The sequence below is a fragment of the Argentina silus genome (assembly GCF_951799395.1).
Source record: "Argentina silus genome assembly, chromosome: 9".
Taxonomy (NCBI): Eukaryota; Metazoa; Chordata; class Actinopteri; order Argentiniformes; family Argentinidae; genus Argentina; species Argentina silus.
Genome location: NC_139663.1, coordinates 7561829 through 7706007, shown reverse-complemented (window position 1 = coordinate 7706007; position 144179 = coordinate 7561829). Strand labels below are relative to the sequence as shown.

Genomic DNA, 144179 nt, shown 5'->3' with positions numbered 1-144179 from the left:
CCATTGAGCTAGTGGACAGCTTCACAGCCATACAGTAGGCCTACTACTATCCTGTATAAACTTAGCTTGTCTAGTCTTGAATGGTTGGTTTGATTGCTAATACAACACAGTGTTTATACAAAATATTAAAGTATATTTATTGTCTCAAAACTTAAAGGTGAAACATGTAGTTTTGTGCATTGCTGCCCTCTCTGGTCACAATGAAATTTTGAAAACATACATAATGCTTAGTTTTCTAAACGCGTTGTATGTTGTGCATATCATTGTTAACAAACAACATGTGAAATAGGTATGTAAAGGCCAGTACTCACTGAACATTATGTATCATGTGATCTCATTCCTTCCTCTAATATATCATGGCCATTTAGCACTATTTTCTGAGAATGTTTGGCTGTGAGGTACTGAAGGGTTGTATGAATGAGCTGTGACGTGAATCTGAACAGTATATCCTACTACATTGATTATAGAGGTTCTCCAGTCACACTCTGTTCAATTGATTAGAAGTGAACAGATTCAATTTAAACAATTTACAGCTATGTATAACATTATCCCCTACAAGATTTGATTTCCAAGGATGAAATCATCTTGTAATTTTTGCTGATGCATGTGCTTAAAAGATCATAGATTTTCCATAAATGGGTGTCACTTCGCTAAAAGATGCTATAAATATGTCAAAATTGTTCAAATCTTAAGCAGTAAAGAAAGAGACCGTGCATCATCTCTTCAACTTTCAGAGTGACAAATGTTCATTCTAATAGGTACTCAATTGTGGATTGGTGAATTTGCCCTTGCAAAGAGTATGCTCTATGGGAACTCCTTATGATAATAATAATTTTCATTTTATTTTCCTGCATGAAATGTAATTCAATTCATACCATGAATTGATACCATGGCATGGTCCATGGACAATATTATCCTATGATATTGTATTGGACTATATTCCCTCTTTACAGTACAGGAGTATACCCAAGGGGATAAACTCTCCCCAAGGCAGCTGCTTCCTCAAGGTGGGACACAAAATCATGCATGCAATCTGATAAAGTTACAATCCCTGATTTGCCTAAACCTATAGCATTGGTGGGCTCTCGGCAAAATACCTTGTAACTGAGATTGTCTTGCATTGGATTAGACAGCAATCATTTGACATGTCACAGACTGTCAACCAAAACTCAGAGCTGAAAAAAGAGTGATGCAAATAAAGCATCATTACCATGTGCCATGTGTATAAAAGGAACTGTGTCAGTGAGAAACACAATGTTGGAGCTTTGTTTCATTTCAAGTCACCAGTAAGGACTGCTGACGGTTCTTGACAGGATTATTACAACAATGCCATGCATTGGTTCTCAGAAAAGAATACAGCAAATTTATTCAAATTGCACTTATTACAAGACGTTTCTGAATCATGCTCCTTTCGTGTTTCATAGAACTGTCATTCTCCAAAAATAGGATGTCAATGTGTCAAATAGAGCCTCAGTATCTATTATATAATGCTCTAAGCAAGAGAGTAGAACCTTTTTCAGACCGCACCTTTGTGGTAATTTACGCGGTTTTAGGCTAAAAAATAACCGGGCTGCCCGTAAACAGCGATTAGGCTACTTTAGAATTTTATTTTATTTTCTGGTTTTGGTGATTTTCGGTGGTCGGTATGATGCATCATATTTTGCTGATATCACTGTAGGCCGTTTTAAAACTGTGAAAGTACTACATTACCCACATATATCTGTATAAAACATGAGGTTGTGTCATAATGAAACAAAGTTGTATGCAACATTGCATGGTGTCTCCAATCTCCATACAATGCGTGTCGAGTCCATGGCATAGGCGAACTGCGCATCCACAATGTCCTGCTCACCTGAACTCCTAAACTGAAACTCAAATGCTTAGGCTCAATGGGATTCCTGTCAATAGCCCTAGTGTTAACATAAAGCAAGGTTGATATACTGAATTAAACAGGCTATGCGCTTTTATAACTTGGGTTTACGGATAGCCTATAAGCTAGTAGGCTAGCTCAGCTGCCTCGCACAAACTGCGCTCTCATCATGACTCCCATTTGACCTTTTGAATGAATCAAATAAACACTACAACATGGCCACCAAGAGGCGCAGACTAAGATAGCGAGAGACTGGACGGGACATGGCGGGACAGGAGGGAAAATGGCTGATAGGGCTTATTTTGGAAAGAAACCTTTTCTGTATGCACCTTTTCTTGAGCTTGCTACATGAGCTTATACCGGCAACTTTCGATTTGATCCACCGAGCCGTAATTGACTTTCGATGTGGGACAGAGGGGGATAGACACCTGTTATTTCTGCAGCATTATATTTTTAATGCTCCTAATTTCGGAGCCCATTTTACGCTCGGTTTACAAAAGTAGACATTGATTGCTTTCAAATAATAATGTCCTTGGGCTGCTTTCAAATTATAGGCTATGTACCGTAAAAGACGTACTAGGCCTATGAGTGCTACAAACTCTCCAATAATATATTTTTTAAGACCATAAGCAAGAGCCTATTGCCTATTGGACGGGATGGACAGGACGGGGAAAAATTTAGGCTATTAAAATGACATGACATCTTTAAAGGGTTGTTCATTACCACTGCCACTGTCTGCTTTCTGACTTTGTGACAATATTAGGATGATTATGAAATATGTGAAGTTGTGATTGGAAATACTAAACAACTGCAGTATAGCAACACATTGTATAAAACATGTAGTTAAAGGTACAGGTAAAGGTAATAGGTCGTTTTTTTCCATGATAAAATTGACCAACTATGTACAATATGTATGCAGTTTCTGGGGATTGAGATATCATGAAGTACTACTACATTTGAAATACTGCTATAATCCCCTTCCTATCACTTGGTTTCCTTCTAATTCTGCATGTGTTTTTCCCTGAAGACTTTTGTCGTTCTGGAGAGGAAGTTGTGTACCAAGTGCACGCGAGGGATATATGATTTCTATCTTTGACTTGGAATGCCATCTAGGTAGCGATCCGCAGAAACATCTGTAAAGTTGTCAAAAATAGTATGTGTCTGAAGTTCTGCATGTTGCCTCCCTGTCATGAATACAGATACTTTTCTATTCAATATAACAAATATCTATGTAATTGTGTGGAAAAAGTCAAGGATAAGACAGCTGTGCCATTGTCTACCCTTTGGTCACATGACTAGGAAGAAAATGCATAACAACTCAAGAATACAGTGTTCGTGAACAAGATTCTCTTGTCAGTATCTGAATTAGTAAAAAAACCCAGCTTGAAGCTTGTACCACCACTAGTATTACCTCTCAACATTGGAGATACCAAGGCTCGTAGGAATTCCAAGATCTACCCTGGATCATGACCCTGAATCTGAGAGGCCTTTGACAGTGCAAAAGGCAGGTCCTATCAAGACTATGATGCTCACATATGGTTTCATTTTTCCCTCCCTTCAAATCCCCTACGCCTCTACCAGGGAATCTGCTGCCCTAAGGCAATTAGAGTAACTGTCAAAGCAACAAACGGAAAGGCTGATGCCATTCATTGGGAATGGGGTAGTGGGAGAAGGTAGGAGCTTGTATTAGGGAGAAATACATGGGGAGGTTATACAGAACCCCCTCAACACCAGTACAGTACTGTAGTTTGACAGAAGCAGCAAAATTTAATATTCAAAAATTCCTATGGTAGGTCCACAAGAGAAGCAAATTGAAAGATAACATTCTCTCGAAACAACATTTCTGTGTCAGTATGCATGTGACTTCTACCTTGAACCTTCACAAGCATTTACAGTAGTAGGTTGTTTCATTATGAGGTTCATATGATGTTATAGCATAGATAACAATGTAGCTTCAGATATATACTGTCTTGTACTATAAAATAAACATTGTCTCTCCATCCTTTCATTTGCCTTCAGTATTTTTTGTGTCAACACAATAATTTGCAGATGGCATACACACTCTGGAGGTGGTCAGAGGTCTGGGAGGTTATGAATAGTCTTGCTTTGATTGTCCTGTAATACATACACAGTCCTACTTCTTCAGTCTTTGGTTTAAAAGTCCAGTAATCACATTCTTGAAGTTCACCGCGTTCTGGCCTTATCCTTAAATCAATCACATGCTTCCTCTATTGAAGATGTGATTTTAAAAAGTCAGTTGACATCAGTATATCAGACAAAAACTATATTTTAACCACAAATGGTACTCTTTTATATATTGCAACTCAATGTTTATTCAAACAGTAGATTGCAATTATAATTTCCATAATTAACAAGATGCATACCACACCCTACTAGAAAAAATATTATATTCTGATATTACAGAAGTTTCTAGTTTTACTTAATTTCACTCCTGGTAGATGTAAAATCCAAAACCAATTATTGCACATGCACATGTACAAACAGTGAAGCAGGAATAAAGAACAGACAATCCATAAACATCAAAGGTTACCTGGTGAGTGTTTATTCTACAAGGCTAATTATCCTCTTCTTGAGTGTTAATCAACAAACATGTCATTTCACGTTGTTAGAGTTGCACACAAGTGACTTAGGGAGGGCATATTTGTCTGACTTCTACTCAGGCATAGCCTTTATGAGCCATTCTCCTTGTCAGCTGCAATTATGCAGTTGTGGATGAACATGAAATACTGAGATTATCCAAAATGAAGCTGCATTCCCGAGTGTGAGGAGAAACTAGATGCACCTCAGCATAGCTACCTACATAGCAATATGCTGTAACACTTTAGTTGAAGTGTTGCTCATGACACATCCATGACACTGTCATTAGCGCACACAATGTGTCACAACACTAGAAAACATGATAAAGATCTTTGTTACAAACTTAAAAAATAATAATGTCAACTGGAATGACAGAGTTATGACTTATATATTTGCCTGTATTGCCTGTATTTGCATTATGACCTAGTGTCATAAGTTATTGACATTTGTAATAAGAGTGCCCCATAACGGATATCGCATCGTATTATAATACTTTAGTGCATCTTGTTATGTCTTACTTCTGAAAGTCTTATAAGAAAACTATTGATTGCTCCTGGAAATTAGGCTATCCTGGAATAACTTCACAATTGTAGGCTATTGAAAACAGTGAGTAGCCAAGTTAGTTAGCTTAGTTGTAGGGTTGGTATAGCTGTTTTGCTAATTACTGTAGATCAGAAGAATAATGTATTTGCAATGGCGAACATGGATGAAGAGGCCAAATGAAGTGGAGGATGGATGGTGAGACTCCACAAGGCCAAATCATCCAATCATACTGTAAATGTATTTTGCAGATAAACAACCCATTGTTGTTCCATCAATACGTACCTACGTATACTTTTTAAACGTGTGCTACCATGTGTTTTGGTTGTCATCTTGTGGATCCTGTCATTGCTGGGTGCAAATCAATCTAGTAGCCTCATTGTCACAGCATGTCACAGCAAACACACATATACAGGAAGGGGAGTATATTGTAACAGTTGTGAGTTTGTAACTGAGTTCTCGCCTATAAGCTTTAGTGGCGCAATAAGTAACATTGTTGTGTGCCATATTTGGTTGTGCAGAGGGTGCCTAGTTTGGGACAGGAGCTACTATATTTGTTTATACAATGGAAGAGCAATGGGTTATTTATCTGCAAAATACTTGCATTTACTGTATGATCGGATGAGGTGGCCCTATGGAGTCTCTCCATCCATGTCCTCCACTTAATTTGGTCTCTTCATCCATGTTCAAATACATTGTACTACAGTAATTAGCAAGATAGCAAAAACAATTCTTCATCTAAGCTAACCCACTAGGCTACTTACTGTTTTAAATAGCCTACATTGTTAAGTTATTACAGGATAGCCTAATTTCCAGTGGCAATCAGGTGTCTTTCATAAGTAACACACAACAAGATGCAATAAGGCATTATAGTACTATACAATTTTCTTTATGGGGCACTGTTACGACATAGGTCAATATCTTATGACACTATGCCATAATGCAAATTAATATATACTGAGCTTGTACGGTATAAAAAAATTTCACCCTTTGACACTTTATGATGCGCTTGTCAAACTGGATGTAACATGAGAAACACTTCAAGAAAAGTGTTACCTAATATGCTTTTCTAGGTATTAACATAGATGTTGGAATGTTTTGATATGGTTACCTGTTCAAGATGGGGCACTAACTTGGTCAATTCATTTCTGCTTAGTTATTTCAGAGATAAGCTTTCGTAAACAATGGTGTACTGATATTAATCAACAATTCACATCTTGACAGGGACCTCGATCCATTGGGTTAGACTTTTTTTTTTTTCTCTGTGCTCAGCTTCTAACTTAATTTGATCAAAATACTTTATTTACTTTTAAAAGAGTAATCACTATATTCCAGCTGGCTGTCCCTAAGTAGAAAGTTCATAATTCATACATTTTTCAAGCTCAATAATTGCTTCCAGACAGATAGACTGCATGATCTGGTTTAGAATACAGCTACAGTATAAAGTAACACAGAACCATCTCGCAACAACCTTCACTACAATATTATACACTGATCTTTTATTTATTGTTGAACTTTTCCCCTTGGAATAAGAAAAGTAAAAATGACAGTAGATACTTCTTTTCAACAACAAGGGGGTTTAAACAAAGAAAAGAAGGTAAACAAAGTTTTTCTCGGCTGAGCAGTTTCAGTAGTACCTTCTCTTCTCCTCACATGTGGAGTGTCACATTGAGGATGAGGCACATCTGGTACCATATGACCACATACATAATTAGGCCAATTCAACTGTATTTATTGAGTGAAAAGAGAAGGAGATTCACCCCATGCACGAAAAACCTTTGGTAGTGGGGGCATACCTACATTTCAAAAAGAGATTAAATCTGGGTATCAACTCAAACAAGCCCTCTTGCAGCAAGGGAAGAATGTTATTTTGAAATCCAGATACAGTACAACTGATTGTAATCACTGATGATACATCTTGTTATACATCTAGATGATATAACGTTTTATAAAACTTTACACCTGATATGTCTAAGAGATTGCAAGTTGTATATTTACAGAGAGTCAAATGATTATAAAGGTTTCCATATCTTGTGGTGAAGTCTGGATTATGCTGTGTCAGCATGTCCTTGTCTGCAGCAGGCACCATGCTTATGTCATTGCTGGTGATCTTTGACTTGTCATTTTATGATCATGAAGTTATTCATACTTCAAAGATACACAAACTACACACACACACACACACACACACACACACACACACACAGACACACACACACACACACACAGCCTGTGTCCCATGCTTCACTGTACCAAAGTACAAGGTGCCAGGACCTCAACTCAAGCTACAGTGAGAGTGAATGAGTCCATCCTTTTCCAAGAGGTCAATATCAAGAGAATTTAACCAATGATGTATTCTCCCTCATCCACCCGCGCATTTCCCAACTGTCATTACCATCTAGACTCAATAACGTTGAGGGATTGTCCTAGGCAAGGTCAGTCATCTCAGTCACTGTCCCAGTCTCTTCCAGTTTATCTTACTGCTATCACTGGAAGCCCAAAGGAGCTAATGAGCCTGAAATGATCCAACACCTGCTCTTCCTATTTTCATACCAACCAAATATTATTTTAACAACAAAGCAGTTCTCTATGTGGAGCTTGTAAATAATCCTTTATACCTGTGAACAAGGTAAACATAGGGCCAATAGCCACATCACCTCAGCATTTGCCCTAGACTCAAGGCAGTCTTAATGTTTTAATTAACTCAAAATTGTGTAACATCGAATCAGTAATAGGCTGTGGGGAAGGTGAAGTCACATTTAATAGGCTACATCATCATAAGTTATTATGCCTGGCTCCATTATAATGTCTTATGATGATAGTGCCCATCACTTTATATCCCTTTAATAACACAGCACAAATTGCTATGGTGTGTTATGCTTTGTTTATAATGACCTCTCTATGACAGGTCTTCATTTCCACAGGAAAAGCATAGATGACCTTTGTAAGCTTTAAGATGGTAAATGTCATTATCAAGGATTTACTGCATGTAATGTTCCCACAGGATGAGCTTTGTGCAAAACCAAGCTAACCAAGGACATGCCAGCTTGGATCTCTCCTTATAAAGGATAGCATTGCAATTTTTTTTATATTATTAGTTTCACTGAAGTGTTGTATGAAAAGTTACCTCTCTTACCAAATGCTGGCTTGCTGCCAAGGGCTGAGTGCACTTCACCAATCAGACTCTGTTGGGGAAATGTTTGAATTGCAAAATATGGGAGAAAGAGAGGGGTTAAGAGGTCATCAAAGGAAAGGATTTAATTTTCCTCACAATTCATAATTCCTATGCTTTTCTCGTAAAAATCTTGCAACCTACATTTTACATTTATTTTTTTTACATTTAAATTTTCTGACCTACAGACGCAAACCTATAGTAGAAACTGTGCCCCAGATATTGATTAGATTCTATAATACTTGAGACTGAATTAAAAGAATCAAATTGCCATCCTTAGCACAGTTGTTAAAACCCCAAGATGATCGACTGGTCATCAGACTCGGATTGTCTCTGGTTGCATGCATATGATTCCATGCTATTTTGAGGACTATACGCTTGGTAGAGAGGGACAAAAAAGAGCATGTACAGTACAAGTTAGAGATTCATGTTAACAATAAGGCCTACTGTAGTGTTCTGCTTTCCACATTGTGTTTCTCTTTGCCACAAGCCTCTCATGCCTTGAAAGCCTTTACTTTGGATGTTGATATCCATGGTGCTGAATGCACAATTTTGAGTGGCTGGATTGGCCCATAGTATAATAGATACCTATGTTGTCTTACAATATTGTTCATATTTTTTATTGTATGCGTATGATTTACCTATTGTGTTACAGACATGCAAAACCCACTATCATATGTCATTTAAGTGTGCAGTGTCCACAATGCTAAATGTGATGTTTGTTTGTTCTTCTTTTTTTACATATTGACTCAGTGACAAGAACCATGCATTTGTCTGTTACTTAAAACAAGGTTATTGTCTCACCTGTAGAAATGTGTGACTCCGTTTAAATTGATGGTGATGATCCTAGTTGATGGTAATATTAATTCTCCATGTGTGTCATTTCTCCTTATCTTAATTTCTCACTGTCACATTAATGGTTCTTGTGCTTTTAAACCCATTAACACCAAGGCCAGAAAAACTTTTATAGTCAAAATCATATCTTTTATAAGTCAGACCCAAGCTGTGCCAAAAGTATAGGGCAAATTTGTAGATCACCTTGCACAATGGCTTGAACTTGGATTCAAGATTCAAGATTCAAGATTCTTTATTTGTCACGTGCATACAAGTATACAGTGAAATGCAAAAGTGACAGTACCACAGAGTAGTGCAACAATAAGTTTAACAATAAAATAAAAATAATACTAAATAAAAATAAATAGAATATAAGCAGCAGTATAAACAGCAGTGAAGCAATGTACACAATGGAATTGCTATATACAATGGCAATGACAGGTTGACAGTACAGTTAATTACAGTGAAAGATGAGTCTGCAATGGGTAATTATGTGTGTGCGTATGTGTTATGATGTCAGTGAGTGTGTGAGTGTCTTGAGGGGGGCACTGGTGGGGTCGTCGTTGATGATCCTGATGGCATGGGGGAAGAAACCCATATACTAGTCTTACTAGTTTCAGAATCATTTAAATTATTATTTGACACATATTTACAAACAAACATTACATTTTGAAGATACAACCTTCACATTATGAATCTGAAGTATTTTGTGGTTTCCTCACATCTCTCACAAAATGTGAAACCGTAGTTCAATATTTACACCAGTATGATTTACTGTACATGTCACCATCTAAAAATGCTTTTTAGAATTCATATCAAAATCAGAAAGTGCTCATTAGGAGAAAGACAATATTCCATAGTGTTACAATAGCACAGTAATACACGGAAGTGGTTTGTTTTGTCCAGCAGTCCAGTAGAATCTATAGGGACACTAACTGCGTGGCGTTTTACATTTCTGCTCCATACTGTACCCGCTTCTGCCTATGTTGTTTTACCAGGGAGTGAGTGAGTGCACTCTTGGGATGAGCAGCAGTGATTTTCAACATACTGCCAGGGTTTTTTTTGCTGACATTGTGAGCAAAACACAGGTGCATTCATTATCCTGTAATTACCCTGCTGTTAGTCCTCTGGTATATTATTCATTACATGCCTTCTCCACACAGTGCTGTGACAGGGAGGGGAAATGGATGAGCACCTCAGATTGGACTAACTATATCAGCCTGTGCGGCCGTCATTAATACTGCACTAAAGGTGAGAACTACGTCAACACAGTTCAAGGCCACCCCCAAATGACCCTTGCATACTATAATTTCCAAATGAGAGACCACATGTGCTCTCCTTATTGTAGTTTGCATAAAATAGGGTGTAGCAAAGTTCAAAGAGCAAGGCAGACATGCAGTATTGATTCTGTGATGCAATTCTTTAGCAAAACCTTGACTCGTACCACATGAACAAAAATGAAACAGGATTCATAAATAAGAAGAAAAAAAAAATCCATTATTTATGGACACAAGTAATATTTGAGTCTTGGATTTTTTTCATTATCATGTAGGAAATTGCAAGTTGCTGGAAAATGTAATGTGTCACCATAAATGATGCTTTAATAAACCCTTTACAGTGAACATAGCGCTCACAGACCGATGATGTTTCAGGGGTTGAAAGCAGGCCAACTCGGCGGGCCTGGGAGGATGTAAGAAAGAGTGCACTGAATCACTCCAAGGGGATCATGGCACAAGAGGAGCGGTTACTCTCATAGCAGCAAGGAAAACAAGGGAAGCTAGATCTGTGCGACTAAAGGAAGAGAAATTGAGGCTCTATCGATCCTCTTGCAAGCCCAGCAGGGAACAGACTAGCACAACACTGGGAAGGGCCCATCAGCCCCGGAGATGCGACACACTATGTGTAAGAAAATGGGGTTGCTTGAAGGTAGAGGTAAAGATCAAATGCTGTCCGAAACAGAGCAGGAGGCAAGCAGTTTGATAGCGAATCGACCTTTATAACATTAAAGTTAGCAAGTTATCAAGGTGCTCTATGAAAAATGTTCTGTATTTGACCTTTGGTGTCAGAAATACTTAAAAGTAGTCTTAGCTTCTCTGTTAAAGGATAATAAGTATTTTTATGATGGATTGAAGAGTATCTGTTCACTTCAGGTATAGAGTGCCAAAGCCAACATACATCCTATAGTTTTCGATGATTGTTTGATGTTTCAGACTGATGTCATTAAAAGAAAGCTGGCATTCCCCATCGAGACCTGCAGACAATTTGTGAAGAACTACTCCGAAACACACTGATGTGCCATCCATCCAGGCATGGTGCTGAAGCTTTGTCTCATAGATTAGTCACAGAACCATTTTTGCATGATGCAGTCAGTGTTCCACTGTATTCACATAGTAGTCTTCAGAGGAAATGACAACCAGCCATTCTGGATCTGGATTCCAGGCTTCACAAAAGAGATTTATTTGATGGCCCCAGAGCAGCCACAATAAGACTTATTGTGAATTTAAAATCTTAGTTGTCATGTGCATCAGTTGAGTAAAATGCATTTACCGGTATTGTAATTACAGTGGTGCACTGATGACTGGATGAATATGATGGAAGATTCTGTCATTTCCTTTTTTTTTTTCTGAGAATGAAAGTGCCCAAAGCCACCGGAATGATTTTCTTCTTTATCGATGGAATGATGTGGGGTAATTGAAATAAATGAACAATTGTAGCAACAGCCCTTGGGAAGCTGATCTACAGAACCTGTATGAGAACAGCCCCCTCCACTATATCCACAGCCACATTAAAGCCCTCAAAGTCAAATCTTCTGGCTGAATATCTAGCTTTAGGTCAGTGCGGTCACCTGGGTTACTGTACAGTATGTGATCAAATACACACAGTTTTGACCTAATCACTCTGTGGACATTGTCATAAATGTTGTATTTACTGATTCAATTCGCCAAGCAGCACAGGTCAAGCCTGCAGCAATTAAATGTTCTGAATAGCAAGGAAATGAACATTTCAGTGTGCAGGGGCCAAATCACATGTAATCTGAGTAACAGTGCTGACTGGCTGGTCCAGACACACCCTCATTACAGTATATATTATTTGTATTATTATTATTATTATTATTATTATTATTATTATTATTATTGTTATTATTATTATTATCCTGAAAAGACTGTTTGAAAATACAAGCATTGCATGAGAGTTGGGACAAATACCTTTTAAATTCCATTAATTACAGAAGTGAATTTAATTGCAATTAGGTACTTAAAATAAAAAAGGGAATTAATTTTCAATGTTTTTTCAATAAATTGAAAAAATCTGAAGATTTAGGTATACAGTACTGTATGTTCAAAAAGTCACCATGTGTGTTCTTTTCATTCTACTGTAAATTGAAAATAAAAAGCTTTGGTATTTGGAATTGAATTGCAGTTTCAAAACACTTCCTGAATTGAGAAATTCGCCCCAACCCTACACTGCACTGATGCAATCTCCCTTTTTGGTGATTTGCATGTTTTGCGCTCAGCAATTAGAAGAGGAAAATGCCATCCATAATGAGCAATTACAATGCATCGATCTATTCAGAGGTTCAGTTTGTGTCTCAGGGTAACATTCAAAATTGATTCACCTGCAGGCAGTCCAGAACTGTCCAAAGGGCTCTTCACTCTTGCCTTTTTCCTTGAACCTGAACTCCCACTTGGGGTTCAGTTCTGCCCCTCATCTTGTGCCTTGGTCTATCAGAGTTTTTGCAACACAGCAACATTTATATTTCAACGGATGGATATGAATTATGCACAATAACCAGTGAGAAGGAATTTAATGATGCCTCCTTGGTACAGTCTGCCTCGCAGAAGGAAGAGCGATTCCCCCTATCTTAGCCTGGGGGAGGGAGATGCTGATTTGAACAAATCTTGACCTCATCCCTCTTCTTGCTTGGCCTGTGCAGTTGATGCACAGGTTTGGAGTGGGAGATAGCAGTGGAGGTACCTTACCCTGTCAGCATATTGATTTGCTCTGACACCTAATGACATGATTCTTATTCAGTAATGAAATGGCTGGAGAGGCTGAATCTGGTGTGCATTAAGTCTGACTTTTAATTCAGACCCAAAAAAGATCATCTCCCTTTGACAACTACAGTAGTTGATTATTTACCATCCATAGGCATTCTATACACACTATTTGGACTGGAGGAGGTTCTCTCTGCATAGACCATCTTATAGGTATTCTCCCTCGTTAGTAAACCTAGAAACACCTTACCAGTGGTACACGCAGGCTTTAACGGTAGGGTGACTGTAGACAGGAAGGGTCTACAGCACGTTCACATACACATCCGACCCTCGTAAACATTCCAATTGGAAAACATTCTAACAGACACAATCTAGCTATATTGCTAGTTAGCTCAATTGATTGGTTGGCTACATCACTGATCATCAAAAAAGTTTGAACATACAGGGTGGAATCCTAACTCGAGATCCTCATGTGTACAGTCAAATCATTGCAAATTTCGTATTGACATCAATGCATGATTTACGCAAATGTCAGAGTTTTGTGTGCCTATCTTGAGTTAGGATTTCACCCACATTGATTAATACAACACACAACTAGCAGTTAGCTACAGTTACTGCAGTTGCATTAAGGTTTCTAGCCTTATTGATTCGCCTGATCATTTAATTACATCTTGACATCCATTTCTTTGTGAATTGGACTTTGGAGTTCCTTTTCAAGATGGCTAAGAACCCCTCACATTGCCCTTTTCAAATTCCTTCTAACTGGATTTGCTAGTTTCTCTCAGTGCATTGCACACATTCAACTTCTATAAAAAAAAACAACAACTAATGTGGTCTGGCTCATATTTTCATTAGTTTTTGAAGCTCAGCAAATTCTCTGTTGTATGTGGTGTTTGCATATCATTGAAACATCAAAGAGTGTTTGTGCTCAAAACAGGCTTATTTTCTCCGCTACCCTCTGCATAGTGGTTTTCCTCATCCTGAATCTGATCAATGACTTCATCACTGGAAGCTATGCATCTAAATTATAATTGGGAGTAGCACAAAGTGTCTTCCTGAAAACAATCTGCCCATCGTCGACTCAGCCTTGTGATTAATGAAGCTGCAGTAGGAGAGAGTGGAAGCTCCATACTTCCCTTCACATGCTTCCTGTGCATCACAAAACTTTCCGTCATCCCCCATGAGGTATCCCCGATTGCACTGTCTTCCAATCATAATTTTGCTGTTTTTTGAATGCAGTTTTTGAATGGTTTATTTCGGGGGTTTTGGCTCAACATGCCTGGCCCACTATCTCTGGTGATTTCATGTGCTGTCTGTTTTCTACGCAATTAAATGATAAGCATTTTTCCCCACCATTCAAACGATTGTATGAATCAATCGAAATTCATGAACAGAACATGGTTGTCTCTCACTGGCCTTGCTGCCATAATTGCCTGGGACTCGCTTGACTCATATTCTCTGATCTCTCTGCCGAAAAGACAGTCTGTCACACTTCACATACAGTATACAGTAATATACATACAATATGATAATGCATATGATTCATAAACTCTTCAGATGACAATCTTTTTGACATCCATGGCTTTTGTCAGTCACTCCGGTTACAATTAAAGTAATTAGCTACTCCTCTTATGATTGTGTTTTTATGATCTTTTGTTTGAAATTATGGTCTTAGCACTGAATGTTTAATAATGTTTAATTTAATATTGAATTAATAATAGATAGGTATCCCATTTAACTTTTCAAAGCCACCCAAATGGAACTCACTAAATACATCAGAGATTACCAACATATTTAGAAGAAAAAATATTACATTCCTAAACATACAGTAATTACTCCATTATGATAGAAATTACAGTATTGTATAGTTGCATAGAATTGTTCAAGGACATCCTTTCATTCTAGAGGAAATGTGAAATTTTATTGAGAAGCAGTCAAATACTTAAGGTCATTATGAAACAATGGAGTTATTATAAATTAATGTAAGGTCATCCTGATGCCCTAAACTTGTTTTGGTTGAGCGTAGAAATACTCGCTTGCATGGATTTACTTTACTGATGGTCTTAAAACCACAGGGAAAATACAGGTATGATAAAAACGATTATATATCAGTTGTTTTGATTTATTGGCTGTAAGAGTGTACGATTGATTGAATGACATGCCCTGTCATTTGAGGTGTTATATAACTAAATGTACAGTACACATCTGTTACTTCAATCAGACTATTCCTATCATATTATGTAACCGTTGTTAAGTTAATAAACCATTGAGAGCATTGTCTTAAAATATGAATAAAATGTTCTCTGTTCTGACCTTTGGTTGATGAGAAAGTCAATCTTTGTCTATAGGCCCTCTTGTATAATGCACAAATTGGGCTTTGGTAGACTTCAGTAAGTCTTGTTTGTTGAATGCATTAACATATGGAGTCTGTTTGACAGCCTGGACAACGAGCTGGGAATACCTGCAAACAACAGCATAATCCCAAGAAGGTTCATTACACTAAATCCACACAAGCCTTATTCCCTGGAGAACCAGTCTGAGTTACAAAAACGCTGGAAATCTCAGCTCTCTTGTGCTACAAGGTTCTCACACAGGGCCATTCATACACATTTGACAACTTACAAGCAATCTTCTGTTATGCTAAAAAGGAAGAAGGTAAGTACTGGGAAAGTATAAAACTAGAAACATACCTAGATGTGGTAAGACGAAATATGTCATCACAGATTCTGTTGTTATGTACTGTCAACACTTCTCACCTTCTTGTTGTTTGTGCCATGTGGGTTTTACTAAGTTAGATTGCTTGAGGCACACTTCCCTGACAGGCCTGACATGACTTTACGTTTGCATCATTTATGTAGTGTCAAGGTTAGAGCAGCACAATATAATGTCCAAACATTAGCAAACGTGGTAAAATGTACCATGTATGTATCAGGCAATAGCAACCGGCAGAGGGCTAGAAAAGGAAGATTGGTAAGTTGAGGTTGGTGAACAGGCATAACCAATACTTTAAATCTGAACCTCAAGAGTTCAAGTTGGCTTTGAGGCCAAATGTGCTGTTTTTGTTTGCTTATTATGTTGCTGAAGCAAATATTTGCGAATACCTTTCCCTGACAACTTCCCCTTACCCTAACCACTCAAAGTTAATGTCTAACCTTAACCCTAATCACTTAAAGTTAATGCCTAATACTGCCTAACCACCCACAAGTCACATTCATAGCTTTTCATATGAACCGGGTTGTAAGATTCATTATCAATTTGGTGTTCTGCTTTTTGTATGAATTCATACGAATTAAGAGCGAGTCAAGCAACATCCATGCTGACACTCACAGAAGATTCAACATCATGCATGCATGTCCTGAAGACTTTCTAAAGTTTTAGAGCATGTACCCTGTGCTTCCTCAGTAGGCTACTTTGTCAAGGGAGAATACATTTGCATGGTAAACTTCCAGAGTGACATGTTTTTTCAACAAAGGTATTGAAATGCTAACTAGAGATTTCCAACCTTAAAACCATGTTTTTGTGTATTTTTTGTCTTACAATGCCAGGTGTACTTTCTTATTCATAGACTTAAAAACAACAGCTTGTCATTTGCATATTCCCCCCCCCCCTCCATTATTGTTTGACACACTCACTTCCACCAGTACAGTATGTCCACAATTTACAATACTGACCTGTGTAGATAGATACTGAAGCTGCTTGAACAAATGTAATATTATTTACGTATACTAATAGATTTCAATATAAAAACCTGTTATTTGTGAATTTAAGATGGGAATGAGGAATGACGTTTAGGTGATTATACCAATTTATAATACACTGTATGTCCTGGAGCTGGGTTATGATATCAGCATGCAATATCAACATATCTCATGATGTGGTCTATTTGCTCAATTTCGCCACCAAAATGGTACACAGTTTCACATGCATGTGGACAATTATCACAATTGAATTGATCTTAACTAATTGAGTTTCATGTATCTTACAGCATTTTGCATGTTACTTCCCTCTTTGGCCACACTGACATTTTTAAAACATACATACAGTATGCTACATTTTATTTTATGGTATTTGTGTACATTTTGGTTTCACCATTCAGAAATTACAACACTTCTTAGACATAGTCTCTTTATTTTAGTTTACCAAAAGTGAGGGGACAGATAAATGAAACATTCATGTTTAGTATTTGGTCGACAATCCTTTGCATGCAATAACTGCCTGAAGTCTGCAACCCATTGACCTCATCAGACACTGGGTATCTTCTCTGGTGATGCTCTGCCAGGCCTGTACCACAGCCATCTTCAGTTGTTGTTTGTTTTGAGTATGTTTTGCCTTAAGTCTCCTCTTCAGCAAATGAAATGCATGTTCTGGAGATGGACTTGGCCAGTTAACAACTTTCCACTTTTTGGCACAGAAAAATTCCCTAATTGCAATGGCAGTATGGTTTGGGTCATTGTCATACTGTATGATGAAGTGCCATCCTATGAATTTGGCGGCATTTGCTTGTACGTAAGATATTTCACTACGTACACTTCGGAATTCATCCTGCTGCTGCTGTCTGCTGGTACATAATCAATGATGACAAGTGAGCCAGTTCCAGTGGAAGCCATAGATGCCCATGCCATAAACCCTTCCACCATATTTCACAGATGAGGTGGTATGCTGTGGATATTGGGCAGTTCCTTTTTTTCTCCACACGTTACTCTTGCCATCACTCTGGTACATGTTAATCTTTGTCTTATCTGTCCACAATACCTTTTTTTCCAATACCTTTTAGGTACTTTTTAGCAAACCGTAACATGACCATCCTGTTTTTGTGACTAACTAGTTTGCACCTTCCAGTGTAGCCTCTGTAGTTTTGCTGTAGTCTTCTGCGGATGGTGGTCTCACACAATCACACCTACTTCCAGGAGAGTGTTCGTGATCTGTGAGACAGTTGTGTTGGGGGGTTTCTTAATCATGGTAAGCATTCTTTGGTCATCCACTGTAGAAGTATTTCTTGACCTACCAGGCCGTTTGTGATTTCTGAGCTCACCAGTGCTTTCTTTCCAGACACCAAAGGCAAAAGCAAAGGCTAGAATCAATACTAGACATTGAGAACTGACTTATGACTGCACAAATGATGTGACGGAACACACCTAACTAACCAGAAACACCTGTCAAGCCAATTGTCCCATCACTTTTGGGTACCTGAAAATAGGGGGACTATGCATAGAAAGTGTGTATTTTTTGAATGATAAAACCAATATGTCCACAAATACCATCAAATAAAAGCTGAGAATCTCTATTTTAACCTCAAAGTAATTGTTTTACACAGGGAACCATATTTACTGTATGTGTTATGAATGTGTTATGCACGTGTTATAAACATTCTGTGAATTATTAAAACAACCTTGTTTGCTTTTGTCAGCTTTTCTATTATCAGCTTTCAAGTAACACTTGAGAAGAAAAATAGCACAGGAGGATAATTAATAATGGAAGCTTACAAAATAATTGAAAATGCATTATCTACACTAAGTGGGGAAAGCTTGTAAGTGTCTTTATAAAGCAGATCATACTGTAGTTGCATTCCGACATGATGCCTCCAATGCAAGATGTTTGAGTGTATATTTAACGTCACATACCACCACTTGTCAGCAACAGGGAGCCCAATAAGCGCTGAAATTAAAAGTCAATACAAATCAACATGCATCCCCAATGAATGGAAATTATTTGTCAAGCTATATTTCATCAGACATTTTTCTCTCTGGAATGCTAATATGCATATTACAGCAACATCTAACTATTGGAAGAACAGTTAGGCAAGAGAATCAAATGAAAGATGATCTCTTTCCTAGAGTTGTTTTGTAAAGGCAAAATTATCTTAATTCACAGAATAGGAAGAGAATATGTGGATTAGAATAGAATAGGAAGAGAATATGTGTAACATTATCCTGGGATTTATATTGTTCACATGATTCAAGATTGAGAACATTACAAGGCAAGCTTCTAAGAGTCATCACTATGCAAAAGTATGCTGTAAAATGATTTAAAAAATTAGGCATAAGGCCATGCTATCAGTATCACTGAGATTACAGTTGTTATTTACAATGTATTTTACAGACCAGGTTTATCTATTATTGGGTGCGTTCAGCACATTATGCTCAGAGGGAAGCAGTTACCAGGTGCACCGAGCCAAGCATTCTGATTACCTGGCATTAAGTTATGTTTTTTCAGAGCATGATAATTGTTCCAAAAGACATGCATGACTAAACAACACAACACAAGTGACCACTTTTGCCACATTCAGGGCAAACAATAAACTTATAAAATCTAACTCTTAAAACAGTTTATCAACAGGGAGATAGTGAAGAATAATGTTGACTATATCAGTGTATAATGGATAATAGACAGACATCTTACTGACTGCAAGAGAGTCTTTCAGTAAAATGTCTAATTCTCATCATGGAGAATCCCTGATGCAAGAATGGGTTTGTTTATGTGGCTCTGAGACTCCAATTCACAACACAACCCGACCACGCCTCTCACACACTCATAATGAATGTTTGCTGGCAAAAGGTTAATATCCACTCAGCAGAAAATAAATCAACAGTGTAATAATGAGACCATTACCTGCAATGATTGATAAAGAAATTAGTCTCCTTTAGAGGGAGGAGCATCTCGGATGTGGAGCTATTGATTGGCAAAATAATGCATCTTTTAGACGACACTTGGTCCTGAAGGCGTTAGAAGGGTAATTCTAGACAATGCAGGCATCCATGCACTGTAAATAGGTCTGTAATTGATACTCAAAGTGGGAATGAAAAAGAAGTCTGCTCCTTACCCACCCCTACAATAACAGTTTAATTAAATTATCTCCATGCAGTGTTTGGTAGGTTACACATGTTGGAGGTACAGTAATGTGTATGCTGATTCTTGCTCAAATGCATTCTAAAGCATCTCATCAGGATTGTATGTTCCCAATTGAGACTATGTTTGAGACAATGTTTTGCTCAAAACCAGTCATGTGAATTAGGTTAGGCTTTGTGACACAGGCATCGACTTCTAGTAATACTTTACTTAACACCATTCTTATTCCTACTGCTTCCAATAGCATTGCTAAAAATGCTAACTGGGAAATGTTTCAATAAGGCAACATTGTCAGGCCACCCTTAATCAGTTCGGTTGACGTCCCCTGGTTTATAGCTAATGTACATCATCTGGCTGTTGGCAACGGAGACACAACAGAGCCTGCTCGTATGAGATAGGTTTACAAGAAAATGTTGTATTTCATGCCTGAATGATGTTTTTCTCCATCCGTAGCTACTTTTTTTATTAAACAATAATTTATTTGCACAAAAAAATGATGTCAAACAATAGTGCTTGTGATGAGTGGTGAGGCTCCTCCTGGCGTCTATGAGCGCTCCTTTCTGTCTGCTGATACCACCATTGAACCACACGACCCCCATAGGGAGAAACACATAGAGGACAGCTTTGCATCTCTTTCATGCAGTGGAAATCTCACAGGATGTATCAAAGTACTCCTCCATCGACACCAGACAGTGTGAACCTAAAACAAGGCAGAAGTACAAACAAAAAGGTGCATACTGTTAATGAAAGGTTGGAAGGAGAGGTTTGACTTTGGCAGGGGATTCCCATATGCATGTGTTTGTGGATGTGGAAATGACTTTGGAGCACAAAGAGAAGATACTTACACATTTTGTACATTGAACAAAGTCTTAGGCTGGTTTCTAGAAACGTTACTGTACAGTAGGTCTCTACATTCATCTCCACACCTGAACAATGTGTCTTCAAAGGTGGTTTGTACCTCTGCATGTAGCAATGTTGCGACTTTGTACAATTCAGTTGTAGAAGATATGTGAAATGTATTCATCACCAGAGAAAACAACAGAGGTATTTCTTGAAAGTATATTATGTGTTTACAACTATTCTTCTGTTGTTTTTTTTCATAGCTCTAGCTTCTCAACCTCAGAGTCAGCAAAAATGTGTCTCTTTAAATAGCATGAACCATAATTAAGGCAGAAAAAAGTATACTTATCAGATATCAAGTTGCCAGAAAACACAGTAGTTCCTAGACTATTTGTTTATTTTTAAGATTGAATGCAAAGATTATTTACATGTCTCTGCCTTCCTGTGTATTACAGTCTTACTACCCAGTTAAAATATGTGTTAATAAACATGAAGCAGAATAGAAACCCTAACAAATCTCATCATTTGACACAACCCCCTATTTCGAACCTACATAGTAAAACTGTAACCATGTTATTTTATGATCCCTCCTCCCCCTTCTACAGTGAGAATGCTGTACAGACAAAATCCTGTGAGAAATGTGAGTGCACTCCAGGGAATGAGAGGGAGAAGGACGGCTTCCGAGGAAGACACCAGGGGATGGTTACGCAGACCAGCCTCAAAGTGGAAGGTGTAACTGTCAGCCTCTGAGGAAAGTGTTCAGCAAAGGGCAGTATAGTGCTTACCTTGATTGAATCAATTGCTCTGTATAACTAGCTCCCAGACCTGGCCTCCCCAGGGTGACAGGAAGGCCAGGCAGTGAGTGAACCAATCCAGCCTTGCATGGCCAGAAAACAGGGAACATTAAAACTGTAATGCATCATAGCTCTGCCAACCATTGATGTGTAGAAGACTGTATTTATTGACTCATTGACTGTATTGATTGTCTCAATTGATGAAAAGTCCAGGGACAGCAGACAGAAGCACAGCAAAGCTATGCAAAAGGATGATGGCTCAGGTCACTCCTGTTATCTCATGGGGTGAAGCATAAGTAAAGTAACATTTAGAAAAAGCAGAGAAAATGACTGCAAAACCCTGTTACTGTCTTCTGTACCATGTATACAAACCAGGGGGGGAGGATGATCACAAGCGGGTTGTGATATACATCACGTTTCCTTAACACACAGAATCATTCCAGATAGATACATGCAGTCTAAATGGTTGTGCAATTTACTCGGGTAAACCTGTGCAGATAGCATTTGTCTACAGCAAAATTCTTACTTTGACATTGACAACAATGTTCCAGAGACAGGTTTACTTAACAACCCATTAATCTCTAATGACAGAAGACTGTACTGCAGCAGATGTTTGTTAACACCCTTCTGTTTTGTCCTCCTCTGTTGTTCTTCACCCCATCGACTTGTTTTACTAAGACTAAAGGAGGACCTTGTATTACCATGACAATGACCCGCAGGTCTCAAGCCATGAAACAAAATAACCCCCAATGCAAATCTAGTGTTATCATAGTTGTCAAATTAACCCCATTTATGATCATATCTTGACTGTAAGAGATGCTCCCCATTTATAATAGAATTGCGCACATCTTTCAATGCACAGTAATCACTTGAAATCTGTGGGAAATCCATCATTTTTGATACATGCCAATTCCATAGGTACTGTATAGTTGACCACATTTTATGTGTTCATCAGCATGCAGTCAATGTCCAGCCTTTATAACAAATTATGAAACACAAAAAAACTACTGAATGATATGCACTGTACATCTGTATTAAACATTTATCTATGAGTGCAGAGCAACATAAATATATAAATATATATATATTTATATATATATTCTGTGGAAACTAAAGGTATGCTTTGGTTAACTTGGATTGACAAAAAGGGATTGTCTCACTTACTGTAGGACAGGTACACTGACAACTTCAAATACAACATGATTGCATGTCAAGGGATTATTGTACTGTAAGACTGTAATTTCTGTTCTTTCATCTCTCCAGCAGGATGGGATAGTGTTAAAGAAATCATACATAGTACTTCATGGCCTCAGTCACCTCAGAGGAGGATGACTGGTCTGTAGTGTATGCTGGTGAGTGGGTGCGAGGGCAACAAACGTCATGAAAAGTAAAGGGAGAAGAAACAGGCAGAGTTTACCCTTAGGGCTCAGGAGGTAAGGACACTTAACTCATCGCATGCATCGTCATAGTCGACATGATTTATATATCAGCTCTATGTTTTAAAAACAAAAGGAATAAAATCATCTCCTTTTCACAAATATAAATATATTTTATGTATAATATATACAATAATGTTTGCCACCATCAACAATATTAATATTGAAGGAGAGAAGCATGTCAGAAAACTCTTGCTATGGATACAGACACTTTGCAAAGACAGCCATGATTGATTGACAAGCTCAAGCACTCTCTCAGAGAATGAAGCGGGACAGTCGTTCTTTTATTGAGAAGGCTGGTGGTGTGGCTTTGCAGTGCCTTGTGGCGGTCTGCTATTCCCGTGAGCTACGAGAGTCACTACCTTCTTCCAGCTCCCATTCAAAGTTCTGGCCAGTCATTTGGTAGAACATCATGTTAAAGGGTTTGTAGAACTTGTGCAGTCGGCGGATAACGTCAGGGTCAATTTTGGGGTGAGTTCTCCCCTTAGACTTGCCAAGACATCTCGGGGTGCTGCTGTCCTCTGGTTTTTTCAGACAGGGAAATCCCTTCGTTTTGTTGAAGTAAAAGTGTTTATCCGTGACGATCCGCTTTAGTCCCAGAAAGTCCTGCACCTTGGCCATCTCGCCCGCAGGATCAACAATAAGCCGCTCTCCACTGACAAAGTGCATCTGGGAGAGAGGAAAGTACTGCATCCAGCTCTCCAAGTGGAGCGCGTAGATCCCTATACGCAGCGCACTCCATGACGCATCTATTAGGCCCAGTGTCCGGTTCTTGAAGGCTAATACCTCAAAGGTTGAGATCTCAGGTTTTTTGGACAGAGTCTGTGTATAATCTGAAATGGCTCTAGTGACTGGATTGCGGACCACTATGATGAGCTTGATGTCTCTGGCCATCGTGTGAATGCGTTTGGGGGCATGGTTGGTCACAAAGTAGCTGGGTGTCTTCTCCATAGTGATCTGCCCCTCCAGCGTTGAAGGCATCAGGTCCCTGCAAAGACAAGCAGCAGAACCAGCAGTTAGCTCAGCACTGTTAATAATCAACACCTTCTGTATTGTAACACAAAATAGATACCCAAGGACAGGGTACAAGCAAAATTGGTACATTTATTAAGCAGTAAATTATTTGAAATTACAAGTGAAAATAACTGTTATTATCACTGGACATTATGTTGTGAGGAGAAACATACAGCTAATTACATCCGTGGAGTAATATGCAGGAGATAAAAGAAAGAAGATGAAACGGCAAGCTCACAAGTATGCTCATTGCTTAATTGACTCCATCTGTGTTACTCCAGGAGCTGTTTTGGAACTTTAATAATGAGTTCACTGCATATCATTAATACTGCGGCGCCTGGGGTATTGTTTTGTCATACATTTATTCTGTGTGCTCCACACTGTGTGCCTGAGTTTTATTCCTCTGCATTCACATCCAGTTCCTCTGCATTGTATGCAGGCACTTGTCCCTTTCTTTTCCGCTATCCCATGTTTAAGGTTAGAGGCTGTTCATTGAAGGGAACAGTGATTAATTATGAGCTTCTTTGCGATCATTTGTAGTAGAACAGAAATGCCCCTGCCTTGAAAGATTTATCTCAGGGATAACGGGAAAGCATTTGCCAGTACTGCAAATATTATGTTCAACTTTGTCTCTGGGACAGAGTTGGGGGATAAATCAATGCAGAGGAAAATATAATTCATACATACAAAAGAGAAATTTGTTCCTACAGTATATGTTATTTTTTTCTATGGATAATAAAGCATTGTGTTTGCCTCAAGCAAATCAATATTAAATGCTTATATTGTTTTTCATTGCAATCCTTGTTTTATTTCTTTAGAAGTAATGTTGTACTAAATTGGTCACATTAAAACCTATGAATGATACAGTACAGCTTTTATTTACTTAGAACAAATAGCTCAGTATTTATAGCAGAATCTAATACAAACTAATTTGCATTGAGATGTGTGTAATATTATTTAATCAGGTTTAGGAATATCATAAAATGATGTTGTTTTTTTGTGTATATTATTTTGCTTTTATGGAATAAAGCATATACTTGTTTAAGGCTCTCCAAGATACAGTGTGTACAGTGTTCTCAATACATCTGTGATAAAAAGCAATTTCCTTAATTTTTTCTCCATCTAGCTGGCCAGCAGCACAAACCTTCAATGGCAACGATATAACCACATCAATCATTTGCATCTTGGACACATTCTAAATAAACTGCTCTCTCGCAGAATGCAATTTACTGTGTGAAACACATCAACTGTTATGTACATATCGACCTCTCTCACACACATGCACACATAGACACTGGCCCTCCAGCCTCACAAGTGGCTTGGTAATTTCATTTCTGTAACAGTATTGCACTCCTGATGGGTAATTTCCCCCTGGATTATGTTTGGCCCAAGACACTATAGAGCTGTGGCTACTTCTGAGTCTGTAATGGGATATAAACCATATCTACAGATACCATAGTGACTGGAAGGAGTATTCATTTTCATTATATTCCATCAATGTTGCACACTTCCTCAGTGTGGTAATGAATGGCTAAAGATTTTTTTTCTCCTTTCAAGGTCTTCAGCAGTTGGCCCTTTAAAGTCAACTATAAAGCATGTTAGACTTTATATATACTATAGGGTGTGCCGTCACTGTGTATGAGAATGAAAGCACAGAGAGAGGAAACTCAATAAAACAGACCACAGTGAATCACCTTGAAACAACCTATGTAATGAACATCCAATGTAAAACTAGCATGAGCTATGTCTCGGTGGTAATGTGTCATGCCTCTTTGGAACAAATATCTCATTGACAGAACAGATAAATGGTGTTCAAGGTAACCTTTTTATATAAGGCAGGCACATAACAAGCTATTGTCCTCATCAGGCTTAAATGCGACTCATTATATGTTTAATTACAAAAACATGGAGATTGCACAAGCCCGATACCTTCATCTCTGATTGAGGTCGAACTCATTTTGATTGGGAATGAATCAGTCATGGATCGTGTACATCTCAAATGTCAGAGGGACGGGGAGGCGGAACAAAAATCACAATGCTGATAAACAAGCTAATTTTCCTGTGCAAGGCAAAGATGACTCCTCTGGCCTTGCACTCTAGTGGAACCGAAGTAAACAAGAGCAAGCGGTTAACTCTCGTTCCTCTCTGCATCAGCTGCTAAGCTCAACATGGGTCATTCAGGTGGGTAGGTAAATAAAATGCATAGTGCTAAAGAGGCCCTGCTCACCATCTGCTGTTTACCGACTCAGACCACAGAACAGATCTCAGAACATTTACCTCCTGTACTTTAGCATAACTAAAGCCCTTTATTTAATTGACCTCCTGTACTTTAGCATAACTAAAGCCCTTTATTTATACACACTTTCACAAGTGTGAAGACAGAAAGTTACCTGAAACATAATGAATCACTCAGTTGCTTTTGCGATGCATTGTAAAATTATGATTAAATTAACTTTAACAAGAAGGAAAACAACACAACTATACTGTATTGGAGAAAGTTAGTTCTCAGACAATATACAGTGTATGAAAAGGAAGAGATGGTCGTATTTATACCATACACAAATGTTGTGCTGAAGTCCATTGAAAAAAAATAGTTATAATGAACAGCACTTGGGAACTAACTGGCTCTCAGTCCTTTGAGTCTCCATGCTCCAATACTTTTCTTTGAGTGCTTTGAAGTTAAAAGCAATCTAATTGCTTCTCTCTATGATTTCCGATATAGGGAGAAAAAAAGAGTAAGATGACAGAACTGATCATTTCAACCAGGTGTTTCAGACTGAAATGAAATGTCCTTTGAATTCTCTGACCAAACAGATGATAGCTACTGCAGAAAAGGGCTGTGGACAGCTGACATGCCCCTTGCCCTTGGTTGGGCTACACTGCCAGCTCTATTAGAGCAGAGCTGGGCATGTTCACTCTACCAACCATAGCAGCTGCAAGTCATTAGATATGAAGACAAATTGAACGCAGAATTCTGGAGTTGCTTAACAACAGATTATGGGAATGCATCTATGCTTGTGTAGACTGCCAACAGTGCCATTTGATATGACATCTCTTAAATGCCCACTGGAAACAAATGATACTAGCAGCGTGCTCTGAAACATGTCCAGGCATTTTCCTCAATGAATATGTTTCATTATGTCCTGTCAAACCAGTTAAAGGGGAATATTTTGAGGCATGACGAGTTGCAGGATCATGGTTATTTGCATCCCAGATACTAATAGGGCCAAGCTGTTTCTTGGAGCATAGAGAGCATCGCTGTCGAGAAGCTTGGTCGTTTCTAATAAACTCTGGCAGAGTAATAAAGGCTCCCCCAAATCTATCGCTTGGCTTGAACATGGCACTGTAGCAGAAATGCACTCAATAGCTCTGCCGCCATGTCATGTCAAAGCCATTGGGGTGTTCCTGAGCAGTCCACATACAATAGGCACTATCCAGGGAGAAAACAGATTTTTTTTGCCATGCTTAAGGTAACAGGAGGTCTTTTTATGTTTAAGTGGGTGAAGACATATCTGAGAGAGGAGTGGGGGCATGGAGCAAACGACCTATAGCAGTCATTTTCTGGCACATTTCCATCGCAGAGCTCTGGAATTCAAGCACAACGTTGTCGTTAAATGGCTGGTGGAAAACAGAGAGTGAGTTTAATTAAAACATTACACAGCCTCCCTGTTGTAAATAAGCCCATTATACTCCTGCAGAACTGTGTGCTTCAATAGAACAGTTAAGGAAAGAACTGACAGCTGGTCCTGATCAAAACCATTTTCCCTGCTCTCTTCCTGAGATCCCCTGAAGACCATTCTACTTCCAACAGTGCGGGAGCAAGGCTCCTCTCTACCCACAACACCAGACTGCAGCACAGAGATCTGAAGCAATGTTCACATGCCCTTTGGACATAGAACATCATGGAATAAAACAAAGGCAAGAAAAAAATCCTTTATGGATCCTTTGAATATCATATTAAACTGGATGATTAGGCCATTATATTGTACACTGACTGGTAAATTAGCTTATTTTTCAAGAGATTAAAGGCATGGGAGGAAATAGGATCAATCTCATCTCATCTCAATGATTCAAAAGATGCTATCTGCAACTTCCAAGTTCAATTTCTATGTCAGTGTTTTCAAATCTGTGACAATATTGGCTTAGATAAAAAATTCAAGCTGTCCTTTGCAATGAAGTACTGTGCATACCCATCCCCAAGCAAACATTTTCAAACATGACTGTTCATCAGCACTGGAATACACAGGACAACAATAGAAACCTGCCACTCATTTGAATATTTATGTTGTTACTTCCAAACGTTCCTCGCTTCTGTTTGTTTTTGTGCCTTTGGATGAGCTGATGAGAGCGCTTCAGGCTACACACATACAATTTGCTCACAATAGCCCTCAATATTCTATGATTGGTGTTGCAATTACAACAACAAGCAGACGTGATGTGCTGTATTCTGCTCCAGAGCACCAGTGAATAGACAAGTAAAAACGATCACTCAACCTCGTTATCTTTCAATGTAATTTATTTACCTTACCGACACTGCAGTGAAATTATTGGCAAAAAATAAATTCAGTATAGTAATTGGTAGTCACACCTGAGTACGTCAGATGGCAAGGGCTAAAATTTACATCCAGGAAATTTTGCAGATCTGGTTCAGTTAAGCAGAACTGATTAATATGACAGATTGAACTTGATAGATTTCCTAGCCTGGGAAAAACAGCTATGAGCACTCATCCGGCCACTTAGGAGATTTCGCTGCAGTTGACCATGGATGACACTCCTCTGTGCTCAGACTAAGGCCTCTGCATGAGTGACAAGAGTGAAGGACGTCCATTAGTGCATGGATAAACATGTGGGCATAAAAGTCATAAAACCACTTCACTTTGGAAAGAGCCCATATGGCTCATGCCACCCCCGGAAACAAGTGACATAAAACCAGCCATGGAAGACACGAATGTAGGTTATCCATGTTACAAGCCATTGTCCTAAATAGGCTGGATTAGAAACAGAAAGTACTTTTAGATATAGTACTTTATCTATGCAGGTTATGATGCAGGATGAATTCAAATAGCTTAAATTAACTGAACCACCAGGTTGAAGGTTTTTTTTTTTTTTTCCATTCTCTCAGCCATGCTCTATAGTGCTCTATGGGCACAATTAGACCACAGCAAGAATGCAGCATCTTGGTATTTGCTTGAGTCAGCTGAATAGGAGCCTTTCTGTCCATGGCACTTGCAAAAACTTTGTGCAAACTATAAGTTGGAGCTGGCCAAGACTCCACTAACTCTCTGACTGTCAGCATGTTGGTCTAATATTATAGATCTCCTCTCACTCACATATTCTCAGCTTCAATATCAAACACTTTTGACAATCTTTAGTGTCTATTCATTATTTACAGATAACATTAGCAGTCCAGAGAGTATCTCCCCTAGGTTTCAGGTAATTACTGTATGTTTGTAGGATGATAAGCTTTGTTATCATCATCACCACTACAGTCCCTCTAAATCCACTATTGTCAAAGTGGGGTACGATCGATCTAGTATAGATACCTTGCTAAAAATCCATCAATACAAATGCTACTAAATGAATAAAAGTCTAAAAGTATCTGGTTTTATTATATATATATATAGCTTTATTTTATTTTTTTAGTTTATTGAAAGGTTACATGATTGAAGTCAAATAGCTCAAATTAAATTAGGGATGGGCAATATCGCCTAAATATCATATTATTCATATCATAGTATCATTTTTTATAGTATTTTGTTTCTTATTGATACAAGTTGTGAATATATTTTATGAGCATACAGTGCATTCAGAAAGTATTCAGACCCCTTCACTTTTTCCACATTTTGTTATGTTACAGACTCAATTTAAAATGGATTAAATAAAAAAAAAATGCCATCAATCCACACACAATACCCCAGAATGACAAAGCGAAAACACATTTTTAGAAATTTCAGTACATTTATTAAAATTGAAATAAAGAAATACCTCATGTACATAAGTAATCACACCCTTTGCTATGACACCTGATCCACACAGTGTGTAATTGATTCCTATGCAAATCAGAGACCCTATAAAAACAAAGATATTAATTCCAAAATTACATGAACTATTATCCTTGCATTAAGGATATTAATTCATCTTATTGAGTGATCTGTTGATGACATTTTTGCATTTTAACTAATTTTAAGTGTCATAGCAAAGGGTCTGAATACTTATGTACATGAGGTATTTCTGTATTTTAATTTGAATAAATTTACTGACATTTCTAAAAACCTGTTTTTGCTTTGTCATTTTGGGGTATTGTGTGTGGATTAATGGAAAATTATTTTTATTTAATCCATTTTAAATTGAGTCTATAACACAACAAAATGTGGAAAAAGTGAAGGTTTCTGAATACTTTCCGAAGGCACTGTATGAACATTTTATGAGCTCACCTTAAAACATTACCTCCACAAATACAGGGGAAACCCCTAAAACTATATAAAATAACTTCTAAGATATCTAAGATAGTCATACATTTTATAGGCCTATGCACGTCTACCAGTCCGACGCTTTTATCCAAACCGACTTACATTGCAGTGAGTGCATACATTTCAGTATATATGGTCCCAGCGGGAAACAAACCCACAACTAATGCTCTACCAACTGAGCCACAGAGGACCACATGTCTCTGTCACACCATAGCAATGAAGTCTATTCATAGTAGAGGATGGCATGGGAAGAAAAAATACCTTCTCCTGTCCTGGATAGTAGCCTATTTTCCTATCCTGTGTCAATGCCGCTACAACTTTATTCTGTCGGGGAGTTGTTAAAACACTCAGCTATTTCGTCTTGCGCCTATTCTCGGCTATTTTGTGCGGGTATTATCAGTTGTATGAAAAGCTGCTCATTTTACAGATGAGAGCAAAAATTTTAATCATCATAGTGCGTCTTTTATTCATGTTAAACTTATGAATTAAACTACTGACCGCACACAATATGCATGTGTTATGATAAGAACAGCAAAACCGGTGTTGAAGGTATAGTCAAAAGAAATAACCTAAAATAACCTAAAGAACCATGCAGTCACAAGACAATATAAATGTTTCTCTTTGTCATTATTGGACAGGTTTCATACAGATGTAAGGAGTAACAAGGGTGTCAGTGAAAAATGTATCAGAGTAAAAGTACACATTTTCTTTTGAAAGTGTAATGGAGTAAAAGTAAAAGTCACCAGATTTATAAATACAAAGTAAAGTACAATGTAAAGTACAGATACCCCCCAAAACTACTTAAAGTAAGAAAGTACTTATACTTGTTAATGTACACCACTCATTGTTGATGAGTGCTTACAGTATTTTATAGAGATAAAGAGTTGGAGTATTGCTTTGAGTGTAAACTCACCGCTGAACCTCAATTAAATTTCTCTTTGACTTGCCAGTTTTCAAATGAGTTTAAGATTCAATTTATTTCTCCATCTGTAAGAAAATAACCGGCCAGCAGGAACCTTCAGAATTGTATATTTTGTTGTGATTTTTGGTCCTCTCTTAGATATCAAACCAGGCAATGTTGAGTCAAAGTAGTTAGTCAATTAATTAGAAGATCAAATGCAATTTCTTTTTTTCAAGTTTACCCTGATTTTCCACTAATCTCACTCACATTTTTCAATAACACTGTGATCATGAAGCATAACCTCCTGTTGGCCTTTGGCCTCTTCCTGTTATTGATGATCTCAGCTCATGAAATCACTGTGCATAGGATTACTCACACTGCACGTCAGCTTTTTGAAAGAACAGAGCGAGATTACACAGAGGTTTGCAATCATACTATGAGGTAGAGTACAGTACATGACTGTGCAGAAAACATGTGAAAAGGAGATAATTCACTCAGCGATAAATCCTCTTCATTCAACAGTTCCATAGAGAGTTTTGAATGACAAAGCCACATACTATATATCAAAACAACAGAACATTATCAATAGGCTGGAGAGGCATAGATGTTGTAACGTACAATGGTATATCCTTTATCAAAAGGGATTCATATCTGAGATGTCTGGTACAGTAGTCTACTACATGATGTAATACGGGCATTGACATATTGTCTTAGTATTCATTGCCTCTGTGTAAAGGGTACATTGCCTCTGTGTAAAGGGTACATTGCCTCTGTGTAAAGGGTACAGTGCCTCTGTGTAAAGGGTACATTGCCTCTGTGTAAAGGGTACAGTGCCTCTGTGTAAAGGGTACAGTGTTAGATGCTGAAATGTAGTCAATAAAGTCCACTCCTTTATTATACTTAGTAACATGTGTACAGTGTTTATGTGATAGTTTAATTGAGACTCGACAAACTGTGCCTTAATTTACATACAGACAATGTCTAAATCATTGTGGTCCTAACCTAGTAGGTACCCTGTAAATCATCCAAATTGTTTCAACTTGAAAAAAAAAGTTACTTGGCTGCCTTATATTTTAGATTTAAGTCCACTTATGATAGTAAGTTGGGTTAACTTCATCTAAATTCTATTCAACTTCATTGAGTAAGTTTTGTGACTTTGAATCAGACAATGCATTGAATCAACTGCTCAGTAAGTGGTTCTACCAAGAACCCTCTGCTACTTCCACATGTATTTCATGTTAACTTGTCTTCTTTGCTTTCCTATTATTAATTAATAATATACTGTATATGTTAAACCCTTTTAGGTTCCCAAAAGGGTTCTTTTATCTTCAAAATAAATAATAAAAAAAAAAATTCTAAGAGTGTACCACAAAATTCCTCAAAGGTGAAGAACCTTGATTGGCAGTTCCACGGTGAAGGGTCGGACCTATAGACTTGCATACACTTCACACCAATGGGTGCTGGTCCAACCACCCTGACAAAACACTTGCATGAACATAAGCACAGATGTAATACAGTTAGAATCAAACAAGAACCAACATCACAGGTATATTAGTTGCAACAGAAAGAACAGAAATGTACAATTACCCACAATGCCCTTGCAACAGAAGGGAGCATATTTGCTTGGGAATTCTGGGCAATTGTGAATTTCTGTTCTTTGTGGTGCATAATCTCACTTACCGATGTACTTGTGATGTTGGTTCTTATTTGATTCTTATTTGATGATGGACATGTGTCAAAGGTATATGGGTACTTTGGGGGAGTAACTAGACATGATTCCCATTCTTGTTGAGTCAATATAAATTGTTAAATTAATTGTGCAAAATTAGTCATTCAGTCCACTTCTCAACATTTACTGAGTAGTTGATTCCACGAAAACTCCATAAAGCATGTTATCTCAGCAATGTCATTGTTAACTTGCTGAGTTGACATTGGAACATGATTTGACATAACTGAAAGGCAAAATTAGTTTTTACATGTATGCATTTACCAATGGTTATTCCATTGTAAGTTTCTAGAACAAGCACTGTTCCTATATCAAAGCAACACTTGACCACATTGACACAGGGACAGGGAACAGAACATGCATTGGATATGAGAATCTAACCAAAGTGAATCTAATGTGAATCGAATTGTGTCATGTTGGCCATTCAAGCGAGAGAGATCACAGAGTATAGAAAGAGATGGAGCTTATCAGGAACTGAAATCCAACGTTGGTGCACAATACTTCAAAAACGGTATTGACCTTGGTGTGTTTTTAAAGCATACAAAGGAAAGATATCTGAAAATAAGTGGTGTGGAAAAAAGGAGTATGGATCATTCAAATACAAACAAGTCACATTCCTATTAAAATCTGAAGTAAGTTTTACAAAGGAAGCCACGACGGAAACATATTATGTTGTTGTTAATGAAAATACTGTATATGACAATAACCAAGAATGGGTTCTCTTCAAAAGCTCCTGTTGTAAATGTGTAAACCTTATTTTCAAATGTGGTTAGTTGAGCTTAGTTGTGCTTGAATGCTCATCAGTGACCATTTATAAAGTTACTCAGTAAATGGCTGTCAGCAAGTCTGTATATGGAAGTGGTCCCTTCCCTACAATGATACTGTAGCTATTTGCTGAAAACTAAGGATATGAGTATCTGTCTACATTCATTACTAAAACAAATATGCAAAATCCTCTGCACAATGCACTAACCAATGAATATAACCTCTCAAAATACACATACAAAAATATACATATATGACTGTTTGTTCAGCAGTTCCGAGAAGAAGACACAGTAACCTTGGTCAGCAGATAATGAGTTTTTATACTGCATCTCTAATGCAGTAGGAAGACCATACCTGTCAAAACATGTCAGCACTGGCAGGTAATTCGCTATCAGTGCTCCTTATCAGCCCACTTATTCTGTGTTGTTTTTTGTTGATCATTTGGAAAGTTACTTAACAATCTGAAAGCACCACTCTATTTCTCTGTCACAAAAAACACCAGGGTTGGGTTTAAGGGAAAGGCAACATGATTACACTGATGTTTATTCTGGAACATCTGGCCACAAGGAAATAGGCTGCTAAGAATGTTATGATCATGTACAGAAGGCCTAAGCTGCTCCATTAAGGACTAAGCTGACCTATCAGTGGAACCTTTGCTAATCCAAATTGTGCTTTAGCTGCCACAGACTGCTCAATTCAACCAGTGAGCTGAAAATACCCTAAAATGATGCACCTGGCTTGTGAACAGCTATACCCATTCATACAAACAGTTGTCTATTCAATTCTGTCTACACAAAAGACTGGTCTGTGTTTTCTATGACAACATGAAAAAAAACAATTTCATGGCATACATTTCATGGATTTAGAATACAAAATCTCGGTTCGACCACTGTGAAATGCCTTTAGCATGCTTTCATTTTGACACAAGCTTTCATACTTCACTGTAGCTCTTTCAGAACTGCAGTAGTTACATCATGCTGGGAAGTACTCAGAGTGACAGACCTTTAATATGAATTGTAGAGTTGGGGGAAGCACAGAAAAAGCACTCTAATGTTAGAGTTACAGAGTTACAGATATGTTTACTTACAGTACATCTGGTTAGTGCATAAATGTTATTTTTGTACCAATGTCTAACAAAACAGTTTTAAAGGGTTTTGAAATCATTCACGACATGGGCAGATGTGTTGTTATACTGTTTCAGAATTCATGCTTGTCTTCAGGGAATGGTCTAGTCACCATAGCTCTATGAAGACTGGTGTAGGGAAGATGAGCTCCAAGCTGGGCTTTTTATATATTGTTTGATAAATACACAGGAAAGAGTTGCATGGAGTGGACATGAATGGAATACATGAATTTGCTGTTGATATTATTGTAGTTAATCAGAGTCAGGTCTTACAAAAATACAACATACTACATACTACAATACTGTGGGATGCTTATCCAATAATCCTTTGCAAAGATTCCATACCTGCAAAAGACCGGAGACCCGTATCAGAGATAGGCTGAACTAAGGGAAGGACCCTTGTTTTACAATATGAGGCAAGAGGATTAACAGCACTGTCAAAATAGAAAACTCGCTAGAAGAAAAATAGAAAAATGGCTACTGCCAGACCACTTCATTTAATGTCTCTCTCTATGCTGGACAGGGTTCACGTAACACCAACAGTGCTCTTTTAAGTCTAGTTTCTATTTTCATGTATATTTTATGATTCTTAGGATCAAAGCAAACTGTAGCATGTGAATCCAATATCACTGCACTGCAAGTATGCCACTTGCAACCATGTTAAGAGGAAAATCTTAGACAATACGCTACATTCATACACGATAAAGTTTTTCTTTATCTTTGGAAAAAGAGGACAGAGAACATGGCTGTCAAGTGTGAAATGGCTGTCCCAAGCCATTGAACAGCTCACTGGCTTGAAATGTTGAAGATGGGTTGAGATATGTGTGTAATCCTGGAATGGATCTCAATGCAGTCCTCAGAGGCCTTTGTACCAATGAGCAGCTTGTTTAAGCACTTCCAATAAACCACTGTACACATCCTTAATCTCCCAAGCAGAGGTAGTCTGACACTGTGAGTGAATCTGCCATAAACACACATCGCAAATGACAGGATAATGTTTTACAGATATACAGATTAACTTGTGTAATCCCTGCTGCCAAAGGGAGAGCTTAAAAAGGAACGTGTCAAGCGTTTATGGACGAAATAAAACCCAAATATTAAACCCTCATCTCTGAGGGCTTTTTTCTCTTGTGCTGTAATCTCAAATATTGCTCTCTTCCAGGACTATCTGCAAGATCAGGGACAAATATTCTCCTCTCAGCACAACTCCATATCTCCTTTCTGAACAAGAGGAGAAAAAAAAACTGTTGAGGAACTTTACTGACTCATAAAACACTGTCTAGTGTGACAAATTGATGTGAACCCAGGGTTAAGACAGTGCTAAGTATAAACTGTGTCTCTCTGACCACAGCTGAAATAACCTATTTAACAGCACATTTCACCAAGGTTATGAGGAAAAATGAGCCACTGAGGTAATTCTCTCTTCGCGAGGCTCACACTTCCAAGGGCTAACCAACTTATTAGCATCAGCTACTGTGCATTCAACATCATCAGCGTTCCAACAGAATACTATCTTAAAGGACATTTGATGGATTTAAGTTTGAATCAGCACAAATGGATAGACTCAAACATGTCTTTTATATCAAATGTTGGCATTAAAGGGATGTGAAGTGAGTAAAGCTATGTCAGCCAAGGGAAGGCTCCAAGCCAGGATTGTGTGGGATGAAAGAGTGCTCCAGTATCACAGAGCATTTCCTAACTGGAAATAAGATACATCTCCAGACAGTGATGGAAGATCCTGTCCTTCGATCCCCAGCTGCACACCCAACCTTGAAAACCTTAATTTAGCAGGCAGGAGGGATGAAAAATTTGACTGCTAAGCAACACTGCCGACATCACCTCAAAAATGTAAACAGAAGACATTTCACTGGGTGGAGCACTGCAGGGAAAAAGCAACTTCAGGTTGCTTATAATTTACTATACAGTACATGCATACTACTACCATCGTCATGTAATTGCAAAATACATATAATACTGAACGTATATGGGAGGGGAGGGGATACATGGGAGGGGATGCAGTACAGTCCTCCTGCTGAGGCAGCTCAGGCCTGCCACAAAGAGGCACTGCTCTACTTCAAAAAGGACAAGAATGTATCTTAAAAGGTGGCCATTGGCCAATGTAGCACCCCTGGGATAAAGCTGACAGCCAACACTTCTTCCCTCATACCACTTTGAGTACTCTACTCTAACCAGTTAGATTTTTGATTTTCAACAGTAACTCAGAAGAAGGAGGAAAATAAATCTTGAAGTGAAGTTGAATGGCAAATCTACCATTTTCCGTGACAGTTCGTCATAAAAGACTGAATTCATCCATGAATAATAATGTAGGGTACCTCTTTTTTCTGTTAACAAACATCAATTTCAAATGGTTTTGTTTCTCCTCCTCAGTGATATGGCATATACTATTCCTCTTTCCTGGCCTACATTCCTCTCTCTACTGTATCCCACACCTCATCCAATTACAGATGCATATTGTATACTATTATTGTTTATTGCAGATGTTATATTGGTTTTTAGTTTAGATTCAGGTCTAGGGAGGCCATACAGTAATTGTGCTAGGGTCAAAACTGAATTTCAGTTATTACCATTTGCAGTATTATACAGCATGTGATCCAGAGATATTTTTGCTTTCCTACATTATGATTCCAATCCTATACAATCTGCCGTAGGGTACCAAACTAGGTACCAATCACAATTCAAACAAGTCACAAGTTATCCTGCAAATATCCTGCAAATATTGAAGAAAATGGCAGTATTTCAATAAATGAGTAGAAAAATTAGGAGGGGAAAGTAATCTTACTTGTGTGGTAATGCAATTATGGCCTTTGGCATAATTTTCACTGAGGCGGATTCCCTCTGCCGTATTACATGCATATATATTCTTATGCTCGGAGGATGTAGTTCTAACGGCCTCCTTTTAACACTCAAAGCTCACACAACTTCCTTGCGACCCACTTTAGATTTCCTTAACTGCAGTCAGTGTCCTTTGTTTAAGTATGATCCAATGCCTTGCAATTAAAATGAATGTCCGAAACAGCTAATAGAATACTGGATCTAAAAATGGACTTGTTACAAGATTGTTAGGTTTAACTCCATGGCGATCAAACAATACAGGAAATTCCATGATTTACAGAAACATTTTTAAAGAAAAAGCCTGGAGAACCTATGGAAGCTTTGCATACTTTTTTCAACCTAATTTCCTGCTTGTGGTATTGTACTTATATAGTAACCATATAGCATCTAGACGGGAACCTTTCCATAAAAGCTAATCTACCATTTTCAAGCTCTTTGAAATCTTGAGAGTATGGGGGGCTAGGTAGCAGTTCCCACACTCACTACCTGAGAACTCCCTATAACCTCTGTCATCCGCCTGCAGGAGACAGTCACTGCAGCCAGAGGTTTAATCACTGCCATTAAGTTGAGTGGGACAGGGTACAAAGGGATAAAACATCCCAGTACAGCCTCAGAGAGCACACAGGGACTGCTACCCATGCTTGAGCTTGGTTACTTGAGGGTACTTAAGTGGAGAGTACTTCACTCATCACTCATCAGGGATCATGTTTTCGATCTAGTCTATTGTAATAAGCCTGTTTCTAGGCCTAGCACATTACAAACCATGTCATGCCACAGAATACTAGGTTATACAAATAGATTTGTATTCCAAGGAAGTTCAATGATAGTTCACCACAATGTACCTCTGACTGTGGGGGTGCTTTATCCATCCCTAATGATCATAGCAGGCTTCCTAAGATTCCAAAGGACAGAGGAGTAAAAGGTTAAAAATTAACCAAATAATTTGATATGAAGTGAGTGGGTATATTTTAATTACTTGCGATAAAGTACATTTTCTCGGCTGACTATCTCTTGCTGTCTGGTTTTTCATCAACATTCAATTAAGCCCTATAATCAGATGATTTGACACAGCAAACTGCATTGCGGCTTTCTGGTGTCTCCCCTACTGCGAGGAATCCTAAACAGATGTTATTTCAAAGAGAAGACTCTTAATAATGAGGGAGGAGGGAGGAAGTGGATTTACCCTAGATTAAGGACACATTTCTAGTTCTCCCTATCTAAGAAGCAAGACTTCACGTTTAGACATGTAATAGTCAGTTCTTCCTTGAGGTAATGAAGAAAATTCAACATGACAAAGAGGATTGCTAGCGAGAAGGCTGGTATGAGGCTGGTATGACTTGGATCAGTTTCTTTGATATTTGACCTCTAACTAACAAAAACAAATCTTTACCCCAAAACTGCCAATTAAAATACATTTATCAACACTTGAACCTTCACTTCCTCAATGCCTGTATCTTCATTAGTATATCTTACTGTATACGGGGAGTTGACAAAAAATCATGTCCCAAAAAAAGAAAAAAGATGAAAACATAGATGCATTACATTGAGTCTTAAATTCTCAACCAATATGTTGTAATCTTGGATTTTAGATTTCAGTCCAATTTTATGAACCTTGTTCATCAGTGCCTTGAATTTGTCCTGTGGTGTGACACCAATTTCAAATTATCACATTTTGACAACTCCTGTTTCTACATCATTGACTATCTTTTGATTACCAAGTGAAATAAGACAGAATTTGGTGTTATAATGGCGAGACCCGGGTGGCTCCCCATTACATTTTGCGTTAGATTTGCTGTGTTTTTTTCCTTCAGCACATTGTTAAAAATTCATGAATTGCACATACTCTTTTTCTACTCTATTTTCTTATTTTTCTTTGCATTAAACCTTTTTTCCCCCTAATTTTATAAGCGTCATTTCAAAGGACACCATGTCACACCAAAGGAAAAAAACAAAAGATTTTTCCATGAAAGAAATATATTTAATGAAAATAATATGTGAACACATATTAATGCTTTTAAATGCAACAATTCAATAAAACAACTTGAAATGTCTCAGAACACCTCTATAAAGCCTGAGAAATGTGCCTTAAAGGAATAATCCACTCCATGTGGTTTCCCTGGTTGTCTATGTTCAATAAGTGAGAAAAATACATTTTTAAACGGTAATCTAACTCCCAAATAGTCTGTCAGTGAATTGAGCAAAACGTGACACAATATGTCATTGTGCCCCATTGCTGCTCCCCAAGGACAGTAAATAACAAGAATACACTTTTTCAAACACTTCAGAAAGAATACTTAGACACACGACCGCAATATGAAACTAATTTCATGTGGGCATACCTGTCCAGGACAAAGTAAGACAATTATATATTTCACTGACATGTGCACAAAGTGTACAGTGAAATTTTGGATCAAGTTCAGTGTCTCCTTCACCTCCCATCACGCATTGCATTCCTCATAGTAATAACAGGCTAAAGGAGGCTAAACAATATTGCACTGCTATCATGGCAATAGCCTAAAGGTTAGTGGACCTTGACATAGAGCTCCGGTCAATTTTGGAGGAAGAGGACATTAAGCTGAATCAATATGAACTAGTGTTTGTACCCGAGCAGTTCCTACAGACAGAGAGCTTAAACCTAACCCAATGATTATCAATTGGTGCAAATAATTCTGTAAAACACCATTTATACTGCTTTATTATAATAACATGTCCACTGGTGTGACAGCTGTGTCCTCTGGAGTGACATGAAAATGGTGTCACACCAGCGGACATACTGTATGTTTGCACCAATGGACTTTACACCTTTGGCCATTTTGGAGCCTTGTGGTGATTCTCAAGCTTTCCATTTGAACTCACTGAACTATTCTTTCATTGGTGTTCACAGTGTGAAGGGAGAGACAACAATTCTGCCCCCCTTCCTTGGGATCCCTTCCCCCGATGGGCCAAATGATTATAATCTCTCTGTGATGTTTTACAAGCCTTAGCCCTCAGGAACATTGTGGTGTCATCTGAATATCATTGTTAGGATGAGGTCTCATTGGTTCTCCTTGCAAACAGCTCTTAATTGAAATACTATGGTTGGAAGCAGGGTATAAAGACAGAAGGCAGAGAATAGGTTCTTTCTCTTTTGTGTCCTGGTCAGAGGTTCCAGGTGTTGTTGTGTGAGTACAGTAACAGATAATGTGGTCTGTCTTTGTTTCTCTCTCTCTCTCTCCCTCTTTACCTCTATCTCTTTCTATCTTGTACCATGAGATTAGAATGTAACATTTTTGCCTTGTAATAATGGTATAAGTTTACAGTATTATTAAAGCCTCATTTGATTCATTCTAACGTGACCATTCTTGCACTCATCAACACAAACTCAACAATTCTTAGCACATAGTGTAAATTAAATTACTTGGAGTCAGATTATTAATATGAATATATGCTTTGCTATTTACAGTACATAGGCAAATTATTTTGCATTCTCTTTTAAAAGGTGCCACACCAAAGAATGTAACAGATTTGATAACAAATCATTTTCTGCCCACACCATCCAGCGATGCTGTCTATACTTCCTGATTGAGAATGGACCCTCTTCTAAGCAATGGTGTCAAAGTAAATTGATGTTTTAAAATCACATAATGGTGTCACGCCATGGGACATCCTCTTCGTGGACAAAACATAATCTATCATAACTATTTAAACATGTTATGAATAGACTTGAAGGATATAATTCTCATAAATACACTTCTGTGTTGACATGCCAACAATTTAAGAGTAGAGTTTTACTGATCTGAGTCTTTAAATTATCAATGTTTTCAATTTTGCGGCCCTTTGTAAACAGTCACGCCAGTGGACATTCATCATGTTTAATTCAAAATTCCCCAAAGCGTTGTTCTGCATTTTGCAACTTTACATATTTTAACCCTAACACCAACCCAAACCCTAACCCTAAATACAAAGCATTTACTTATATGAAGCCGTCTTTTAATCAAACTGAAATGAAGTTATGATTGTTTTTTGCTCCATGGAAAGCAAAAACAACACGGCTCATCATCTACCCATACATCATTAAGTACAGTACTACGCTTTAACTGATCTTTCATCCAGGAGACACTTATCAAGAGTAGCTGCCTTTACTCTGTACTGTACATACAGTAAGAGGTAAGTTGACCAGTCCTTGAACTTGAGCTAAATGCTACATCCGACTAGGTTTGGTGCATTCAATCCTCATAGGAACGGCATTGCTGGTTTGAAGAGGCTACAGTATATAGTTGGAGCTTATACAGTATCAATACAGCCTTAAAAAGAAGAAGAAAATGTGGTTAAAGGACATTTCAACAATAAACTGATTGACTACTGGCTCTAGCAGCTCAACACAAGTATATCATATTCTATGACCACTAAGTCAGGTCTTTTTTATTTGTGGATATCTGTTGTTTATACCTCATCATCGGTATGCACACTAGCTCTGTTCATAAACAAAGTTCAGTCAAGAACACTCACATCTTAGTTTAACCATTTATTGAATATAAAATGATTATACAATTAGGCTTGGCGTATTTGGATGGCTCTGCTCTTTTGAGAGCTCCCTGCCTGGGACTTAGAAACGACTACAACACAGACATGTACACTCACTGAACACTTTATTAGGAACACCTGGACACTTTCTCATGGTGAAGGTGGTGTAATGGTGTGGGGAATGTTTTCTTGGCACACTTTGGGGCCGTTAATACCAATCAATAATCGCTTGAATGCCACAGCCTATTTGAGTATTGTTGCTGACCATGTACATCCTTTCATGGCCACAATTTATCCATCTTCTAATGGCTACTTCCAACATGATAATGCACTGTCACAAAGCAAAAGTCGTCTCATGAAACTGGTTTCATGAACATGACAATGAGTTCAGTGTTCTTCAGTGGCCTTCCCAGTCACCGGATCTGAATCCAATAGAACACCTTTGGGATGTGGTAGAATGGGAGATTCACAGCTTGAAAGTGCACCTGAAAAATCTGCAGGAATTGCGTGATGTAATCATGTCAGAATCTCAAAGGAATGTTTCCAACATCTTGTGGAATCAATGCCATGAAGAATTGAGGCTGTTTTGAGAGCAAAGGGAGGCCCTACCCAGTATTAGTAGTGTTCCTTGGTGAGTGTATATTACATGGCAGGGAGCCCATACATCAGACAGAGCAGAACCAAAGCAGGTGGAGGTCGGGGGTGGTGGTGGGAACAAAAACTATAGCAACACTCCCATAGCACAGTAATGACCAACAGTACCAGCAACAATACTGTAGGCTGCAGAGAGGTGTGTAGACCGTAGGCCGCCATATCGAAGTGAAAAGAGGTGTAAAGAGGTGATCTGCCACCTGACAGACAGCTAGCACTGAATTGAGAGTGTCCTGCCTGAATAAAGCTCACTCCATCGAGGATTGACTCAGTATATAGTTTTGTGTTCATGTTTCTTCTTTGCTTGGCTGTGACTCACTGTACTAAATTATGGAACAATTCTGCCACATGAGACTAGGCTATTGTATAATGAAAAACAGGTCTCAAAAAAGATAGTCACATTTGCTGATGAATTACATTGGTTGGGGTCATTAATGTTTTTAATGGACACTTTTTATATCTGAGCACAGCAGTTAAAAGCCTGTAGGAAGGAATTTTCCAGTCAATTAATCCCCTGCTTGCTTATTTCACATGATAACATTTCAAATGAGCATATTCAAATTTACAGGCACAACTGTAATCTATACAAGCTGCAGATGTTATATTCAAATCTGAGAATTTGCGTGGTTTATGTAAATATCAACAAACTGGATAAAGATAAACTGTGTATTGATTTTCCAAGAAATGACATGGCAAAATTCAGTTATAAACGGTTTGGGTGCATGTCTCTGCAAGGTTTGTGAGAAATAGCTTTGCAGGCCACAAAATGAGTGCAAGACTATTATCATGGGGTCCAGCTCATGGGTCCAACTCATGATTTGCCTCACACAGGCAGTGAGCTATTAGAAGATGCTTATTTTCTCTCTTTAATGGATTAATTATTCTCTGAGGAAATGATGCTGCCATTTCATACAATACCCCCAAGTGAACTGCATCTCAACTGTTCACAACCTAACAGTCAGGGTTGAGATTAGCTTCATGCAGATTGGAATTATTTCACAACATGTGTGCAATTCTTCCAAACGACCATATGGTGATAAATTACTCTCCATGGAAATATTTATTCTCAAAACAACAGTGCCATGCTACAATCTAAGCCATCTTTCAAATACTAATATACACATGTAAATCAGTGGCTGTAACTCTATTTCCTCTCACTGATCTGATAATTTTAGACAACTTCAAACCCACCTGTTTAGGTTGGCTTCTAATGTGTGACTTTGTATATAGCCCCAGTTTTGTGCTGTATAGAGTTTCATGTTTTTAAACAAATAAAATGCATTATTGTTATTATTATTATTATTAATAATGATAATAATAATTACTTCTGAATGAGGACTCTCTGTGCTGTTCTTAAAGACATTAGTAAGATAACAATGGGACGTTGAATCTGACTTCCATTATTGATAAAGATATGCATATACATGCATAAAGTGCAACTTGTGACAAGCATACACAACTAGCACCCACACAGTCGAGTGATGCTGTTGTCACACCCTCCCACTGCAACCTGTAATTATTCATGCTGCTTAAGTGCTCCAAACTAGACATTAGAATAATATGTTAGATACTTGCTTCAGTGAGAAAGTCAGTGACTTCTGTGACACATTTTTGGTATATTGTTTCTCCAAAGTGAATGCTGATGGACATGAAATTGCTACTTGAGGCGAGATCCAAAGAGAGGGACTGATTGAAACAACAATTTGGGACACCCTCTCTTTTAAACAAGCAGTTTGATACTCTCATTTCTCATAAACATGCCCTTTACCAGTCAGTTGAGAGCTATGCTGAGTAAAAACATCCTCTTCACAGAACTGATTTTGTACTTGTTCCAATTCTCTAACACATCATTTTCTGATGGAGGGAAAATTGTTCAAAGAAAACAGACATACAACCACCCCCACGCAATTTGCACAAGCTTTCAATTATCCCCAATTTCATTTACTTGAATATCATTGTCATTCAACAGCCTCACTCACAGTGAAGTTTTGATCTGACAGCTTGCCTTTCTTACATGCACATTGCGAGAACCAGCTATGGGCAGTTGGCTCATCATTGACCTGAGCCCCCCCCCCCCTCGCCTCCTATATGAGATAATACACCACAGGACCCCTTTGGTTTCCTGACACTGCAAGCTGAGCCACAGAAAGCCCCAGCTCCTGTCTGCCTGTCACTAGGCCTGACGATGACAGAGGGGCACATGGCTGCAGGCCGCTCACACATTCCCTGTGCACTGAGTCTGCCTCAAACACTGACACTCTCCATCTCGTGTGGGATGAGCTATGTTTTGAAGGCCCTGGGAGCGACTCATGGCTGTCTAAAATAGAGGCACGGGAGGTTCTGAATACCTGTCAAACCATGTCAATGTGGTTCAGTCTAGAAATTCTAAGCAACTGTTGACTTAACTAGCTGGAGGAAAAAAAACACACAAAACATCCAAAGGAGATGCACAGGCACATTGTTTGGTTGGACCGGTCTTTATCACACAACACCAACACTGCCAGCCAAGGCCATACAATACCAGTGGACCTCCCCTTTTATGGAAGGGTTCATCGGTTCCTGAGAGCAAAAACAGAATTTGACAAACATAAACTGACATAACATTCACCTTGCTTCTCATCGATATCTACTTAATGTAGTCCTATGCCCACATGCTTGTGCACGTCTGGGCTATTCATATTTACCTAGAGAATGTTTGCACATCTGAAGGACTCTCTAGGAAGTCCAAGCCAACTTCATCCTTCACACTATGAACAAGGGGGAATGGTTGGACTTAACTAGTTAAATAAACCAACAAAATTCACAAATGAGCTTGAGAAGCCTTTTGAAACGAGACACCGTGTTTCACCCCCAGAGAGAAACAGGATAATTAAGAGCCTTGCTGACACCAGCTCTGATACCTTTTTTTGTGGCTTTTACTGTTTTCATGATCAAAGTAATAATGTTTAGCCGTTGTCTTTATTCAACAACCTGTACAAACAGTACAAACGTCAAACTATTTCCAAACATTATTATGATAAAAACAGGACTACAATTCATATAAGCATATAATACAATTTGTCTCAGTAATTATTATATTAATCTTTAATGGGCTAGTTTCCGCTCTAGTTACATCATGAGGGTGAAAATCACTTGAATACCATTTGTATGTGTCAAAGATCTATGAGAAAACACAGTACCTAAGTAACATTGTTTGTATCTATAGAACTGACATCTCTGCATACAGATGACCTCTTGGTATTGAGAGAAACTCATTGGTTTTCTTTCATCATTTTACGCTCAATACTATGTTATCTTTGCCTAATGTCTGTCGCAAATGACTCTCATTCCCTCACATCACAGCTATTTCTAAAGGTTGCACAAAGAAGTGGGTTGGAAAAAAAAAGCTATTACCCACATACGCAGAAGTGTTTTGATGGGTGTCTTGATAGGGTGGACTTGTGAAATCTTGTGAACAAAAATGTGAATAAAATGTCAGTCAATGCAGTTAAATGTCATCTAAAAAACGGCACAGATCAGAGCCAAAAATTTGCTTGTGCCCAATTAAAGATAAATATGCCAGGGATTGATATGAACATCAGGTTATCAGGCCAATTCCATTTTATAGCAATTAGTTTGCGACGAACTGGAAGCCTCTCTGACTGCTGAGCAGTTCAGCCCAGTGTGAAGAGTTCCAGACCTGTAACGTGACATCAGTTAGTTGGAATCAATGTCTATGACCTTTGCTGCCTCAAAGATTGCTGGGGTTTTCTGCAGAGTCCTTTATAGAACAGTTGTGAGAACATGTCATGACTACAGGGTGAACCAGTGACCTCCAGGCCAATGTGCCAGTCACCACCCCCCCTTACTCACAGCTGCCCTTCATGCCCTACAACACATGCCCTTTATAAACTGGAAAAATAAAGAAATGCCATAGATGACCTTTTGGAGGCCTTGCCATCTCCATCTAAATTGACCTGCAGACACTGTTATTCCTCTGCTTTTCTCTCTAGCACACAAAATAATTCATTTCTGATGGTCTTGTAAGAGACCCCGTTTATTGGTGGGGGTTGGGGCTAGAACTTGCTCACATGAAAAGAATCACAGATTGTCCCATGAAAAATGTACTCGGTGTTGGATGAACTGATGCCAAAGCTACCATGGCTCAGCGAGGAGGCACTCAGGAGAAAACAGAGAGATAGAAACAAACAATATCATCAAATATGGATGATTGTCTTTTCTTCTAAAACAGTGTATTTGACCAAGTAAATGGTTCTTTTACATAGTAATCCAGAGAGACACTGAGGCAGGGCTATTAAAACACACCAATGCACAGAGGAGACATACAGAGGCCCTGGGAGTCAACTGCAGGAGAACTACAAGTGTGTTTCAGGCTTTTACCACAACACAGCAGTGACTACATTACTGTAGCTATCAAAAGTGCTGGATCGCTGAGGTTTGCACCCTGTGATGAAAAAAGTTTACTGAATGTATATTTCTGAGAATTAATCAGATATTCTTTGCACAAACCACAGGCACACACCTGGGCCTTTACAACGCAAGCGCACCACTGAACACAGCATTCAAAGTCACTTACATAAGCCCTATCATTTGAAATGCTACATCATTGAGGTCAGAATTCAATTTTCCCGCTTTGAACGAGTCAACGCTTGAATGGTTAATCAATTACAGTTGCTTTGCAATTTAATCCTCTCTACATAATGCTCTGACTGTCATGGTGCTCCTCCTCTCATGGACAAGTGAGGTGCAGTGTGCACATCCCTCAATGTCAGTGGGCAGCAGAAACTTCTGTTTGAAGAGGCTAGTTATTCATTGCCACTTCAGCAACAATAACTCCTAACTATTAATGCAAGATTTGTCAGCCATTACACACTATAATTGTCATCATCGCCATCTTCATCAACATCATTAATGATAGTGTTGAAATAAGCCCCACTACCATCCACACTTCTCTTGCTTGGGAAGACTATATGGTCAGGTTCTGTGTTGTCCAATTTGATGTAAAATTAGGCTCTAATTGTATTTTCCCATCAAAGGCAGCTATAAATATTCTTCCTCTCATTTCATCTTCAACATCAAGATAGACAGACAGAAAAGAACTGTGCTACTTTTTTTTATTTCCTAATTTCCTGATCATCAACAACTAACAGTTTCATGCAACATCACTTTTATATAACATGTTTCCCAGACAAAACCAAGATTTGTACCTTTCATCTCCGGGGGAGACATAACCCCTCTGCAATCCTGCTTTCAGACGCTGTCTGAAGTGTACAGAGCTGTGGGGCTTATTTACTCTTCTCCTCCATCATCTACATGTCAAAACCACTTTTACACTCTTATCACTTAATCTGGGGGAAAAGAAATGAAATAGCGGTGTAAAATGAAAAATGTGCTTGATAATGACAGCAGCGGCAACCATAATAAAAGGCGGAGGAGCACATTGACACTTCTCTTGACAAGTGTGGCCTTGGAGTCAGCTAATGTCTAAAAAAGAACAATATATGTATTTATTTATTTTTTTACCGTATTTCTAGACTCACATCTACTGGGATAGATAGAGAGATGTGCGGAGGACATGTTTGCATCAAACTTTCATCTAATACTGGTGGTTACCACGGTAACAATAAGGAAGGCTCACATCAGAGAATGTATTTGGAGGAATATTGGAGTAACTTATTAATAAAATGGAATCAGAAGTTATCATAATACCATGGGAGAAGACTTTTTTTCTTCATCAACATTGCAAGTCAATGATTACCAAAGAGCGGCATTGTAATTTGTTCCTCAGAATGAAAGATGTTGCTTGTATTCTGTAATTGGCTTTCATTCGAAAATATGGATAGCTGATATTCAACCAGTCAAACAACCAACTATTGTGTATATTCAAACCAATACACTGTTGAATCTTAATGGTTGAATATCATTTTGAGTAGAGGATCAATATCTGGATTCATAAGTCCAGCAATACCTAAACAACACACATTGCCTATATGTATGCATGAACATTAGTATACCCTGTACAGCATCTGTTTGGATTTCTAAGGTTGGTCAAATGAAAATCTGATGTTATGGAAAAGGGTTGGTCTACAATGTTAGATTTTTTAGTTTGAAAAAACATGACTTAAAGATAACAGGTGCATTCCATCACTCAAACATACAATTCTCATAAGGCCCCTTCAATCACTGTTAATAAACGAACACTAGTGCTTACTGAATATAAATAAACAGGTAATTCCTGGAATGTAAAATAGAATTGGGGTAATAATCTAACCAACAACAAGGCTTGAAAAAGCACCATATCGGGTAACTACTACGAGCCTCTTACCTTGCTTTATATTCAACCTTCTTTTTCCTGGCATGAATTTTAATCAGGTTTTATGTGTGAACATTATTTACTAATTGTGACAGTCATAAATATAGCATCTGGCTGTTTATGCTTAAAGCAGAACAACACATGTAAATTAGATTACTTATCTCTTATGCCTGGTTTGGATGATAGCGTGCTGACTTAATCTGGACCCTACAAACCAAATGACTAATGTGTCAAAAGGCAAACTGCTTACAGGAATGGAAAAGCTCTTTTTTGATGCAAAGTTCTGCTGTTTTCACACATGGCTTATGCAAGGATGAGAATGCCGACCCACAACTCCCCAGCCCCCGAGACCCCCAGCAGTAGAATACACTGAAAATATCTGTTGGTCACAAAGAGTCGTCGGCAGGGAAGTGAAGTGTCTATGTGAGCTTTGTAAATTAATAAAAAACAAGCCAGGGTCTAATTAAGTTCGGTATGTAACAGGGGCTTGTTCAGCTCATTTTGTTGAGCTGATGCTAATTACAAGTTACAGCAGCACACATTGGATCCATTTTAATGCATGCACTTGAGTTCTTTAAAAAATACAGCAGACATGTCCACTGTTTTCAGATACTGAGGATCACCAATCTGTGAATTTGAATATGAATATGCATATGAATATGAATATGAATATGAATACACTCTTACTCTATACAGAAGATTAATGGTTGTCCACAAGTGATTAATATTTCATGGAATAGTTTTATCCTATCTTCGATACAAAAAGAACTCCTCCAGCCATTATGAATGACTGTTGAAATGTATTTCAGAGATTTGATGGATTTGATGGTTTTGATTTTCATAATCTTTATCATGCCAGATAAACTCTGGCATATGACGTCATAGCAAAAATTAGACTTTCAAAAACATGATGCAACAGACTAGAGAATAGAGTGTGTTGCAACAGAAGAAGAAAAAAGAAGAAACTGAGGCACATGGAAACAAAGTGAAAGTGAAGGGCAGTGGAATGATTAGACGCTCTTGTTCACTACAGTATTTTTGTTTTCACAGCCGTGACGCCATATCCCAGAGTCTAACGTACCTTTAAGTTATTCATTGAATTAGGTGTACAGCAAGACTTGCCATTGATCCAATGTTTTACCAAAGTGCAACTGAAATGTCAATTATTCCGTTTCAACTGGCAACTTTTTTGACTGGCCCCATTCATGAAAGGATGGGCTGACATTGCATATTGTATCGGGATAATGCCGTCTTTACCAATTGTTTTGCTTCATAAGGTTGGGTGTAGAAATAAGAGCACTAACTATTACATTTCTCACCAATGACAAGAGTATCTGCTTGCAAAAGTGCTTCATCTCAAGATATGCCTTCAAAAAGTACCTCATAAAACACACTCCTGATTCAATTGCATTACAGTACCAAAGGGGTTTTGTGGTGACATAGTTATGGACATTGAAGAGCTTTCTTTTCTACTCCCCAGGACAGATCATTTCCATGGATAAACTAAAACAAATAATTAGAAAAAACACCCACTGACAAAGAGGCAGCAAACATCAATCATTACAACTGCAACATCTGGAAATGGCAGAGCACAACTGAGCTCTACGGGTCCCATTAATCTTGTCAAATCCACCAAATTCAGGGAATTTGGGACAATAATCGCAACACATGACAACTTTGGCATTTGTCTGTAGTTGTACTGCTTGTATAGAGCATTATGACCAACTGTGCTCTTACCATCTAAACCCCAGTTGTTCAGATCAATGCAGACCAGCAGGTGATGTGTGGGCAAATATGCACCCTGTGACATTGTGCAACTACAACCACCAATGCTCTGGAAACCTCTCTACAGGCCCAATGTTTGGTCCAAAGCAAGTCAGCGCTCTACCACAAGCAGTAATTATTTCATTTGAGCATAAAACAGACAATAATTATTATTAAAAGGAATGACTGCAAAAACATAGACTAACTAATTGAGCGTGATGAGTATCCTCAAACCAAATGAGGTATGACTAAACGTCTCCTTGGAAATATAAAGCTGCATTTACTATGGCACGGGGAGAGAAAGGCATGACATTCTGCACCATATTCTGGGAAAACACTGTTTCGTGCCAGTTACATAAACACAGCAATAGTACAAAACTGGGTGCCAGGGAAAAATCTATGATGCTTAAACATGCCGTGACTAAAATGGGACTCCTAAATGAGGTGTGTGGTGGTTATGCCCATCCTCTTCATCACACTGAATTGTGCCTGGTGTTCGACTTCAAACAACTATTGCCACTCTACACACAATCAATCATACATAACTTGGGAGTAATGAAAATAAATTTGTCACTAATTTACAGCCTGCTGCCAAACATCTGAGAAGTGTCTGAGGTAAGAACGACTGCAGGACTGATATTTTCCACATATTTCCATGCTGCATAATACTAGTCTCTGTATTTGTTCTATCAATTTCACTTCTTGGCGACAATGAAAAGCAGTAAAAATAGACACAGCGATCAAAGGCACATCTGGGACTGGCGAGGAGAAAAATAATTCATCACTAGTCTCAGGGAAAGCAAGGCTGCTCACTTCTTGCTAAAAGCATGCAGTAGCATAAACGGAGCTGTTTCTCACACACTCTCCTCAGAGAGGCAGGTGCTCAACATCACCTGAGGTCACCAACACTCTCCCCACATGGGCCTCCGTGTTCTCTGCAGGTATTATCAATGTTTAAAAGCTGTACAAGAGGCAATGAGAGAGGGAATGATGGGAAGAGCAAGAAGTATTCATATAAACTTGAAAAAGAAAAAAATGAATGCAAGATGGAGAAAAGGAGTCAGAGAGAGAAAGAGAGAGAGAAAAAGAGAGAGAGAGAGAGAGAGAGAGAGAGAGAGAGAGAGAGAGAGAGAGAGAGAGAGAGAGAGGTGGCTGAATTTTGTCCATTTTTCCACCCATGTTATTCCTGAAACACAAACTAGGTCATTCATTTTCTACATTTTGCGTTGGGCAAATCTAACAAATCAGCATGCAACTTCCTCTCTCCAGTTAAAAGCAGAATATGACGTTGGTATGAAACATTTATGGCTAACAGAACCCAGCATTCCATGAATGCCAATTAAACCTCAGGAGGCTTGTCCTTAGAGCCCTTACATAAAAGCAATACAAAGTGTCCCTTCAAAAGCTGGACATTTGGGGCAAAACTGAGAGTCTAATTTGATTCAAACATCAATTTAGCTGACAAGGTACCAGAGTAATGCCTTGCAGTGTACAACTGTTATAATTAAATACTCAAGTCACTAAATATGCTAAGACTTTAATTGCTCCCCAAAGCTGTGGATGAAGAATGCATTGCCGGTGTTTTTAGTGATTTAGCAATGAGTGAATTTTGGGGTACTGTGCTTTCCTTTGATGTGCAGTCTCTGGTCTGTGTATGAGAGGGGAGTCTATCGATGTGTGTGTCACACACAGGGACTGGGTTTGTGCTGTAATTGAGATCCAGAGCCCTGTGTCCATCATGCCAATCACCGCCATCAGTTGAGAGCTGTCTGGCTAGGAGGGACAGCCATTACTGTAGACACTTGTAGCCATCACAAAGTGCTCTGCATTCCTGTCAGCAAGCAGCGAACATGTGAACCTAACTGTGTCTCTGACTCGGATAGCCAATACAAATAGGGGACACTTGAAAAGAAGGTAGACGTTTTCAAGAGGGAAGCAAGCACTCATAATGTCAAAGTTGAAGTACATTATTTATAGACAATGCACAGGATTCTACTACCCTCTTTTTCAAAGTCCATTATGAATTATCCACATGCTCATAGCCCTTATGTATATGATACAGTACACAGTCTAAACTCATAGCATATCCCTTTTTTGATGCAACGTTCATACCCCTAAAAGTAGGCCAAGTTGTGTTTAACATTCATTAACTTATTCAAGGTAGATGTAACCTCATGTTCACATCTTCCGGACATTAACATTGGAGCAATAGTGTCTCATCAAAACCGGCCTCATTACCAGTAGCATCATTAAACTGAATGCTCAGACAGCAGCAGTCAGCCTTATGACAACGCTGCCAGGGATGCAAGGTGACAGTCTCTGCTTAATGACAAATTTGCATCTCAAAACAGATATTTTATATATCCAGGCAGGCCACCAGCTCTGGAGGTGTTTTATTTATGTATTTCTAGTTGTCACTATTAGCCACGTCACATTCCTGAGTGTAGCACCCTGTGAGAGAGCCCACTGTGCTGTAAGCGAGATGAAATGAGCCCTGTTGAGAGGTGGCTGTGCAAGCTGTCCTCTTTTGTGTACTGCTGACCTTCTAATGATCCAGTCACCGACACAGGACAGCACCCCCTCATCTGAAAATGCAACTCAGTCAGGACAACGCCTGAAGAGGGAGATACCGACAGCTTAAAGCCTAATTCCATTTACCGCTTTGCAAAGCTGATAATGAAATCCCTTAGACATGTACGATTTAGACCATTGGGAAACAGGCTAATCAGGCCAACCATTTGGAACTGGTTTTCACCACACCCACTGAAGGTGGGTGATCAAATTAACTGTGACAAGAACTATCAAACCAATTTACATACAGGTTGGTATGACATGGAGATGTAGTGCTTTGTATATTGCTTCGGACTGGGTGATAGACCAAAGGGGTAAAACACTAGAAGAGCTGATGGAAAACTCAGTTCTTGGGTCAGACCACACAGAAGTCACTGTTCTTTATTTTCGTATAAATGGCGAGCCACCCAGTGAGAGAATTTCCAGAAGATGATTGGGGAATAAGAGAAAATGTAATTCCGAAGCACTGGAATTGATGAAGAAGAGTAACTGGATTCTGGACATCCTTATCGAACATGAATCATATGGATTTTCCCCTCAGAAAAACAACCTAGGAATTAAAAGACACTTTTGGATGAGTTATGTGAATTAGTTTCCAATCCTACAGTAAATGGATGTTTAAAATGTTTACCCTAAATTAACTGGGATAGGAGAAACAGTTAAATTAGTAAATTGTCAGTGTAAATTATAAAATTATTGTTTGCTTGAAGAAAGTTTTTTCAGTTTTTCTCATTAGATTTGAGTGTGTGTTTCATAGTGTTATTGGGGCAGTATGTTGAAAAGCATGGGCTACCTGATATACTAGAGGGGTTAGAGAGACAAGATGAGCCCTATGAGTGGGCTATGTCTGAGCTCTACAGTAACCCAAAGATGCTAAAAAATTATATTAAAAAGGTGGCTACAGCATTACAAGCACTTTCACACAAAAAGTTCAAGGCAAGAATATCTAAACTAGAGAAGGAAAATTGTGTACTTCAGGACCAGCTTATGAAAAAAGATTCATTTTTCTGGACTTGTCAAACACAGGCTAACATTTCTACAAACTTATTTAGACTATAGGAGGAAGATGGTTGAGTTAGATGAACATGCACATTTATTGGCTTAACTGGAAGACACACAGACAGAGCTAAATGGAGTGAAACTTGTATACCACCTGTTAGAATATAACATTAATGGTAAACACATTGAGAAGAGTCTACAGAGCATGGTGTTCACACACCATTTGGTAGTGATGTGGATACAGTCATGTTCCTTGTGGCTCCTATTCATCAGAAAACAATGTTTATTCCAGGCAATGAGGAGGGAGAAGATTGGTGAGGTCAGAATGGAAACAGATGAGCACCCAGAAGCTTATGCATCCAGATTAATGGAGGCTTTCAGCTTTTACAGTTACCAAATTTGACTCAGCAGGACCACCTTTTCAAGTCAGCACTGTTGCCATAGAGCGATGCCAACCCAAGGCACAATGACATTGTGACAGACGTGAAAGTCTACAACACAACTGTCAGAAACTTCACAGCAACTAAAAGCTACTCTGTAGCTGTTTTTCTTCTACCCACCTAGGTAGGAGAGCATCAAGACAAAAAGGTTACATTACACCAACTGAAACAAAGTGGTCCAGGAGGGAGAGATCCTGAATATATGACTCAGATGGAGTTACTGTTTGTTTAAATGTGGGGAGAGTGGACACAGACATTGTAAAAACTTTCACAAGGAGAGGCCGAATGGAATGGTTGTCTGTTATGCATGTGGTAAGACAGGGCATATCGCTAGACAGTGTAAAAGTGTTGTCTGTTTTGCATGTGGCAAAATTTAGCATATCGCTAGCAAAGTCGCAAGCTGACATAGCAAAAATCTCTGCAGGAACAGATCATGCCCATATACGTTATGAATAGAGTGTAACCTGAAAGACAGTGTCATAGTAGGATATTTGGTTTAGTAAGAATTTAAAGATTGATAATTATGATTGTGACCAGATAGTCAATCTTGTTCACAGCCAAGGGTCTGGAGGTCTTAAGTGGGTTATGCAAAATGTAGCTCTTCATACAAAACAGAGACTAAGGACAACAATAAGAAGGGTTGATAGCAACACCTTGAGGGTAGTAGACTGGGAAGTAGAAGTGCAGTTCTCCATCAAGTAGCCCACTCCTGCAGCCAGTAGTCATTACATGGGAGTAATCAAGGAAAAATGTAAAGAAAGAGCAGAATCAGATGGACTGATGGAATCACTCCAAAGACCAGATAACTGAGGAACATCCAGCCTCATCAGAAACAATGAAGATTGTTAATAAAAACATTAGACAGTGTGTAGAGACATCAGATTGAATCTTCTCTCAGATAGTGCTCTGAAATCAGACTTAACACTGAGAGTTATCGCATGAACACTACTGTTGCAAAACATCCAGCCTAGAAGCAGTGGAGATTGTTCATAAAGATATTGGACAGTTGGTTGAGACATCAGATATATTATAATATTTTCTTAGATTGCATTCTGAAACTGGAGATTGAAGACTACTATCTGGAGACTATGAACACTGTTCTGTTGCACAGTATGGAGCTCAGGAAGTTGGAGCCTTAAACCTGAAGGAACAGACACGGATTACTAGCAAAAACAGACAATAAAGGATTTGGACAGTACTAGAAAGGAAACCTTTTCTGTCAAGTTCAAATAATTTCAGATAGCTTGTATCAAATTTGTATCCATGATCCCTGTCTTTGTTAATAATTTATAAATGTTTTGTTTTTGTCTTTTGCCCAATTTTGTGTTTGATATTACCTGTCAAAACGATATATGTTTGAAATGTTCAGGCTCTTGGAGCAACAGGAAGTGACTCCAGGGTAAAGAAAGAATACTAATTTAGAGACAGGTAACATTTCCCTAGCAAGAGAGAGACAACCTCAAGCAGAATAGTATATTCACAAAAACGTAACTTTCAATTGTTGTGATGCTATTTCAATTAAGTGAAAAAGCATAAAAGAGTGCAATGTAAGGTTTAGACTGTTGGGAAACAGGCTAATCAGGCCAACCATTTGGAACTGGTTTTCACTACACCCAGTGATGGTGAGTGATCAAACCAATTAACATACAGGTTGGTATGACATGAGATGTAAATGCTTTGTATACGGCTTCAGACTAGTGATAGATCAGCTAAAATACTAGAAGAGCTGGGTAAAACGTGAGAAGAGCTGATGGAAAACTGGGTCAGACCACATGGCTAGGCCCAGAGCATGGACTTGCTCTGCTGTCTGATACATAGAAGTAAAGGATTCCTTAAACCCATACATTGTTACTGGCTTCCCTTCTTAATTACCTGAGAAAACAGGTAAAACAATATGCTATACCTTATGGCAATTGCCGTTTTGGAGATATAGAGGAAACTGTCAAGCAGGCTAACCCTTCTCTAAACTGGCGCATGTATTTCTTACTAATCAGAGTGGGAGAGGGAAGACTGCTGGATAAACAGTGGATGGAACTGAGCAAACCATTTCAGCAGGAGGCTTAAAGTATGTCCTAAAGCAAACATCCTCCATCCAGGCAAAGGATATGTTCATACACTGTCTTTACCTTAGGACAGGGGGAACAACCAGGCATATGGTTTTACTTATTCATTGTGCTGTTTTAGTTGTAAAAGGACAGGGAAAATCGTTACAGAGGGCACTCCTCATAATAGCTAAAACACTCCCATGAATAAGCTTGGGTATTTCTTTATGGAAATACTGTGTTCCGCCTTGTAAGCAACATGCCCCGGGTGAAAAGGCGCTAAAAGCTAAGTTCTGCTCAAAGCTAATGTCTGCTCCAGAATATACCAAATGGCATGGAAACATGTGAGGGGTATTTCTTTAGGGTGTTTGTGTTGGTAATGATGGAGGGTCTCCAGTGCTATGGGCTAGAATGATTAAGGAGGTCATTGGCTCTCTATGCCTTTTAAGACGTTCACTATCCCATTCATCCAGACTTGATCGATATAGCTTTAAAGTCCACAGTTTCCTCAATAGTTCAGTTGATTCTGGTTTGTTTAATCATTCTAGTCTCATCGTGATAAGAGGGTTACTAACACCAGAACGATGAGCTGTAATCAGTATCATGCAGCACTTCTTACTGTAGCGCATGAGTTTTACGTCTACTGCATCCGACTAGCATGTTTCTGGAACATTCTGGGGTTTTAGTGTCACAGGAAGGTGGTGATGAATGGGTCTGTAACGGGATCCTATTTGTCTCCTTGATCAATGTTATCTTTAGCTTTTCTGAGATGTTCTCTGCACTCCAGTCTTGTCCACTCGCAGTGCGTCTCACTTGAGATAATGTCACTGGAAGGGCATGGGGAGCACTTTCACCTCCCCTCTGTTCTTGAGACGCTCTTCGCTTTTCATCAAGCACCCAACCAGACATGGACAAGCATGTTAAAAGGTTATCAGTGGCCTTCACAGATCTCTATCAAAGATAACACCTCCAGCACACTTTCAACACAAAGAAATACAGCCGGGTGACAAGGCAGTAAATTGACAAAAGACAAGGCAACTAAATAAACCTTTTCTTTTCAAACAAGCATGTGCCATTGTTTCATAAGATGTCAGAATTCTTTCCAAGTAGTGTTGCTAACGCAGTAAACAATGCCCTCAAACCCTGACTAAACTGTATGATTTTCTGAACCCTGAAACAAAATGTCTCTCAGGAGATGAGGAGAAGAAAGAGGATTGTGCTCATTTGATTTACTGCACAGACTGCAGAGGAGAAACTTGAAAGACATACATTTACAAGAGTGAAGCAAGGTTTCCTCCAGCTCACAGTAAATAATGGTCCTCAGTCTGAAAAAGATACGTAGAAAGAACCAGAACTAGCAAACCTTCCTTTGGGGGCAAGATGGACATCTGTGACACACAATTAAAAGAAACTTGTGGTGAGAGAGGCTGAGAGCGGGGTGAAAAATCTAATTTGCGGAACAGGAACAGTCATAGCACAGTATTCAAACATTCACACACTGTCTACAAAAATAAATGCTATATACCTATGTAATACAAATCTGTAAAGTTGTGTTTCTATGTTTTTAAAAGCTTTTTTTAAAGCTTTTAAAAACATAGAAACATTTAAAAAATTGAGGATATTGGTTATAAATTTGGTGACATAAAAAGAGACATACAGCTTTTGACACCACACATCTATGATGACTGCAGAAATCAATACACACAATGTTTTTGAAGACAGTATAAAGAGGTGAAGAGGCCTTTCTTGTGATAAATTAAGTCTGCCCTCTCTGCTCCTGACATGTAGTGACATGGTCCACGCTCCTTGCATTTACCAGTTTATACGGCATGTGGTTTCCAATATGTTCACCAAAGTAAAAGGGAGAAAGAGAAAACCAGCCAAGCATTTTATAGGCAGAGCAAATGGCTTGGCCACATCAAGAATGCTCCCTTACTGGGTTAGTGAGTACGTGTATGTGGAAAGTAGCAGTTCTTAAGTACACCAGTGTCTCTGTTTTTGTTTCAGCTGAGTCAGAGGCTGAATCGATGCCGTTTGACAGGTGATGCACTCATACTAACCTGCTAAGAATGGCCCCTGGACACCTCTTGAATATTTTAGGTGGAACCTAGGGTAGAGCATACCAATACTCATGATGCTCTTTCCCACCTTGGAAAGGTGGACACAGTACAATGGGCCTTGATTAAATTGAAGTACAGATGAGTGACCTTTGCAAACAAGAAGCCATTGTACACTACATATGAAATAAATGCACATATTACTATATACAGTACCCGGCGTATGTAATGGGACAGTGAAGCTTCTTCTTTTGGCTCAACATTCCAAAAGTTTGGATTTTAAATCAAACAAGTACTAGGAAGTTAAAGTAGAGATTATCAGCGTTTATTTGGTAGTATTTGTGTACATATTGGTTTCACCATTCAGAAATTACAACACATTTTTTTGCATAGTCCCCCTATTTCAGGGTACAAAAGTAATGGGACAGATTCACCAAATGTCCAAATTAAGCTCTCATGTTTAGTATTTGGTCGACAATCCTTTGTATGCGATAACTGCCTGAAGTCTGTGACCCATTGACCCCACCAGACGCTGGGTATCTTCTCTGGTGATGCTCTGCCAGGCCTGTACTGAAGCCATCTTCAGTTGTTGTTTGTTTTGATGTCTTTTTGTCTAAAATCTTATCATTAGAAAATGAAATGCATCTTTCAATTGGATTTAATTCTGAAGATTGACATGGCTAGTTAACACCTTTCCACTGTTTGGCCCTGATCTAGTTGCAGTGTACGAAAATAAAAGGACAGTGACAATTTCTGTGTTGAAGGAATCTTTTACTTGGTGTAATCAGGCAGCAGAGCAAGTCCATACTCAGGGTCCAGCTGTGTGGTCTGAACCAAGAAGAGTTTTTCCTGTAACGTTTCTTGTAACGTTTTACCCCTTTGACCTTTAACCCAGTCTGAAGCAGAATACAAAACATTACCCTCTGTATGTTAATTGGTTTGATAGTTCTTGTCACAACTAACTTGATCACTCACCATCACTGAGTGTGATGAAAACCAATTCCAAATGGTTGGCTTGATTAGCATACTGTTATACACCTGTGAACTCTGAGGGACAGAGATGGTTTTGGGTCATTGTCTTACTGTATGATGATGCGCTATCCAATGAATTTGGAGGCATTTACTTGCACTCGACCAGACAAGATGTTTCTGTACACTTCAGAATACATTCTGCTACTGCCATCAGCAGTTATAATCATCAATGAAGACAAGTTAGCAAGTTCTAGTGGCAGATATACACTCACTGGCCACTTTATTAGGTACACCTTGCTAGTACCGGGTTGGACCCCCTTTTGCCTTCAGAACTGCCTTCATTCTTTGTGGCATAGATTCAACAAGGTACTGGAAACTTTCCTCAGAGATTTTGGTCCATATTGACATGATAGCATCATGCAGTTGCTGCAGATTTGTCAGCTGCACATCCATGATGCAAATCTCCTGTTCCACCACATCCCAAAGGTGCTCTATTGGATGGAGATCTGGTGACTATGGAGGCCATTGGAGTACAGTGAACTCATTGTCATGTTCAAGAAACCAGTTTGAGATGATGTGAGCTTTGTGACATGGCGCGTTATCCTGCTGGAAGTAGCCATCAGAAGATGGGTACACTGTGGTCATAAAACTGTAACCTGTCCATCCTTTTTGAGGATAACTAGTGGTTTGCACCTTGCAGTGAAGCGTCTGTAGTTTGGCTGGTGACGTAGTCTGCAGATGGTGTTCTCTGACACATTCACATCTACATCCTGGAGAATATTCCTGTGGGACAATTATTTTGTGTTTTTTCTTAATGATGGTGATCATTCTTCGTTCATCCACTGTGGAAGTTTCCTTGACCTACCAGCCCGTTTGTGATTGTTGAGCTCAGTGCTTTTTTCTTTTTAACGATGTTCCAAACTGTTGATTTTGGCAAGCCTAAGGTTTTGGCTATGTTTCTGATCTTATATTTCCACATTTTCAGCCTAATAATGGCTTCCTTGACTTTCATTGACACCTCTTTGGTCCTTATGCTGACAGACACCAATAGCAAACTCCAAAGGTTAATGCAAAGCCTAGAATCAATACTAGACATTGACAGCTTTCTTACGCCTGCACAAATGATATGTGACGGAACACACCTGACTCACCAAAAACACCTGTCAAGCCAATTGTCCCATTACTTTTGGGTACCCTAAAATAGGGGGACTATGCATAATAAGTGTTGTGATTTCTGAATGGTGAAACCAATATGTAGACGAATACCATCACATAAAAGCTGATAATATCTACTTCAACCCCATAGTAATTGTTTTCAAATCTTACTTTTGGTATGTAGAGCCAAAAGAAGAAAAAATGTGTCACTGTCCCATTACTCACGCAGGGCACTGTTTATATTGTAACATAGTTTTTTCTTGTTTCATTCATGTTGAATACTCATGCCAGGTCCTCATTGTCCTCAAGGTGTTCTTACAGCAATTGTCTTAGCACGTTAGATAAAGGTTTAGAAATAGTACAGTACAACATTGGTTGGAAAGTCAGAGGTGAGAGGTCACTTAGTCCAATTCAACTCACTTTATCTGAGAACCCTGGGGAATAATGAATACCTGAGCATTTGCGGATTACATTAATCTGTCTTGTAGGGGCATACTCACTGTATCTGAAATGACTACAGACATGAAATAGAGGCAGAAATAGGTACTGTATAATTCACTCATAGCATATCTTCATAACTCAATGTGTTGTAGTATAATTGAGAATATGTCTGTGCTCTGTAGTAAAGTGCAGTCAAAGGCCTCCTATTTCAAACAAAAATACACTGAATCCAAAGGTACATAGACTGTCTCTAATTTGTGTTTCAGTCATGCCTTACAGTTGACATGATTTAATGAGTAGCATGTGCATATAATTACTCTAATTGGTAACATCTTTTGACGGGATTTTAATACATTACCATTCATTATGCATATTCAGTATATGCCTACCATAGCTAATATAAGGTAATTCCTTGGTTATGCAGGGGAAGTATTATATCTGGTTCAGTGGGCTGAGTATAAAAACCAGAGAACTATCAACACACATGAGTTAGATCATAAAAGTGCAACAAACTGCACAATCCCTGCTATGGTAAAAACTCAAGATTGACTGGATGATAGCCCCTAGCTCTGCTTAAGTCTGCTTGTGACCTCTCTCAGTGCAGGTTGCCAAAGTAATTTTAGAGGAAAACAAGTCTTCACAGAGCATATGTTGTCGCTCCTACCCAGACATTTAAAACACTGGCTCAAACATCCTATTCCTACACTTTTCCACTTTCCAGATGCTATCAGAGAGGCCATCCTGTACCAGGGCTTAATTAAAGATATAAGTCTGACCTTTTGTGCGGATTGTATCTTTTATAATCCCAAAACTACACTACTGTGTTTTACTGAGAGTAAACCAAAAGTATATTGATTAACTGGCAATGTCCTTTTTTCTGTAAACAGTGTCCAAAAAATAGAATGAACCTTACACTACCCCACAATCAGATAACGCAGCACACAGAAAACACCTCAAACTTGCTGGAAAAACCATCAGGGAGCCTCATTATGTAACAGAATCTATACTGTCTCTGTCAGAAACATTTACATAGGTATTACTTGTGCCATGGTGGGAGAGGGGATTTAAGACCTAATCTTGGCAATAGTGGAAGCTATGTTTGTTCTAGATCAGCCCATGAAGACACTGAGCATAAGCAGCGATGGCAGCATCAGAGCTCTCAAGCCAGATGACAACCAGTTGAGATGGCGTGTGTAAATAACCAAACAGAAGCATAAACCTAGTGAATCAAATGCAGCTAATCTTCCTGAGATGCTGTGAGGCAATATATATGAGATTGCCTATCGTCTGAGACTTTAATTAATTGTCTTGGAACTCTGACTTGTATGCCTTCTACACAGGATGAGAACAAAAGACAAAGGGATAAGAGGGTTGGTTGTCTCCAATATTGAATATTACAGACTATGCCTCAGGAATCTCTAATGAACTTCATCCAATTTCATTCTAATGGTTATCAGGGCGATTTGATTCGTCTGGCCTTTGTGTGTAATTATTGATTGTCCCAAGAAAGGTGGGGTGCACAAAGCTCAGTAAACAGCAGGTAATTAGTATTTCTGGACCTTTGGCAGGATTATACTCAGTGCTGAGTTTATTAGTTTGCATGAATGGAGGGAGGTTGGGCGGTGGGCGTAGTTCCTCGAACAGACATAACTTTAGGATAGAACTATGGGAAAGACTGCTCTAGCTTTCTCAATAAGCCTTATTTTTGTTTACAAGACTTGTCTGAGCATGTGCATGTGAGTCGAAACAAACATGTATTTAACAATGGGAGAACCATAGCGATACCCAAAGGCATTGTATACTGTAAACAAAGAACAAAAACAGAAGTGGCAGGCAGCTGATAAGAATAACAAAAGTATTCTCCGTGAAAGAGGATTACAAATGACTCTAGGTATGACTCAGAAAGTCATATATCGCACACCATGTCACAGTCCCATGCTTGCTTTAAATCACACTGTGTGCGTGTGTGTGCGTGTGTGTGCGTGTGTGTGCATGTGTGTGTGTGTGGATGTGTGTGTGTCTGTGTCTGTGTGTGGGAGGGGGGTTATAGAGGGAATGTGAGAATTGTTTTTTTTCAAGTTGCTTTTAAAATGAAAAAAAAGAGACACATACCTACATCATCCAATCGTATACAGTAGATATTCTGATGATTAGGTATCCCCTTGGGTTTAATATCACTGCAAAGTCATGTCCTAATCAGCTCTCTCTGTCTTCGGGGCAGAGGGATGAGCACAGTTGGTGTCGGGGTACGTTCAATCTCTGTTTAAGCGCCACACAATAATGTCTTCTTAATATTCACAAACACTGATTACTGAACTCACAGGGGGTGGGTTGCACAATGTACACATTGCGCAACCAGAGCATTAATACACCATTATGGCACTTACACAGTATGAGAACATTAGTCACAGGGTTAGCGTGTCACTGGGAACCTCATCTTCAATGAGTGTGTACGATGGGGTAGATAATGGCTATTTTGTGAGGTCTGTTGTTTAATGTTCATGGTGGTAGAATTGTTTCTTCAATTTCCATCATGAAGATTAGCCTTTTAATGATACAAATTGATAGCAATTTTCCCCATGACAACTTCAACACAGTTCAAAGCAGTGCTTTGATCTGTGCACCCTAGAGCGGGGTCATCTCCTCTGGTTCCTGATGTCAGTGTGTTTATATCACATCCATGACAGGGGGCAGGATGCAAGGGTACATGACTCATATGAAAGCCAATACGCTGTTAATGGGCCTTTGCTGCGGTGCCGGATCACTTACTACAAATGTCACCTCGGTAAGCAGCCTGGCACTCTGCCCCCTCCAGCCCTGTTACAGAGTTAGACCATGCAGAGGAACACTCCGTGGGCCGTCAGACACCGACACTATACTCTGGACCCAACGGCTCGACATGAGGATCATGACTCATATGGCACTGAGGCGGACAAACAAAACACCCACTGCAGGCATGTATTCAACAAACAAGAAAATCTCAAATATAGGAATATATTATCATTAAATATTAAAATGAAAAAAAAAAAACATGCCTGAACAGGTGCCTTAAGAATAACTTACAAAGAATAAGTAAGACAGAGACAATACAATACTTCCAACTCAACAGTACAGAATATCTTCCGCTTTACAGTACAGTAACTCAGTTTGTCCCTGACCTTCAATGCTACACATTTCTTGAATTCTTCAACCCCTGCAGCTAGGAGAACTGCTGTACCTGTCCTCGGAGCAAGAACTCCCACACACACAACTCAAGTCTCTAGTGGAGGCGGCTAAAAGAGGCCAAATCACTCCCTTAATGTTTCAGAGATAGTAACAATGTTTGCAAATCCTTGGAGTGAAAGGAGAGAAATCTACCTTTCACCACGCACCTGATGCATTATTTAACCACCTCTTAATGGCACTTAGGAGGCAGAGGATTGAATAAACTTCAAGAGAGCACCACCTAATTAAAACAACCTTTTTATTTATGCACACGGCTGTTACACTTTTACAAGCCTGGTGGTGATCCAGGTAGTGCTGGGGCCTGGTCTGCCTGCTCTCCCTGATGGATAGCCAGCCTCTGGGCTCCGCTGTCTCCCCCTGACACAGGATGGCCGGATTGATTACGCCTGCTGCCAGTCTTCCTGAGAACTGCCAATACCCCCCATCAACAGTCTGACGTGGAAGGCCTTGCCAAAATAAAGGCATCAAGTGTGTATCTAGAATTACCAAGCTGAGACTCTCTGCGAGGGGTCAGCAGATGGATCCAGCGCTGACTGACAGAGGATAAGCCTCGGATGCTTGAAATTTCATATGCTCTTGGCTCCACAGTTCTGTTAAATACGGGCCTCGTTTCAGGAGATTAAAGTCATCAGCAGCTCGATGGCACTTTCAGTGAAGTTAAAAGGGAGTGGGAGATAAGCTGGTAAAGTGACCAGCTGATAAGGAGCTATCCATGGAATACAAGGAGAGGAACTCCTTTCAGGCCTGAGAATGTATGAGATAATTACTCTTCCCTTTTTGTCCATTGCTATGTTAGATGTTGACTCTACACAATGTAGAGTCTGATACCGACGCACGTCAAGAAATGAAAAATAGAGGTCATACGCCTGTGTCTCTCCCACACAAAGGAACCTTCGGCGGAGTAGATGAAAGCGATTGTTATTTAAAACACACTTCATTCTGAAGCTGAAAATGAGGGACAATGGAAAGTGAACAAAATGGAGAGCATATACTGTATCGAGGCAACATGCACCCATTTCTGTAATTAATTCTGCCACACAGTGCTTACCATAGCATCTAAGATTAAAGCGAGCAAATTGCTGTATAATTACATGCTAAAAGTTAGACAATTATAGCCATCCTCTCTTCTTCCATCGAAACAGCTGCATAATCACATGTAAATTAGCTGAGGCTGTAATCGCTTACCTATTTGAATGGCATTCTGAAATCACTGAGGAGCAATTTCCCCCTCACATCACTTATTCCACCATTAGGAATAACAAAAGATCAGGTACAAATGATAAAGTGTTAAGTCATTGAAGCACTGTGCACCTTGTAAGACAGAGTTCTGCTCATGAGAGGCTCAGAGGGGAAGATCTGTCATGGGTTGAAATGTTAAAGGGTCTTAGCCTGATGTTAGGAGCTTTCAACGTGTTCGTCCTTGTGTATCAACATTGTGCTCTTAGTAACACAGTTGGATTTTGACAATTTGTCCAGGTCTCCCTGAAACTTTCACAGTAGGTCACGGCAGTATTGCGAGGGGTGGGTGGATGATCAGTGTGGGCACATTCACTGCTACACAGGTAATGGGAAGCTGCACTAGCCATTATAACTGAAAAACCCAGCCAAGACAATGCAGAGAAGTGTTCTTTTCTGTTTCCATGCTGCTGTGGCTCTTGGTGATCACTTATCAGTAGGCAAATCAGCCTAGTCATTGACCTTGTGCCCTCTGGCGCTCATTAGAGCTGACTGTGACAGTGATGGAGGGGTGGGCTTGTCCTGGAGTCTGCTGCTGACACCGGAAACACATGGGTCAGAGCTGGTGGGTGGCCAGATTAGCGTGCGCCAGTGAGCTCTCTCGTGTATCATTCCCCAGGCAAGCGTTTGCCTTCTGCATAAGGGCCTGCTCTGGAACTCAGAGTGGGGAAACCAACCCCCTCCACACACACACACACACACACCCACACCCACACACACACACACACACACACACACACACACACACACACCCACCCACACACACACACACACACACACACACACACACACACACACACACACACACACACACACACACACACACACACACACACACACACACACACACACACACACCTCCCCCTAACTTCCCCCCTAGACCACACTATCTCCAGTCTAGTTACCATGGATAACGGAGGAACTAGAATGGTGAGTGGCTGCAATGACTGATGTCATGTGGCTCAGGCAAGCGCTCAAGGCATTATGGGCCCAACGTGCTGAGTGCACTGAAACGAGAGAGGATCAACTGGAGCTTTCTGGCAGTTTCCACAGCATGGGCCATGCGGAATGCTACAGCAGGATCAGGCCACTGGGATAAACATCAAAGAGTGATCTCTGTAACACATGTAGATTTACTGACATGTTGTACTGTATACATATGACACAAGATTCAATCTGATTGCATTACATGAAATTAAGATTAAGTTGCTGTATGTAGTTTCATGTCAAAGTGAGGGGAAGTTTGACATGGAACTTTCACCTCTCAGTTAGAGAGTGCCATTTTATTCTAAGCAGCACTGCTGTACTATAGTACATAATATGGTCTATTTTGATCTCATCATCCTGATGTTATCCTGGAGCAGCATCTTCTACACTGCGCTCCAACTTGTGCCAAATCACAGAAACAACACTTATAAAACACTTATATACAACACTCATAAAAATGTTTAGAGTGATGTACACTTATAGCCACTGAACATTTTCCCACCTCAGAACACAAGATCCTCTGATATGTATCTCTTGAACTAGCATCTTTACGATGTAGGTTAAATTTTGCACTGGTATAATCAATCAATCAATCAATCAATCAATCATGTTAACCTTGCCTTGGAGATCACTTAATTGGACCATTTAAAGTTCCGAATGGTACAATTGATAGATACTTCTTCATCGGAACTGACATGACTGAGGGTGGCACAGTTCACTATCCTCAGAATTCCTGAAACATGAGTGAGACCTCAAGATTCGTGGGCGTTGAAAATCTGTTTAGTTTCCCAGCAAGCAAATTATTTTCAGATCTGCATATTTGCCTGTCTTCCATGGATCCACAAGGGGACTGGATTCACAGAGTTGATACTAGGTGCAGAAACTGACGCATCTGGAGAAATGTTTCCCCCCCATCATCTGTTAACTGCACTTCTATAAATAATCCAATGTGCAATGTTAACACAAAAGGCTGCTGCAATAGGTTTGATTACCGCTTGCGATAAAAAGAAACAAATAATGAAAAAGCAAACAGGGAACAAGAAGAAAGAAAAGAGACTTCAGGATCTGAAAGTAGCATGAGCCTTTCCTGGAATATGTGGGATGTGTGGCTAATTTCATTCTGTTCTAGGGGCGGGTGTGAACGCAAAGTAATGGTGTGTTTCACCCACATACTGTAGGGGACAGAATGAGCTGGTTGGACAGCGGCTCCTGTGGTATTTAATCAGCCTCCCCAGGCCATTACCTCAGCAGGGGGGAGTGCAAACACGTATTGTCTTCTCTCTAATTCCATCTTTTAATAAACCAGCAAGATAGAACAGGAAGAAAAATCTTTATTTTTTGTGACATAGAGAGGAATGGCAAGAGAATGGAAAGCCACATTCAGGGCAGGTGAATAAAGGAAGGCTAATTTCCCTTATCTCAACCTCTAACAGGGATTTTAATTGGCCATTCAACTATTCAATTACAGAGGATTTGAATAGCACTTATTTCTAATATTTGACCTTCCATTTTAATGACAGGTGTGAAACCCATTAACAGAAACCAATCTCGTGATGGCGAACTATAGAGTCACGACGTCTGCAACTAGAGATCAACAATGAGAAATTACTGTAAGAGGCTTTGAATTCATAAAAGTTCAGTTTGTGCCGGCCATAATCGGGTCAGGTTTTCAAGCCTTTGAAATGAGCATGGTCTTACATTTTCCAGTGCTAAAATCTTACTCTCGGCATGGCATCTTAGGTTGAATGAAATAGACTTTCAGTACTTGACAGTGTTCTTGTATCAGTGTTTTTTTGCAATGCTGTTTTTACCTTTTCTAAAGCATACAATCAGAGCATTGTCAAACATAGTAATGTGTGTGTGCTTGCAAGTAAGGGACTGAGGATTTGCCTCTTTTATGTTTTATCATATGGGCAGGTTTAAATCAAGACAGCATTATTTGAGGTTCATTTCTCTCTTAATTGATTTTAAATGGATTCCCGAAAGACAGAGCTTTTGGCCAGAATCAAGTCTGGTCTGCCAATAAAACTGCCAAATTTTAAATGATTTATAGTAGCAATAAATATCAAAATATGGGCTAGCATCCAATCCAACCACTAAACATTTGTCTTTAACCTTGACTAATGAATCTGAGGAACAATTTGGTTTTGATCCAGACATTAATGAATCAAACAAGACCATTCAGGAGGGAAAAATGCATGACTCACAATGGACAAATGTAGCTACTGTGAAACATTCTACAGTGGTTTGGATCTTTGCAGAACAAGTCAGCATTCTGACTACAGTGTGAAAATAAAACAATTTCATTGTCACGCATATGAAGTAATGCCTTATGACGGAGCTCACTTTCAAAGATCAATGTGTGGCGTTTCGGCAGGTGTGAGCTCAACTTGCGAAAATGGTGCTGGGGTGAGATCAGGAGGGACTGGGCTAGAGAAAAGCAGTTCTTTCCCTCGGTTTTGGGTTAATGCAGCTGTGCCACTAAAGCTGTCAGGACTTGTAATAGCGCTGCAGATGTACAGCTGCCTGCACTAAAAGGCTATTACTGGTGCTCCTGTGAAACTCAAATATGTATAGCAACAAATATGATGGAGTGAGAGGCAGGAATACACCAGGAGTGACAGCGAGGGAAAAAGGAGCCTGCAGGAATGCCGTGGGATGGGAAAATATACAGCAGAGGTGCATACAATCTATGTAGAATAAAACCCAAATGGGATTCAATCAACATGTACAGTAGCTTGTTACCGAAGGATGTGGTAGCACTATATGAATCAAATCACTGTCTCACTAAATGAGCAAAACAAGTCTAGTATATCGTATGTAGGTATAGTGTCTTTGCCGTCTAAACCAGAGGCGTACTGTAAGCCACCAATATACCAAGACTGATTGGCTGTCAAGCATTGATTGTCAAACGGCAAACTACTATCACATAATTTGGTAACACTTTTTCTTTAAGCAACCTCTTATCAAAGCCTTATATAGTCTCATACGGTAGGTCCTTATAAACATTCGTAAAGCTGTATACTGTAAATCTGTAACACAGTTAGATGTAAGTTGATATATAAGCATTATTTAACTTTGCAAGTCATTAGGCAGGAGAGGCTGGGGTGTGTTTTGAGTGAATCACGAAAGGGATTTTTTTTTTATTCCTTTCTTACAGCTTCATAATGCTCTGTGTCTGCATCCATAAGGTTTCATGAATATGTTTATAAGGCTTTATAGGTGGGTACTTCAAGTAAAATGTCACTCGTAATTTCAATCAATAAGTTATAACTGTTTATCATCATTTGTAATCAATCTAAAAACAAACCATTTCCTGTCAATAAACCCTTATAAAGGCAACTTTCAGGTAAAGTATTAGCTACTGTTGCTTGTTACCTGATATTAGCATTGAGCTCTCCTCTTAAGCACAACGTGGTGGAATATTAATTCAGAGCCTTAGCATTCTGAACCAGCACACCACGGTCCATGACATCCAATTAGTCAAAGTCATTGTGCAGGTTAGTTAGGTCACAGAAGTTTTCCACAGGCTTTTATCATTGTTGTGATCTACTCTCCAGTCTGGACCTTTACAGAGGACACTCTTAAAGCATGTTATGACTTAGGTTGTCATCTGAAGGGTGAATTGACATTTGAAAGCAAAACCATGCACGCTCAGAATATATTCAATATCTTTGCTGATGGGAGAGCATAATACTGTTTTTAAGATATAGGTACAACCAAATATTAATAAAATAAAGTCTTACAGTAAGCTGTGTAACCATTTCTGTATCCACATCATAATATCATGATGACATGTAATCACAATAGACAAACAAAACCAGTAGAGGAATGATAACATACCCTAGAGTGTATTTTTCTCTAAACCATGTGTTTCTTTATATCCTTTATGTTCTTGAATCAGAGGGCCTCAGAGGAGAAGACAAATAGGATCTGCTATATTCAGTACAATGTAGGTCATCAGCCTTCAAGCAAGGGTCAGGCCCCAAAGTGTATTCTCTGACCAACTCTGGAAGAGAATCAGAGCTTACCACCAAAACCCAGAGGACTAGCATGGCCTTTTTGTGCACTATTAAGACACATACTAATAAAACAAACAAAACCATGTAAAACCTCACATAATTATATTATGCCATGCTATAGCAAATGCATTTTCTAGTAATTCTTTAGTATTTTTTTAATTACACTATTCTGCACAGATCGAAAATGCTTCATTTACAATACATTTGTACGGAATATATAAAAGTGTATTTAACAATTACAGGGTGTGAAAATGTCTTGCCAAATGTCATTATAATAATTATTTCTTGTTTTGGAGTCTTTCAAAACCACCATTGACCATTATGTCAGCAAAATCAGAAAATCATAACAGCTTGATTTATCAAAATTGTCTGTAAAAATAAAACATTGCCCTGTAAAGTGCACAGGGATAAATAAGGCTAGGAATAAGAACCCATTAGTAGAGCAATTTAACTGTCTCATGGAGCACACCAGACTGACAGGTATCAACACATACAGTACCAAGTCTGAACGAGGACCTCAGGGAGGAAATAACCCATTCTCTCATTACCATATGGAGAGTGACCTGGGGTAAACAAGGCGAACTTCCAAGGTCAAAGTTCCACGTCCAATCTTTCACACTGGATCAAAATAAAACTAATATTATGAGAAAACAATGATATTCTCAAATGAGCATGGTCGTGATCACCAGCAGAAGGATGGCATGCTACTATTCGTCCTCTCCAGTCCTATAACAAGAGCCGTTTATAGTACGTTTTACAACTGTGACTGATACATTAATAAGCCACACACTTACATTTTAATAGACATGGCTATGCTCTGTTTTCCACAGGCAGTCTGAGATCATAGTTCTGGTGCAGTAGAGTAGAGTGAGACACCACCATTGATTTTCCTTGCACAGTGATAGTTAACACTCAGGACTGTAGGCATCATGAACCATGATGATAGCAAGTGCAAATGTACAAAGCTCTGACCGAAAGGCAGTGTTAAAGATACAGTGAGCAATACTGTCTGATACAGTGACACCGGTATTAAGAGAGCTTGTGCAGTTGTGTGTAAAAAAAAAAAAAATATTTGCAAGTGTGTCCAAGACTTTCAGTGTGATTCTCCTTTAGTTGACATGTTGTCATGACAGGCTGTCAGTTTGAAGAATGGCCCGTCATTGTCATGCCGATGGGCAGTGCGAATTGAGTTGCGCAGCTGGAGTTATGTTAAGCATAAAGTGAAGTGACAGAAATGCTAATCAAGTATCAAAACTGACACTGCGTTCCCGTCGATGCACATCAGACCTTCAATGATTTATTAGTCAAAGTGAAAGCATGTGTCAGTGTTGTGAGTGTCTCGGGGGTAAACACGGGCCTCGCCAAGGTGCACCACTTAGCAGCTCCCTCCATTTCCCCTCGGGCGCGGACAGCACTTTCCACAGGGGCTGCTGACAGCACAGTTGAGGAGTAACTCTCAATATAGGTAAGCCACACGCAATATATCTAACCAGACTCACTCAGAGTGTACTAAAGGGCCATTATGAGAGTAGAAGGTAGCAGGGGGTATGCGTGCCCACCTCAAATGGGTTCCTCTGCTGAGTAAGCCTTTACCCCCTCTTCCCTTCGATTCCTGTCCCCAGATCTGAGAGGGGAAAGGGAGCTGCAGCAGACCCCAATTATCTCACCGTCATTCACGATCCCTCATTCACCTCCCCAATCGCCGCCCACCACTGCATTAATTTTAGTCAGGATATTCCTGCCAAAGCCTTGGGGATCCGGGGGTGGAGAGGTTAAACACTGCACAGCTCAACTGAATTTGGCATTAGAACCGAGGGGATGAAACTTAAAAGACAGCTGGCTTTCCTTTTCTCATACTGAATATTATTTGCATGGTGGACTGAGTGAGAAAGGTGTCTGTTTGCTGTGTCTCCACTTTGGTGTTGCCAATTAATGCTGAGCTTCTTTGTGAGCAGGAATCTGGAACGAGGCCTGGTTTGACGCATAAACAATGCTCCAGTGTATAATTTTGTCTGGGTATAAAAACAGAGGAAACATGGGATACATTCACTCTCCCGGTTGTCTTAGAATTAATTTCAGTTATCAATTTTACTACAGAGTGAAATTTGTAATAACGAGATTGCTTACTATTGAACAGCTGAGAACATTTTATTGGGATAGTGTTACAGCACAATCGCAAACACTGCTAAGAATTGCATGGAATGTAATTCTAATATGCCCATATTTCATATATTAGCATCCATCAATCACATTTAAGCCTAAATATGTAACAGATATAATGACTATGGCTTCCCTGTATGCATTAAAGAATATTCACTCATAGTGATAAATATTGGAACAGCTGGTTTCTGCATAATTCATATGTCTTAACATCTGAGAGAATGCCCGCCCCCGCCAAGCCGTTTCATTGGTTCCCCCGCAAATCAAGACCAAGTCCCTGCTGCCAAGTTTTGCAGCCATAGCGGGCCTGTTCATTTTTAATAGCAAGGGGAGAGAAATAGAATTCCTAATGATGTTGATTATTCAGTGGGGCAGACCAACATGTTGCTTTTTTCCTTGAGCAAAGTGTGAATCATCCGAGAATCACAGACTTTCCACATTGAAAATATTACCCTCATTCAGCACAAACAAAAACACACACACACACGCATGCATGCACGCACACACACAAACATGCATGCATACACACACGCACACAAACGCACACACACACACAATTTATATTCTCTAAGGATCCCATTTGAGTCGAGTCCTCCACTAACTTTGATGTTGATCACCATTAAAAACACTACTTTGTTCATGAGTGTAATTAGTGCTTAGTCTTTGATTACTTCAGTTTCAGTTTTTTTTGTGGGGGGTGAAATAAATATTCCACTTTTGGCAAAGTTAATTTCACAACATAATAAGTGATCGCTAGTGGCAAAAGCTATACTTCTTAATCGTAAACAATCCTGTCATCGCTACTGTTCCTCTGTGACAGACGTTGCCAATACCGCTGAAATAGTTTTGGTCTCCTGTGAGTTAGGTGAATGCTTTTCTGTGTTATGGACAGTGTGAGCCATTGTTGCATGAGAGTAGCCTGGGGCAGTTTATGCTTTCATAAGAAAAGTGAAGGGGAGGATGCAGAAGGAGATTAATGGTGTATAAACAAGATGGAGAAGAGTGTAAGCAGAGAACTGGAATGAGTCCTGTGCATTTCCAGGGCAATTTTTGTCATTGGCAATGTTGTAAATCACAAGCCCTAACAGAAAGCATGCTGAAAGGTTTCAGTCCCCAGAGTATCTGTTACTCAAATATGCTACCTGCCTTGTCTATATAAAGACATCTGCTTCAGTGATTCAGCATTACTGTAGCTTTTCCTGCCTACAAATCTCTACTGGAGCAATATACAGTCCAGCATGATTCATTTATGATCACAGCCACAGTTGGTACTTATAAATCATTTTTCAAAGTACTGTATGCAGCTCTAACCCAAATGGGAGGCCTTAAGAGAAGGTTACAGAAGGGTGAACAGCCATGTGTCTAGAGTTTTGACGTGTCTTCTTCAGCCATGTCTGTGGACACCTGTGGTGAGTCAGGTGGAGTGGGAAGGGGATTTATTGGTAATAACTTGAAGGCAACTGTGAACAAATTAACTCTACAGGCAAAGTTGGACACACATGTTTGAAAACCACCTCAAATAGCAGATATGCCTTGCACATATATAATTGATCATTCTCAAGAATGTCAAGGTCCAAATACTGAAATGATATATGGAGGCTTTGCTATACAACCTTTGGCTATACTTAACTTAGAAAATGTATATTTCCCAAGTTGCATGGATAATATAAAATATTGTCTACTGTGTTTAGAAACAGAATATGAGTTTTAATATTTAAAATGATTACAAAATAATTAATTTAGTCTTTTTTCTAGTCTACTGTAGAAAATGGTGTGCTTCCTAGAAATGCAAGGGCTCTGACTGCAATGGCACTTGAATCAAATGAAATGTGCTTGCTGGATAAACTTGATTATTGGAGGCTACATCAAGATAAACACATGCTGACAACAATAATAATTCTCCTGTCCAACCACATCCGCATCATTGATGAAAGGATATCTGATATGTTTGTGCTGAAATTGTACTGCTACAAAGCCATGATATCCCAGGGAGGACAGGCCTGTCTGAGAAGAATGTAGATACAAGATGTACCCTTGTTTCCATTTAACAAGGTTTGTTTTCCTTTATAATTTGGGTTGCATTGAATTGGGTAAATATATTCTAGTGATAGTCTCTTAATACAACACAAGCGTTGCTAAGGCCGGGACTTAGCCGTAGATGCACTAAAAAACACATTCTGGACTGATGCTGATATGCCTCTGACTATACACGTCTTGTCTTTACAAGGCATTGTCATTGGATTTTACTGATGAAACCACTGAGATTGAGAATCTTGTTTTGAGCAAGTCGGAAATAACAGGTTTGCTTGAAGAAAGGAGATTGCATCATGGTCAAATCTGGTGAGTGATTCTACATGGCTAATGCATCCTGAACAGAAACATCATGATCCTCAAAGGATTTGTAACGGAACGCAGCTATCCTGCTGGGAATAGTATGTTTAATTACTGTGGACATGGACCACATGTTTTGGACATGATGGAATAGAACAAACCGAGTGTTTGCTTTGGAGATATACTTCCTCCCCATAATAAAGATGTCCACATGGCACATCCAAACAGCTCTAATATGCCAGGGAGGAAATTTACAGTGTGTCCCAGATTTGTTTGCTGTTATTAATGGGGCAGTGAAGAGGGAAGTGGTCTGTGGCTGCCAGCGCAATATCTGACCTCTGAGAGTGCATTAAATCAAAGCATTAGGGGCTGCAGTAATAAAGAGGACAGCAGAGGCAGAGGGCTCTCTCCAAAACAAACATGGCCCAGACGCAACATAGGGACAGAGGAGGCTGGGATCACACCCAGACGCTGCCCTGATATGGTTTTGGTGACAGTCAATCAAACCAGTGGGTCATTACGCCTCAACAGGGTCCAGGCAGGCTTGAAGATACACAGCACAGGGACCTGCATAGTCGAATCTGAACCAGTGCATGGTTGATGCCATCTTGTACATCCACACATATAAGCTACTCATTATTAGTGCCTAGCAATGGAGCTGTAAACATTATCCTTGATTGCAATGGGCTACTACTCTTACCATGCTACTGGTTAATGACTACTGTTGTTTGAATAGCAGAATTCATTACAGGATGTCATGAGATTCAGATCAAGCATCTACTGCTCCAACATTTAGTTTGTGTGTTTGACTGTAAATTAAAGGTGCAATATGTAGCTATTTCCCCTTGAAAATGTAATAAAATAACCATGCTGAATCATTACTTATGATGCATTGGCAGTCTCTGACAGTGTGTGTACCTGCCAAGACCTTACCCTTCTGCCTGAATTTGCTTTTCCAAAATGTTCAGGACATTTCTGGGTGTCTACCACTTGCTTTGGGCGTATAACCTGTGACTTGCGTGTGTGGGTCATTGGCTACCTACTGTACTGCCAGGGAGCCTCAAGCATTTCTCAGTAGCTGTAAGTTTGTAAAATGTATTCAGATATTTTTTCCTAGTAAATGTCCTGTTTGACATTACAGCCTTGTCTGAGTTTTGTTTGGGGAATAAGGGGATTTGTTTGAAACTTCAGGTTTAGCGAGTGTCTCCACTGACTGGCTCATTTCTGTGTTCATGTTTGCGCAAATATTTCCCAACTAAATAACGACTGCATTTCAATCACACAGGTCCTTTGCTAGTTTCAAGGTCATGTAAAAATGATTGACAGATTAATTGTTTCAGTTAGAAGTAGTTTGCATCGAGCAAGGGGAGGGAGAGAGGAGGAGACATATGGTGCCTTTAAGCTATACTTTTTAATTTTTTAAAACATGGACTTCCTCTATAACAAATACATATTCATGATTGACAGACATTTTAATGTAGAGTAGGTGGACATGGCTTTTTAGTGTATCTTCCCCTTCATCGCATGCATGGGTACCCCAGCCTGACTGCATTTGCCATAATTGTGTCTGTGCCATAGGAGGCCTGATGATTATATCCATTATCACAATAGGATTGTTCTGGTGAGTTTCACAAATTGACAGAACATGTGGTGGACTTTACTGTGTCTTTGACATTCAGATAATGCAAAAGCCAGATGAAAAAAGGCCCTTGACTAAGGAAACAAAAGGAATAAAAATCTGCAAGCACAAAGACCATGCCTATCTCTGTGGCACCATTTATATGAGGTGGGGGGCATGCCCTTTGTGCTGTCAAAGCTTCTCTGTGCAATACAGTGTTTAACAAAGACATTCATTGTCATATTACTATAATTACTAAGGACATTCTTTGGAATGTACTGAAGCCTTTCTGACAGTCATAACATGACATATGGTGGTTGGGGGGCAGAACACTTTCTACCTAGAAATGTCCGTACCCTGTTTCTTTGACTGAGCGCTGAAACAGACGTCACACTACAGAGTGCTTCCATTTTGCATCAACAATACTGTGGGCTACACCACACTCTCTTCTCAAAGCTATCACATAGGGTAGACATCCGAGTGTGAGGGACATAAGAGTCGTAATAATACTGTGTATCTACAGCATAGCAATTGAGCAGATGCCGTGTTACCAAAATTATAATTCTCGAACACTGGCTAGACAACGTCCATTGTCAGCCAATGGCAACTAAAAGCTTCTCTGTTTTCATCTGATTCAGCTGTACAGCAGGCAGCCATTAGCTGTATGTGTGTAGTTCTCAATGTTTTACACTGTCTGGCCACCACAAACCCAAGATGTATTGGAAGAAGAATGATTCAGGGTGTTTGTAAAGATCCATCTTGTGTAACAGAACAGAAGGAGCCAGCTAAATGAGACTGGAACCATAAAATAGCTTGAAGAAACATATGCCCATTATAAGCAAGGCAAATTAAACTATCTGTTATTAAACACAAGGTGTAAAATTCCTTCCTCTCGCATCGCTCTGTTGGTTAACTAATTATCATGCCACATTAATTTTCTAAACCCTGAAGCATTTGTTGAGTTTACCCAAGGTACAGTGAGTACGTGTTTAGTCCTGTAAAAAGTGGGTTTATTACAAAACAGATCTAAGAGAGAGCAATTCAGCATGAGCCGAGACGATGCAGAGCCAGGGGCTGCTGGGATTGCTTCATTTATATTCCACAGATTGCATCAGAAATTCAGAGACTGTTAATTGGAGACAATGTGGATAGAAACAGATACGTGTGACATGTGACCACAACAATGGCATCCAAGATAAATTCCTTATTAGCACATGTTAATAATGACCGTAACAGGATACCATGCTGTTCCACAGAATTCCCTACCTTTAATCATAATGTTAAGAATAGCCCTTGTGAGTCCCCAAAATAGGCTTAACTTGAGTTGGGTTAGATATGACTGAATGGTCCTTGGATGGCATGTTTGAATCAAGATGCATTGTTGTTGCAAATGCTCTCTTGCATCCATCTGAGGACATGTTTACAAAGCTTTCATTTATGAGCGATTCCCAGCCCAGCAAGCACGACCCAAGTGTGACGTTGATGAGGGACCTTGTAAGAAACAAGCTGGAGAGCCCCATTTCACTACAAACCTGTATTCATTTAGTTCTGCAGATTTATACAGCCTGCTATCTCGCCAAGAAAATCCAGCATGACATGAGAGTTAATTTTGCCCTTCTGAAAAGAGGGTTAATCTTTCTTTCTTTTCCACAGCAACCTCAATCTTACTGTGGGCAGCATGCCTCCTATGATCCTGGGGCCGCAGCAGTAAATTAAATTAAATAAACCCATTAGTTACAGCACTGCTACCTTTTCACCTCTGCCAAGATGCGCTTTCATGGTAAGTTGGCCCTTTGAAAAAACGAAAGGACACAGTATAGGATTGTGATGGCAAAGTGACCTTGAATCAACAGACATGGAGGCCTGTCCTCCTTGTTCATCACAGAGATCAATTAAAATAGCCTGTTTGCAACACAGCACAACCCCAATATGTTCTGCAGGTGTCTGAAGGTAAATGTATGCTTATTTAAAAATCAATTCATACTTAAGATTCTCTCTCCTCTTGTCTTGCAGACGTGAAACAAACTGGAGGTCGATTGGGGTGGAAGGCATCATCCCAAGCATACTTAAAATGAATGGGATGAATAACCAAGTGTAGCTCACATATCTCAAGAAAAGCCTCAGACAAAAAGAGAGAGAGCTTAATCCAGCAACAGCCTGGGTATGGGTTGGCATGTTCTCTCTTCTATTTTTCACTGTGAACTACATCTACTGAATATACTGTAACTGCAGTTTGACATCTACAGTGTTGTGTCTTATTTCATAATACAAACTTCGCAGCAAAATCACATGTTCACCAATCCAAGGAAAAATTAAGACCATGGGGAAACATGTTTGTATGTGTTTGTCTACAGTGTGTTATGTCTACAGTAATTAAATACTACCACAGATAATAGGGCTCATTCAGTCTATCTGTGTGCATACCACTCTTTGAAGTATAGTTAAAATCCAAGGAAACGTTATTTCTCTTGTAAGCATACAAACATTTCTCAAGTAATATAATTTCTAATGAGTGCGTGCGTGCGTGCGTGCGTGCGTGCGCATGTGCGGTGGGGCATGCTGTGGGAAATAAAGAGAAAGTATCACCCACATTACCTAAGAGTTGGCTTCACATGGTTGGGAGGACTTAATGGCCCTATTAGAGAGGCAAAGCATGTCAACTCTCCCCTAAATCTCTAATGCCAATAATCCAAATTATCCAGGAAAAACAATCACCTTCTGATACACCAATTAGTAATTAGCATAATCCCTAAAAGCGTCCTTTCGGCTTAGTCCAAGTCTCAAAGGAGTTTGGCACGTGCCGCATCCTCTGTATAAAAAAACGTATATACTAAGTTTCCTCACCGCCATACTGACAGTGGGGAAAGCATTCATATGGTCGAGGCTGATTACTAAAGCATGCTTGAAACTGGCAGTTGAGACTTCTGAACCCAAATACATTGCATAAGAGTGATCTAAAAATAGAATTCCCGATGAAGATTTCCTCCTCAAAATTCCCAATCACCACACAGCCATACCATCTCTGAGTAAGAACTGTGTTGTGCGCAGTTTACACATCTAATACTCAGCTCCTACATTGTTTCACACTGTGCTAAAATTATTCTAGCGGAATACCCCATGGTGATTTCAGGGAAAGAAAGAGCATGAATAAATAAACAACATAACGCGATGAGAAACTTCAAAGGCAATGGGACAATCACAGCAAACAAGCTCCTGGAAGCCAATGAATCTGTTTGTCTTTGTTTGTGACAGTGACTCAGGGGTGTAAACAGAGAAATTAGCTCACACCTCCGGAGTCTCAGTACATCGCACTGCCATAATTGAATTAAGCCTGTCAGATTGTTGTTGAGCAGTGGAAGGTGTCATATGTCGCAAGCTGCTTTTGGCTGACAGGACCAACACATAGCAGAACTTTGCCTCCTGATTTGACACTTCGATGAATCCTTGAAAAATAAGACAATTGTTTCATATGGCAAAAGCACCATCCCATCCAGCCTCCAATCTTAATGTAATTCCTTCACCATGGCGATATGGCCAAGCTGATGTATTTCCTGCTGTATGAATAGGCGATGTATGTACTGTAGCATGTCATGGATGTGCAGGTGGAATGATAATAGTGGTGGAGCCTGGAGCATGCAAGGAGAAGTTATGATTTTCATCCTCCCACATCCCTCAGCATAACACACTCCAGAAGTACATGTCAGGTCATGGGCACATATTTGAGACATGCTCCCAGCAGCCCTTGTGTCTTGGCTTCATGGCCATTCCTGTCAGGCTTCTGCTTTGACTGAAACAATGCATCAGCCCGCTGTTTGGTGTGTGTTATGAGACTGCATCCTTCACAACCGATAAGGGGCATGCACAGCGCAAGTGCGATGAGAGGCGAAAGGAAAATTGGAATCTTGACAAGTATGATTGACATGCTTATTTGTCCCAAGGAAGTCTTATTCGCAGAGATTTAAAGATGGCTGTAAACCAGTATTCTGCCGAATGGAATCATTGTTTCTTCTGACTAGAAGCACATCATGGCAATTCTGTGGCGAGTAAATAATCCCTAGGAGATAGGAATCCTTTTAAGATTAAAATGACTTCAGCTTATACTTTATTTTTGGTCCAAAATAAATCATTTAACAGCCGGTACTGTGGCTGTCATTTTCAGGCAATCCTTCCATGCCATGGAACAGAAATATGGGTCTAAGACTTCCCCGCTTCCCCAATGACAATGGAGAAGAACTGAATTCTATTTTGATAGACACACACCTAAAGTGGGTCTAAGCCTTTATGGCAAACCATGCCACTGCCAGTTCTTTGTGCTGGCAAATTAAATCGGCAAATTAAATTCTAACCTTAAGTAAAGTCAACTTTTGGAATCAGAACTTGATTGTAGCTTTTTGCAAGGCAGTAGGAGGAAATGAATATCGGGTAGAGAGAGAGAGAGAGAGAGAGAGAGAGAGAGAGAGAGAGAGCGAGAGAGAGAGAATGGCATTGATGTGAATAGTGAACAGGAGTAGAATGAAATTGGCTTCACTAGCCCACAGCCAGAGAGATTTCTCTCCCTAAGCCACAGAGGATGCAGCAGTATTTCTTATTTCATAATTCTTCTGTCACAATAGAAATAGACTTAAGCCTTATTTGGATTGGACTCGTGTTACAGGGGAATGCTGGTTATGTAGTTATTACCCTACAACATCCGTTTTTTCAGAGGATGATTCGCATTGGATTAGTTTTACCCAACAAACTGTCATTCATGTTTTTTTTTTCATCCAGAATTGACTGTTAACGGCAGCAGGGCTGGCGCCAGAACACACACATTGGATTTTTGCAATGGGGCACACATTGTTGACAGATGATATGACAATATCCATAATTGTGGATAGGCTCTAAAACATGTATGTAACTGATCACCACAAGCTTTGGTGCCTTAGACAACGAAAAAAAACTTGATTTTTGAGGAAAGCATAACATTTGTCCTTCCATATTCCATTATAGAGGCATTTAATTGTGAGCAGACAGCCGTGGTACGGTAACATTTGTGCGTAATGACTGATGGAGAACAGTTTTTAGTTTTCTTATGTCATGATTTGGCCATTTCTAATGAACATATCTTAAGCTACATCAATAATTAGGTATGATATAAAAACTGAGGTCTGTCCATGGATGTGCCTATGGCTCCTCCTTTGAAACTCTGAGGCACACTATGTCCCTGTGTGTAAAATTCTACCTGACCTGTCGGTCTCTCCTCTGACTCCCTTCAGTGTTCAGCACAATGAGGTATAAGGCTATGGTTTACAATGGTTATTTGTCAAATTATGTTGTAGTGGCGTTAATTGGCTCGCCAGTATGTGCAGGCAAAATATCCAAGCAAGTCAAAGTAGGCTAAGCCTACAGTGGATATCTAACAACTTAACACTGACTTCCCTACTACTACCATCTATGTCACTTCCCCGGGGCGTCATTACTACTAAAGTACCCAGAGTGAGGTCCGGAGATGTCCATTTGTTGACGTTTAACATTGTAATCATTGAATTCGATCAACACCATGCAAAAAATAATGCACTGGTTGTGTTTAGTCAGGACTTAAGAATCATTAGAATACCACATTTTGTATTACTGAAATAATGAGTAATACTGAATATGACATGTTGACGGACCAAGCCACGGTCAAATGTGGAGATTGAGGGAATTACTGGGGATTAATGAAAACCCCAGCAGATACCTCTTGGAGACAAAATGATGTGATGTGTTCATGAGCGTCAGAGCTGCATGGATTTGTGCACTCACTGCAAAATTCAACCATAGTGCTTGTGACAATATGTCGAGGGGATATAAAGTTTTTGTTGGGGGGCACAGGGTTAAGATGTTTCAATTTAGGACAGGACAAATTAATGTCAGGTCTGAGAAAGTCGAAATTATGTGAACTGCAATATAATATAATAATTAAGTTAAGATATTTTAATACAGTTACAGAGATGCTCTGATAATGGTTACATTACCCTGCCTCCCCTTGCAAAATGAATCCCATGCAAATAGGGATCAACCTAAAGGCTGACCACGGAGTGATACAAGAAATAACTGAGCCCACATCCTCCCAACTAAAAACACAGATGATGTTGTTCATGACTACAGTACATGTCTTTTGATAAAGGCTGCGGAATTGGTTGAACTGGAAAAAAATAAAGTGCATAGCTAGGCTACAGAATAGAGAAATACACATACTGTAGCTACACACACAGATAAGTAAAGACTTGTAATAGTATTACATGCGCATAAGTAACAGTAACAAGCATTACAAGTATTAGAGTTACAAGCCATGAACATAGATTTATTTCAATATACATTAATCTTGGGGCCACATTTTACACACACATAGCTTATAAAAGTACATGCAGTTATTAATACACACATACAATAAAAAAATTAAATTATATTATATATTTTTATTTGTATTACTAATGAAGGAGCACTCATTTACTAGGCTATTGGATCATAACAGTATTGTAGCGAACAGCGGGGTAGAGTACCACTCAGGTGAACACGTTTCACGATACCAAGTCCCTGTGGACACACCTCTCCGATGGCCACTTCTAAAATCAGTGTAGCAAACGGCAAGGTTGAGACTGAGTGGGTATCAAACTCACGACATTCCGTTTACAAATCGGCCGCACTACCTACTGCCCCAAGAGCATTTACTCCACTGGCGGATGTTCCCGAGGTGGACAGGGATTACTTGGGCAGTAAACAGAAGGCACTGCTTATTCTACAATACATTAATTTACTGTCATTTAGACAGATTGCGAAAAAAAAAAAGCTCCCTCCTCTTAACTCACTGATTGTTGGATAATATTTGTGTCATCACACTTTATCAAGTTTGCATCGACAGCAGTCAAAGATGCTGGAAGAGGAAATAAATATGATTGCTGTTTTGGACGTTGGTGGAATCTCATGAGCTCTATGGTGCTTGGGAGCTTAATCAAGTGGAAAAGGGGGTGGGGGTGTTGAGACAGACCTGACTGCAGCAGTCCACTCTCTCTACAGGCACTGGGGCATACTGCTAATTAAAAAGTTTAATTCCATGACTGCCGCGTTGGCATCAGAGTACCCAGAGGTGCGTCCTTGCGAGCCTTGGCGCTGTCTTATCAGGGGTAGGCAGATTCTGCCGTGCTGAGGAGGAACAGAGATGAGGAGGCGCTGCAGCAGCACACAGGCCCAGCTTGAGGATGGAGGGATGGAGGGATGGCATCTAGCCTGCTCAGGCATCTGGCCCACCTCCCTCCATCCCATCTCCCGGCTGACTGGAGTCACAGGCCCCTAGTCGGGTGGCAAGAGTCAGGGGCTGAGCTGCCTGTGGAGCTGCATGCTGAGGAAGGGGGGTGAAGGGGTAAACAAGGGATAAACGCTGGATTTAGACTCTCTGCTGCCTTGCTCAGCAGTGGATCGGTGTCTCCGACACACACTTCCTGTCAGAGGGTCCTGTCTTACTCCTGAAGGGTGCGGATAAAGCTGGGGCTTGAGTACATGCAGTCCCACAGCAACAGAGTCAGGCATTGTGCTCTGACATTCCCAACACTACTAGAATTTATTATTACAAAAAAGAGAGGGCAATGTGAATTTTTTTGCAGCAGATTTTCACCATTCAGCACAAAACAAAGGACCATGAATGACAAAGTGGAGAAAAGAGCGAGAGCACTTCATTGTATGGCCTTGGCTGAGGTAGAACCACTGTGTGGGCCTCAGAGCTGCGTAGGTCCGATTGATCTGAATGCATTGCAACTCACACAAAGAGAAAAGTCCTTGGTGATGGCAAGACTGATTCTTAAGCATCTCTTTAAAGGCTTTATATGCAGCATCTAGAAATGGGGGAAAAAAGCCTTCACCTGAGGTGAAATAGCTTGAGGATGGAGAGCAAGAAAAACCATGCTGCTGTTGCCATAGCTGTAATAATGTTGATATTTTCACTTTATGAGCAGTATTGTAATGTGACATTACTGTTTGACACATTGTGCAACACAGGGCCATAGCCTTGCAAAGGTACAACACAGCTCACAAAGATTTACAATCACATATCCCCAGCTTTTATCACTTACGAGGTCAAAGCGTTGTTTTCACAACACAAGGATACAAGGGCCTGGAGACCTCAGAGGCATTTCAAAGCCATGCATTTCATTGACAGCTCACATAATATGATCTGTGCACAGTAAGACAAGCCAAATAATCTCTCGAAAAAAAATCAATTGTATTACAAGCAATAGAGTTGTTCATAAATACCAGTGCAATTAATCCTCTGTTGTTTTGCAGCACCTATTTAAACCATGATTGGCTTCCCAGCAGTGGCGTGATTCTTCCTATGATAGCAGAGCTATTATCATATGACACACAGAAAGAATTACCTACTCGATAAAACCTATAGCTTGTCTTCAAAAGCGGTAAGGAGTTTAACAAGGCATAAGGTCCTCCCCGACAAGCCTTTTAAACATTGTGTCAGGCGGTAAAATAAATGTCACCACGGTGCTGCATCATATTTCAAGAACAAGAAGATTAACATACTCCTTGAGATATATATGCCCAGCGGATGAGGCATAAAAAGCCATTTTTACTTGATATTTATACATGATGAATTCCATATGCATATCAGGCTTCTGTGACACACTAAACCGCAGCAAGTGCAGAACACCTTCAGCAACACTATACACCTCAGGCTGTGTATTCTTTACTGGCTTCTCCACTGACTACATCACTGGTTTTCTCCACAGACCTACAGATTCCACACCATCACAAAGTGTAAAATGTGCCACTACTGCACATCCAAATTGATTCAGTGCATTTGATGAGATTATTGGACTCAGCCTCCTAAAGCAACATTAAATGGTCATCATCATCAGCTGATCATGATTTCAGTCCTATAGGATAAGCCACAGATTAACCAGAGCACAGTGATGTGATGTATGATGATACATCCTAACAGATAACAACATTGGTATGTGCTGTCTGCATTGTCTAAAGTATCAGGGTTGTTGACGGGGCGCATAGCTCTCAATGTAACCCTTTTCCCGTCACACCATAATACTTTTTACATTTGGCCGACAGAACAGGCGGATTGGGTATATCCTTCCCATGGGTGAAAACCTAAGCTACCAGATTCTTTAATTCCTGCATGCATACGTCATCCCGAGGTTAACATTACACAGAGGACGAAAGCAGAAATACATTTTAGAGCGCTTAAGGGATTTGGTTGGCTCAGGGGCACTAAAACACACAAGCACACTTTGGTGTTATTTATGTAAGCCTGTCATCTTCTTGTCTAATGAGCCCCACACCGTAAGCGTAATGAAACGGCTCGCATTAACACTGGGTAAATGAACATCCGAGAGCTCCCATCCCTCTGCAGTGAGATGAAGGCAGATGCTCCCCTACCCATAGCCCTGAGCTACAGCCTTTGCTGTAAAGAGCCACAGCACTGCTCCGGGCGCAGGGACTGTGTGTGTTGGCTTCATTCTCACCAGCTCAGTGAGTTCATCTGAAATCCACCATTCCCTTAGTCAAACATCATCTCGCTGGGATGACACTTTATTGAGCTAGTGTCACACGGACCATGATTGAATCCTACAATGTATTCATTTTTGTCTCTCTCATAAACGTGTAAATCACACAGTAGGCAATAAGGAATAGTTCTGGAAAACAAAAGAAGCACCTCTGACTGATTAACCTGGATGGGAGTACTGTACAGTAAAATCTAGAAATATTCCTATGTGAAAAGACATGGGACAATAATTAGGATCTGAGTAGAAAAACACCTGGATTAGCCGATCATAATTCTAATCTCAAATCTTGACAAAAGGCTGGGAATAGACTTTATACTGGAGCTTATACTGAAGTAATCATATTGAATATCTTGTAACTAACTTGTTATGACTAGGTGTGTACAAGGACATTTCTGACACATTGAGGCAAGATTTTGCGATTAGTGTAGCACAGTATATAGTATAACATGGTATGACATCCCAAATCCAGACTACACCACCACACTACCAGACCTGTTGCATAGGGGCAGTTCTGAACACCCAAACGTATTATTAACACAATTGTGGAAGGTATTCTGCAATTAATGCACATATTGATGCAATGAAATTTGATTTACCTACAGGACAGTACAGGGAGATACACTTTATGACATATTTGAGAAATTGTACTGTATGTAATATTATAACTACGGTTATTATTCATGTTTTTTTGTATTAATTTTTATTTGAATTATTAACAAATAGAAAAAGCCAACCAATGGCTTGCTTTGGAAGTCGAGACCTCAGAACAGACAGGGTGAAGTGAAAGTGGATGCGCGCACCTGTACCAATCCAGTCCCCTCTCATAGTTCCTGTCGAAGAAATGTGGCTCATTTCCAACGGCTCTGACGTCGGGGTGGACCCTCAAAGCTTCAAGTAGAGCCCTGGTACCTCCTTTCTTTACCCCAATTATAATGGCTTGGGGCAGTTTTTTCTCCCCATAATCCGAGGTACAGTTCACCCTGAATTCGTTGTCCGTGGTGCTGAATTCCTGGTGCTCCCTCTCCAACGCGGTGGAGTGATACACCGCCGCGGCTTTAGTTGGAGCCGCTTGAGTCCTAACCCACTCCAATGTCCTTTGTTCGGTTTCCACATTATCTTTAACAGTGGAAATTGTTTGTTCGGCAGCAGTTGCCTCTATCAGTTCCTCGTCGAGATATCCCTGAGATGAAGTCGAATAAAGTTTCTCCCTTAATGTCACGAAAGTTGTCTCCTCCGTCACCAGCCTCCCTTGGTACACGTAGTTTTCTTGCAAGGGGAACTGTAACGAGTTGTAACAGCTCATCAAGCTATAGAACAAGTAGGTGACAGAGAGGGAGAGAGTGAACATGAATAAGATTTTCCGGGGCACTTTAGAGGTAAAAACCGAAGTGCTGGACCAAAATGCCATCTCTGATAGCAGTGATCCTCTCAAAGAAGTGGCCAGACATGTTTCCACCCCAAGTCTTGCATGGACACTCAACAACAATAATCTGTCATTATCAGCACTGCTCCAGTTGAAAATGCGTGTAGCTGGACCACTCCAACCTACCGCCAATTCGCATAGTTATAAGGATAGAGGGAAAAGAGATCGTTAAAATTCCGGAAGAATATCGCGTCCCTTTCTTGAGTATCGATTTCTTATTCCAACGCTGACAGTTTATGTCACAATTTATTGGACTGAACTTGCAGATTAGAAAGGCTGCGGTCTGGCGTCCTTCCAAATGAGCACCCTGGTTTGAAATGGGCAGAGTGTGATGGACGAAGTCTTGGCATTTTACGGAAAAAGAAAAAAGGGAACGGCAAAGTGTTTGAAGTAGTGTGCAAAGCACGTCTTCGTCAACCGCTGAGCTGTGAGTCCGGTCCACTCCTCGATACACTGACAAGCACTACAGTAGATTCAAAACTGTCAATTACAAATCCGTTGGATCTTTCGAACAAGGAGGGTATTAACTGCCACACAGTCGTCCTCTCACTATGCCTACTAACTTTGTGCAGTAGAAAGTGAATAACCTTTGCATACATATTCATTGCCTCCTCTCAGTGGCTAGAAATGTTGCTTGTTGTCCTTATGCCTTTTGTTGATTGGTAGATACGATGTGCGTATCAGTTGTGTGAGCTCATCCGAACCGAACCACTATACAGTAGTACAAACAGCACAAGCTGAATGTGTACACCCACTTTTCGCAATCCTTGCCAGAGTAGGCAATAAGAAAGCCTGTGAAACGTCAAATATGACTGTGATAGTATATGGAGGTGGAATGACTACTCCTCCCCCTTCATGTGCCTTGGCTGGCACTGACGGGCAAATATTGGTAAATGAATTTCAGGGTAGTTAACATTCAAATGCGCAGCTTGTTACACTTGTTTCACTTTAAAGAAACTCTGTCCTTGTACTACCAATGAGTCAATTTATTTACAATTTATTTACAATTTATTTATAGTATAGTGTTCCTATATTACCTATATTATTATTATTATTATTATTGTTGTCATTATTATTATTATTATTATTATCATTATTGAATCTCTACATGTAGCTCATGCCTGCGCCCTACTGGTGTTCTCTGGAATATTACAATGTCACACATTCTCCTACAGAAAACCTCTCCAAGACCAGCTGTAATAATGGGAGATTGCACCAGAGGGTAGGATGTATAACTAAAGCTGATCAATACTATCTTCAGTTGAAACGATATTAAAAGAGAATTTGCTCTTTACTCATATCGAAGTGGACATTGCTTTTCATACATCTACCTCTTATACATACACCTGACAGGGTTGGAGTGCATTTCAAAATAGGAAGATGCAGGCAGGAGATGCAGGCAGGAGATGCAGGCAGGAGATGCAGGCAGGAGATGCAGGCAGGAGATGCAGGCAGAGTTTATATGCAACAGTCACGCTGCTGTAAACAGTATTGCTTCCTCACAGTCTGAGCTCACGCAAGACTCGAACCAACATCTGTATTGCCAACCGAAATCACCAAAATACCCAATGGGAACCAGCTATGCCACTGAAAAGCTAGCAATTTGATTGGGGGTATTTCAGCTTGAGGAGTGAGTTTACTATCTCAACCTGGTTACATTTATCCCTCTCAACTCACAAACCACAGCACCCCACCATTGAGCTGAGCGCAACTGCAGTTCCGGGTCTACAGCACCAATGTAACAGTTGTCATGCTGCCGCAACCAATCCCGATTCCTCCTTCACAAGATCACTCAGACTATTGCGTCCTCTGCATTGCCAACACACGTGACCACCTAGTCCTTCAATGTATTGCCAACACACATGACTGTCACCCAAATACCCAATGGAACCCAGCTACACCACCGAATAGCTAGCAATTTGATGGCGCGTGTGGGGGTATTTCAACTTGAGGAGTGAATTTACCAACACTTTATTAGGATGGTGGAAATGGTGTAATAGTGTGGGGAATGTTTTCTTGGCACACTTTGGGCCTGTTAATACCAATCAATCATTGCTTGAATGCCACAGCCTATTTGAGTATTGTTGCTGACCTCAATGGCCACAATTTACCCATCTTCTAATGGCTACTTCTAGCATGATAATGCACCATGTCACAAAGCAAAAGTCGTCTCAAACTGGTTTCATGAACATGACAATGTGTTCCGTGTTCTTCAGTGGCCTTCCCAGTCACCGGATCTGAATCCAATATACACCTTTGGGATGTGGTAGAACGGGAGATTCACAGCTTGAAAGTGCAACTGAAAAATCTGCAGGAATGCAATCATGTCAGAATCTCAAAGGAATGTTTCCAACATCTTGCGGAATCAATGCCACGAAGAATTGAGGCTGTTTTGAGAGCAAAGGGAGGCCCTACCCAGTATTAGTATAGTGTTCCTAATAAAGTGTTCAGTGAGTGTACATCGCATTGTTGACAGGCAGTATTGTTCACTGAATATAATTTTCATTTCAAAGGAGGATCCAAGATTATATGTCACTGAGAGCAATCTCCTTTTATTAGAAAATCTAATTCATCATCGTACTCACACTGAAAAAATATCCATACCACAGCAAGCACTGGGCTAAAATTAATGGGGAGCTTCTCGCCTTCAAAGTGGGAGGTCATTTCACAGTACTAATTCCTGAAAGTCAGAGAGAATGCCTATTTAACCAAATTTGTCTGTGCATTACATTTTCAAGATCCTGTTACTAGCAGTTTGGCATGTCAAAGAGGGACGTAAAGTACTGAATGCCAAGAAAAAAGGTGTAACTTCGGTCATTTATTGCAGGGATATTGCACATTGCAAGAGTACTCTACAGAAATTGATAGTGCAGCTCTTTTGCATCAGGCCAATGAATTCCCAGAGGATTGGAAACACTGTACAATCCAATGGGATCTCCCTTACATAAAGAGTGGCAAATAAATCACACCATTTCTTCTTTTTCCCCACCAATATGTGTTGCAGACTGTGCCACTGTGCAGGTACAGCCACTTCAGCATGGTCTACAGTGTACCACTGAGAGATGTCAGCTACTGTATGTGTAATTTCATCCCCCTACCTATGTTACTGTGGGAGTTATTCATACACCAGAGGTGTCATATCTCATACAAAATAGTTCATATTATCATATTATGCCTACAGATATGACATAGTTATAATCATGACAATCTAATTTTGACAATTTTACGAAGCATCATGTAGTTTTTTACCACAGCTATTTTGTATGCAAGCCACCCATCAAAGCTAAATCATGACGTGTGTCATGACATAGTGAGGTAATTTGTCATGTATAGTCATGAAGTACCATGTGTGATGAATCACAAGGTGCATCCTTGAGGATTGACTCTATCATGTCAATGAATGTCATCAATGTCATCTACACCTATTTGTCCACTCACTCTTTTTTTCTTTTGAGCAGAATTTTAGAGCATCAAATGGCAACAATAAGAGAAGCATTGGCCAAAAACAGTCTGAATGATACAAGGCTGAATTCTATCTTGAGATCTGTGGGGGGGGGGGGGGGGGGGGGTTTCTGCATACAGAAAATCGTACATTGATGTCAGTGGAAGATGTACGAAGTTCAAATGACATGGTTCTTACAGTAGGTGACAGTGGGTTGTAAATGTGGAGGTTGTAGTTGTCCTAAAGAGATCACTGAGATTCTATATTTAGGACTCATCATCTTCAAGGCTTGGTGAGTTTTATATTGTTCTTTTCTGGGGGAAGAGACTCTGGAACTGTCTGTGTTTTAAGATTAGGGAGGGATTACTGTAGTAAATCAACTTTGATTGCATTCTTCAAAATTGTCATAAAATGAAGTCAATAGTTCAAGACCAGCATTTCATTTTTAGTGCCTGACTTCCTGAATTTATATGGATTCATTATATGACATAGACTGTATTAAAATGTGAATTGTTTGAAGTTGTTATTTTCTTTAATTGTCTTCCCCAAGAAGACATGGACTTCATTAATTCTGTGTTAATCTTAATTGAACTCTAAGACTAAATGTGCTGATTTATACATTATATTATATACTAAACATCAACACATGCAGTGTGATATGTAATGACTAGTGGGGTAACCAGGATCAAAGATACAGTACTGTACAGCCATCAGCCAATAATCAGATGATATGGTATGAATAGCTGAATTAATTCACTGCTTCAACACTTGAACAGTTTGGTTATGCATTCAAACATTTCTAAACATACTGTGAACTATGAAACCAGAGAAAATCTTGATTACGTAAGGACATTTACAAGAAAATGTTAAAATGTTTATAAAGTTATTACACAGCAATACTATTGTTAGGGTCATGTCGAGATACCTGGAAAAACATTAGTCTATATCAGTAAACATGGCATGCACTGCAAACACAAGGGAATTGATGACATCAGATAATGCCAACAGGCTGTGGAGACAGGATGTCTAAATACACCAAGCTGCTTCATTAGGAGATCAGGCATATGATGACAATTCTGTACGGCACTTCAGTCAGATGCTCAGAACACATGGCCAAGATGGCTGGAGTGTGTCAATGCTGAGGTGAAACAATAGATACCAGCCCTTTATCTAATCAATACTACTGTTGACCAGCCTGCCATTCTCTGTACTAATTAGATGATAAAAAAGTGATGGATGTGTATTCAATTCAGCTGCCCCCCACTGCCCCCCAAAAAGACTAATTTGAGCTTTGTACCGTTTCCTGCTGACCTTTTAGATCCCAACTTTATTGTATGTGAATGCAATTACATCAATTTGTTGGATGTTTGCAATGCAGCAGTTGGCTCCAAGGTTGGCCGTATTGGAGTTGCTTAACTCCGTGAAAAACCAGTGGGGACAAGGCAGAACAATTAAAGCAGTAAATATGATAAATGACAGAGAAACATTAAACCAATCTTAAAGACAACAGCATACATAGAAATCAGTTTTAAAGTGGACAATGGGATATTTCCTCATAACAAAGGATAAATCCCTATTGATTCTCATTTCAAAACACAAGATAATGAGATTCCACAAACAGATAAAAAGTCTCAGTCTTGGCTGCAAGAAAAGGGACACAGTATCCACAGTGGGGTTTGTTGTGCGGAAGAATCCAATAACCTCTGAACAGGTCATATGTTCAATAGCATCCAGTGAGACGATGAAGACCATAACAAGAGGGGGGATAGAGGAGGTTTGAGTCGTGGCACCAGGGTTCAGATGTACTGTATCAGATGTTTCCCAAAGGATCACCAAGGGGCCGAGCAGCATGACCTTAGGAAGCAGAACCTTTTTCATCCTGGTTCTTCCTTCATTAAAGAGTATGTTTTGGTTTATACTTTATCATGTGTCTAGCTGAGAGACCTCAGGGCAATTTGTAATACATTCTGCTTTAAGTCTTTAAGATGCCATCCTTAAAACGCTTTAGTTGTTTTAATTAAGGTCTTGTGCATTGCTAAATGAGTAGAGATAATGGATTAGATATCTAGACTGGTGTGTTTGCAGGTATATACTTATTACCATTTCCTTGAACGTCACTTACAGTATCTTGGAATATTTTGGAAATGATTGTAGTATTTAGCCAGAAATGTGGATCCAGATTAGATCAGACCGTATAATTTCCCTCTCTTTATTTCTTTATCACATTGTGCAAGTGAGCTACAATATCTTGGAGGCGTCGATGTGAGGTTGATGCAACACTTGGCCTGCTGAGCTCTCTATCTTCAAACCCGCAATATAGCAGCACTGTGCATTAATAGGGTGCCATTGGAGCAGTAGTGAAAACACACCGGCTGAAGCCAAATCACAGAAAAAGAAAGCTTCTCAAAGAGTCTCATTCAGAGCTGACCTAAAAACCACTTGCCCCTAATGACCTATCATTTGGAAGTGTCTTGGATTGATGACTTCCATTTGCCCTTTCCACAAGTTGTGGTTGGGGAGCCTGTCCCACACATCATGTCCTCCCAGGAGTGGTGGCACTAGGAAACACTGTGTCACCTCTCCCTGGGTGCTTTGGAGCCTCTATCAGAACTGCTGTGAAAACTACCTGTGGGCTTGCGGCCCCACTCCCGAGTCCCATTCCTGAGTCTGCAAGACGTCCCCCTGTGCCTCCCAGGTGTGGCTCCCTCAGCATAATTAAGGCGGGATCTGCCAGGGCTTCTGGGCCAGGGTCATTCATCAACCGGATCACCCACAAGATTAATGTGCCCTCGCTGCAGCGCTGCAATGGATTGCTGCCACTTGCTGAGATCATTAGCGCTGGCCTGCGTACCACTGCAGAGGGGCTCCGCTCAGTGGAGAGGGAGATTTGCAGCTTTGCATACTAAATGAATAGTCCATCATTGCCTAATTAAGGGATTATTGGAGACACTTGTGTCCAGTCCCCCGGACAGTAAACCATAACTGAAGGGCACAAGAGATAGATTAGCTCCACCTGCTTAGTAGCAAAGTGCAAAGTAATGAAACTGCTGACAAAGGTATGCTCAAAGGAGAATGTGGAGGGAGGGCATCAACACACACAGCATCGAAATCCCAACGGATTCAGAGACACTATTTAATAATCCACAGACCCGCCACAGCAGGAGAAATCTGGACGGCAACATTGCTCCAACTACCACTTAAACAGGCATTGCTAACATTATTTGCGTAGGCATAGAAGGTGATCATAGTGTGCTGCCCATTTTAAAATGGACACGCTTGGTTTGGGAGCACCTGAGGTAAGAGGGCTAATTACCATTCATGGACATGAAGTGAAAAGTGTATCTCATATACAGATCTTTCGGATGTCTTCTGCAGCCGAGGTACACCCCTCGTTAATGAAGAATGGGATGGACGTGCAAGAGTTAAAAAGACAAATTGCACATGGTTGTTCAAAGCTACAGCATATGCAAGCTGAATACAAAAGACAGGGATAGCAGGGGCTGATTCTGATGAATCCAATTAAAATCTGTTGGATAATTGCTTCAGTTCAGTTCTCACTCAAGGTTAATCCACTCTGCTTACATTCAATAAATAGTAAGTAATACAAATTCTTATTTACATTCAATAAACATTAAATATACAAATTAAATACAATGGTAATTCTACTAAATCAATCCCCACAACCAATTCCATCCATTGCATCAGAGTTACCGTTTTCATATTCAGAGATGGCTCCTGTGCCATAGTGCAAAATGAAAGCGGTACAATTCCATTATGGGTACAGACCTACAGTGATACATTACTTTATGATACATGCTAGAACTATTCTTATTTCAGTTGAAATGGAAACTATTTGAGCATTTTCCTGAATTAAACTCCTGTTTCAAAGCTTTGAGTCTCAATTGAAGATGACCCTAGCCTTGCCATGAAAAGAAAAACAAGAAGAGCATCCACTTGTGTAAATCATCACACAGCTCCACACTCACAGGGAGGGTTGAGCATGGCTTTTCTGGCTGTAAGCCTCCCAGTGTACGGCTTGTTTTTCATTGACTGTGTCAGGAATCAAGAGGGCTAATCCCTCTGAGACTTCAGATGAAAGTTTCAAAAGAAATAATGAAAGGCACATTGCCTGAGGGTGCATATCAGGGTGAACATACAGCAAGCTGGAGAGAACAGCAGCCGCGTACGACAGGCAGGCACGCACCAAAGAGAGAATACAACAGCTCTCCTTGTTGCTTGCCTCCACCCCCACCAGTCCAACTAAAAATATACATATTCACATATTCTTTCTCCAAGACATAAACAAATAAGCAGAGCACAACAAAAATGTGGCATGCAATGGATACTTAAAAAGCCTTGCTGGTTTGCTCCCTCCATACTGCATTCAGCATGAAAATCTGAATATGACCCTCAAATTGACTACCAAGTATAATGAAAACATGGAATAATTGGATGTTTCAATTAGCTATGCACCAGAAAGATTACTGTACTGTATCTTCCAATACATGCATATTTTGTGACAAAGCCATATGATGTAATTAGAAGGATTCTTTGTGCCGCAAATGAGATAATAGTAACTAAGTAGCTGCTGTGTTCAATTTCATATTTACATACAGTATGCAACAGAATGTGTGTGTGTGTGTGTGTGTGTGTGTGTGTGTGTGTGTGTGTGTGTGTGTGTGTGTGTGTGTGTGTGTGTGTGTGTGTGTTAGGGTTGGGCTGGTATTTTGAAAAACCGCCGGTATGATTTTCAGTACCGTAAGAATTACATTTCTTTGTAGTTTGTTACTAAATCTGAATATGTTGGGACTACACCAATATGTTGGGACGACACCAATCAGTGATGCAAAATCACTGATTATCAGGGCATGGGTAAGCTTCACCACAAGTATTGTCTTTTCTGGCAACCAGGGGTCACGTTGGAATCTTTTCTGGCAAACACAGGAAAAAAATTAATTCAGGGCTAGATAGCCATTTTGTTATTCAACCAGTTGAATAACAGAGCCACAGAGATTAAGAAAATAATAATAGGCAATGCCAACAATTACAATAAATCATTTGACCTGAGCACTCTAAGAATTTGATTTTCTTTATTAGATTTTTTGTCAAAGAATGGCCAAAATTGTGTGTTAGTAAGAGTTGGATTAAAAAATGACTGATACCAAGGTATTACCCTATGCCAAGGTATTACCCTATACCAAGGTATTTTTCCAGAAACGTAAGAAGGTAAGAAAATCTGGATATCGCCCAACCCTATTGTGTGTGTGTGTGTGTGTGTGTGTGTGTGTGTGTGTGTGTGTGTGTGCATTTGTCACTATGAACTTCTAGAGCACGGCCTCTGACTCTAACCCTCTCCAAAGTAGTCTTATTTACCAGAAACATTGTATTTCACCATGTCAGTCCCATTTTAAGCCTCAGATTGTGAGCAGTGACTACTGTGGTTTTACAGTATAGATGTACTTTAATTTACACAACCTCAATTGGCCACAGATCTGGGGGAATGGGCTTGAGAATCTATGTGTATGATTCATTGGGCATCGCTGGCCCTTTCAAGACCTCAGGCTGGGAGTCCTATAAAATGTTGAACGCCACCTCACCTTTTTATCATTTCTCATGTTATGTTAGAACTACAAGGTGAAAAAGGTTTTCCTGGTGAGTAAGATTTATAGACCTGAACCACCCAGAAAATCGACACCAGAGATCATCAACTTTATCATTGTCTCTGAGTAATCATTTGCAGTCGGTGTTAAGCCATTTTTAACAGGGGAATGATCGTTGTGCCCTTAGAGGGTCCAGGAGATGACGAGACACAGAACATTTCATTTTTCAGGACAATGTGTATTTCCTCTGCATATTTAACATCACATATAGAATTGCATTAGTCAATTTGACTTGTATTTGACTTGTCACCCAGAATATTGTTGGCCTGTTAGTATTTACCATTGGCTATGTCATGTGATAGAAGGAAATGGATCAGATATAAAGGATATACATTTCCATACTGTACCTTTCCATACAGAGGCAATGAAATACCGGAGGGTGAGTGGGAAAATACACATTTCACAGGGACAAGAAATACAGTCTCGCTCGCAGGGCTTAGATAATACATGGACAGAGGATCTGAGTTCACCTACTGTGTCAAGAGAAAAGAGATAAAGATTCAGTTTTAGTTTTTCCATTTCTTCCAGGATATATTGAGTTCTTATCACTGAAATGTGACATTATTTTGTTAGGAAGAAAAACCTGTTTTAGCAACCAATTTGCTCAACACTGAACAGTTATTGTAACAAAGATAGAGGTCTATTTGAGATTACTCAAAGAAAGATCATGTTGCTTGTGATCCTATTGTGAATACTCTGTTATGAAATATAAAGCTCTCTGAAGTAAAATCCAATTCAAGAGATTCTGGGTCACTTATCAATTCAGATGTTTCACTGCAGAAAGGTGAACACCCACCCTGTCCTCTCCCCAACAAAATCAGCTGTAATCCCCTCACTGAGTCTGGAGAGGCAACACAATAAGAAGTGGCATAATGCCTACACTGCCTGTCGATACACTCTGCTTGAATTTTAGAGCCAAACAATCACTGCCTACCTTACCCTCAGATTGCTGACGGCTAATGTGTGTGGCATGATGCAGCATGTGTACAATAGTTATAATGCTGCTTGATTACTCTCTGCATGACAGGGAAGTCATGGTGTGTACACATTGATGTATACTTCCATACATATAAGCATTCACAAACATCATTAATATTGCATCATGGCCTTCAGTGATCACAAGAGTGTGATTGATGTCTCTGCATCTAACCATATCGATTGACAGCAGTGTTGATACAGTATAGAATATATTGCCCAGCTGTTCTGCACAAATCCTATTTAAATCAAGGCCATTAGATGTATCAAAAACGGCATTTCCAGCCCAAGCAAAAACACTCTCAACTGCCAGAGGACTTAAACTTATGTTGACATTGATTTGAAAACTACAGTATGACTCTGATTATTCAGAGTATTCAAATATAGAGTGTCACAATACTCTACCCATGTGTCAGATTAGTGTGCATTTAGTGCCGCATTTGTCACTGTCGAAAGGAGACACAAAAATAAATGAGAAAAACAAAGAAATATCCCACAAACGTACCCAAGGTCACTGAGAACTCAAAGAACATGAGAGAGACCTTTTTCATTAATTCACACCACGTTTTGAATGGAAAGCAACACAAGCCATATCATCAATTCATGAGCCTCTCAACTGTCCAATTAGTCTTATCTGTGCTCTGCAAGAACAAAAATGTGTCATTTAAAAGAGAAATGTGATAGAAATGTGAGAATGTAACTGTCCCCAGAGCCAAGTTCAGAATATATTACCTATTTAATACCTAATTATATAATAACTTCAATGTACTGCTTATGTCGGTGGCTATTTTATGGTGTACGGTGGATGATTGGACTCAAAATGACAAATGCAGATTTCAATTAAAGATGGCTTGAAAATGATCATGCTCTGTTACAAAGAGCTAGTAGATGTGTTTGTCAAATGTTTTTTTCATGAACTGCATCATGCAACTATAGATAAAACAAAATAGGCTTACAGTAAGCCTACATCAGATGGGAGAATGTTATTTGAAAGATGATACTGTACTAGAGTAAAACATCACTGGACAGTTTCCCCTTTCCCCTTTCCCCATGTCATTTGGTTTTCAAAGTAAATGAGTGATCTGAGGGTTTGTTTGGAAGTACAGTAGGTGCTGAAACCATGGTTCTTACTCTTTGTGGTTACAAAATACCATGCACTTATAGCAAAAATAGGGGTTATTGACCCTGGTGTCCTGGCAACATTTAACAACATACTGCCATGGCCATCTAATCATGCCCAGCTTCAATTGGTAAATTTACTCCTCATCCCTCCAGCTCTCACATTGGGTGGGTGCTGCAAATTGATGGTGGATGGGGTGCTGACCACAATGAGACCTAGTTAATAACACAGTATAAAGTAAAGAGGCCTTTAATAGATACTCAACATCGTCTCAAATATTGTTGTCCATTCTCTGTGTCATACAGTATTTAGAGAGTGTTGTTTAGTAATGCCAAAGACATCCTACCACTACGTCTTCAGGCATCAAGGACACCTATGTATGAAACAATGCTACACTCCTCCACAGGCAAGCCTCCGCGGCAGGTGCCGCTCGCTGTCGGAAGTGTATAAATCATACAGGGGGGAGACTGTCAGCCGTGATGACACTAGCCATAAACACTGCTGACCGGTGGCCATGGCTCTGTACTTCTTCATCAGCTCCCCCTACCACAGAGGACTGCTGTGGGCGTCATCATCAGTACTTCAGATGAGAAAATACACACACACACACACACACACACACACACACACACACACACACACACACACACACACACACACACACACACACACACACACACACACACACACACACACATCCAACTATGTTATGTATTGGACTCAGTTTCCCCAAATATACAGCCATCTATTTCAGTGTTATTTGTCTCATGAAATACTGTGGTATCCTGGAGCGGCAACATGAAAAACACTAAAGTCTATGCTGTTAGAGAAAAAAACCAAGAGTATAATGTGACATTTTTGCTAAAAGTCAGAGACCTTTTCTGTTGATGAATAGATGGATCTGAGAAGAAGAACTGTACCATGGTTATATGGCATACAGTATGCTTTTAACAGTATGCAGGTATTGTAGACTATCCTGATTGGATGTCTTCAGCAGCAGTTAATAGTTCACATAGAATTACTGTTATTATCATTGTAAGTATAGCCATGAGTAGACAAAGTTGCCCACAACTAAAGCAGGTTAATTATCATTTAGCTAGAGAGCGTTCATCTTCAGTAATGGAATTCTGAGGTATGAAAGTTAAATAATGCATCTTGGTGCCTACTGTATTGTACTGCATGCAGCAGAATATGCTAATAACAAGAGATGCTATATTTTGATAAATGGGTTAGACCTGGTTTATCTCAGGAATATTGTTGAGGAATATACAGGTTTCCTAATGAGGATTATTTTCTGGATCCTCTTTAAATCCCATAAAGTCAGTCTAACCACTAGGCAGCCGACTGTTGTCTTCTGAAAATGAATTATTACCCAAATAATAAAATAAATACAGAGGATTGAAGTTTATCTTGGTCATAATTTATTGCTGGATGGCCGCAGATTTCCTATTGCCTGTTAAAAGCCACAAATGCTCTGGCCGGGGCTATGACATTCATTATTCTCACATGTTTCCTCGTGTACTAACCATTTGATCTCAAGTACACACTTTAATAATTTTTCCATAAAAATAAATGAGATGGGGACTGTGTTAGCAGTAGCCTCTTTTTCCTTAGGGCATCAATGACAAAACGCTTGTGATTAATAATTCATATGTTCTATTTGATCCCCATCATCATAGAAATAGTTTTCTCGAGCTTTGTCTCCTTCAGTCCAACAATTGCTGTCTCCTGAGCCTAGCACACCTTGCCTGTCCTGTAAATTAACACATCAATAATGTTTCTATTGCTCTCACTACATTAATATGTACTGCCGCTCTTAGACCCATGTGTTGTTGGGCAAAGGAAAAAAAACATACCAATTACAAGTACAGACATCAAGTACTTGGATTAGATACAGTATCAGACAGTGAGTTATTACCAGTAGCCCCCTCCTCGTATTAGAATCATCGGAGGGGGCTGCCTTTGCAAAATGAATGTAAGTCTCACCCTGTGTTCCTCACAACAGTTATTCACTCTGAGAGAACATTTTGTCCAACACACCTCAAGGTCCCATGATACAGCACAATGGGATGAAGGGAAATTGAATGTAGAATGAAAAGCAAAGTTTCATTATGAGGCAGGAGCAATTCATATTACAGCCTTCCCCTTTTACTGCAATTGTTCGGCTGAAACATTCAGTGACACTTTTCCGCCTGTCCGTGTGCTATTATAGGAGCATCCATCACTTTACCAAATTAGGAGGAAAGTTTAATTATTTTATGTCAACTAATTGAATCCATGTATTTATGGCCTTGATGTATTTCAGGCCAGGCTGAGTGGCACACAGATGTCTGTTTAGGACTCCTACTGCACAATGTGCCAGCTTTCTGTCTGTCTTTTAGGCTTAATGGAAAAGCATAATGATAGGGCAGAGATTGGAGATTTAAATAAATAGGTGCATTTAAAAAAGAATCAGAAAAACGTTTGCAACATATTGGTCATCTTGCATTAATTTGAGGTCCAGTTGCTATAAACCACTGAGGAAATTATGCTTCAGGCTGAGAGCTCAATTTTTAGACAGCAAAGCATGACTGTATTGATTGGCATACTACACATTTAATCAAAACAGAATAGAATTCAAATTGTTAGGGGACATGGATAATTGCAGAATGCCTCATATTTGTGAATTAGGAGGCTTTTAAGTCAGCCAGGAAGGTAAATATACATCAGAAAGATATGTGATAATGGATGGATGCTAATATTCTTGCGGCCATGTTATATTCCTCTGATTTATCTTAGGGACTATTGTGAGTGTTACAGCCATAATGTTAGGGCTACAAAAAATCCATAGTCATCAAAACGTATACAAATACCATGTTGTTTATGACCATACATCTGTTGCCCATAACCACAAATTTCTTACACAACAGAGTGGTGTAATAAAAAATAAATAACATCCAATGAATATATAGTATACACAGTCTCGACACACTGACTGAAATTATTTGAAATATACACATTTAACGTGAACATTTTTGCTGAAGACAAATTCCTCTGCATGTTAAACTCTCAATAAAAACAGTTGTATATCTGTTCTTACCACCATAAGCTTAAAGGTCCAGTAGGTAACATTCAAGCTTTCTAAAAGCTTACTAATGGTTGTAATGACGATGTTTAATCGGTAGCAATCAGGGAATGAGATCCGTTGAAAGAAATATTTCCTTGTTTTGGTCCGGAAAAAGGACTGTCTAAAATGGAGTGTACTATCCGACACTCGGTTTGCATATAAACATGTTGTTACTGCCAGGAGCGTTCTAGGGGAGTGGACTCACTGACTTTCGCCTTTCTGTTTCTGGTGGCTGCCTCTTCTAATCGTGTGCGCATGCAGAAACACAATAGCTAATGTGCGACACTGCACGTCCATTTCTGGGGTGTTATATTTTTATTAGGGACGATGTTGTTGTTTGGAACTTCAAAATTAATATCGCTGTGGTGGCCAAAGGTGGCAGATTTCCAATACATTTTAAGAAAGAATAATTATGCTGTGTGGGATCATGGATCAAGTAATATGACCTCCTTTCCAAACTATAAAATCATGAATGTACAACACAGTTTATAACAATCATTTTCCCTCAGAGCAAAGGTTCATTCAACCATGTTAAAATCTATGTTTGCCCTTATGTTTGCAGCTGACCTTGGCCGTTGTCATCTTCATTCTCTCCACACTGAACATCTAAGCAGTTAACTTGAAAGGAAATACATTTTACATTTACATTTTTACATGTTTGGCATTAAGCAGAAGCTTTTATCCAAAGTGACTAACAACTAGTACATTTGTCTAAAGTAAGTGAATCATCTATACATCAGTCATCATAAGCAAAAATCTATGCTAGGAAGAGGTGCCACTGGCAGTCACAATGCTAGAAAAAGGAATGATTACTTTTATTTTGTATTTTGTATTTTTTGTATTAACAGTAGAGGAACTGTACCAAGGCTTCTCTCAAGCCCAGTTGGGACTTGTTTTATTATTATGTTATGTTTAAATCACATAATCAGAAGTGCAGCAAGAACCTATGTGATGAAACTGCACTAACATGTGCTATAACATACAGCTTCTGTAAATCTCAAACAGGTTTTCCTCTCAGTTAATGGGAACATTGGAATTAATGAAATATGTAATTGAGGAAGAAATGCAAATGGTACACCCATACAAAATGAACGAAGATTTGCTTTGAAAGAGAATGCACTGTTCTGAGCACAGGCCTTGTCAAGCAAGCTAAATTGAGTGTTACTTGACTCAATGAAAATTAGTTTTGTTAGAAATAAGTAATCAGTGTTAAGACCCTGATTTACTAATGAGAAAATATTGACTGATCTATAGCACTGTGTATAAACCACCTGTGTGGATTGCACCATAAACTCATTCCAGGTCAGTCATCTGTAGGATATGTGTGCCTGCACATGATAGTAGTTGCTGGCTAAACGTGTGTGCATTCACGTATCAGGCAATGGAAACCGGCAAGAAGCTAGAAAAGGAAGAATCCTTTGCTGCGGAGGGCTACAGTACCCCGGGTTCGAGTTGGCTTTGGGGCAGTTTTGCACTAAAGTGCTTTTAGTTTGTTAATGCCTTCCCCTGACAACAAGCTTACCTTAACCATTAGAAGTTAATGCCTAATACTGCCTAACCATTATGCAAGTATTACTGCAGGTACAGTGGTGGCGTTTATTTTGACAAAAGTGTTTTTAGTTTGCTAATGCCTTCCCCAGACAATTGACCTTTACCTTGACCATACAACATGAATACCTAATGCTGCCTAACCACCACATCATCATAGTACTACGCAGTTGCATTGCTAATGTAGTTTTATTCTTTTTTTTCAAGTCAAGTTTCAAGTCAAGTTTATTGGTCACATGCACAGGATACAGGTTGTAAATTGAACAATAAAATGCTTACTTTGCAAGCTTCATCTCAATAAGAACTATAATGTACAGTATCGCTTTGTGGAAGCGTGCAGATTTACGCCTCCTACACACTTTGCTAGGAGACAATGTTGTATTGATCACTATACAAGTACTTCTGCATTCATAATTAGTTTAGTGTGCTTGTGAAGCAACACACTACTGTTGTTCGTCATACTTAATTTACTTATTATATTTTCTTTCTACCTGCTACTCCTACATCTTTTATGCAAAACATACCATTTCAACTTTATAAAAAGCAGAGAGGTATAACAAAGGTTGCTTGTACTCAACTTTTTGACAGTCATTATACTTTTTAAAATATAACCACTCGAAAGTGCAAATTTGAACATAGAGCTCTACGGTCTCTTGTGCAGCAGCTGCAAAAGGAGGAACAGTGCCCCCATTTCACCCATAGCCAGAAGTGGCCACTGCAGTCGGTGGCCTCCATCATGTCACTCAGCACCTGCTATCTATCCCCCAGAAGCACACCTGTGGCAAAATGTATCATACTTTTTTTTTTTTCTTTTTTTTTTTACTGTTTTTATGTTTATCTCACACTTTCTCTTTCTTCAACAACTTCAGTATAGACATGATATTTACTGTTGGGTTAGTTAGGTATAACTTAAGCTTACTTCCTAGTTACTTACTGTAAAATACATTGAAGACACAACTCTCTCACTCCACTGACCTACCTCCAGGCTCATTGAACCCCACTGTTAACCCACACTGATGAAGCTAAGAACAGCAAACCAACTTCATAATGTTCACAAAACTCTTAATTAAGAATGTTGAAGAAATAATTGTGATACTGTTCATATTACCACTCAACATGGGTTTCAATGGTCACCAAAACATTATTTATTTTCCTTGAACATATCTAAAAGATAGAACTATCTCACTAAACTTCCTCCATGACCAATAATTGGAATACTGGCTACTCACTGTGAAATGAGTCAACTTAATAGCTGCCTACACATGTACAGTAACTCAAAAGAATCATAAGCTTATGGCCCTGATGGGCTAAAGACTTTCTAATGTTGTAATCCTGAACATGGAGAGACAACTGCCAAGTGGTTGTTAACCTGAACAAAGTTAAGTCATATTGCTATGATATTAATGACATGAGAACAACACTGCACTGCTCTCTCTCTCTCTTTCTCTCTCTCTCTCTCTCTCTCTCTCTCTCTCTCTCTCAGACAAGATTAATTCTAGAGTCCCCTGAGCAGACAAGCCGATTGGGGATTTACCACACAATAAGCTCAGGCCCATATAATTGCCTTTGGTAACAGAGAGAGAACTAAGTTTTATGCAGAAAAAAACCCCGGAATTCTCAGAGTTGCTCAGGCATCCAAAGAACAGAGGAGGCGTAAGCTGAAGCCTATGTAGCAGTCCTGCTGTGCACATTGCATGATGCAGGTACAGACTCACAGAGTTAAGCCTCCCCTTGCATGCAGGCAAGCAGGCAGGCCCGGAGCGTCTGTGTGTGGATTCTGCAGGGATTGGATGCAGTTGAGCAGCAGAGGGGAGCTGACATGCACCTTTATCACACGGCTTAGGGAGACTAAGGCAGAGGAAAGACAGGCCCAGTGATGGATGGGCTGCAGGCCTGGCCTCCCCTCTTCCTCTGACAGAGCTGCTGTAATCTGCTACAGTAGAGCCACCGTCGCCTCCATTAACTCCAGTGACACATGCACAACTGCACTGGCTGTCACTGACCCTGCACTTTCTCCCCTGCATGCTATCAAACACCGCCATTAACGTAGCGACGGAAGAATGAGACGGCTGGATATCTGAATGCTGCATGCATGTTTGTCGTGCTTAAGTGATTGTCACTCTCTTCCAGTGCTGTTGCATTTCTTCTTTTAGTGGATATGTCTTAGATGAACCCTAACATGAGTGCAATATGAGACACAGTATCTTATGACAACCTCCTGAGGACTGCAAATGAATAAAAAAGGGCAGATTATTATCATCTCATTTTTCATGGATGTTACATGCACATTAATTTACATTACCTAACATTTCTGTGTGGTCAATATTGTACATTATATTATTTTAATTAATCCACTGTAGTTGAAGCATGCTAATCTTTTCCCTCTCTTTGTGTTCGGAGTGATATGAAAAGCCAGATAATCTTAAACCATAGTGCCTCTTTGATACTGTATGTCCATGATAATAGAGGTGTAGAAGGCAAGGCTCTATCTATACTGCTCTGGTCATATGTTACAGAACATGCATGTCAAAATCCCAATCCTTAGTCTCTTTAAAAATGGGTGCCCACTAGACAACAAGTGTCTTGGAATGTGTCCCACCATGTGATCTCTGAGGCAATCTGCAATGTGGCTCATACAGTACCTATTCTCACAACTAGACACAGGAAACTCCACCATAATGACTTCTGAACAATATTCTAATGATATTGAATATCCGATGACTTGTTATGAAAAGACATTAAACAAGGGCATTTGTGGGGGATTGATGGGAAACAATGATGACAAAGTAATTTTGTGGCAAATGAATCGGAGTGTGATTGTTAGGCTCTAGGGGAGAAAATAAGTCCTAGCATTTAATAGCGCCTCATAAAAGTGACAGCATTTCCATTGAAGCACTCAGTGAATTGAGTTGTGATGCTACCCTAGATAAAGGATTGATAACTCATTTATGTATGCAGAGCGAGACGATCTACTTCCACCCTGGGTCAACTTAATCCCCAAAGCCTATAATTGAAGTCAATCATGGCCAGTAGTGGCAATAGGCCCGGGATACAAAGGCCACCACCTGCATTTATTTGAAGACACAAACTCAATTAGCCTGAATATGAGCTGGGATTATTGAACTCATTCTGTCCCACTAAACAATGAAACAAGCAGAGACATGCACCCTCCCCATCGTCTATCACTGATTAAAAAGAAATCCAACATAATTCTGAATAGGGATGAAAAACAAAGCTAATTTTCATTGAAATCCTCTTAAAACAGGGATTAAAGTGTTTACACCCTCAATCCTACATTGACCTTTCCATAGTTTCATGTTCAGCACATCTGAATGAAAGTTACAGTATATGTGAAAAGGTCACTCTTGGCGCTGCTACATCTTTTTATTATTAAAGTAAGCCAACACAATGACTCTGTCATTTTGATGAGCACTTTACTTAATCTTTGTCTTGGTATTACTGTCAGACACCACTTATACAACACTTATACAACTCTTTTATATCATAGATTAATTATTGTATCAATTAAATTCATGATTGCAGTGCATGACATTGCTTCGCTGTACTTGTATTGCCATATGAGTAAGAGGAATTCCTATAAGGCTCATTCTGAGAGGGGCCTGAGGTTGAAGAATGTAGGTCGAAATGTACTGTAGTGAAATACTGTAGGCTACAACATATTTGTACTCTTCTGTTCTGTAAAAAAAATACCTTGATTTACAAGGTTTTTATAGTTACGCTTTTTCGTAGGCACGGTAAATGCACTCATAAAGATGACAAACATGTCTATCCCACACTGTTTCAGCCACTGGCCACACAGAAACACTGAGAAAGACCTGAAAATCAATAGACAACCATATGTTTTATGATCTTTCTGCACCAGGAGTGCTTATACAGCATCTGGCCTCTGACCCTGGAGTGAATTTTAAACACTTGCTCTCTGTTATTATCTTTGATGTAGTCCTGAAACCCTTTAGGGCAAACATCACTGGACAGCACAGGTCACTAAATATCATTCACTTTAATATTTTCCCCACATCCAATTTTACTGCAATCAAATATGGGGCAAACTGGATCCCATAACAACCATGAGCATCCCAAAATTAATCGTTGTCACTAACAATGTTGTGTACTTCCTCGACATTGCTACAAAGGTGAGAGTGCATTTGTTTTCATGAGGTGTGTCCAGTGGAGGAGGAAGACAAATTGCAGAGCTGTGAGGCAGTGCTATTTGGCTGAATGCCTCGTCCTGCTGAATCCATCCCCAGTGTGCCCTAGTGCTGGCGTCAGGTTCCACGTGGGGAGAGGAGAGGGGGTATCAGCTCTTGCCACACAATCAAAATATAACATGCAGCATACTTTACAGAGGCTTCTCAAGTAACTCTGTAATACACCCCACATGATGGCACAGATAATTAAGGTCATCCTTGGACCTTTTCAGCAGGCAACAAACAATTCTTCTCAGCAATGATATGATAATATGGCTCTCTTTTGACAGGATTGGAGAGCTTTCAGGGGAAGAATAAATCCTCAGATGTATCGCACACATTTATCTTTCACACTCTGGCTTGTCACACTTCTTTAACATTAGGTCATTTGTTGGTTGACCCCTCATTTGTGGCTTGCGTCTGGTGTTGGACGTTCAGCTCTTAAATCCTTTTGACAAACCCTTTGAAATGTTAATTTATATAACTCTTACTGTATTTTTTAGTTGTGTCACTATGGGCCAATTACTCTGCAGCCCCACATCCCAGTGGACTCCCATATTATCCATTGTTGGGTGTCATATGTAACTGCTCCGATACAGTATGCATCGTTTAAAAGTTAATGAGTGAATTAATAACTCAAGGAATAAGTGAATGAGGTACAATATACACATATGCACACGCATACCCATATGTATGTGTAATGGAACATTCTTCATGGCCAGTGTTCTTTTAGAGTAGCAGCAAGTGTTTTCTCTTGTCAGATGAAGGTACTAGACTTTTATGGAAATGAGAAACCCTGCCACAGGGTGAACATGGTGAGTGAGGCACTAGATACAGTCAATCTATGTTTGCTATTCATCTTTCTTTTTTTTTTGTGGCCTGTTTTAAGTTCCAATTTCAACTTTCTTCGGTTCTGCCTTTCATCTCTCTTGGAGTTGCTGCAATTTACACTTCGTCTTTCAATTCATTCCTGTCTGATGTAGTGCTTGGTTATCAGTTCACCTCATGCCTTTCCTCACTCCGCACTTCTAAAAGGTTGAGGGATGACTCACAGGGGCACTCACTTCACTGAATACGAGGCAAAGGCCTTTTTCTATCACCTTCCAAAACGCCCTCCTCTTATTTAATGTCCACACACACACACACACACACACACACACACACACACACACACACACACACACACACACACACACACACACACACACACACACACACACACACACATTTCATTTAATCTCAAACAAGAAGCAGGGAGCATTTCTACTCTGTTGACATCATAAATCTAGACACGATTAAAAGTGCTACTACAGTGTTTGGGTGGTTCCCTGCTCTCATTCTTCACATGTGAAGACCTAAACCTCAAAGAGAACGCATAGATCCAGCTATCCCGAACTAAAGGACAGTATTCCTGTTCAGCTACTGCCATCTGCTGGACATGGCAGACTCAATCACATACCTCCCTGCAGTCCTCACCATTGAATTACTGTCCCTGCACATGTGTAGTGGCTCAATAACCAGCGCCTATTGTCTGCAAAAGCCAGTAATGCATAATAATAAAACAACACCATACAAGATACCATACCAAGTAACACAAATGAAGTAAGAACCATGACCCACAATCATTCTCAACTAACAGCGCATGGACCAGACCAGGAAAAGGAGAGTAAAAAGCCTAGTTTTAGCTACTGTAAAATGAAATGAGAAGAGACATGCCCTGTAATGGTCTGGGGAAGAGGACTTATTAGGGCATTGCCTTGTGTGGTGCAGCACAATGACGCATTACAGATACGCCTGCACACTTGATCACATTCCACAACAAACGGTGGGGATTTGGTGTGGGACAAATCACATCTAGTCTAGGGAAAACTCAAGAACTCACATAGCAGATGACACCACCAACATATCCTCTCTTTTTCAAGAGTCATGAAAAATGCCTCTTTTTGCAAACCAGGGTCTGCAGGAGAAGACAATATAAATTTTCAATTTATATTCTGTCTATCAGAGAAATAGGAATGGAGAGATGCAGGAGCACTATAAGAAAACATGAGTCAGAACAACAGCACGAAAAGTGCTTTTCAAATAAGTGTCTAAAGAGGTGCTTGCATGTGTGTGTGTGTGTGTGTGTGTGTGTGTGTGTGTGTGTGTGTGTGTGTGTGTGTGTGTGTGTGTGTGTGTGTATGTGTGTGTGTGTGTGTGTGTGTGTGTGTGTGTGTGTGTGTGTGTGTGTGTGTGTGTGTGTGTGTGTTTGGGGAGGGGGTTAAAGTGTTAATCACTTCAATTATAAATTATAATGGCTGAATTATCCATCTGAGAAGTCAGCACAATCTTCAATGATAAAGATCCAAGGCTTGATCCTTACCATTACTTCAGAATAATATGTATCTAATTGAAATGTAGAGATGTAGGAGATCAGCTCCCCACAGATTTGAAGATCAAAGTAAGTGTATGTGTGCCCAGAGCTCACATGTGTTCACAAAGAGGTAAAAAGAGTGTGTCAGCATGGTCAGGGTCTAATCCAACAGCAGGACACCTCCACCTGACACCAACTTGGTATCTCTGACACCTCCTCTACCTGTGTTTTTAACCCCCCTAGCCTGGATAAGCTCTTATTCCTCAGTTCCAGACTTCACAATGCAGGACCCCATGGCCTTTGATCTCTCATACATGTTGTGGTCTTGACATGTCATTCTGCTTCGGCGTAATAACCCCTACAAATGAAATCCTTGTCCTTGTATGTATGGGAAGGAGTTAATGGTTCACTATGAATGACAAGTGTGGACAATGCCCCTCCATCCTATAGCAAGATAATAAATAGAATATCCATTCAATATAGGAGGTATATCACATACTGTATATCTCAATATAATGTTACCCAGGCAAACATCATTGTCTAGGGCCCATATTCATAAAATGTCTGATGATACAATGAATGATCCAAGGTCACCACTCCTATTTTGAGGCACTTTATAAACACGGCGCAGATGTAAAATACATCTAAAAATGATATGGATTCAAACATGTGTGAATATAGGCAATATTCAGGTATACCAAATACCTCAAATAACTATTCTGGTAAAAAAAAAACTGAAAAAAGCAAGCAGGACAATGTATTAAAGCTAATCTTGTTGTCATCACCTGTCCACCCTAAGATTGAGACTGTGTGGTTAATATTAATAATAATACCTTCACCTGGAGATGTCAGCTTTGAACTTATTCCTTGCCAGATTTTCCAGCCCCCAGATTTAATCAAATTACATTACTCATGCCAAACCTCGCAGATTGGTGGAACAAGCACCTGCTGTGCCAGTCTGGGAAGGGGACAGGCCTGGCAGCTTGTAGATTAAATAAAGCTGTCTACTCTGTGCCAAGGTAATGGCTTCTCAAACCACAGTTAAATGTAATACTGATGCCATGTCAGAGTTGCTTTGTTGGATAGCTTTCTCCAGGGCATTGTGAGCTGGTGGTTGTGGGATGGTGGGGGGACTACTGCTGCCCAGTGCACACAATAAAGCTGTTAAATGCATTAAAATGCAACTATTTTCTTTCAAAACACAGCCATATTCTTTCATGTTTAATGTCACAGCTGGGTCACATCTTGATAAGGCTTGTCATTCTATCAAAAAGAGCTAAGTATTTTTTTTTTCTCCCCAGAATCAATTTTGTTGCGATAATATAATTTCTTATTTCAAATCAATCAGGTATTGATGGCTGCCATGACAAAGAATCAATCCTAAACGGTAACAAATGTGTTCAATTCATAGAGGGAAATGGTTCTCATTTGTCCCCAGCTGGTCAATACACATTTGAGGCCCAGTCAAGAGCTCTCTAATGAATGTGTGCTGGCTTGTTTACCCTAGGAGACAGAGACATCATTTCAGACTCCATGTTTCTGGCCTGCACTTTGCCAAGGCCTCATGCCATGATTGCTACAAAGCCTGTTTCCCCTAAAATATTCTGGGCTGATTTTCACAGCTGTCAGGCTTCTCTCTGGCACAGTGTATTGCATTCTCCACCAGGGTATCAGATGCAGATAATCACTGCAGACATGATTCATGAGCTTCACTAGCATCCTTACTTCTAAAGGGCAATGTTACAAAATCTCACTTCAGGCATAAATGCAATCAACCTGTGTCCTGGATTACAGAATGAGTTTAGGATAGATAATGTACTGTATGTTTCCTAAAGTTGTGAAATGAAGATAATGAAGAAATCCTTTCAAAGAGCATTTAAGCACTGTGAGTGAGTTCCAGGACAGGGACAAATTCATAATCGATAACTTTTAGGAATCCTAATTTATCTCATTATTCATGTTGACTAGTTTGCACCACAATTATTGATTGATAAACAATGTTGTTGAAATGACAAAGATGAATGGAGTATTATGACATATCTTATTCAAAGCCTCTGTGTGTACTGGCTTTCCTTGTTGGACATCTAGAGGTATCAAATGTTTAGAAATGAGTGTAAGTAGATAGAAATCGTACCTACTCTAAGGACCCATAAAAAAAATTTTTTGCGGAGATATTAGTTAGTAAATTATTCACGTAGACTGGCCATACAAAGGTGCTGAAAGATTATTGATCTGAGTTGAGGTTTGGTCATTTGGGGCTCCCTGGTACAGATGTCAATAAGCATCAATGTACAAGGGCATTCAGCAAATGGAGAAGAAATTCAATTTGCCATCATTCATCCAAAAGTGTTTTGTTGTGTGGTTTTCATGACATCTCCCATCAAACAAAGCCAATGCTCTGGAACCCATAGACTGGTAGTACACGCTGGAGAAGTTGAGGGCTAGAGTGGCTATATCTTCCATAGGTTTTATACTTAAATAGCTCTCAATTTAAGTATTATATGATGGTATACATTTAGTGGAATAACAGCATAATTTTCAACTTGTATAAAGGAAATTGAATGTGAGACATTTGTTTGACATTTGTTGCAGTAAATCAAGCAGGTTACAACAACAGAGAGAACCTGTGGACCTAACTTTGTAATTATTCATCACGGCTTAAGGAGACTTTTTTAGCTATCAGATCTTAATCACCTAATTTTCATCCTGAACATTGTTTTCAATTTGATCTGAGGTGTCACACAGAGATGAAGTCACTCATACATTACCATAGAGTAACACTGGGTTTTGTGGGTCACTTTCAACACAATTAGAATGTTCAATTGTAAAACATTGCAACGTGGAAGACAAATCAACAATGAATTTTAAATAAGACTGTGATAACATATGAGTAAATGTATCCTTTTGTTCTGGTAAAAGTTGCTCCGCTCAGTTTCAGGCAGTCTAATTTTTTATTCTGATTATGAAGACAGTGTACTGCTTGACAGATACAACGGCGCTGCTACTTCCTGATGCTGTCTGGAATGTATTAGTTTGTGAAAGGTTTGCTTTATCATCTTCTTGTGTAAAAAACATTTTAAAACATGTCACCACTGAATTTGATTTAAGATATTAGTCAGTCTGTGGGGGGCACTACAGTACATCTCATTCTGGGCAAACCAATAGAATTACACACATTTGGCTGAAACTAGCTGCAGCAAACATCCTGTGGTTAGCTCACTGTCCTTCCAAATGTACGTCCTTGAGTATAGATGTACTGTAGTTGCAGTATCCCAGTAGTTCAGCAGTGCCAATGAAATATTGGATATAAAGCATCTCCTGCAGAGACAAAACATATTGATTGAGTTTATTGATGTGCTCAAGGACAGAGAATATTCAATGTTAATTTCAGTTGGCCTTTAGTATTTCCATTCAGAGGCTGTTTTCTTCTAACTAAAAGTTTAGTATGATTGTGTGTGTGCGTGTGTGTGTGTGCGTGTGTGTGTGTGTGTGTGTGTGTGTGTGTGTGTGTGTGTGTGTGTGTGTGTGTGTGTGTGTGTGTGTGTGTCATAAATTGACAATCCAACTTCACCCCAGTTCTATAAAGCTGTATGTACTCAACTATTGTTGGTGATGATGTGAAAAGTAATCGGCCAATGGCAATGCAAAAACTGTCCCATAATGAATAAGAAGATTCAGACTATCTCCACTGGATGGCTCCCTTGTCAACCTTTATGATTGGTCTCTTAGACACAGGTGTTATAAAGTCTGTTAGAAACACTCAACCATGGAAGGTTTTACAGTATCATTACCATATGTGTATAGTCTGGCGATTACTGTTCCTACTGTTAATGATCATTGTTATCTGTGAAGATGCCACTCTATGTTGAGACTCAAATGATCTATGATCTATTAAGTTGGGTTCCTTCAACTCTCGAAACGAACAGAGTAATCAATCATGGTCACCAAGGTAGCCATCGATTCATCTGTGCCTTTTCTCCTCGTCTATGAAGGCCCAAGCGATGTGGGCTTCTGACTGTTTGTTTTTAACCAATTCAAAGGCCTTCTGATTGACCCAAGCACTGACAGAGCTTACCCTACTCTGCTGCTGGGTAACTGTCAATGTTATGCCACAGTGAGAGAGACTAAACCCTGAAAAATGTGAGTGTCTTCTTAAATTCTAAAACCTAGACAAAGGTCTTTTGACCTTGAAAGTGATTCATTAAAATGTGATTGAGCAAACAAGAACGCCAGCGAGCTATTCTTCGGTTTTCAATTATAATTATTATTATTATATCTCCCAGCATCTGGAGCTGGGAGACCTTTTAGAACTAACATTTAAGATGACTGAAAAAAAAGAGAGTATTCAACTGCAAACTAAACCATGCATCCTCTCATTATACATTTTCTGTACAGTATCTACCCTTGGCCCAGTAATTGCCCCAACTAATAATTGTGGTGTTACACAATCCACATTATTGCATTTTCTATCAGAGGAAGCAAATATCAAATCAAATGCAAATTCCCTCTGGCCGGCGTGAGCAAATATCCAAGTGTATGATTCACTGAGGTTAGGTCAGAATGAACAAACAGCTAACACAATAGAGAAAACAGATGGTTTTGCATGGTACCCACGTCCGCAGCTGACCTTTCTTGATTGAGTGTAATAGCATACAGAGCAAATGCAAAAAGGTCACTGGTACAGACAGCTTTAATAGTATAATTGGCACTTTTTTCTCAGGGAGACAGTTCTGTACAGGGAGCTATCCACTCGCTCTCGAAAAAATCCATAATGTATTCAACGCATAATGGCACCAGTTCCTGTCATATCCATGTGCGTTGTGCAACATAGGGCCTCACTGTTCCAACATGACACGGGATGGTGAAGTGTGAAGTGTCATATAGAAGCTGCCTCCCAGCTGGTTGAGCTGTCCTACCCTCTGCTCCTCCTAGATTCCATCCTAAAACAGATTCAAATGTCAGACAACCAGCCCCAGAACCAAACTGTGCAAACATACTGTATACACACTGCACATACAGTACATACTGTACAGAGAAGGATATACTGTCGTCATGTCTCTCAAAGACCATATTACTTCAGTTTGGATTTTTCAGCATCTTGTGGACAATAAAGTCCATAATGATAATAATGTCTGCATCAACTACGCTTTACTGTTTTACAGTATGTGTTGCTGAAAAAAATGAATTGTTTGAATTTTGACAAATATAAACATTTAGGAGTACCTTGGTCATTGGGGATCTGTGGACTATTTGACTAGATTTTATGACTGGAAAGGTAAATATCAAAGCTGAGACTCCCCCTCTGCATTGGCTACTTTAATGGCGATTACACTACAATAACAGCAATGGCAGCTGTTTGCTGATGCATACTCCCTTAGTATTTGTACTGCCCTCAGGCCATGCTGATCTTCAACAGCTACATGTAGGTCACAGACATATTGAATCTTACCGACTCAACAGCTGTGAATTTCACTTCCATCTCTAGTGAATTTCAGATGTAGAGAATTGGATCTGCGTTTTGTTTGTATTTCTGTCAAGTCATCTGATAATTAGATGATTGCGTTGTCATCCAAACACGGAACTTAATCTTTCATATTTCAAGGTGTCTTGATTTTCACAGAAAAGCACAGACTTGGTGTCACACTTTGCCCAAGAAGTAAGCTCCATTATATTAATGGGAACAGTAGGTGGAGTAATTACTTTCACAGAAACTGAATAATTGGTTTAGCTCATTGGATTATTTGTTGTGGGTTAAGCAGATACATTCTAATTTATGTAAATGGCAGAACAGGGAGACATGATTGGGAAACATCATTATAACATGTGACAGGGTGTGCTGTGACTGGTAAAAAGGTTCTGGGCATACAGTATACTATTGGCACGCTAACTTGTGCATGTGTAAAGGATGTACTGTAGTATTCTATGTGTTTTATGAGGTCAGATCTCATATTTATATCATCACCAGGTGTAATACAAAAAGGAGAAGTCTTGGTTACGCAAATGCAATACTTAAAAGTAGATTCAAATTCCCCTGTCACATGAAAATATACTCAAACTTCATCATGGACAAGACCTTCTACTGTAAAGGTCAGAATGGAACATTTGCCTTAGTTGCTGTGATCCACGGGAATTCACACATTTACACTAATCTGTGACAAAATGTCTTCCCAGTTGACCAACAAATCAACTTTCTGACTCAGGCACTGTAGAAAATCCACTCCAATAGCAATGTGTCATTGATTATGTATGTAACTACTTTTCCTGCTCTCTCACTTTCATGCAAAGGCATGTTCTGTACCCATACTTATCACAAAACATTGTACAGATGTAGCTTGTGATCTTGTTTGAGAAGACTCCTCAGACAGCTCCTACACTTTTGCACTGTTTCTGTGCTTCTGATATCCAACTGCAATCATCCAGTGATCACAACCAGGGCAGAAACCATTGTCTTTCATGTACTTGTAGACTCATGTACTAAAGCCTTAGACACAACCTCAATAAGTGAAGGTACTTTACAACAATAAAGCAATAACAATAATTGTTCTTAAAAGAGATTCAAAACACAGTTACATCTTACATCTATAGAATGGACAAATGGTATCAGAAGAGCATCAGCCCTTGGGTAATTTTCTTATGATTGATGAGTGCACAAAGCACATACTGTAGCAATATGCTGTCATTCCTATGGAAGGATCTAGTTCCCTACAGTGTATGCCTTTATTGCCTTTATTGTGCCCTGATTGTCTTTTGTCTCTGTACAGTCTATGCAGGATCAATCAATCACATATTTCTGTACCCACAATGTGCACTAAGATTGCAGCAGGCTCCTAACTAATTAGCTGTTCATTGAATGTTGTAACACTACTGAGGGGTAGAATTTGGAATTGCAATTCCTATACAGCACTACAACACATCCACTATCAAGCAACAGCAGCATTCTCCCACTCTGCAGAGGAGTGCCTTGGTCAGTCTGTGGATGTGATCACCCAATGTCTCCACATGCTGATTTTATTCCACTGACAGTGGCAAGATAAATATGTGTCTGTGCGCGACGGGCAGCCCCTGTGCTTCCATGATTATAGCATTTAATAACTTGCCCTCAGTAATACATTGACATTGTCCAGCCAGGATGCTTGCCAGGAAGGCTTGATTTACCAAACCCCTTGAAGAAAAAAAAAATTCTCATTGAGGAGACAGATTGCTGAAAAGGCTCTTCAGCAGGCCCATAAATCATTCTTTAATCAGAGCACACAGAGTGTGAGGGTAGACACTCAGACCCCACAGTAGGACCACTGACTCTCAGCTGTCTGTGCTACTGCTCCTCTCCTCAGCTCTCCAAAACCTCTCTCTATTCTCCTCCCTTTTCTCTCCATTTTGCCTCACAATCTCCTTTTACACTCTCAGTCTAAGGAAATAGTCCCAGTAAAGACTGGAAGAGAGAGAGTTCCAGTAAAAGCACACGGTACTTGTTGCTTTGTAATGGGTGTATCTGTATCTGAAATACAGTATATACTACTAACTAGTCAAATATTGTTCTTTCCAACAGTTGATGATACTTGGTTATGCCTCAGCTAATATAATACATTACATATAAACATATATAATAATATGATATAATACATAACACACAACTATGTGTTGAACTGTATACAGTAGCTTTGGTGGTGGCAGCAATAGCTATAGTAGGTAAGCTGGGATTAATAAGTCCTGCCTATCATTCTGTACACCTGTGAGTTTTGAATTAAAGGGTTAACCTTTCAGAAGGACTTTTTAGTATTCATGTTTTGATGGGTGAAGTCATATCAATCCTGTTCAGCTTGAAGAGGCCACATACACACACACACACACACACACACACACACACACACACACACACACACACACACACACACACGCACACACACACACACACACACACACACACACACACACACACACACACACACACACACACACACACACACACACACACACACACACACACAGCCTGGTCACAGATGAGCAACCTTGTGTGCCCAATCTTTATTGGGTATGTTCCTCTAGCCTCTTTCAAAAGCAGTCTTACATAGATAGCGTGGCAGCTTTTCAAGCCTCAGTGCATGGACATCATGGCCTGCTTTCAATGGAGGTGTCAAGTCAACCATCCAGAGCTTTCATTGTTGTAATTTCCTTAAAATGGGACTACTCTCAGCTCCACTATACTAAGAGTTCTGTCTTTTCATTTCAGATCATTGATACTCAATCCTTGTTGTAGAATAGTTGAATAGCCCTTGGTGGTAAAAGTGAGTTTAGGAATGTAGGCACTGCATATTGTATAAGGCGCATAAATGAATATGTTTATCATATCAGTTTAAGACAGATGCATGTTGTCCATGTAACATAAAAGACAATCTCTATCAGAGAAGAACAAACAGTATGTTTTACCTTCATTTCATTGTGGTTTAATCATACTGTGATTGCCAGTTACTGCAATTGGTGATCATTTTGGTTCATTCAATTAGCTACTGAGGCTTTAGTCATACCTTGAGTGACCTCAATTAGATGGTAGTAAAGGCTTTGAGAAGGGGTGTATTGATCCTTCAAGCATTAATGTTATTTTTTCTTATTCTTATTTTGAAAATGTGCATGTCCCCTATCTCTGCTGTAACTGACTATCGGTATCAGTATCATATTCTCTTATACTGTAGTTCTGTGTTGAATGCATGTTTGAAACCTTTCACAGTCCTAATGGCAACTTTCACACTGCCGAGTCCTTACACCAACTGTAGTAGTAGAGGATTCTACTGGCTGACAAAAAAACTGATTGCAGGCAGATACTTTTCCCCAAAATAAGAAACAGAAACTTAGCCTTTGTTTCGTCTTTGCATTTCTTCAATATCTCTAATCTTTAATATTCTCTTACCTCTGAGGGACGACAGGATCAGTAGGCCATAATACAACTCTGCAAGCAGTCTACAAGAATCAATAGTTTTCATTAAGTTTTAGGATTTTAGAGTAGACCATTACAGAGAAAAGTTATTTATTTGGAATACCATTGCCACTTAGGGAGAAGAACTGATTGAAAATAGAAATGGTCAGATCTGAACTCAGATCTATATCTACAAATAAACACTACAGCTACCATACAGTATGTGAGAGGAATACACATGAGGTCTACATGTAACTAAGATAAACATGTTTCTGACTTTATTACTCGATTTTCCTACTTGTTGTGACCAACTGATTTCTGTGGAGCCCTTACAAATGCCAACACCTGGTACAATATTCTGCTAATCAATGTTGAAAAAATAATTTTTAAAAGTGGAGAATCTTAATCAAGGAACAAATGTATAGCAATATTGCAATATAGGGAAGTGACTGCAAAATGCTTGTGTGATTTATCATGCACAAGCAATACCTTTAACCACAACAAAGTGGCCTATGTCTCTCAAGAGATGACGGTGTCTATTAGTATGGGGGATTATCAAATACACTGTTACACAGAAGGACATTATGCCCTTCAAAACATCTGCAACAGGACCCCTAAGACCTGATTAGACAAATACAAAAGAACAGTACCTGACTGGTGATCAGGTCTGAGTTCTGCTCTTCAGACTCCAGTGTTTAGTATGGCTGTGCTGTACAGGGGAAGGAGAATGTGGTTTGAATGAGGATGAAATCTTCCTGGCATGCATCCTATTATCTATTATTGTTTTAGAATTAAATATTGGATGGTTAAATTTGATGATGTTAGCAGAACACGAGAAAGTAGCTTTATAAAAGCGCATGTAGAGAAAATGAAAGCACAGACAAAAAAAACAACCACATTTTCCAGCTGACACTTTTGATATTGTGTTCCAGGAAGTCCTGCCGACAACAGAATGGTAATATAATACAGTTCTGTCTCCTACACTAAGCGTATGACAAATGACTGAAAAAAAGGTTCTCTCCCATTTTTGCCATTTTAGCAGCCTTGGACCTTGTTCTGTCTATTGTAATTCTCCTCCCTGATAGGACATTGGCGCAGGGAGCAATGATCAATGATTGAAAGTCTTTTCTCTTCTCCTCTTGTTTTCTTTTTGCCACAGTGCCTACAGAACTATCTCCTCCAGCAGACACTGCCTGCCTGGGCCTCAGCCTCACTCAAGCTGTTCAAATGGTATGAATATGGAATTGGTCCTCTGTGACAAGACAAACTGGGCAGAAAATTTAACAGCACCATCAGTATTTGCCACAATCAACTTGTTCTAATTAAATATTTATGTATCCATCCTAAAGTTGCCTCCTGATAAAGGCCTCTCTGATTAGATTGTTTCTCTCTGCTGTCCTATCTCCACAGATTGTAATGAACATACTGTGCTGCATATCTCAGACTGCTTAGGAACTCTGTGACACAAACCGTGACACAAACATAGCAACAAAGTCTTAGCAGAACTATTGCAATATAATGAAGTTATTCTAAACGGATGTATGAGAACACCCAGACTGTTTCTGAATGTTTCTCTCTCAGTCACTGTCATTTGCCTTTCCATTTAAATCCCCTCCCAAATCCTACTAAGACCATTAATTGAGACTAGATTTCAGGAGGATAAAGGTGCCACGTCTGCATGGATGAGAGTAAATGAGTTCTGAATATGAAGAGGGGACTGAGTAGGATTCACACATAAATAATGAATACTGCAGAACCTCAGAGTGCTCTAAAATTTCGCCCTCACACATGAATTATGGATATGGTTTAGAGCTCGGCTGATCCATTTGAGAATTTATGCACTGGTGTTTGTGACAATAAAAAGTGAAACATCTGTATTATGTTTGTCCAGGGAGAATGAAATATTACATTTGTTATTGATGGTCATACATGTACATCATTTTTAAAGTATAGACAGTTTAGATATTGATACATGATTACTCTATGCTGTTTATTTCTAGTCCATCTCAGATAAAGAGGAACCTTCTTAGTAGTGGCAGAATGTTTGGCACTAGATTCAAGCTACGCCTACTACCTAACTACTACCAATACCTACAGTACTTAGTGTGTGACACAGATACTATTGTTACTGCCAGATTGATGGAGCATATTAATGGGAAAGCATTGTATGCTATCAGTTCATTTGTGTAAGCCTTTTCGTCTAGTTGCTATGGGTATCGAAATAAGTAAAAAAAACACTGGCAATGACATTTCTCTGTGTGCCCCACCAGTAAGTGCCATATGATGCAACATGAGTTCGACCTCACCTCCTCATTCCAGGGGAGTGTTTTGACCATGGCCTCCAGCAAATTACTTGGTACAGTATTATTGGGATCAATGGGCTATGTCAAGCCATTTCACAGACAAGCGCATCTCCTTAAGAGCAGGGTCAGTGACACAAACAGCTGTGATTTACATAGGCAATATGGTGTGTGTGTGTGTGTGTGTGTGTGTGGGGGCGGGGGGGGTCCATTGAAAAGCTTTTACCAGAGGCAAATCTGCCATAGCCGAGATCTTACTTGCAGGCTTATTTGATTTTCTTCAGAAAATGCAAGGTTATCTTTTAAACAACTTGCCTGACTTAATAAAGCTGGGGACTATACAAGTGCATTGGTGTCTGGGTATAGACTACACTAGATTAGATATCATATGATCCCAAAAACATATTAGTTACAGTATATTACTAAAAGCTTGGCTTTTCTGGTCTAGTTGGTTACATAAGTGTATGTTGGTACCGCACATGCTACTGTACATACTGTATACAGTAGACTTTAAGAAAGAATTGTCATTATTTACATGCAAAGTCCTAACAATACTGTTTAATGGATTTGAATTATCTAAACAGAAGTGACTCAGTCAGTTTGTACTGTAGTGAATAAACCCACTTCACGTGTCAGACTGAAAGGAAGCACTACTGTCATTACCGAAGGGTATGGAAATGCTACAGAAATGTTACACTTTCATTGTGTTTAGCTAATGACTAAGGGATCTATTGACAATAACTAATAGTCAGCCCTGACCTAACCAATGAGAGGCCAGAATTTGTTTTATTTGCAGAGGGAGAGATTCACTGCATTCAGTGTCATTATGAGAATTATTTCCTGTCTCCATGCCTGAGGAGGCCCTGTGATAGATGGCCTCATTGAGGGGCAGCTTTCATTCCTCCGCCATTTTGTTTGGATTCAATTTTGTTGGGGCTCAAAATAGATAAGGCTCTGGTTTAGGTGCTCTGTGTTTGCATGCATTTCACAGGGTGTCAGCGAACCAGATGCCGTAAAGAATATGTGGAAATGCAATCTAAAAAAGGGGGGAGAAATTGAAAAGGCGTTGAAATCCTCATCACACCCATCAATCCACTTTCACTGCATTTGAGGTTTGCAGAAAGGCTAGATTATGTAAGACAGATAGTTCTCAAACATTAAGGGCTATTTCCTTTGTCATGCTGAGCTCCCAAACAGTAAACAGCTAAAATGCTGTTGTCTTATAAAAATAGGTCCATCTGGTCTATGTGTTAGCAATTGTGCAAACAGTTCAGGACATACATGAAATGCTCTGATGTAGCCTAAATGTAGTGCCCTCATGAATCAAGTGGACATAATCTGAAATGTTCCGCTTACTGAAGAACCTTAAATCAAGGGCATACACATTGTAAACATGTGAGCATTGACTATTCAGTTCAAACAAGATACTGTAAATGATCTTGTTATTCTAATATATACAGCTCTGGAAAAAATTAAGAGACCACTCCAAATTGTTCTTAAATCAGCATCTCTACATGTATGGCAGCCATTCCATTCCAGTGTCTGTTGAATTCCAATACAGGCACACCTCATTCTACTTAATGAGGTACTGATTAGGTGATGACCTGAACCAAATCTTATTTAATGAGGAAAAGTATAAAAACCACTGCTGGTGGTCATCACTATCCTCTTGCAATAGGACCAGCTGGATGGCAAAAACAGTGCTAGTAGTACCTCAAAAGTAATTGGAATAAAAAAAAAAAAAAAATAATAATAATATATATATATATATATATATATATATATATATATATATATATATCAAGTGACCTACAAAAAGAATGGCAAACGGCAGCTGGGGTGAAGTGCACGGCGAGGACGGTTCGAAACAGGCTCCTAGGGGCAGGGCTGCAAAGCTAGAAAAGAAAAAGTCGTGCAAAGCTAGAAAAAAGCCCTTCATCAACGAGAAGCAAAGAAGAGCCAGGCTGAGGTTTGCAAAAGACCATAAGGATTGGACCGTAGAGGACTGGAGTAAGGTCATCTTCTCTGATGAGTCAATTTTTCAGCTTTGCCCAACACCTGATCACCTAATGGTTAGATGGAGACCTGGAGAAGCCTACAAGCCACAGTGTCTCGCACCTACTGTGAAATTTGGTGGAGGATCAGTGATGATTTGGGGGTGCTTCAGCAAGGCTGGAATCGGGCAGATTTGTCTTTGTGAAGGACGCATGAATCAAGCCACGTACAAAGTTGTCCTGGAAGAAAACTTGCTTCCTTCTGCTCTGACAATGTTCCCCAACTCTGAGGATTGGTTTTTCCAGCAGGACAATGCTCCATGCCACATAGCCAGGTCAATCAAGGTGTGGATGGAGGACCACCAGATCAAGACCCTGTCATGGCCAGCCCAATCCCCAGACCTGAACCCCATTGAAAACCTCTGAAATGTGATCAAGAGGAAGATGGATAGTTACAAGCCATCAAACGAAGCCGAGCTGCTTGTATTTTTGTGCCAGGAGTGGCATAAAGTCACCCAACAGCGATGTGAAAGACTGGTGGAGAGCATGCCAAGACGCATGAAAGCTGTGATTGTAAATCAGGGTTATTCCACCAAATATTGATTTCTGAACTCTTCCTAAGTTAAAACATTAGTATTGTGTTGTTTAAAAATATGATCTTGAATAATATGAAGATGAATATGAACTTGTTTTCTTTGCATTATTCGAGATCTGAAAACACTGCATCTTTTTTGTTATTTTGACCAATTGTTATTTTCTGGAAATAAATGCTCTAAATGAAAACATTTTTATTTGGAATTTGGGAGAAATGTTGTCAGTAGTTCATAGAATAAAACAAAAATGTTCATTTTACTCAAACACATACCTATAAATAGTAAAAAAACAAAACTGATAATGGTCTCTTAATTTTTTCCAGAGCTGTAATATATATAATATATACAGTACACTCACCGGCCACTTTATTTGGTACACCTGTTCAACTGCTCGGTAACGCAAATATCTAATCAGCCAATCACATGGCTGCAACTCAATGCATTTAGGCATGTAGACATGGTCAAGACGACCTGCTGAAGTTCAAACTGAGCATCAGAATGGGGAGAAAGGTGATTTAAGTGACTTTGAACGTGGCATGGTTGTTGGTGCCAGATGGGCTGGTCTGAGTATTTCAGAAACTGCTGATCTACTGGGATTTTTACGCACAACCATCTCTAGGGTTTACAGAGAATGGTCAGAAAAAGAGAAAATATCCAGTGAGCGGCAGTTCTCTGGGCAAAAGTGCCTTGTTGATGCCAGAGGTCAGAGGAGAATGGCCAGACTGGTTCGAGATGATAGAAAGGCAATAGTAACTCAAATAACCACTCGTTACAACCAAGGTATGCAGAAAACACAGAACACATCGAACCTTGAAGCAGATGGGCTACAGCAGCAGAAGACCACACCGGGTGCCACTCCTGTCAGCTAAGAACAGGAAACTGAGGCTACAATTCGCACAGGCTCACCAAAATTGGACAATGGAAAGATGTTGCCTGGTCTGATGAGTCTCTATTTCTGCTGTGACATTCAGATGGTAGGGTCAGAATTTGGCATAAACAACATGAAAGCATGGATCCATCCTGCCTTGTATCAACGGTTCAGGCTGGTGGTTGTGGTGTAATGGTGTGGGGGATATTGGGCCCCTTAGTACCAATTGAGCATCGTTTAAACGCCACAGCCTACCTGAGTATTGTTTCTGACCATGTCCATCCCTTTATGACCACAGTGTACCCATCTTCTGATGGCTACTTCCAGCAGGATAATGTGCCATGTCACAAAGCTCACATCATCTCAAACTGGTTTCTTGAACATGACAATGAGTTCACTGTACTCCAATGGCCTCCACAGTCACCAGATCTCAATCTAATAGAGCACCTTTGGGATGTGGTGGAACAGGAGATTCGCATCATGGATGTGCAGCCGACAAATCTGCAGCAACTGCGTGATGCTATCATGTCAATATGGACCAAAATGTTTCCAGCACCTTGTTAAATCTATGCCACAAAGAATTAAGGCAGTTCTGAAGGCAAAAGGGGGTCCAACCCGGTACTAGCAAGGTGTACCTAATAAAGTGGCCGGTGAGCGTATGTTCGAATTGTATATATTTGTATATTTATCTCCTGCCCTCAAATGCCCTCATTTCTGAGTATGCTGCTTTCTTTGCACTGTAACATTTGACAGACAGTCAACTATGTCTCCAAATTATGATTTTCACCACTAATGAACAGCTCCGTCCCTAAAATGCTGGTGCATCTAAAACTGTAACCTTGGCATGGGGTGTGAATGGAAAGTAAATTAGCAACACAGTCAATGCAGAGAATATGGGATTCATGCAGGGACCTATGCCATTGGTTAAGTATCTTTCACAAATAATCTCAGTCCATCCACCAGAAGCAGCTCTTCAAAAAGAATCATTTTGGGAGTAGTTCTGTATGTACCCTACTTAAACATGTCATACTTGTAGTAGTACCTAAACCTCCAAATGACAAATATTGTCGTCTATGAATCACCTTGAAATCAGTCAATGGTGTCTGGACCTTCGCGTAAAACATGTCGGTGGATCCATTAAAAGTGAGTTTTAATATCAAACGTGGGTGGGACAGAGGGTGGGACAGAGATGATGTATAGAGTGGGCCTTTATAAGACCTAATAACATTTTTATAGTCAAATCCTCAGCTGTCTGGTCAAGAGACAACCAGTACAAGACAAACTACCCTCAATTTGAAAGATGACACTTTCAGACAAAATACGCCATGTGATGTTGTTAGTGTGATGCATTCATTTACAGAGTGTTTGATATTAGCCGTCCTATCAATGTCCACAAACCATCTCGGACTGAGGCACATTCTACTGGTAGGATGACTCATTAGCATTACTCATAAGGCAGGTAAGTGCCTGCAATAAATTAATATTGATTCAGATTTCATCACACCACATAACAAGTATTCATAAGAGTATATTTCATTTTCATTTCCTCATAAAGTCACTGCCTTTGGACATCAGCCTCAGTTTAATAATTCAACACAAACTAAGATCTAATATAAACAGAGGATCCCAACAGCATTAATAAAAATCCATGTTGGAATACTGTCATCCTTGTAGAGGTGCTCAAAACAGACCAGTGTACATTACTCTGAACACATATCACTCCAGTACAGTCTTGCCAGCTGCAGAAGTAAATTATAAAGTAAGCATCTACTTCTCTAAAAGTTCAGTGCACCGACAATATCTAAACTCTTGTGTCTCAGCTGTATGTGCACAGAGTATGAATAATGTGACTTTTGAATCTCGACTGGCATCTTTTCCTCTGTGCTTGCCAAATCTGTAAGCTTGGACTTTGGACCCTGATCCTCTGTGTGGACAAATTGTAGAGGACCATAAATGGTCCCTGTGCTGATCTGCTGAGCACTGCCAAGGCAAACTGTGTGACAATTCCCGGAAACAGACCCATTGAGAGACTCAGCAGATGACCAAAAGGGTGACATTTCTAAGCCATGTTTCCCTTTTGTGAGAAACATAAGAAATCGATAGATCAAAATGGTTTTGATTTTAACAACATGGGCAAAATGTCAGCAACAATTAGTTGACTCAGTGGCTGGCAGGGAGAGAGATGGCCTGCTGTTCAATGGCCTTTAGTTGGTGCCTGGCTTTTGTGCATTATTTTGTTGGTAGATCAGAAAAACTAAAGATGTCTACTAAAACCAATACGATTTTGCATAAAGAAGGCTTGCGTTAAAGAATAATCTAAATACACCACATATTTACATTGTAAATTAATATGAAAATCCACCCTTCAGTTTCAGCTTCACAAAGACCTCTTATTGAAATGTATCTACATGTGCAGAATATGTCATACATTCAGTGGTGCATTATGTCATGTTTTCCACTCTAGGCAGCGTGACCATGGAGTGGGTGGAGTAATTTCCTCTCTCCTTTCAGGCACCGGGTGATCCATGTCGTCAAGTCTTTGATCTCATTATGCCTGAATGATAGCATGAAACTACATTCAATATAGTTCAATATACAATAAATGAACAGATGGGCTATGGACAGTGGAACTTGACAGAAAGAGACAGCTCAGTTCCATGAAAAAGGTTGCATTATGGGCATCCAGGTTTGTGGAGAGGTTGCTTTAGATGTGTATAACCCTGACATGCAGGCCAGGGCTGTATAGAAGTAGAATACAGTCTGTCTCTGTTAATTTACCAGAAGTTAGATATCAACAACAAACTAGATAACACTTCAATCAGCCTCAAGCTGGCTGAAAGCCATCCAATTATTTTTTTTCAAATTGACAAAATTGGATGATACATTTATTCATTCATAACCGCATTAGTGATATTGTGTCATTGCATTGAGTAGACTACTGTATAGAGAATATCCATATCCATAGAGAACAAAAATAATCAACATTGCAGTATGTCAGCATATCATATTTCAACAGGTCAAACATAACAACAATCACTTATTAACTTATTAATTGAACAAACCTATACAGTCAAAATCTAGTTTATTGAAACATCCTTAGTTTGTTTAAAAAGCAGTGGGATAAAGGAGATACAACACAGGCCAGTTTAAGAAAGGGGTATTTTCAGCACCATGGACAGTACCCGAAATAGAACTGTAGTACTTTAGGTGAATGTCTCACAGCTACCATCAGCTACCAATCCTGACTACTCCATGGGAATTGAATGATAGAACCTAATTCCTTGAAATATGGTCAATGAGAATTCAGAGGAATTAGACCCCTGGTGCAAGGACAAGAGTTGTAGCTGCTCACCCATGTATGCAGAGACACACTTTGCAGATTAAAGCAGAAAAGGGCATCACATTCTCCAAATGAGACATTAAGACTCATAATGAAATAAGAGAGCATAACTGTGAGGTACAGAACACACTGAGAGGGAACAGGCTTTTAAAATTCTCTTTTCACTCCCTGAAGTTTCAATATTAACAATTTCGCTAGATGGGAAAATGTATTAATTCTACTTTCAGTGATATGAGGGAGTTGTCTGACAGTCCAGTAACCAGCTTCCACAGACATTCTAAGTATGATGAAGCTAAAAAGGCAGCACATTCTGAGCTATGTAAGAGCTCCAGCATACTCTGGGCTGTGTACAAGCTCCACTGCACACTTACACTGGCTCTCTAAGGCACCCTGGCTGGGATGAAAAGGTTAACGAACCCCCACGCTTCATTGTATCAATGTCATATTGCTGAGGACTGTGGACCCAATTGATCGGTGGTCCCTAATCACATTTCACTAATAGCAGGTTCAGCCCCATGGCAGTGTGATAGAGAGGGACCCTGATTAGACAAACAGACTCTGCGGTGCCTCACTAATTTGGAAAATCTAGTGTTTCACTCCAATAGCCCTGTGAGAGGGCATCCACATTAGTTGTTGGAGTAAATGGATAGATGCCTAAATAATGCAATGAAGGGTTCTGACGTCTGTGTGATTACGTTTGCTGTTAAGTTGGTTGAGAATGTTACAAAATAACAGAGATGACAATTTGATGTTGATGTAAAATTGCCTATATTGTAATTGTGCCATAGCGTATATAATGTGTGTTTGGGGGCAGGGGACTCTAAATCCTTTGATACTGTACTGTCTAGTAGAGACTACAAATGGACTAATGTTGTCTGGTGAGTAGACTGGGTGGCTTTACTGGATAACTTGCTGTAAAATGTACTCATGCTTAAGAATGATAAAGAGTTCCGATTTGTCTCCTTGAGTACAGTGCATCAGTAGCAAGGCCCCAGGGTGCCCAGACAGTCATCGGTAAGAGAGGGTATTGAATCACAGGGATTTAACCAGTAAACATCTAAGCTGTTAATGCCTCAGGTCTTGCATACAAAACACTTGGAGTAATCAGTCACACCCCTCAGTTCAAACACCTCAGTGGAAGCAGAGCAATCTATGCAACAGATTGGAGAGTCATGTTTGGACACCATATTTGTTGTGTATTTCTATAATGGACTTGGGGGCAATTAAGAGCATTTTATGGCATGCACTTCCATTGTACAATCAAGTCCTTTGTGGGAGTAACATTTTTGTGCCACAATTGCAATAATGGCCAACAACAGAAATAGGAGACAGGAAAAATACTGAATGCTGTGTATGGTGATAATGTAAAACATATTCCTGGGTCTACTCCTGCAATATAATAGTTTAATTGTCAGCAACTAGACCATTGATTAGTATTCTATGTTCTACTTGTCTGCACGTCCACACCTGCATATGACTGTGGAATACCCGGAGTACTCCTTTAAAAAGTAAAACGCATGGCGAATTATGATCATATGAAGAGTGACGTCAGGCGATGTCTTTAAATATTTATCATCGGTTCCTGACTGCCGCAACGGCATTCCTGAGAACTTTGAGAAAGCAAAACATGAGCTGAACATAAATCCAGTGAAGGCGAGGCGGAGGCTTCGTACTGATTAGAGTCCATGGCAGATTACACCGTGCCTTTCGTAGGAGAAACTGGTTACCTCGGGTTTCTAAAGTCAATCATCATTATCCAATGGACTGAATATGTTTCATTCCAACGGAGTGAAGAAAACGATGGACGTCAGAAAGCCTGAGTCTATGAGGTCCAGGTGTTTCGCTAAGGATTATTAGACTAGATCATCTCATGACAGACTCACCCAAACTATTTGAACTGTCTTGGGTCAGGATCGTTCTACTTTTCCAAAGGAACTTAAATGTACCAATGTTCAATGTTCAAAGTTAAACAATTATTTATCATAATAGGAAAAATTGCAACTTGCGCCCATGTTGATGTCTTGGAGGACTCGTGGACTGTCGCACTAGGATGCTTCTTGAGTCCGATTCCACCGGGAGACACCGCAGACAAGGAGCAGCCAGAAAGGAAAAACATGCAGTTCTTTAACCCATGGAGACATGGCATATAGATTCCTCTCAAGCCGAATCGTGCCATCTTCAAATAGGTTGAGCAAACGATTTATTTTTATATTCACGCTTTCATTGTCCCTCACTTATTTATGCTACAGTTTAATTTTTTGTTGTAGTACAATCATGACAAACCTGAGTTCTGAAGAAAAAAAGTGCCTCCATTATAAGAATGTAGGAAGCAAAAAACTTCTGCAAACATTACATGATTGCACTTTCTCCGCGCACATGAGGATTGCTCGGGATGAGACACCCACTCAACAAGGATCAAATCATGCTCGCAACCAAAGTAAACATTATGCCTTCTCTAGCACTCACTCACGGAGTATTTCTTCATCTGAATATAAGTTAAATAATATCTCTGTCGCACAAAAATATGGAAACAAGAAGTTACCTAATGCACTTATTGTCGGCGTAAAGAAGGGGGGTACCAGGGCGGTGCTGGAGTTTATTCGAATTCACCCAGACGTGCGTGCGCTTGGAACAGAGCCCCACTTTTTCGATAGAAACTATGACAGAGGCTTGGACTGGTACAGGTAAGAAACTTCAAGATCATTTGAAAACAATTAGCTATTTAATGATTTGAGTATTGACCTGTTGAACAATACTGTATGGGACTTTTAAAAGTCAACTGATCTAGATCTGAGCTAATATGCCCTCTCTTAAGGTGTCACTGAATAATTGGTAAGCTAAAGTATGTACTGTACAGTAACAGCACTCCTAGTACAAAACCAGTGATGACTTCTTGGTATAATGGCTCAAGATTTGGGATGTCAGATGCAAGGTTGTATGTTCAGGCCACTTGGGTACTGTCATAAGATGTGTCCATGTGGTTAGGTACTTGAAAGCAAGTGAAAGTGGGTTTCCTGAATGAAAATAGGTAGTGAAGTGTCCCTCCCTAGCACAACATCATACACCTACGATATTTTAACCCTGTGATTACACTTGACTTTTTACCCCTTAAATTCAATCTACTATCATTCTGTAAGTTGCACTTGTTCTCCTGCCCTAGTAATCTTATAATTTCATACTGTACCATGTTCAGTAGAGAGACAACTCAGAAGTAAATAGGGGAGGAGATGTATAAGTGCTTGTTGGTCTATTCTAATAGGCATCTTCCCTCAGCAATAAGTCATCTTTAACTGTGCACCCAATTGGTATGCTTCACTGACCCATGCGGTCATTGAATATATCAGTAAATGTATCTCTACACAGGAACCTTTTGTTTTCATGGAAGTCCCTAATACATTACGTTTAATAGACGTTAATCACTTTGTGGCTTTTGAAGGACTGAGGAGCACATTTACGCTCTCTATCTACCACCGCTTGTCTTGCTGCTGATTGTTGATATGGTCATGGTAATGACCACTAAGCCTCCTACAGATCCTTTATAAACCAGGACAAGAAGAGAAGGCTCAGATGTGGAATTAGTATGTGTTGTGGAGAGAAATGGCCTTAAACTATGATATTTTTCACGGTTTCAAATATCAGTATTCCCTCCCAAATATAGACTTTTTATTTGTGTGTTTTGTTGGTAAAATGTAAACACTGAGATAGGAGAGGGATTGGAATCGTTTGCATTATTGTAAATTGTACTGCCAACCCAGGATGAAATTACCGGCTAGACAGACCTACAGTATAGTGTTGTTGGATGAAAATTGCCACAAAATACAGTAATATTGGTGTTGAATTTCAGGAAGAAATGCAGATCAAGCGTAATAGATAATTTCAGGGGCAGACTTTTGATAAACCCTCCCCAGCAGGAACATGGATAATATTGATTTATGACCTCTGATAAAGATCAGACCCCTCCCCTCCCTCCTTCCCTCTGACAGTTTGCTGCTCAAGAGTACAATCCATACAACGGGACACTGGGACCAGCTAGGCATTGCTATCCCTGAGTCAGTTCCTGGATGAGGATGTCCTAGGAGACTATGACTCCCAGGGACAGTATCAGCTATCATCACTGGCAGTCTAAAGCCTAGTGCTGTTGAAGATGGGTTATTAAACAGGTGTTACATTCTCCTCTATGACAGAACATTGTGCTGTGGAGTAGAGTAGAGGAGGGAACTCTAAAGGGCCATGTCTACACTTAGCTGAGAGAGGCCACTGAACAAAGAATGTGTCATTAGCTGGTGTTCTGTGGAAAGTCCTGTAAGACCAGTCAACTGAAATCACCAGGCAGCACTCCTAAGTCCAGTTGTGTGTTCACTCTTCCATTGCAGTATGAAGCCATTCACACCTGCTGTGCCTACTGTAAGTCAATTGAGTCAGACTCACTCATGGGGAGCTGCTCAAATCAATACAAGGGGGCTACTTACATCCAGTATTGAGAACTTACGGTGATGGGAGTGAGACATGATTGCACTGACATCTTAGTCCTGTTTTCACAGTTACCACTGGAAGATTAGTACAGATTACTTTCTTGAAAAAGCATCATACATTGGAGTGTAGAACAGGTTCTGTCAGGTTCATGTATACTTTTTTGATTTTCATCATGTTTATGAAACAATGAATTAAGAAATGTTAACAACACACACAGTACGGTGAAGCATGTGTTAGATTGATATAACATGGTGCCAATGATACTGTAGCAATTGAGTTACACATAAACAGTAATCACACATGTAAACAAAAATGAACATACACACAAATACATACACACACACACACACACACACACACACACACACACACACACACACACACACACACACATAGGCACACACATAGGCACACACACACACACACACACACACACACACACACACACACACACACACACACCACAACATTCATCAATACTATTTGTGGGTTGATTAATTAAAATGCCACAGAGGCCAGGGCATATCAACAGTTTCCCTAATCCTTTCTGAAAGCAATTTTATTTTAGCCATTGACATCTTGCTATAAGAGGCACATAAATGCCGGCAGTAATGAGAAAGATAAATTAGCTGATTAAGTCAAAAGTTCCATATAAAACTCCTTTAATAATGTGTTTTAAGAGAGTCTCATTCTTTCATTTTATTTCACTCTCAGTAATGACAAAGCCCATCTATTAAATTCAATGAGCATTTGCTGGATTAGTTCACCTCGGTCATGAGTGAAATTTATTAAACTAAAGTTCATGTTAACTGATCCAAGCTTTAGATAATGAGATCTTTACTATCATTGATGGCATTACAGTCCAGTATGATATTTTTTCCTGATTTATTAATTGAAGAGTCACTTGTACAATGCATTCTCTATTACCTCCTGTATGCAGTCACAGTGTTCATTACTGTATCTCACAAATAAAAAATAACCATGTGGCCTCATTAAGTTTGTGTGAGACTCCTCATAACTATGCAGTATGGCTAAGGTGGACATTATACTTCAACCAATTTCCCAACACTTCTGTCTGTCCTCTTTTTCCATTTTTAACAGGATCATAAAAATCATACAAATACGCATCACTACACACCATCAGAACTTAAAAGGGCTTCTCAGCTCTATTGATTTTACAGGAGTCAGAGGCACTTCAAGTAGATTCCCTGAAATGTTTTCAAATTGTGTGAGAGGCCTTTTAGCATTTGCTGCAGCCAAGAATATTCTCCTGGTCCACCCTTAATTGGCTCAGGAACAAGAGGAACTCTGAAACGCTACAGTCAAAAAGGTTGACAAGGACAGAAAGTTGGATGGTGCTCATTTAACAGGGAAAACGACACATTCCACTGTGAAAGATGCCCAGGAATCTCTCTCATTATTAATGAGGAGTCTTAATACCAATATAGCTCAGAGACCTCTTGCGGTTAACATTAATTACAAAAACAACTCCCTCTCAGAAATGTACCCTAAATATGGTACAGTGAGGTTTTGATATTGTGATTTTATGGTGAATTAATAAGTAATTCGATAGAGTTGCCAGCATCAACAGGAATCCAGGACTGTAAATCCAGGACTGTCATTTTGAGCTGTTGAGTGCAGTAGGCCACCCTGGAGGAAAACCTTACAATGACATAATGCTGAGAGAGGGTATCTAGAATCACTTATTCTGTCATACCCATGAATGCATTCATTGTGTGTTTATATACTGAACACGTAGTGCAAACAACCTGTTCTTTTCCTATTGATTCATTTTGGGTGAATGTTGATGTGCACAACTCACATCATACTGTGTGTCTGATAGTACATAGTGTGCATTGAAACAAGCGCTAAGCCTGGTGTCGCTATCTCTAGCACATTTCAGGTGTCTGGTGAAGCATTTGCATTTCAGCCACAGACTGAATGAATCTTAGCAGCATCTCATTATGCGTTGGTAATGTTCCCATTATTCCCTGCAGCTTTGCAGAGAGCCTTTTGAACAGACAGGGAAATATGACAGAGGAACTACCTTAACTGAATACATTGTGAGGCCAAGCTGCCATGCACTGAAAGAGTGTTCTGTTTACATTGTGTTCCATAGAGATTGGCAGTAGAATGGCAGTTAATTAATCTGGAACATTTACACAATTAACAGAAATGCTCATCTGAGGATGCGCAGCTTGCCAGCCTTGGATTTCAGAGGCCTTCCTGAGAGTGTCTTCATTTTGGCAAAGTTGGACACATTCCCATGTCAGACACAGTAACAGCATTTGGCTTGCCTCAATTCCACGCTTTATCGCTCTAGGAGACCAATTGTCTCTCATTGCCCTCTGTGGCTTCGAATATGCAATGTGCTGTTATTTCTGTGAGAAGTAGTTGTCTAAATCAGACATGAGTTATATGAGGTGAGACACAAGTTCTTGTCTCTGTTAAAGGTGTGGTATTGTTTGTATTGTTCTTGTTGAAAAGCACTTTGAGACAATTGTCTTTGTAAAAAGCGATATACAAAAACATTTGATTGATTCAGACTTTTCACAGAACAGTATAACAGGTAACTCTAAAATAAAACAGAACTAAATGACATACGGTTTTGATAGCAGGCCTCTCTGTGTGTGTTGCGATACTAATATATTTCCCTCACACAGATAAACAGGCCTTATGTGTTAGATCGTTTAGAATGTGTTTAGCTCCTAGCTTTGTTTTTAGATTTGATTAGAGCTGCTCATTGTCAGTGAAGTTGAATTATTATACCTGCCCAGCTGACCTGGCTGCAATATTGCTGTGTCCGTCTGGATTGTTCCTCGTTAACTCTTAATTGACTTTCATTCAGGCCAGCTTCTGTTGCTGACTAGTGATTAATGGTCACGACATCGTCCCAGCAGAAATATGAGTGAGTGAAATATTAATAAGCTCATATTTTCCAATGGAGACTGAATGAAGCTATTCCCTCTTATCAAGCAGGAGGTGGATTGCAATTGGTAATTAGACTGTGCAGTGGCTCTGAGTGTGTTCAAACACATGCCTATGTGTGTTGTAATCTTTAGTATCTTCAATTTTTATATAGGTGTGCAAGTTTATGAATATGCATCCCCCATGATAATAAAGATATGACATAGCCTTAGACCTAAACACAAAGAGATGATAATAGATATCCCTAGATATTTATTACTCACTGTATTGATACCAAAGTTTAGTGTGTAGTATTGCAAATGAAACGTTTCAGAACGAAAGCATTGGATGAACATACTGTAAATACAGTGTCTGGTTTCAATTGGATGCAGACTAGATCATATTAGTGCCTCAGATGATCTGACACTTGAGATTTGAGATTGTCTGGTTAACTATAAAAAAATAAAATAAAATAAAAAGCCTGCACTATATACAGTACACTGACATCTGATATTCACCAAGAAGACAAAAAAACTGAAAAGAAAACATCCCTCCTTAGTCGGTGAGCACTGAATCGCAGGACCTCTACCTGCACTAATCTTACCTAGTTAGTCGCCTCAGATAACAATAAGCCATGAGACTTCATAATTGAATATGAAGCTTTATGCCAGCCAAACACAACAGATAAAGGACACTTTTATATTGGCATGCCCCCTGGTAAGACCGTAACTCACATGCAGGGTATTGTTTAATGGGCAGGGTTCATTATTAGTCTCTGTGATGACAGACATTTCTGCACTGGCGGGAGATAGGGACCACTCTGTAAATCTCTCTTGTCTTTTCTTTGCTGGAACGCTGGTTGCCATGATTGATGGTTTCCAATTTAAATCCACAATCAGATCAGTCCTAGCTTGTGCGTTACTGTCCAATCCTCAGACTCATCATAAAGCTCTTTAATTAGTACAATGAGGCCCAAATTAATTCTGTTGAAAACAGTCTGTCACCTCAGCCTCTCGGATGTCACTGGATGACAGCATGCAGCACATGGAGAAAGTTAATAGAACACTGCAGAGCTGCCAGGCATGCAACACGCAAACACTCTCTACTCTGGGTTAGGAGAAATACCCATGTGATTTACAGTAGTTATGGTCTGAACCATGACAATACGTCACATCTATTGACATAAAGAATATTCTATTCATGTTTAAGCTTAAACCTTACAGAGACCACACACATGATGACATCGGGCAACCACCTGCAACCACCTACCCCCTCGATCCTATCCCCTCCCCCTTTCTCCAATCCATCTCCAAAGACCTCCTTCCGTTCCTTACCACCATAATCAATTCCTGTCTATCCACAGGGTCTGTTCCAGCTGCCTTTAAGACAGCCAGAGTCAAGCTTCTTCTCAAGAAACCAACTCTTGACCTGTCTGCTGTCCATAACTACAGACCGGTATCCCTTCTCTCCTTCTTATCTAAAACCCTTGAATGTGCTGTCTCTAATCAACGGTCTCACTATCTACTTCAGAACAACCTCCTTGACCCTAACCCACCAATCTGGCTTTAAGGCTGGGCACTCTACTGAGACTGCTCTCCTTGTCACGGAGGCCCTCCACTCTGCTCAAGCTTCCTCCCTCTCCTCTGTTCTCATTCTTCTGGACCTGTCTGCTGCATTCGACACAGTAAACCACCCAATCCTTCTCTCCACCTCTCAGAACTGTGCATCTCTGGCTCTACACTCTTTTGGTTTGCATCCTACCTAGCTGATCGCTCTCACCAGGTCTCTGTCCTAGGGCCCTTACTGTTCTCCCTCTATACCTAATCTCTTGGCTCGGTAATTTCCTCACATGGTTTCTCCTACCACTGCTATGCAGATGACACTTAACTCTTTCCCCCCCCCCCACCCTCTGACTCATAAGTGGCAACACGTGTCTCTGCGTGTCTTGCAGATATTTCTGCTTGGATGTCAGCCCACCACCTCAAGCTCAACCTTAACAAGACTTAGCTGCTCTTCCTCCCGGGGAAAGCCTGCCCTCTCCAAGACTTCTCAATCCTCCTCCCAGACAGCCAAGAACCTGGATCCTTGACAACCTCTTATCCTGTGTGGTGAACATCACAGCAACAGCATGCTCCTGTAGATTCTTCCTCTACAATATCAGAAGGATACGTCCATTCCTCACCAGAGAAGTAGCACAACTCTTGGTCCAGACACTTGTGATCTCTCGCCTTGACTACTGCAACACGCTCTTGGCCGGGCTCCCCGCCTCCGCCATCAGACCTCTGCAGCTCATCCAGAATGCTGCCGCCCGTCTGATCTCCCCAAATTCTCCCATGTCACTCCCCTCCTTCGCACCCTTCACTGGCTCCCGGTAGCAGCTCGCATCAGATTCAAGATCCTGGTGCTTGCCTACCTGGCAGCAAAGGGAACAGCCCCCCCCTACTTGCAAGCAATGGTCAGCCCTCAAACCCCTGCCCAATCACTCCGCTCTTCCACCTCGGCTGGCCACCTGGCTCCACCACCTCTACGTGGATGCAGCAGTCATGCTACTCGGTCATGGCTTTTCACTGTCTTGGTGCCCTGCTGGTGGAACGAGCTTCTCACTGCTGTCAGGACTGCAGAGTCACTACCGATCTTCCACCGCAGATTGAAGACCCATCTCTTCAGACTACATCTTAACTGTCCCTCTTAAAGACCTCTTCATACCCACTACTCTCCTGTACAGGTTCTCTACTGAACACACAAAAAAAAAATATATATATAATAATAATAATAATTATTATTCTTCCTTCTTCTAGCATTGTGACTGCCAACAGCCCCTGGTCCTAGCATAGATTACTTTTTCTTATGATGACTGATGGATAGATGATTCACTTACTTAGACAAATGTATTTGTTGTAAGTCGCTTTTGGTCTGCTAAATGCCAAAAATGCAATGTAAATGTAAATTATGAGATGTGCATGGGCTTGTTACACTCATTCTTACATAACATAAGAACTGCTACATACCAAGCTATACAAATATGCACTAGTGTTGTTCAAATAATTACTCAGGACTCTTATAATACACTCAATTCCCACTTGATTGCAAACATCAATGGAACAACACAAGTAAGGTCTGAGTCTATTGATTGTGCAGCAGGAGATGATCCAGAGCTGACCTTTACTTGATGCTGTGGTCTGCATGCCTGATGTATCTGCTGCCTGTGTCTAAAGTAGTTTGACTTGCTCAATGGATCAAACTAGCTGTGGAGAGTACTGTATATACTTTGAATGTTTTAGTAGACAGTGACAGATGTGGTATTGAGTGTTGCTGTAAAAGTAAACATGGGAGAGTTGTAACACATTTGTTTTTACCATCGTAGAGGAAATTGTTGCTGTATCTTGTTGAGAATTGGGTACATTTACAATATCAGGATAGATCTTCCACACCCCAGTTAATTTTTCCAGAGTGATTAAAATGTCACAGGCAAGCCTGTAATGTGTCATGAGTCCCACCAATAACTTGTACAGAAGACTGCACTGTAAATTACTCCAATGAATTTAGTTGCAACTCACAGGATGATGGTCAGAGTGAGGAGGTCATCATCATCATCATCAATCAGTTTGATTGAAGACGCAGCATGCGTGTGTATGGGTGTGTGTGTGGGTGTTTGTGTGTGTGTGTGTGTGTGTGTTAATAGTTGCAGACACCTACTGAAACTTTTGTTTCAATCTTTCAATCCATCAGTGTTTGATATACAGTCTGTCTATTATTCATCTATCAACATCCTCCACTGTAGCTAAGGTTCAGCCAGTAGCCCATACTGGAATCAGGAGCTAGGAGAAGATTTCCCGGTAGTGAAGGCAGGAGTGATTATGACTCACTCCCTAGCCTTTCTTTTGAGAGAATCAAGCAGCTACAGCATGAAGGCTCTCAAAAAACTACCCCAGTAAATAGGCTTGCTGTTCTCCTCAGGTGCCTTAGGGTGCCGTGTCACAATGCCATGCTAAACTGCTTACAAAATGTCAGTGTAACCTTGTCATGTCACACAATTACACAGAGAACCTCCTGTCCTCTACCATGCTACAAATACCCTGATTGAAAAAGACAGCCATCCAAACACAAGTAGGCCAGTGACAATTAATGTGACTGGATGTTTTAAGTGTAATATGAGAGCATTGCATGGTGCCATTTTTCATTACACAGGATATTATGTTTACAGTGATGAAGAGAATATGGCCCCCAGATGAATTACAGTGTTCTTCTCCATTTGGTGCTAACGGCAAAACTATAAACATCCTAGGTTCTGCCCAGTTTGGGTATTGTCAGGAGACAACAGAGGCACTGAATATGTACAATATTTCTGATTAGATTTAGTTTTTTATCGTTTTATCTGGAAATTCAGAGGGTTTGTTGGTCATGAATAAATCTTGGATCCTCATGAACCTGTCTTTTCCCTGGTAGCTTGTCGATTGTCGGTCTCTGATGGTTATTTTAATTCATTATGAATGACCAGATAAGTTTATGAGTACATAATTTGGAGTGTGGAAGAACACGTTGAAGAATAGTCTTTCTCCCTGCTGGCTGATAATCAAATTGATAGTGTTGAGTATATGCGTCTTTCACTGTAGAGGAGAAACTGGTCTACATATTTTTGTTAAATGTTTTTTAATCAAGCAGATGGGGGTTAATTTCATCATATTTCATGTATATTTTATAACAAATGATAGTTCAAGAATAGTTTGAGAACAGCAGGCAGTCAATTTGTTTCTAAATCAATGGGTTATGGTAATATATGGGATCATTTGTTCAGATTAAATCTGAGAGGGTGACTTCATCACATGGGTCACATGGATTAGATCAATGTTGAAATTCAGATGTATACACAATGTGTACGATATGAACACTGAGCAAATGTACATGTAAATCCCACCGATTTAATTAAAATTGTGTTAATAAAACACACTGATAAAGCTGTCTGTGACAAATTGTTACAGTTTACTGATAGAGTCCAGAAGCAATCTAAAAAGCTAATTTACATGGTAATCTCATCATCCCCATCAGGAAAAAATGATATCTAAGTTAGGTTTCTGGGAGCCTGGGAGCTCGAATATAGTCCCCAGAAATGTATTGCTTGAAGAATGGAGATATAGTGTTTAGAGTTAGAGGCTCAAATTATACAGTATACAGTATGTACACCAACATCTTTTTCTATGTATAGGAGAGCCTGTACCTTGGTGGAATTAGAAAAGGTTTTAATGTGCAGCAAAGCCATTTATACAGAATATATGGCTCTGGTATGCAGTTTATTTTGTTCATAATCAATCAATCCACAATAAATTCCCTTTTGTAACACTTTACCTGAACTTGAACTCATACAGTATACAGGTGTATTTTCACTGTACTTTAATAACAAATGTTTGTTGTTATATACAGTAGTACCGGTAATTGTTTCAAAGTCACATGTGATAGAATTGATCGGAATTCATGCAACAGTGCTATTATTATCACTGTGCTATTATCATCACTCCGCCGTGGCAATTGCAACATAATGAGCTACACCATTTGCTCGCATCAGTACTAAAGTGACAGCTTGGTTAGTTCACACAGCGTTATGCTCCTGTTCCAGGGACAGCATTAGGAGTGTTAGACTGTCAGAAACACCGTCCCTAAAATGACACTCTAGTCTAGGTTGTGTGCATTCACATCAAGGTTGTATAACATGCCTGGATGCAGCTCTTTCTTTTAACAGTATTTGGGAATTGTCTAACATTCTCCAAAGCATAACTCAACAGTGCCGGAATGTCTGGCTAGCTTTGTCATTTACATGACCATGAATTGTTTTAATTCCCCAAACTCATGTGGAGTACAAATGCCAAGAAAAAATGTAAAAAGGCAAAGGGTGGTAACCTACTGTAGTTTGGGGTCCATCTCATGCTAGCTGAGATGCGGTGGAATGTCTTTTGCGTACAGTAAAGCTGTTTGTTAGGGAAGGTGCTGTTCCATCCAATGAATGATTAATGGTTGTCTGTGGCCCTGAGCTGGTAAGGCTAACTGAGACACCTAGGCGAACAGCACAAGATTCATAAATCAAGCTAAATGGATCAATATTTCTATGACTGTAAAGGTAACTTATGGCCACCCTTACCTCAGGAAAGCACATTTAGAGCTCACAACTTGAAAAACGTTCTTTTCTGATCCTTGACTTCCTAGCAATAGTAAAGAGAATGCAGTGTTTATGAAATTGCCAGCAAACCCAATATATTTGTACAGCAATGTTTTTCCTTATCAGTGTGAAATAGAAGTATTAAGCAATCATTGTTTAGGATGTAGACAAAGGTGATTAGTTGTTACAGTAAGTCATCATTGTTGTATAAATGTAGCTACTGTTTGTCCTTGACTGTTTATTCTGTGAATGAGGCTTTTCAAATGAAGGGGTAAAATTTGTTAATGCTCGAGTGTAAGTTGTAAAAAAATAAATAATACTTTTGAATACTGAATCTCTCTGAGCAACTTTTCCAGGGCTGATCCATTTCTAAACCCTCTTGCTCCTAACATAAGAGCTAACTCCCAGAGCAACACAAGAGTATCTACATTGTCATTTATAAAAAGGACCCCACTACACTTCATTTCACTATGCATAGTCTTCTCAGATATTAGACAAACTTTGCACAAACTTCAAGATGTCACAGATTTTCCCTAGAAACTTGATGAAAATGATGGCCTACTTAATGTGACCCAGATTTTCCAAGGTGTCTTTTTCTATTGGATCAGTAATGCAGGTGATGGTGATGGTGATTTATGACCACACGTCTAAAATGTGATTGGATAATTTCCCTCTGCCCCTCAGTATTACTGTCACCCAAGAGATAAGGAACAGTAAATGTTGTCATGTTTTCCAGACAGAAAAATATTATATATGATTTATTTATATTTCATTCTCTGCAGGGGACTAATGCCACGGACTCTTGACAGCCAAATCACCTTGGAGAAAACCCCCAGCTACTTTGTTACCCGGGAGGCTCCCAGGCGCATCGCTATTATGTCCCACGACACCAAGCTAATCGTTGTCGTGCGTAACCCAGTCACCAGGGCCATCTCTGACTACACACAGACTCTGTCCAAGAAGCCGGACATACCTAGCTTCGAGGAGCTGGCCTTCAAGAACAGGAGCCTGGGTCTTGTGGACACCTCCTGGAACGCCATCCGCATCGGGATGTACATCCTCCACCTGGAGAACTGGCTCCAGTACTTCCGCCTCTCCCAGATCCACTTTGTGAGCGGTGAGCGGCTGATCACGGACCCGGCAGGGGAGCTGGGCCGCGTGCAGGACTTCCTGGGACTCAAACGCATCATCACTGACAAACACTTCTACTTCAACCGAACCAAAGGCTTCCCCTGTCTGAAGAAGCCTGAGAGCAGTAGCCAGCCCCGCTGCCTTGGCAAGTCCAAGGGCAGAACTCATGTGCAGATAGACAGAGAAGTCATCGAGCAGCTGAGGGACTTTTACAGGCCTTTCAATATCAAGTTCTATGAGACGGTGGGACATGACTTCAGGTGGGATTGAGATGTACAGTAAAGAGCAGGCAAATAACTTTATTGCAATGGCTACCTCATTGGAGTCATTCGATTATAAAGAGTATATATGACTGATGGTGAAAATCAGTCCACCGTTGAAAATATGAAGGAGGGCACCTTTACTAAGTAAATCCAATTTCTCTTTAATGTTTCAAAATACAGTGCAAGCTTATTAAGGTATGTGTAGCTCAAGATAATCTGCCACTCACTTTAAGACATTTGATATGATTACCTGATTTAACATCATGCAGGTTTTGTTATCCAAATAAAGGTTCAAGAAATGCTATGATGCCATTCAGTCTCACAATGAGTATTTATCAGACACAAGATTGTGTTTCCTCACAAAGTACTGTCTCTTTTACTACTCTCTACTATGTCAGTCATACAGTACCTACTTACAGGTAAAATACAATAAATTACAGTAAATACAGCAAATGATATATTCTTCAGCTTAGCATATCATATCATATCCATGAATTTAGCTAAGCCAAGCTTTAATGTTGTATGTAAGCTTTGAAATATGGCTGTGCATACGTATTCAGACAGTAATGAATGTGAAAACTGTTCATTAAATGTCTTTATGCATATTATCACATTA

General features: G+C 39.7%; 2 protein-coding genes across 2 annotated transcripts; one reads left to right on the top strand and one right to left on the bottom strand.

Moving 5' to 3' along the window:
- Nucleotides 1-23258: 23258 nt before the first annotated feature.
- Nucleotides 23259-88273, bottom strand: hs3st4 (heparan sulfate (glucosamine) 3-O-sulfotransferase 4; the record flags this gene model as incomplete). Its single annotated transcript, XM_083676473.1, has 2 exons — nt 87604-88273; nt 23259-23913 (listed from the first exon to the last, which is right to left on the bottom strand). Exons 1-2 carry the CDS (start codon nt 88209-88211, stop codon nt 23259-23261), a joined length of 1263 nt encoding a protein of 420 aa, XP_083532599.1. The 5' UTR covers nt 88212-88273.
- A 42483-nt stretch (nt 88274-130756) lies between these two features.
- hs3st2 (heparan sulfate (glucosamine) 3-O-sulfotransferase 2) lies at nt 130757-143570 on the top strand (the record flags this gene model as incomplete). The annotated part of the gene is made up of 2 exons (XM_083677963.1): nt 130757-131325; nt 142952-143570. The coding sequence occupies exons 1-2, from the start codon at nt 130781-130783 to the stop codon at nt 143568-143570; spliced, it is 1164 nt and encodes a 387-aa protein (XP_083534089.1). The 5' UTR covers nt 130757-130780.
- Between the last annotated feature and the right edge of the window lie 609 nt (nt 143571-144179).